The following is a 108,991-nucleotide window of genomic DNA, read 5'->3' on the forward strand; positions in this document are numbered from 1 at the left end:
TTTCTGAAGCCAAGTACCCCCTTTGTCTGACTACAATAATTTTCTCAGAATACTATAGTGTTAACACACATTTTAAATGATCTCATGATATAAAAATAAATGGAAAGAAACAGTATTTATTACCCCCTGAATAGATTTATTCCTATAGTTTTTATCATTTCTGGCCCAAGACTGACTCTTGTATTTTCAGTTCATGTTCTAATCCAGATAATTTCCAACATCATTATTATGATAATCATTTTTGACTGAAGATAAACATTATAAAACTCCATATTTTTATTGCTTTCTTTTGTTAAATGTCCACTTTTTCCTACGTACCCCCCAGTAGTGCCATCTCGTACCCCCTTTTGAGAACGACTGCATTCCATGAAAGTCAATTATTTTCTAATTTACCTTCTAGAAAAACTGATAGTAGACTAAATACAGTGATAAACTAAAAGTAAAACTAATTATATACCTTTATGTAGAACAATAATAGAAACAAATGTCCATGGGTCCCCAATTGTCTGAAGGAAGTGGAAAACTAAGAGGAGGAAGGTAGGAACTCTCAAACACAAAGATGTAGAAAAGATGTCAGAAAATTGTACAAAAATATGTACCATTTTTACAAATAAATAAAACATAACTTCAGTAATGATTCTGTAAGTTCTGGAATACAATTTGACCCACTTTTTCATCTGATAGGTAAGTAGTGGTAAACAGGATTTAGTGATCCTTGTATCTTGTCAGTGATCATCAATGATCCCTGTGTAATCACTGGGTGTTCGTGGATCAGGTAGTAGGCTGATTATGTTTTTGCCATTAATAACATCTACAGTAGCATCTCCAGGAACAAGGTTAAATGATTTTACTTTGGTAATTTTGGAGGTTCCAATGTGATAGGAATTGAAAACAGGAGGGAAAAAATTAAAATATGACAAAAAACAAAAAAAAGTTTACCAATAATCCTATTGCCCACAGGAAGGCAGTATTACCTTTAAAGTTCCTTAGTGATGATAAATTCGGTATGAAAGCAATTAGGGCATTGTTTTTCAACCTTTGTGGGATTGCCTGGAGTTTAAATGGGGTCCCCTGAAATTTCAAAAAAAATGGATAATAAAAAAATTATTAATTATTGTTCTTTTTCAAATCAAAAAATCTTGATCAACTGTATTCTATACGATCATTTTGCCAAATATAAATCTACTTCAAATAAAATGCAGTCAACAAAAAATGTGAGCTGGCACAACTTGTCCTTAATTCTGGTGACAAGTTGTGTCACTGTTATACTTTATTTGTAAAACAGTGTAACAGACGTGCTCCGAAACTTTAATTCTAAACTTTGTATGTTAAAGGTAGATGGCAAAAGCAGGAGGAGAAAACGAGACATCTTAATGCACTGCAGTGTGAATGCGTCTGGTTTAAAAAATATTTATTTATTTATTTATTTATTTATTTATTTATTTATTTATTTATTTATTTATTTATTTATTTATTTATTTATTTATGTTACAAAGGATGGTGAGAGATAAAATCCAGAAGGTGGCAGTGGTGAAACAATAGGGTGCAAGCTACCATTAAATACTCAGAGAAGAAGAAGAAGCAAATTAGCATCTACTAGCTCCGCCCCCTCGTGTTTCATCGGCTCTTCTCGTCTACGTGCTTCGTGTCCGTGTCTGTTCTGTGGCTTCATGAGCGAAAACAAAGCGGACCTTAAACTGTGTCCACTTTATTTTGTGTGTCCTGTATTTAAGGACTGTTTTTACTCGTCAAATGTTCCTGTAAAAAATCCTCGGAAAAGTCTGTGAGGAACAAGCCAAGGTGAGTGCCGTTATTTTACACTGAATTTGTCCCATTTAACAGCATTAGCATGAGTGGATGTGGAGTGAAAGACAAAGCCGTGAGGAATGTCTGTCTGTGGGGCAAACTTTGGGTGTGGATGGAACTAAAACAAGTCGACACAGACACGTCGGTAGATCTACTCTCAGGCATCATAAAGTGTTACTTTTCTAGAAAAGGTTGTGTAGAATTTAAACTTTGCTTAGTTTTGCCAGGAACAGGAAAGTTTTCAGAAAGTAGGGCAAAAGTAGCTGCATTTTGCTACCAAAGAGGGCAGTATGTGGACAGTTAGCACTAACAGCCATACTACAGTAAAACTTTTTTATCATGCTTTAAACTATTTATATAACTCATTAATGACATTATTACTAATGTTTCTGACACTAAGACATAAACACCAAGAGGTTTTGTACATTTTTCTACTGAATAACTTTCATTTCTTATTTTTTAGGTGCTACTTTAGAATATTTTGGGGTCAACTTCCTGCGTAATAGCAATGGTATCAGTTAAATTCTTGACTACTTTTTTTTTTATTTTTTTTAAACAAATTATGCTCTTATGAATTAAAGTAATTTTGTTTCTGTCACAGCTTAAATGAACACTATTTGATTATGAATGTAGATGGTATAATCAAGGCCTTTTGTGATCAAAAATCAGTATTTGGTGTTTTTTGTGTGGTACTGGAATTAGTGTTGACCGTTCCTGTCTATTCATACGGAACACCCCTCATCGGCCAGTTTAGGTCACCACGTGACTCAAAGTTCCGTGAGTTTTATTTTAGCTCGTATTTATTTTTTATCTACCCCACTAACCCTTTTATGTTAGCCCTAACCCTAAACCAGGAAATACCCTAAAATGTTTTTTATGTATATGTATTTTTTTTTTTATCACACAGGCACATTACGATAATGTAGAAAAGATCCGTAAAATGTACGTTTCCGTATCAACAGTCCCGGGCCAATTTTATGGTCTTTTGGTCACACAGGAAGTTGCACCCATAATCAGGAAGTGGAGGCATTTGGAATTGGCTGGATGTCACTTATCTGACCCAGAGACGCTGATCGCTCTAAAAAGATATTTTGCTGGTGCTGTGCTGAAGAGAAAATATTTAGATAATAATAATAATTAAGAAAAATTATGAAAATCTCAATGAAATTTGATTGAAGTCATTTTTTTTCCTTTTTTGTAGTTACCACCCTGTGAAAATGGAAGAGCACAGCTGTTTCAAAATGTACATTTCTGTGCTTATTTCCTAAAACTTTGCAGAGGATTTAGGAAAATGAATCTGAAATGGTTCCTCAGATGTATCAGTGCCTCTTTGTGATATCATTGTTCAGCTCTAGTGTATTGTTTATTATAGAGACAAAAACAATGACATATCAATGAGTCTCTGTTAGACTCATTGCAAAGGACACTACTCATCCACATAACTGTCACGTTCTATGCTTCATACCACAGCTACCATAGTTTTTGTGTTTTCTATTAGATTTATGTCAGAAATTGAACACTAAATAAATAATTACGTGGGAACTGTTGGTGTGCACAAATGAAAATAAACCTGTGCGACTGACCCTTGACCTTTTAGCTAAACTCCAGTTTGTTTCAACTTATAAACTGTGGTTGAGGTCACAGACCTTAAAGCTTACCTATAGGCTGGCACGCATTACAGTGGTTAACCAGAATCAGCAGCCTCTTTGAGCCTTGCCCACAGCTGGGATCCAAACCTACAAGTGCAGTCTTGCCTTCTTTACTTCCTGTAAAGAATGAGAGCCTAATGGGAGACTTTTTTACTCGCCACATGAGCTGGTTTACAGACATTTCATTTAGATATTGTACAAATTTCTGTCCTTGTAGGTTGGGGAACAGTTTTTGTAACAGGTGTAAATTGTTGTATGGTACGGTAATCACTGGCTATAAATGGCATACACCGAAATCTTTGTAATGACAAAGCAACCGCAGCATTAAACAAAGCTTTGATCTTCTACAGCAATGCCCCCCAAACTTCATAATTTTGTGTACAGTGTGAGTACCATTTTGTATTCATGTGTTGTTGATATGTGACGGGATGTTCCTGTGCCCATGCACCAGAAACTGGATTTATTTGATTAATTCGTGTAGTTCTGATGTTTACACCATTTTAGTTGTTGGACTTACCTTTTCTCATGTGTCTACACACAGATATGTCTCAATATAATCAATAGTATGGAAAAAAAAATTGCTGCGTGCATGTGCTTTGTTCAGGGTTGGGGTCAATTATAATTTTGTAACTGATAATTAATTACAATTATGGCATAGTTTTAATTGTAATTGTTATTTAAAAGATATGTTGCTGCCTTAATTTAATTGTAATTTAGTTCAGATATAAAAAAAAAATGGATTGTAACGCAAAACTGGGGAACTATGTTACAGTTCTACGCATATGCATTAACTATTATTAAAATATGTTTTATATGAAGCTTTTCCACATTTTTCCATTTAAAAAAAAAAAAGAAAAAAAGAAAGAAATCTAGGGCTATACTGAGACCAAAAAGGCTCAGATGTCCACACCAAAAATATTAAAACCTATATTTTCATTGATTAGGAAGAATAACAAGGTATCCAATTCATAGGAAAGAAATTAGATGATAGGAATTTGTTTTTAGTGTATTTTACAGCTGATTTAGCATTCGTTATCATAAGAGATGCTAACAGAAATGTATTTATTATTATTTCAGGCTCAGTAAATGTGATTAATTGTAATTTAACTTTAGTCATTGAAAAAAATGCAATCGTAATTGAATTGTAATTGATAATGTAATTCTAATTGACCCCAACCCTAGCTCAGTTTAATACTTGCTTGCTGGAAAATTATTATTATTTTTTTTTTTAAATCATCTTAGAAATTATTTAATGAATTTTTATCCGTATTACTGATGGTGCTCCTCAGCTATAGATGTTAAGCTATTAGACAGTGTGCCAGGTAATTGTTAACATGTGGGCAGGTGTGTTGGGACTAGCAGACAGGAACGCAGTGCATCACTGAGTCACTTCCCTTCGTTACGTTGTTGTGCTGTTTAAGTAAGCAGTGTTTGGCCTGGAGCCAGGTGTATCCAGGGAAGGGTCACTCAGCATTACTCACCCCTAGACTTTACGTATATGAGTCACTTGGATGAGTGTGAATGTGTAGTTAATATATAATAAATAATGTTGAGAATGATTCAATAACTGCACAAGAATTAGTTTTAGCCATGAACGAAAGGATACAGGCAACGCATTACCAGTCTTTTAAAGAATAAAACAACACAATTTAATAGCTATAGATGTAAACATTTACAATTTGTAATTCCACTTATAAGTTAATGTATTCTTGTTTTGGCATTTTACTTTTTTGTAGGCATGTCCCGATACAACTTTTTCATTTCCAATAGGATACAGATATTGCAGTCTTGAGTATTGGCCGATACCGATATTCATTCGATATGATTTCAGCACAAATCATACATACGTTTATTACTTATTTTGTAGTGTGGAATGTTAGAAAAGGGTTGATCAAGTAATGTTACTCAAACAGAGAACAATAGTCAGCAACAGTAGGAATGAGAAAAACTGACTCATTTATTATTAACCAATTGGTTACATACATTTTAACCTTCAACACAATATCTACAGTATTCTACAATTGAATAAATATAATGTAATATGTATCGGAGATTTTAGATGCACTCCGATAAAATTCGATATTCCTTTTCTGGCTGATATCGGACTGATAGCAATATCTGATTGGGACACCCCTATTTTTCTGTTACCATTCATTGCAACACGTTGGATGTAGGGATGCACCGAAATGGAAATTCTTGGCCAGAAACCAAAAATGAAGAAGCCAAGGCCAAAATCCTAAATTATTTAGCTGATCATTGGTAGTATTGTATTTACGGCTCTGAATGTGTACTAAAGCTACATTCGATTGCACTCGTAACCCAGATAAATCCAACTGAACGAATCGAAAAAGTGCAATAAAATGGCCCTTGAGCTTGGGAGTTTTATTTTAAAAGGTTAAGTATTGAGACAAACAAATGCATTAAACCTCCTCACTAATTTAGTTTTGCACTTGCTTAAATGACACTTTGCTGACACACTAAAAGAAGGTTGAATATGAGTCATCTCTAAGTTCAAATTAGGGGGGAAATCTCCCCATACTGGAGTCCTGTTTCCATGACACAGTATGGAGTTTGTTAGTCTGGAATGCATTATCTCATCTCTCTGAGGAGGGCCAGGGCTGGTGGTCTTTAACATCCAGTCCTGCATTTAGATTTACCAATTTGATGTTTTTCACAATTATTTAAATTTCCTGGTTCATAAACATTGTAAAGATGTTTTACAAAGACCACCCTCTTGTTCTCACTGCCTGATAGCCTTTTGATTGCTGTTGATTCAGAAATCTTGGTTGTTGATGATGAAACTAGCTGCACACACAAGCTAGCTGAAAGGATTACACATGTGGTAAAACCAAAAATCCAGATATTACAAATTTTGGTAGTAAATGTATCATCAATAAAGATATAAATCCTAACTGAATTTATTTAGCTTCATATGTTGTGTTTGCTGTTAAATGTAGTTAAAATAGTTTTTGCCAAACAACCTACTGTGTCTAGGGGCACAAGATTTTCCATGATCACGGAAGTCCACTTCCAGTAATAAAAAGCATTATTATTATTTTTTAAATCATTATTATATTTAAACAAAATTAAGCATACGTTATAATATGACAGGGAATATACCTTCACATGCATGTTTTGGGATAAATCATAATATCACACATTTACACTAAGCTTTTCACTGTAAACAAGTGGACAAAGGGACTCAAATGTAAATTTTCACTGTAAATATGACTCAATTTGAGGAAGTTTAAAAGACAGTAATGACATCTGATTAGAGAAGGCCGATTGAAACGGAAACAAAACAGAAATGGGCAAACTGACGCAAAAATGGGTAAACTCTGAAACAGAATTTGGGAAATTTGACACCCAAAAATGTGGGCCTTTAATTATCCTACATATATTGAGTTGGTTCAGCTCAGTCAATTGATTTATTGTCATATGTGAAGACTAACACAGGATTTGGGCTTTGGACTGAGACTGGCATAATGGGAAACTTGAGGTCTAGAAACGGCTAAAGGAGAAAACATTTTGAGAGACTAATGACACACCACACTTGCCCAATTTGTAATGAGCTCCTTGTCCTTAAAATCCAACCACATTTTTATAATGATTTACATTTGTATTCTCTTCTCTTCAGCACCTCACCTTTGTTTGTCCAAAGCGATAAGCAGTAATATTTAGGGAGGGTGTTACGAAGTTATACTGAGATGATCTGAGTATGATTGATCTGAGCGTGACCTTTGACTTTCAGTTGCAGTTGTTAGCCTGCTGACTGACTGACTGACCGGGTGGCAAACATTGCTGGGGTTGTTGGGGGTGACTTACAGATGACCCACCCCTCAAGCAGGAACAATGCTGGCTTGTGCTGAGCGTTACTTGTTTTCACTTTGGAAGATCTTGAGATTTTATATTTAACTTTTTTCTCTTTTTTAAATAAAAAAGTGAAAATCAAGTTAAATGTGGAGCTGCCTACACAAAACATTCAGAGTATTCTCTCAGCTTAGGACATGACATGTTTTTAACCCCCCTGACCCCTGAAATGCTGGAATTTTTTCTGCATTCTTTGTTGGTTTCGAAATGAAGCCAATCTTTCTACTAATTTCTGTGGTTAAGTGACTGAAAATGTGTATTAAAAGGTGTCCTTGACCTTTTCGTCAAGAAGATAGTTGTAGTCTCTGATTCTAATCTATTCAGACCGTACATTGTTCAGACTCTGACTTGTCTGATGGGTCAACAGTAGGAGCCTTAAAGGATCCAGTTTCAGTTTCTGAAGTCTTCTCAACAGCTGTCGAGAAATGTTTGGTCTGGCTTTTAAAAGAGCGAGACGGATCATGAGTTATGGTATTGGCTTTATTTCTCTCCCTCTTCTCACCGTTGAATTGTGGGTATAAATCCAAAAATATCAACAGAGATTTGCTCTAACAGCCAGAACATAATATCTAGTTTTTACCTTTTCAAAGTAATGTTTTCACCGTATCCCAAATACAATAATCACCTAAAGTTCTTATGATTAACATTAACTTTTAAACTCCAGTTTTTTGATTAGTTGTAAATAAAGGATAAGTGTTGTATCCTCTGCAGCTAAACAGTGTTAGATGCTCTTATTCTGAAATAGCAGGGTTCGTCCCGCTTTCATTTTTAGATGATGAATTGCAGTGATGATTTGTCTGCCTCGTATCTTCTTCAGCCTGACTGTAATAAGCCATAATTATTAATAATAATAATAATAATGGCTTTGATTTATATTGCACTTTTTTCGAGGGGACTCAAAGCGCTTACAGAAACCATTATTCATTCAGACAGTTTACTCTTTCTACTCTAAATATTAGGCTCTAAGAAAGGCTGCTGCAGTGCTGTTTATAATGCTTTCACTGTGGCTTTCAAAGGAAGTCACTGTTGGCTACCAGGTGTTGTTGTTTGGCCCTGTGTGAAGCAGGAAATGAAAATCTATATATGCCTCGATATTTTTTGGTGAACCAATGTTGGGATTTAACTTTTAGAAGTGTATCAGCCCAGATTAGATGCCATTCACTGGCTAAATGTCATTATTTTTAAAGTGTGTGTGTGTTTTTTTATTTTATTGGGGTGGTAGAGTCGCCCAGCTTGCACTTTTTTATGAAGTGTAAGTGCAACTTCTGTGAAATGTGCATGTGAAACATTAGCCGTCATTCATCTGAGCATATAGGAGGATGTCATCGCATGGTTAGACATCAGACATGGGCATTTTTGTATTTTTGTTGTCCTTTGGTCTGCTTTTCTATTATATTGTGTAGTTTTGTTGTGTGTATTTTTGGAGGCAAAGCCTCAGCGTTGTAAACAAAGCTTATCTTGATGATGGTTGGGTTGGAGCTTAAAACATGTCGAAAGTAACCACAGTTTGTGCTTGTTTGGTATTGAATGGAACCACACTGACTGCTGGTCATGATGTTTGCTTGATGATTTGTTCAGTCTTCCTCAAACATTGTATATTTTCTTTTCTTTGATATACTTCCTCTGTTTGAGGGGCTTGTTGTTTTGTTTCCAGGCAAGTAAAAAACCCTAATTTTCCATCTTGAACAACCTAATTACAGTTTGCTTTTTCTGTCAGGAATACAGTGCATATGATAGCCATAACAGCTATATGCACTAAAATGTTTAAAATCTCCACTTACATTACGCATAACTGTTTTTTGATCGTTTTTTAGTTAACACTACTGCATGTTTGTTAGTTTTTAACTTGTAAAATGTACTACACTGTGGTTTGGTCAGGTGTGTGGTGTGTGTGGTCATTCAGTGGAGGAAGTGTGCCAGTTAGGTTTGAAGGGCAGAGATACCAAATATGGAAACAGCTTAGTTATGTAGCCATTACCTTTAGTTTTCTACCATAGTATGAAGTCGTTCTATTCTTGTTTTGTAGACTGTTCAAATAATTGTTTGTTTCTTGCTGTTGTTGAGGCTTTTTACAGCTACTCATTCTGATTTGGCAATGTGTACTTCCATTGTTTCAAACATTGCACAATGTTGGTCATTTCACAGTGGCTGCTGCTCACCTGTAAAATTCATTACAAGACAGCTGTTATACTTTAGACACAAATATCCAAAGTACACATGCATACGCTGTGTGAAGAGCTGCTTCTAGAGAGCATGTGTTTTGGATATAATGCAGAACCAACAGCTGGTGTTTCCTGAGTGTGGGTCAGTCCTTCAACAATAAAATGCCCCAGGTAGCAGCCCCAGGAATGAGGCTGGACATTATTTCCAGTGTTTAATTATTGTCTTTATTGTGGACAAGACAAACTTTTTTGTAAAAGTGTTGCTTGTAAACACAGGAGGTGTGCACACATTGCTATTGATCCAACAACTTACCGTATATAAAGTTAACATGCAGACTTTGTTACTCACCATCAAAATACCTGGAATTATTGCTAATTTAAACCATGCAGTTAAACCAAATTACTTTTCTGCACGTTTTAATGCAGCTCATGTAAAGGCTGAAGTATGTGCAAAACATGTTTTTGGTCTTTTATAATGGGAAGATAAATTGATTGAGATTGTAATGTTTTTGTGTTTTTTTCTTACAGATGGCTCTGCGGTTACTATCAATAGCTTTTTTAGTGGTCATCCTTGGTGGCAGCCGGGCACAACAAGGTAAGGAAAAAAAGAGCTAAAAGCCAACGTCATAAATCTAATAAATCTTCATATGGGTGCCTGTTTTTTTTTCTCAATAAGGAGTTTTGCTAGAATTAGAATATAAATCTGTATTTTTTTTTCGCTCTTTCTGATTCTGTTAGATTTCTGATTTACAGCATATATAATATCAAATAAAAATATTTGCAAACATCAACTGCTGTTATTGTTGAATAATATCTAAATTTGGAAGTATGGTGCGAACATAGGTTTTTAAAGCTTCATATTTTGTGTTGTATAATTTTCTTAGTTCATAGAAATCCCTTTTGTGATGAATAAAAAACTCAATTTTTTTTTGTATCTGCTCTGTTTTGTTTTATGCTGTAAAATAGGGCCCATGTTGTTGTATTTATATGGATATACTGTAAAGTTACATATCAACATCACGTGTTTGGTATTAGGCATTACAACCACATCAGTGTCTTGTTTCCAATAGAAATAAAGCAACTCAGCTTTAAAGAGCACATGACACCAAACTTCATGTTGATGTTGATGCACCAAACTGTGGATCAAACAAAACAAACCCAGGATAAATACTTCCATGATGTGCACAGAAAAAAGATAATTTCTATTAGGGATTTTTCTGACTGATACTGCGATTGCGATTCGATTTACGATTTTTAAAAATTGTTTATACATTTTAATGCAAATGCGTTTTATCTTTTCATAATTCCGTTTTTTTTAGAAATATTCATCATTTTTTTCAGAAAAGTTGTTTTTAACTCATGTGAGGAAACAAAATAAATGCTAATGAATAAATAAAAACCATAATTGAACAAAAACGTATGTTAAAAATAAAGTAAGATACAATTAAAAGGTAGATATAAGTTGTACTGACATGGATTGGGAACAGCATTAATGTCACCCAATTCCACCTCAGGGATCAATGGTTTATTGAATCTGAACAGGTTTATTGATTAGGTTTTGATCATCTTAATTTAAATTGACCTAATTTAAATGATTCTAATGACATCATTCCAGACCATAGTGATTAAACAAAAGCAAATGGACAATGTATCAGAAGTTATCATTAACCTACTATGTTTCAAACTCTACAATCCTGGCATTGATGGTCTCGTCCACAACAACAGAACAACTTTATCCACAGATAATTAATCGTTCAGCCTTAGTTTATATATAAAAAGAGCAAAAACCCTGTGATGTCCCAAAAAACTATCAGGGAGGTGACATATTCTGGGTTTGGCTTTAAGGCTCTGCATATTTAAAAAAGAAAAAATCACTTTCATAGTTTATGTGGTATTACAGTGTCGGAATGGCATTTTATTAGTTGGTTGATAAGCGACTTGAGGCTTTTTGTTGGTGAAGTCATGACTTGGTGAGCGGCCTGCAGCTTTTCTCAGCATGATGCAGTGTTCTGAAGAAATAGGAGGGTCTGTTGTGCAGCCAAAAGCTGTTTTGCGTTAGTGAACTAATGGAAAATCTCTGCTGTCTCTTTCAGAGGGGAGTATATGCATCAAGGCCAACGCTCAGTCATGTGGTGAATGCATCCAAGTCTCCGAGGCGTGTGGATGGTGCACGGACGAAGTGAGTTATTTAAGTAACATATAATGTCTTGGTCTTTCTTGGAGAGATTCATCATTTTGTTCATGATGTCATGGAGAAATCTTGTCAAAAATAATTTTTTGCTTGAATTAAAGTTCTTTTTGGATAATAGCTTTAATTTCTTTAGTAAATCTTGTGGTTTTTATTTTACTTTAAAGGAGGAAATCTAAGAGTTTGAAAGATTCAAGAGTCTTTGACCAAAGACCAAAGTAACTCAGCAGCTGCACCTTCATTTGTAAACATCAGTGCACATAATTTTGGTCTTTTCTTGAAACTCAGGCTTGATAAAAACCATTTAATTACACACTTTCTGTAGCCACTAAAACTCTTCACTGTGGGGAGGTAAAGCAGTACTGAGCATAAAAGAAGACCTCAGTGTGACAAGAAAAGCGACAACAATCATAAGGTTGAAACTTTGACACATCAACAACATTCTACATGGCAGGTTAGAGAAATCCATTACCTTTTATTTATTTTGTAAAATAACCATACAGGTTCCACAATTGGTACTACTGTGTGGCAGAACACCTACGGAGAAATCTTTTTTACATTCTATACTCCACCTGTGGCTCTAATGTGTATAAGCTGACACTGATTCTGTTAAATCAAGTGTTTAAAGTGGTGATGCTTGATTTGCTGTGAGCATGTGTTTACTTCAGAGCTGAACACATGATTAGACAGAGCTGCTGCATTCCTGTTCAATCTTGTCTGAGAGCACTCACTGATATCCACTACTGATCTGAGGAATTCATGACACATCTGCTTTTTTTTTCATGCAGTCATGGTTACAATATAATACTGCACATCTGACCTGTTGGAGCACATTTATGTGGAACGATGCATCAAATAAATGTCTTAAGTAATTTTAAACTGAAATGTATAATTACTGTCTTATTTCGCTGCATGAACCAAATCCTAAATCTGCTGGAGACAAAAAAAAATGTACCTGGAAAATCAATATTGTAAGCCTAATGGAACTATAAATCGAGGATCATTTGCTTGAGAAAAGATGTAAAAGGTTGTAGTTTGCGCGAGAAAGTTTGTTTGTCGTTTATTGACATTTTCTGAAAAGTTTCACGCATTGCATTGCGGGATGTGGAGTCTAGGAGACGATAGCATAGAAGGGTTTTTACTTTTTTTGATGTCATGGGAAATACCGGGGTCAAACTAGAACAATCACTGTGAGCAAATTGTTATTGTTATTGTTTTTTACTAATGATGAGACCAACACTATGGATTTATTTGCTAAAAAGTCGCCAGTAGCTTTAAACTTTCTAAAAGGGTGTATTTGTCTGAATTCTTCTTTAAATTTTCAAGTTAAAACATGTGTTCTTCTTTTTATTGGTCTCAGATGAATGAGTTCAGGTAAAAACATCTACTGCATAAAAGGAGAATACCGTTGATGTTGATACTTTTTATTACCGCAGCAGCACAACAAGGAAACGAAGAGAAATGGAAACACAAATATATAATAAACATTATACAAGTTGAGGACAAACTCAAAACACACACATACTCCTAGGTCTTCAGGACCCTGGGACTGAGACCATCTGGGTTCCTACACATTTGTTTGATGTAGCTGCTCCAGCTGTGGTTTAACCTGGCCTGAGGACAAAGAGAGGCTGGGGGGATGATGACTGAAGAGGAAGGGAAGGGGCTTATTGGAGAAGTTGTGAAGTTCAGGGGGATCACTGTGGCAGACAGAGAAGACCAAGGAAGGTGAAGGTAGAGAGGATGAGAGTCTGTGGACTTGAAGCTGTCCTGCAGTGCCTCCTCATCCTCCTGTGTCCACCTCCTCCAAGTCATTGAGGAGGTCACATGGCTTTGGAAGAATTAGCTCAGAATTATTTGTGCATGACGAGTCCCATGAGATTCTTTGCATCCAATCTATATTCCCATCTGTCTCCCAGTCTGTTTCTGTTTTTCACAGGCTGCTGTGTCTCACTATGTTCTACAAAGCAGACAGATCACAGGTGTTTGAAACATGAAAGGGTTTCAGCAGCATGTAATGTCAGAGATCTCTCCAGTTGTTTATAAACTCTTTCCACCACAGAGGTGGGTTTTTTGGCCTGTACTATGAAGCTGGATTTCCTCTTAGTGCGCTAACTTCTGGGATTTATTCTGTATGTACCGGTGAACTTCTTATAGGGTAAATCACCATGGTAACTGAAGCTTAACGGCTAATTTAGTCAGGAGTAGGTTTTTAGAGTTTAGTATTTCTTCATTTTTTTCAAGAATAATTGTCTGTTTCTCCATGGTGCGTAATGTAGACTGCTCTGCACGGTTTTTCCATGTTTGCGATTGGTCAGACGCTGCACACAATGCGCCATTTATGTGAATGCGCATGCAGCCAGGTTGGAAATACTTGGCTTAAGTGTTGATTATGTGTTGATACATGTTGATAAACTCTTAGTCCTTTGTAGTATAGCTGCTCTGTGACTGCAAATGTTTGACAAAGTGAAGCCCTCTAACGGAGAGATATCCAGAATATATTTATCCCGCTTCATAGTACAGGCCCCTTGTGTTGAAATCAAAGAGGGTTTTAGGATTTGTCTGTCAAACTGTGAGCTTTTGTAGGATTATAACTTGAGTTTGGTCAACTTCATTTGTTCCTGTAAGCGCTGTATGCCAGTCCTAGGAATAGATCATAATCTTTTTACGCCCTTTAATTATGTCTGTTTGGATCTAAAATGTATTTGGTATTATGTGTTGTTAATAATAAGGTAAACAATGGTCACAATCCTGGCTCCTTACTGTCATTTGTAGAACTTTCTTACTGTGGGCGAGTCCAAATCAGCTCGATGTGATGATCTGGAGTCCTTGAAGAAAAGAAGCTGTGATCCGACCAAAGTTGAGAACCCGCGCGGACTCATCCAAATCAACAAAAACAAGCCCGTCACTATTCGCAAAAAGGATGTGCCAGAGAAACTGGACCCTGAGCAGATCACACAGATACAGCCTCAGAAACTCACGCTGACGCTCAGATCAGGTAAGAGGCCAAATCCTCAGAGAAAATAAGAGAGACAAGAAAAGACACAACACTTAAGCACAATGTTTTCATCCATTTTCCTTTTTTTTTCTATTATTATTTTACATCTTTATCTGAAGTGTTATCATTTGTTTCTTGTTTTCTTCTAATGCTCATTCGTCTTTGTCTTATTTTTCTTGTCAATCTACTTTGTCTTCTGTGTTTCTTTATTTTTTTATTCTTTGTCTTCTTATTTGTCCCCTTTGCATTCTTTTTATTTGTCTTCCCTACTTCCCGATACATCTGTATATTGGCTTTCTTGATGTTTATTTTCTTCTCTCCGTGGTTCTAATGAATGTGCATTTCTAAATGATGTGGATCCCATTATGACACGTTATGGTATAATTAAACAAGTCAACACTAAAGTAACGGATCCATGTTTCTTTGTGGTTTTTTAGGCGAGCCTCAGACTTTTGATTTGAAATTCAAGCGTGCTGAGGACTACCCCATCGACCTGTACTACCTTATGGACCTCTCCTTCTCCATGAAAGATGATTTGGAAAATGTAAAGAACCTTGGGACCGACCTCATGAGAGAAATGCAGGTCATAACTTCAGATTTCAGGATAGGTGAGTGAAAACACTTTCATTCTTGTGACTTTTAATAGAGTTATTAAAGACCTGAAAAATTACAGGTCCTTTTAGACATTTCAAACTAATTTTAATTCAGAGGCCAAATATGGACAAGTTTGATCTCAAGTGGGCTGCAGATTTTAGGTGGGAAAACAAGTAATTTAAATGTTATAGTGCGCTTTTTTTTTCTCTTCATGTATAAATGATATATTAAATATGTATGGCACAGATGTTTTTGGAAATAATAGTTCTTTCAATAATATGCTTGATGTAAATGACTGCCATCTTGTGATTTAAGCATGTGTAATATTTAATTTTATTGAATTTGTTGATTTGGAGGGGCTGAGATTTCTACAACTGAATTACTTAGTCATTTGCACAATGATTCATGTTTTCTGTCTTTTATTTCCTTCTGCGGGCTGAGATGGATGCTCTGAAGCAGTGCTTCTCGATTTTTTTTTTGATTCAAGTACCCCTTTTTCTTTCTTTTGAATGCATGTACCCCCTTTGTCCTACAACAATTTGCTCAGAATTCTGCGAGAAAAAAACTATAGAGCATTTGATGGAATGAATGAGTGATAACACACATTTTAAAGAATCCCATTTTGTAAATAAGTGAATAAAATTTTATTTATTTCTACAGTTTTTATAATCTACGGTCATCTCCCGCCTGGTGTTGGACCAAGCCTGACCCTTGTATTTTCAATTCATGTTCTAATCAAGGTCATTTCTATGATTATTATAATTATCGTTTTTAACAAACAAAAAAACATAATAGAACCCCATATCTTTAATGCTTTCATTTGTTCATTTTCCACTCTGTCTCAAGTACCCCCTGTAGTGCCATGGCGTACCCCTAGGGGTACACATACCCCCATTTGAGAAACACTGCTCTAAAGGGCCCCAGGCCTTAAGTTGGACACATGTGCTTTGCAGTTACTAAGATGATTTATTTCCCTCCCCAATTTAAGGTTTCGGTTCTTTTGTTGAGAAGACAGTAATGCCTTACATTAGCACCACACCAGCCAGGCTCATTAATCCCTGCACTGGGAACCAAAACTGTACCAGTCCGTTCAGTTATAAGAATGTCCTGAAGCTGACGAACAAGGGAGATGAATTCAATCGACTGGTCAGTCGGCAGCAGATCTCAGGAAACCTGGATTCTCCAGAGGGCGGCTTTGATGCCATCATGCAGGTTGCAGTCTGTGAGGTCAGAAGAAAGTTCCTTTGTTTTTGTGTTTGTTTTGCTAGAATAATCTTACTTATACCGAATCTCTTTGTCTTCACCCTAGGAGCAAATAGGCTGGAGGAATGTCACTCGTCTGCTGGTGTTTTCCACCGATGCTGGTTTCCATTTTGCTGGAGACGGCAAACTGGGCGGCATCGTTTTGCCCAATGATGGGAAATGCCATCTGGAGAACAACATGTACACCATGAGCCACTACTATGTAAGTTCATGATAATTTATTAATCGTGAGTAATGCATCCAATTCAACTGGACTGAATGAAATATGTAATTAGCTGCACTCTCACACTAATGTGTTTGTTTGATAGGACTACCCCTCCATTGCTCACCTGGTCCAGAAACTGAGTGACCACAACATTCAAACCATCTTTGCTGTAACGGAAGAATTCCAGCCTGTTTATAAGGTAAGACGTGAACCTTGTTCACAGAAATGTTGTTTTTTTTATCATATTTGCGTTTTTAAATGTCTCTGTCTGTTGTCACTTATTTTTTACAGGAATTGAAAAATCTAATTCCTAAATCTGCTGTTGGAACACTATCCTCCAATTCCAGTAATGTGATCAAACTCATTATCGATGCTTACAATGTAGGTCTAACTGCAACTTTAATTGTAGTGTATATTTGCTAATGAGTAATTGGTTGTTTGAACTCGTACGTTTTCGGTGCAGTCGTTGTCATCTGAGGTGATTTTGGAAAACGGGCGGCTGCCAGAGGGCGTGTCCATCACTTACAAGTCCATCTGTAAAAACGGTGTTGTCGGAACTGGAGAGAATGGCAGGAAGTGCTCCAACATCTCCATCGGAGACGAGGTAATTACGAGCCATCCATCATCCATCCAACTTCTGTGGCTGCTTTGCTTTTCCTGCTCTACTTATCTCGGCACACTAATGCACTAATGTTTGTTCACATGAGAAGGAAACATTTGGAGCCAAGATTGGATTTAAACCCTTTTTATTTCTATGGGAACAAAGTAAAGTACAGCATAGTGGACAGATGTTTGTGAAGCTTCATGAAGAAAAGAAAGTTACTTTTTTCTTAATGGCATCCTTTTTAGGGGGGAAAAAATCACTTCTGTTTAACGACAACAAGTATGTACTTCTTAGGCTAGTAAACCTTGACTAGAATTGTACAAAATTAGAGGTGATAATCATGTGGACTCTTTGTTTTTCAGGTGTCTTTTCAAATTTCCATCGAATCCAAAGAGTGTCCATCGCATGGCAAGCCTGAAGTCATCACAATAAAACCCTTGGGCTTCAACGAGGAGGTGGAGGTGGTTCTAAACTTCATCTGCGACTGTCAGTGCGCTTCAGATGGAGAACCCAACAGCGAGAAGTGCCACGAGGGGAATGGAACTTTTGAGTGTGGAGCCTGCAAGTAAGATCAATTTCAGAGATGTGAGCTTGTAATTCTGAACACCTCTTTATAAAAGTCAACTCAATCTGTCTTTTGTTTTTCCAGGTGTAACGATGGACGTATTGGGCGCCTCTGTGAGTGCAGTAAAGACGAAGTGCGGACAGAGGACTTGGATGCAAACTGCAGGAAAGATAACGGTACAGATATCTGCAGTAATAATGGAGACTGCGTGTGCGGCACATGCGAATGCAAGAAACGAGAGAATCCTGCAGAGATCTACAGCGGCAAGTACTGTGAGTGCGACAACTTTAACTGTGACCGCTCCAACAACAAGCTGTGTGGAGGTGAGCCATGACAGCACAATATAGAAGCCTGCCACTGATTGGTTGGGGCTTCATTATTAAGGGTTTTTGGTCTTCCAGGACATGGGCGATGTGAATGCAGAAAGTGCATCTGCGATGCCAACTACACAGGCAGTGCGTGCGATTGTTCCTTGGAGACCTCCACCTGCCTCGCAAAGAATGGCCAAATCTGCAATGGCCGTGGAACCTGTGAATGTGGAGTTTGCAAATGCACGAATCCCAAATTCCAGGGTCCAACATGTGAGATCTGCCCCACCTGCCCCGGTGTCTGCGCTGAGCACAAGTGAGCTTTTACTTGATTAAATCATTAAAAACCTCAGTAATTGCACAACCCAAGCATGCCAAGAATCTGTTTTTAAACTGGTGTCAAATCTGTTGATGCTTTTTTTTTTTTTTTTTTAAAGTAAATACTTCTGGGTTCCCCTCAGGTTTAAATGTTCATAATTAAGTTTTACATGGTTGAGCTACACATCTAGCCATTTTTTAAAACTGCCTCTGTAGGGGCTCTGCATTTCCATTTCAAAATTTACCCATTTCTGTTTCAGGATTTACCCATTTCTGGGCCACTACCTCTTTAAAATTTACCATTTTGTTTCCGTTTCATCGTCTTTCCCTGTTTAGCTGACTTTACTGGCTTTAAAATTCCCAACATCATAGCAAACATGCTGAAGAGGGTTAATAGAATACAGTATTTAGATGACTTAAGAAAACAGGAAGTTTACGCTGAAATTTCACAAGATTACTTTGAGAGTTTAACGTGTCACGTTAGCAACAGTGCTACACTCTCAACCTCCCGTTTTATGGGGAAAATATCATTGAAGTGCCTGATATGGTCCCAAACCTTTGTTCGTGAAACAAATTACTGCCAACCGCTAAAACACCCTCACGGTTAGCATAAAATCCCACTTTGGAGGTGTAATGCAAGCTGTGACGTGTCACCAGGTGATATGATCACCAGTTAAACTAAAAAACCAACACCTAGACCTGTTTTGTACCAGAGCCTTTTTAGATTCAAAAGCAGTCATAATATTCTAAAACCACTTGTTCATCACAGCACATTAAAAACACACTTAAGATGAAGACTGCATTCATTTTCAGTCACAGGGTAACATGATCGCCGGTTGAACCGTAACAAGTTTTTGGCGGAATTGGATACATATTTTTCCATTTGTCACATTTTCTAGACATTCAATCACCCATTTTCCAGTGAGAAATTGCATAAATGTGTGATATTGTCCCAAAATGTGCATTTCCGTGTCATGTTAAGGCCCGATTTTAAATGAAAATTAAAAAAAAGAAACAGGTCTAATGTTATTTTTTCATTTAAGAACATAAATTCCGTTTTTTTCTGTCCGTTTTTTGCTTCCATGGAAAAATCGGAGTGCTTACCTGTATCGGACGAAATTAAAAAGATATGTAACCCAACACTGAATCCTCATCTTCTGTTTCCAGAGATTGTGTGCAGTGTCGAGCTTTCCAGGCTGGTGAGAAGAAGGACACGTGTCAGCAGGACTGCAGCTACTTCCAGCTGATCAAAGTGGCTAAACTTCCTCAGCCCACAGACCAGAGCTTCCCCCTGACACACTGCAAGGAGAGAGACGCCAACGACTGCTGGTTCTACTACACCTACGCCATCAGGAACGACAATAAGGAGGTCTATGTGGTGGAGACACTAGGTAGAACCTCACTCACTTTGTTCTCTCTGTTAATATCGAGTAGCTCATCGGGATTTTAGTTCCGATAACTCACAAATTATGACGTTAATGTTCTTCTGATTCACTTTCTCTTCTTTCAGAGTGCCCACCAGGACCTGACATCATCCCCATTGTGGCGGGTGTGGTCGCTGGCATTGTGCTAATTGGCCTCGCTCTCCTTCTGATCTGGAAGCTCCTGATGATCATCCACGATCGGCGAGAATTTGCCAAATTTGAGAAAGAAAAGATGAACGCCAAATGGGACACGGTGAGTTTCTCAAACCCTTGGCAGCATGGCCATGGCCAGCTTTAACTTAGTTTAACAGTTATTCTTAGTTTATTCTCTGCCACCAAGTAAAAAAAATAATATTTTAGGAATCCCATGGAGTTATTGTGCCTAAATCTCTTGAGTACAAACAGACAAAACAATTGTCACTGTCTCACTCTGTGTATGGTGTCAACATTTCATGTTTACTGATTAGTTCCCTGGTTAAGTTAAAACTTTTTTTTGTCAATATTTTTTAGCCTAAAAGTAATCACAAATAGGATTGAATCACCATTTGTAAAACAAAGGAAATCTAGGGGTCTGATTGGACCCTCCGTTTATGGCTTTGGGGTCTGGGCCATATGTTTAGGAAAACATCTGAAAATCATAGAAATTGGTTGACATGAATTAAACTGATCTTTGGCTTTACTGCAGTATCGTTCCATTTAGTTATTTGCTTATAAATAAATCTATTTTGTGAATAATTTGGCCTTTTTTGCTGCAAAAAAATGTACAAAAAAGTCTATACACTATCAATTTAAAACCTCTACTATACTCAAAAACGTTATACACATGTTTGCCTTTTCAATTTCCAAGTAACTAAATATGTTTCTAAATCAGTGGTTTAGAACCTTTTTTTAGGTCATGATCCCATTTTGATGTCACAAATTTCTGGCAACCCCAGAGACATTTTTTTTATTTTTTGGAATTAGTTTTAGATCATATTTGTGTTAGTGTTACAAGTAGAACTATAGTGACAAGATGTGCCTGCACAGATATCTTTATACTTTTTTTTTTTTTATATATATATATACTGTATATATATATATATTTGAGGAAGTATAGAATACAGTTGTTTGAGATTGTGTGTGATGATTTTATTTTAAAAAAAATACTGTACTATTATTTAATAATCTTTATACTGTATTTTTTTCATTAGATTAATATTTGAGGAAGTGCAAATATAGAATACAGTTGTTTGAGATTGTGTGTGGTGGTTCAATTTGAGAAAGAATAATGATTTTAAAAATTACAAAAATATTTTAATCATTTTTTTTCAAATACTACATATTTCAAGCGAGCCCACATGGGGTCGCGACCCCAAGGTTGAAAAACTCTGTTCTAAATCTAAACCTTAGTTATTAATAGTTGTTTCATTTTAGGCAGTCTGTGCTGGTTTTGAAGGCTAAAGTAGTTAAATACTGTTATTACAAAGATGTGTTTCAGCAGGAAAACCACCCACTGATAATGAGCTCATTCAAGGGAGTGGCTTTTACAGAAGTCAGTGCTGCCTCCTACAGGCCACGCACACATACTGCATGCCCATATATGGCAATGAAGCAGAGGAAAGTCAAGTGCAGGATATGACCACTGTTGGAAACTTTTGCCCTAATTTCTGACAGTGTGACGGGTGTTTAGTGAGTTATCTTCTTTTATCCACTTATAACACAGCGTCACACAGCGTATTTACTCAGTTACTCACAGTTCACCACACGTTTAACAATGCTGTGTGACGTTAATGAATTTTATATTTAAAATACGACTGCAGTCATTCTAAATTCACTTTACATTTGGTTCTCTTTAGGTAAAGCACAGTTATATTAGATTTGTATATATATTAGTGGTTATTTTTTAAGTCCTGTGATGACCTTTTTGCTCTTTGTCTTATTACTTATCTTTCCTTTCTTCTTCCTCTTCCTGTTACATGTTTCTGTTCTCCCTGATGGTAGCAAGGCAATTCTATATACAAGAGTCCCATTAACCGCTTCCACAATCCCAGCTATGGGAGTAAAGCCACTGCCTTATAAGTCAAAGTTTGTATTGCCTATGGAGCTTTGTGTGCTCGCATGTGTTTACTCATCTGACGTGTGCACCACGATGGCTGCTGGTATAAGGTGACCAGATTTTCATTTCCAAAAAAATTGGACACATGTGCCATCGACATATTCAAACTATTAGAAGTTTTTCTTGAATCTATTTTGCATCGGCAAAATACTATATAGTAGATAAATAGTTGTTATTGTCCATAAGGTTTAAAAACGTATTTTTCTCTTTGGAACCGAGACTTAAAAAATCTGAAATCAGTGATTACTCAAGTCAATCACCTTGACCACGTATGGTCACCCTATGCTGCTATGATAAACCTTAAAGTAACTGCATATTTGGAAAGTGAGTACCCACAGGGAGTGGTAGTGCTGGGCGATATGGACCGAAACTCATTATCTCCATATTTTTTTTCTAAATGGCGATATATACGATATAAATCTCTATAATTTTGCTTCAAATTAAGAAAGAAAGACAATTTGGGGTTAAATTTGCTGCTGCAAAATGTCGCACAGACACAAATCGTGCCACTTTTAGCGTTTTTTAATGCTGTTCTGAGATGTAGTGAAAGCACCGACTCCTAAAAGTGTTTTAAAACAAAATAAGCTATAGAAAAAATAAATATATATCAATATAGGCGATATTATAATTATCTATATTGCCAAAAAAGAAAACTTGATATATCTTGAGTCTCGAAATATCGCCCAGCTCTAGGGAGTGTATTAATGTCATTCTTTATAATATTAATTGTGAGATCTGTTGAACCTTGAATTTGGCTTAAATGTGAACCCGACTCCTAATAATTGTGCTGTATTGATCAGATTAGCCCAGAGTGACGTTTGTGTGTCAAAGTTTGCTGACAGAGAATCAGAGTGAAGCCCTCAGTCTTGTTCTTTATGAGTTCTGATAAATCCCAGTATATTCTTTAACCCATTCATTGTTTTTTTTGTTTTTTTTAACCCTCAGGGTGAAAATCCGATCTACAAAAGCGCCGTAACAACTGTGGTCAATCCAAAATACGAGGGCAAATGATGAGGCTTTGGCTTTCCTGTGACAACACTGTATGGGAAGGAGAATGGGCTGGGATGGACGAATGGCGGAAGGGGCGGGTTTTTTAAAAGCTTCACTGTTTTGGTTTTTGTTCTTAAAGTCACCAAATGATGGCAGTGTTTTTTGCTACTCTGTCTGTTTTATTAACATTTTAGTTTTTTTCTGTGCATCATCAACATATTTGTACAAATACAAATGTGTGCGATCTATTGCTGCGTTTGATAAGATCTTTTAAACTTGAGCAGGTTCTGTAGTTTCTCAGCCACAGATTTGACTGTAAAAGCCAAACTGGGCTTTTTGTAACAGAAGCCATCAGTGTTTTGAGAGCAGTGTGTAAGTTGATGCGCAACAAAAGGAAGATTTCTTTCCAAATGAGCGTTTGAGTCGCTAATACAGGTGATCACAGTCGAGAAACTTTGAATGTTTGTTTGGATGGAACTTTCCATTTGTAGCAGCGTCAGCTAGTGATATACTGACAGTTTATTTTAATGTTATTTGTAAAGCCATAAATGTATTTACAGCACTGCCTTGGAGCTGATGATGTTTTCTATAAGTTGAAATCTTAAACAATCATTTGTATGTATCTTTTTAAAAAACATAGGATTATCTTACCTGCTCAAGAAAAGATGTTCTTTTAATTCTATGTCTTACTTGCTTAATTTGAAGCCACCTCAGGTTTTTTATTCCTCACAACAATGCCAAAAACACCATTAATCTGCCTTGTTAACTGTGTTTGGTTGTAATGAAAAGCTTTGTTTAACTTGTTGGATATGAATTATAGTAAGGTCAGGTTTTTTTTATTTTTTATTTTTTTTATTTGACCCAACAATCTGTGGTGCCACAATCAATCCCTTGTAGTGACAATGATAAGAATGATTTATTTTGTTGGGTTAATGCAAAAAAAAACGACAACAAAAGGCCAAAATTTGAGACCATTCAAGTGCCTTTTTATTTTTTGCTCCACTTCGACTTTTAAAATTCAGTTTTTTTTTTTTTTATATTTATTAAATAAATTTCCAAAACGATTTTCTCTCCCATTGTCCGAGTGTCTTTTTGTTTTTGTCTTCTGTCTAGTGTTTATGACAAACTTTTGTTTCGTAGAAATCAAGTGTAAAATATTATTATTTCTGTTGATTTCTGTGTTTGAAAAATGCAAGATTACATGATAAATCTGGCAGGATTTCACTTTAAAACTATAAAATTAACCAACTTGTTTTAATAACTGCCTCACTAAAAGAAGGCCCCAGCTGCTGAATTCAATACATGTCTGTGTGACGTTAGCTTGTTTTCTACAGGTATTGGTTTTCTTCCACAATACAGAAACAGATGTTGGGTTAAATGGCGTCCATTATTTGCCAAGGAGTTTTTTTTTTTTTTTTTTGGCTCAGTCTGCAACAGATTGCAATCCTGTTCATGTTTTACACTACCTTGCATCTGAGCTGATTGATCCTGTACAGAAAACGGGTTAAAAACTTAGCAAGAATAGTGTTAAATCGTACAAGAGCAACACAGTGTCTCCACTCTCAGAATGGTGCTACAGGAGTGTAAAACGAAGCACTTCACATCTTACCACAAGCAATCAAACTCCCTTTTTTTTCTTCTTTTTTTTAACTATATGTGCAATAAAGTTATTTTTCATTATTCCAGTGAATCTAAGGTTGTTTCTCCCTATTGCTTCACTATTTCTCATAATACATTATTAATACCTTGACTTTTTAGTGTACTGTAAGTGCTTATTCTCTTAAATTTGCAATATTTTCATGCTTTTTACTCAATCTTCACTTTTTCCACACTCAGGTTTAATCCGTTTTTTAATACATGATGACAATTATCTTGAATATTTTAGTATTTACAAATAAAGCCATTGTATTTTATTTTTGGTCATTTCTATACTTTTAAAGTCATCTTTGACCAAAATAAGACCCTTTAGTGCAGCGGTGCCAAACACGTGTTTGCTCAGGGGCAAAATACAGAGCAGTTTGATCTGAAGTGGGCCACAGATTTTAGGTAGGAATAAAAGCAACACTAAGACCCTACAGTATTTAGGCAATATGACATCAGTGCTGGGACTGCTCTTTAAATTTATTTTTTTTAAAAAAAAATCCATTTTTGAGCAATTCTGAGGGATTGTTTGTAAGAAATTGCATGATTTTAAAAGATGGGAGCATTCTTTCGACATTTGCTATTAGATTGCGACTTGTTTAATAAAAGCAAAGGAAAATAGTGAGTCTCTGCATATACTGTAGAGTTTCATTAAATTTGTGAGTTTTAAGGAATTGAAATGTTTGAATTTGTTGGTAATTTACATACTGATGAATGTTTTGTCTGTCATTTTTACTTTCTCCTGAGGGCCAATATGTTTGCCCTAAAACAGCGATTCTCAACAAAAATAAATACTTAATGTCTCATGTATGTTAGACGTGTATTTTTTATTTTGAAAGAAACGTTTCTTTTGACAGGCATGCTGTGCATGTTGCACAGGAAAATATATAGATTTATGTTTTTAAAAAGATATGTGTTTTCAACAGTTATTTTTGAGAAACTAAATTTGGTTGTTTGAATTATAAAAGAAAAGAAGAAAAAAATGGGTCACGATTTAAGGACTGGCAAAATGTGGGTCCCAGGTTGAGACCAGTTGAGAACCCCTGCTCTAACGTAGCGGTTCCCAACCTTTTTTGGATCGTGGCCCATTTTGATATCAATTTCTGGTGAGCCCAAATACATTTTTTTCTTCTTCTTAGTTATTGATCATGTTTGTTATACTGTATTACAAACACAGAGTAGCCAGGGTTAGTGACAAGTTGTGCCAGCTCAGATTATTATTATTATTATTATTATTATTATTATTATTATTATTTTTAACTGCATTTTATTTTAACTAGATTTATTTTCGGTCAAAGTATAAAATATAGTTGTTTAAGATTGTGTTTGAATTTAAAAAAAAATTAAAAAATAAATAAAATTAATCATATATATATATATATTATTATTATTATTTTTTTTAATCAACTACTAAACTTTCAGGCGACCCCATTTAAGCTCCAGGCCACCCAACATGAGGTACCGACCCAAAGACTGAAAAACGCTTTTCTTAATGGGGTCGATCTTGATACCCCTTCTCTATCGAGGCATTTTTGGCCCGCGGTTTTCATGTTTCATATTCCTGCTTCGACTAAAAATTAACGTTGAAGAATTTCCGCCAATCAAGTTTGGACCCGCCCCATGTGAAGAGTCACGCCACAGGTGATTGGCTTCTGCGGCCGTCTGTCACAGCAAAGTTGTTAACCCAACAGTAGCACTTTGCTTCCACCTCGTACTTTCAGCTGCTCAACGCAAAAAAATACCGAGTTTTCATCGCAGGATTTTGTTCGCCGTGGTCAGCTTTGACTGAACACCGACTCGTCGCTTTGGTTTTAATTTAAGACCGAATGGAGGAGCGAGCTGAGGCTTACATTTATCTTAGTTCTCTCTGTGTGTGTGGTGATCTGCGTCGTGCTGCCTGCCTTTCGTTTTTTTGTTTTGTTTTTTTAAAACTTCTGACTTGCTGAAATGTCTCTCCTTCGTCCTCCAATCCGCGACGTTCACCGACTAATCGACCGGGTGAGTATTTGCACCCTGTGGTGTTTATAAGTGGACTGGACGGTCGCCCTTAAAGGCCCGCTGTGCTTAGTGTTTTCTTGGCATCAGATGATTTCATACACGCAATCAAATTCCTGGCTGGTCAGCTGGCTGCAATTCAGCATTAAACGCCACTGGTTCCTGATCCCTGTGCGAGGACTGTCAGGACACACACACTCCCAGCTCCATCGATGGAGGCGGATTGGGAATGTTTGAGTTTATATTCAGTGGAAGATTAAAAGAAAACCGTACATTTTTAGTTAGTTGCATTTCTGTGGAAATGAATCGTGAGTGAAAGTAGACGGAGATAAACACGATTAAAGGGTGGAGAGGTTAAGACAAGGAAAAGGGAACAAAAACAGATCTGCTAATGGGAATCCGCTACATTATTTCTGCTATTGTAACATTTTAGAAATAAAAGGCTTAGGTTGAGTTGAGTGAAGCTAAACAGTGCCATGCAGCCTGTGTGGTCTGTCTGGGAACTGCTCGGCCATGTTCTGCTCAATCTAACATGTTGGCTTTTTAATGCTACAGTGCCAGTGCCCATCCCCTCCTTCCTCTTTCTGTACAGAAAAAAAAGCATTTTTAGTATGCTGTATTTAGGAGTATAGCATCTCGATTTAAGCACAAGATTCACTATTAACATGTATGGGTTATTATTTTTTTAAGTAATCTTAAACAAAAGGTGGGATTTATGATATTTTATAGTGGATACAATAGCTGCATTTCTTTTATTATTTTATTTTTTGTCTTTTTACACCCACCCAAATCAAATCCCATGTTTTGTTAGCTTGCCTAAAATGAGTAATGCATATATTTTAGGCCGTGGCTATGGATACGTTAAACGTATCCATAGACTTTCACGCTATGCATACGCAGCGCCCCTCATTGGACATGGTTTAGGTCACGTGATAGGTGCATTACGTGACTTAAAGTTCCGCCAGTTGCATTTTTAGCTCATATTTATTTTTGACCACCCCGCTAACCTTTTTATTTTAGAAAGTGTCTATTTATACGGTTAACGTACGGACAACCCTTGGTGCTATTGGTACGGTTCCCGAAGTACGCCTACGTGGCGTGTTAGGGTTAGGTTATAACCCAATATCGCGTCAATTTTTCGAGTTAGGGTTACGTTTTAGGGTAAGGTTAAACGTAACATAAACTACCCAATGGCTGACCTATCACGTGACCTAATCTGGTGCTACAGCAACCGTACGGATGCCTTTATTTTAGCCCTATCCCTAATCCTAACCCAGGAAATGCCCTCAAATGTTTATTTTTTGTCAGATATGTATTGTTAAAGGTGTAATTTGCTGTGTTAAATATGTTAAAATGAAAAAATGTATATGTCAAAAGTGGGATTCAAACCCAAGTTAGCGGAAGGAAGAAACCTTGTGTGTGGCGCCTAGACCATTCGACCAATGTATCTCTAGACACTTTCTATATTTTATTAGCGAACATGTAAGGGCTGGGTGACAAGATTCAAGATATATCAAGTTTTCTATTTTGGCGATATAGAAAATTACAATATCACCTATATTAATATTTTTTTAGTTTATTTTGTATCTAAATAATTGTTTTAGGAGTTGCTGCTTTCTCTACTTAATAGAACAACATGGAAAGCACAGTTAGATCGATTGCTGAGTGCGTCCTAACCCTAAACAAGCCACACTACAGAACTCACTCACACGTACTGTCTCTTATAGGAGAACATGCTAAAAATGTCACATATTGTGCAATTGTTTGTTAATAAATGTGCCTGTGTGGCATTTTGCATTAGCAAATTTAAACCTGAATTGTCTTTCTGTAAGACTTTATTGAGTTAAAAATATTGAGATCTATATTGTATATCGCCATTTTGAAAAAGAGTATATCACTGCCCCAGTCCTAATTTTATTGCAAAATTGTGACCATCACTAGCCCTTCCTAAGGAAGGGTAAGAAAAGCTTAATTTAAGGGACAATATAAAAAGAGAGGGCACCTTGGTGAGGGGAAAAGAAACAGGGGAGAGGGAGTCGGGGTAGCAGATATCCCATAGTGTAAAAATCTGAAAAAGTGTCCTAATTACTAGATTGTGCTGAATAAAACATTCAACACCACAATCACAGAAATGTCCCTGATTCTTAGTTTCAGCTACAACAGCCAGATTGGACATCAAGATTTATTAGTTCCATCATTCCCCAATAGGCTCATAATTCTAACTTTATGATTCTCTCAGGAAATGACCACAAGATGTCTTTGCTCACCAGGCTTTTAAACTGAAGCTGCAAGACCACAGATTTAGGGTTATAAATAGAGATGGGTGATATTTTCACCCCACTGTTATTTTCTATTAAATTTAATATCGGTGTTCATCTATATCAGTTTTCCATCAGATATTAAAAAGACGATATCTGCTGTTTGAGACAGAATAATAAAAACGAATATTGCACTTTTTTATTCAGATATATGTAGAAAGTTTGTATTTGCACGTTTGCCGTACAGACAACCCCTCTTGCTATTGGTACTTTTACCCAAGTACACATACATAGCGTCTTAGGGTTAGGTTATAACTGTATATCGCAGCAATTTTTAGGGTTAGGGGTAGGTTTACGGTTAAGTTTAGTCTTAGTCACGTGACCTAATCTGGCCAATGAGAGGCACTGCGTACGGATAGAATGTCGGTATATTGATGCCGCAACCGTACGGATAGCCACAGCCTTATATTTATTATATGACCGAAACTTAGATGTGGGTGGAGGGAGGGTCTATGTATATATCGGTATTGGAAATTTAGTGTTGGACAATATCGACTATTCAACATCCCTAGTTACAACTAAGAAGCAGTTATCTAATGTTTGTCTAAAATGTCTTAAATAGCATGATTAGCCATTTCCAAACATTTCTGTGGATATAAATAAATTTTTCATTCCGACTCTAATAATTTGTGTTGTCCATTGGTCTGTTTGTGGTTTTGATTTAATGTGTTTATTTTTTCCGCCCTTTTCTGTTTTTCTGGCAGCTTCTAATGACGAATATAAAGGATTTAATTATGGAAAAACCACCCATGTCGTGGATGGAGCCTGGCTAAATCCCCTGCCATCAGCATTAACAGGTAAGCTTTGAATTACTACAAATAAACTCCCTGCTGTCTTTTAAGTTTCTATTTTTGGGAGTTTGGTTTTCACAAGTCATGCTGGAGATGTGCTCTGTCTATCCAGAAGGTGGCAGTATTGTTTGGCAGCATGAGGTGTGTTACCTGGATAAGAGGTGGTTGTGAGAGCTTGTTATTGTGATTGCTGAAGTTCAGCAAATGGTTTTTTTTTTTTTACAAATGGTTTGTATGGAAGACCTTTTCTCTGCTGTTTTGGGTTTGGCTTTGTATTCTCAGGTGGGATGAATACTGCTGCTTGGTTGTAATATTATTTATTTATTTATTTTTTTCGAATTGAGAGATTACACTTCAGATGGCAAGAAAGTATGTTTACCTCATTTGAACTATGTGCTTTGCTTGCGCTCAAACTTTTTTTTTTTTTTTTAATAAAATGCACATCAGCATTATTTGCTATTTTTTTCTTTCAGATTTCTAATATAAAAATTAAAAAAAATCCTTTTTAGACCCAGTAGTATGTTTTATTGCACTGTTTAAAATTCTTAATGATAACTTTATAGGTGGTCAGCAGGCCAAATCGAGCTATACTAAGGTTTGTGTTTGACCCCAGGTGACTTTAAATATTGTGAATGCCACAGTTTTTCCATAACAGATTACTCTGTTGGGGGTTTTGGCTGCTGGAACCTTTCTGAATTAATTAATATGGTGATTTATTGAAAAGAAAAACTAAGAATCACATCCATGATCTTTTTGGTGAGAGAAAGTGTTGTTTTTGTTGAAATTCACTAAATAAGTAATGTTTTCTGACTTCAATTAGTGCTTTTGTATGAAGGTTGTCTATATACAGTCACTACAGTACCCACATGGCATAATGAGAATAACTTTTGGTATAAAGTATCACTGAAAGTAAAGTGTGTATTTTCAGGATCTAATTTAAAATCAATGATTTGTTTGTAAATTTTTGTAAAATAATTATATCTTAAAGCTGATATTCAAACACTAAATAGAATCTCCTGTTTTACTACTCCCCATCTATGGAAAATGTGTGAATGGCCCCCCTAAATATATACCAGTTAGATTATAAATGTAAAAGTAATGTAATGACAATTGGATCAATTCAGGAACACAGATCGCTTTGAATTATATTTCGATTGTGTTTTGTTAGCCGCTTGTACAGTCAAGAAGAAAGAAAGAAAAAAAACATTTGCACTGTAGACATACATGAAATAAAATGGGAAACAGTAGTGAAGTAAAGATATATGTGGCAAAACAAAACACAAATAAAAAAAAAATAATTTTCTAATCAAAGATATCTAATATTTTTGCAGTGAAAGTTTGAAATATTTAATTTATTTCTGTATTTCCATATTTATTTATTTATTTTTTTCTTAGTTGAGTTTGAGCTCGCTTAATGAAAAATAAGGCAAAATCACTTTTTTAAAGATTCTTCATTTGTGTATGAATTTGTTTAAAACTTAATAATTGGCCCTAATTTGCAGGTGTTTTTTTTCTTTGTTGTAATTGCCTTTAAGTTCATTTATCAAAAGTGATTTATTTTTATTTTCTTTCTCGGTGTTTATTTTAAATATTTATGAGCGTTTGTGAGAAGTGCCCCCTTCCCCCCAACCCCGCAACGCGCAAGCGCCCGGGCCCGTGTGGGAATGGTCGCTCTGTTAACTGTGGGTTGGACCGCAGCGAGCCAAACACAGCAAAAGAGTTTTAAATGTCCGCCATGTTGTCCATGGCGCACTGAGCCAACGGTAGGGAGCGGAGCGTCAGAAAAAACAGTCCGAGAGAGAGCGACCAAGATCCGGGCCTTCACCCCGGCTCCGCTGGCGACGCCCTAAATCCACGCTACCGCCACTCGAACGTTAGAACAGAGACTAAGCGCACAGCAACATCAATGAAAGCTCTACTCGGACCCGTTGTGAATATTAGGAGACCGGATAGATTTATATCGCATCTCGAGTTGTGAAAAATGAGTAAATTGTCGTTTCGGGCGCGGGCGCTGGACGCTTCCAAGCCACTACCCGTCTTCCGTTGTGAGGATTTACCAGATCTACACGAATATGCATCCATTAACCGGGCTGTGCCGCAGATGCCAACGGGGATGGAGAAAGAAGAGGAATCGGTATGTTTTAATCATATGAAATGGTGAAAATGTGTGTTTTGTTTCAGGTGCGCCCCTCTTTTTTTCTGCGCAAGCTTTCACAAAATGGCCGCCCGTTTTCACCGGAGAAACACGACGGATTCTGGTTGCAAACGGCTTTAGGCTGGACTCTGGCCACTGTTTGGGATAATATGGGATTTTTTCGATCGCCTTTGAATAATATTTTGTGGTTTGACTGGCGCTGTGGTACGTGAGGGGATTTTCTGAGTACAAAGGAGTCATGTGACCTGAGCTATGCCGACATTTTGTCTCGTCTGTCAGGGACGAGGCCTTGTGTTGGCGTAATACCAGAGCACCGAGGAGAGGGGGAGCTCGTGGTTACTGTGGCAGCACGGACAGGCATGTCAACACTGGCTGCCATGCTTTTTTTTTTACGCTTCTATGCTCATAAAGCGCCCCAGATAGTCAGCTTGAACTGTCCTACCGATTAATATTGGCATTAGTTGAACTGTCAACATAAAATGTGTTTGTGTGTGTAAGTTTTAGCTCTTATTCAAATCTGACAGCATCACTCCATGTATTTTCATTACTGGAGCTGCATGTGTATGCATGTGAAATACTCATCAACTTTTTTCTTTTTTAACCAGCTACTGCTGTTTTTACTAACTGTTTTCTGTCAGCTACAATATAATCTGTCTGAGAACATTCCTTAAAACAAATGCAGCAGGGTTATAATTACTCATCTTTGGCAGTGACATAGCATTGTTATTAAATATTCAATAGCTGTCAGTGCTTTTTTTTTCATTTTACTATTTAGGATGACTTTCTGTTACCAGGGTTGCTGGAGGTAAACTGAGTGAGTCTTAATAGGGAAGCTGTTGTGTTGTAATGGCCTTTTGTTTTGGATTTCCCCTCAGTTGTGACAGTTTTAAAAGTTGAGGTGTCATAGTTTTCATTTAAATATCATGTAATCACTGTTTTAAACATCCTGTAGCATATAGACAGTTCACTTGATTGGAGAATAGATTTTTAGGATTAGCATTAGACCTGGGCAATATATTGACATTCAAGATATATCAAGTTTACTATTTTGACTATATAGCTATAATGTTGATTTATAATGTAAACTACACTTATTTATTTTTTTAACAATACAATTCACCACAGTATGGAATTAAGTACAACATGGGTTACAGAGTAACAACTATTATGGTAGTCATGCAACAGGTATATTGCATCAGCGAAGACATATACAGCACATATAAGATTACCTTATTGTCAAGGTAATATTAAGTAAGAAAGAAAGGGAAAGAAATCAATATATTTATATCTTATTTTTTATTAAACTACTTGTTTTAGGAGTCGTTGCTTTCACTACTTTTCTAGAACATCATGAAAAGCGCAGTTAAATGGTTTTGAGTGCATCCTTACCCAGACCTTCCCCTAAACAAGCCACACTACAGAACTCACCCACACGTGCTGTCCTTTACAGGCGAAAAAGCCAAAACTGTCATATGTTGTGCAGCTGTTTGTTTGTAAATGTGCCTTTGTAGCATTTTACATCAGCTCATTCAACCCAAAATTGTCTTTCTGGTAAGATTTTGAGTTGAAAATATCAAGATTAATATAGTAAATCGCCATTTATAGAAAAAATATTGATATAAATTTTGGTCCATATCACCCAGCCCTAGATAGCGTGCACTTGATTTTAAAGTCATCTTAATTTTTATTAAATTTAAATAGCTGCTCTAAGGATTTTCCCCAGCATGTTGTGCTTGTGCAGCAGACTCAAAGACTCTTCAGTGTTGTTTATCCCTGAGTGAGCAGACACTGCTGTAAGGTTCACTGTGTCAGATGGAACAGCATGCTGGCAGACTTGCAGCACGTGGCGCTCTGGAGATCAGGGCAGAGTGAAGAAAGGGAGGGGGGGGGGGGGGGGCAGACGTTTGGCCATCTGCTCAGCTGGACCCACTCTATTATGTAACAGGAGGAGGAAAAGAGTCTGCTCTGTGCTGATGAGTTTCTGTGTCAAACACTCTTTGAACTGATTCAGAATTACTCTTAAATTTGTTCAACCTTAAATTGCGCTATAAATAGGTGCATGACAGTTTTAGCTGTAAGATCAATGATGACCTGCAATCAGTTGCGATAACTTCCAAAACCACAACCACATCAAAAACCTACTTAGTGTTGAGTGGTTTGTGGTGTATATGTGAGTTTTCCAGGCACTTCCTTCCGTTGATGCTAAAAGAAAGCTTTGAGCACCAGTGTTATTTTAGTGCGTTGAGTGTTATCGTTGAAATCATTTTGCAGAGCAAGGGTTGTAACTTTGCGTGTGCTTCCCTTGGGGTTTAATTAAGCAACATCATATTAAAATGTCCCTGCAGTTTTGTAATGCACAGGTAGTGTGGCTCGACATGAGAATTCCCTGAGCACGTGCACATTATTTGTTTTGGCCAGACACTTTGTCTTGTGTTTACGCTGGAATGAGAGTGAGGTCAATGTCTGCGGCCCTGGTGGGAACCCACAGGCATCTGTTGTATTTGCCCTTTTGCCAGACCTTACACTCACACTCACGCACAGACGCGCACACACAGAGCAGAGGAATGTAGAGTGTGTCACCTGTCCCAAGTTTTTATAGTTCGAATGGGAAAGTGAAAGTAGCCTGTGAATCATGAATTCATTATTTTTAGTGTTGTGTTAACAACAGTCCAACTTTATTGGAAGTTTGCCAGCAAAGGAAGCCTCAGGTGGAAATGGGTTGTTTAAGGGAGTGTACCATTACTGCATGTGGAAATTGCGGAAAACCTAAATTACTATAACAGCATTTTGTGCTTTTTAATGAAATTGAAGGAAATATTCAGGCTCAGTCCATTTAACGTTTTATTGCTAAATCCTATTCTGCATTTTGTTCTATTTTGCAATGTTAATACGTAACCAACTTTGCTTTAGCACTGGGCAATATATTGGGATTCAAGATATATAGTTTTCTATTTATAGAAAATTGCAGTATCTCTCTCTCTCTATCTATATCTATATATATATATATATATATATATATATATATATATATATATATAGTAGCTTATTTTGTGTCAAAACATTTGTTTTAGGAGTTGCTGCTTTTGCTATTTTTCAGAAAAGAATGAAAAGCACACTTTGATGGAATGCTGAGCGTCATAACACAGACCTTCCCCCAAGCATGCCACACTACGGAACTCACTCCCCAATACTGTCCCTTATAGGAGAAAAAGGCAAAACTGGCACATATTGTGTAGCTGTTGTACATTTGAAAGATACATATAAATTGTACTGTGAGGAAACAAAATAAATACTAATATTAATTAAATTTAAATTAACCTAATTTAATGATCCTGATGACATAATTCCATACCAAAATTATAAAATACAAACTAACTAAATTAACACAAAGATGCATCAGTTATTTCACAACTAGCAGCCAGAATATTTTACAGTATCGGAAGTTATCAATAACCTACGATGTTTCAGAACAGCTGAACAACTTTTCCCACAGATTTTCTGTAGCTTTGATTAGATGTTGTTTAAATGCTGTGAGCAAGTAAAATTGATTATAGCTGCTCATGTTTTATCAGAGCGATGCATCGCTGCATGAGAAACGGGACGAAGCTCCACAGTAACTTCAAAGTTAGCGGGCACTGGTGGCTCTGTATTTTTTAGTCGGGGATGACTAGATGCTGTTTAGTGCGTGTTAGGCTGTGTTTTAAGCAGCCAGGACGCGAGCGGGGTGGGCAGTGCACCTAATAAGCGGCCCCCCAAAAATTTCCCCCTAAAAAACGTCCTTTTCCTCACGGTGACTGCGTTTCAACCCGATTCTGTCCATTTCCGCATTCAGTGGTAGAAGCCGTTTTCATTGGTTGATTCTGTGATCCTGGTAACGTGGATTTATAGAACCCTAGTGTATTTATAGAACCCTAGTGTATTTATCACACTCAACTGCGGGGTATCTGAGACTCACTTTAGCGCATACAAGCTCGTGTCCTGTAACCATCTCTGATTGGCCAGCAGCCCAGGAAGGCGGTTCTTGGCGATTCTGATTGGTGAATATATATATCACTCAAATGATGGAGACGGAAGAAAAAACCTCACCACCCGAGGTTAGGTTATCGCCGTAGTGAAAACCTCAATATCAATGCTATTAAAGTTAATAGTTCAGCATGATTGTGAATACATGAAAAATTGTGTGGGTGTTTTTGTGAAATGCAAGCTATCCTCCCTAATGCAATGACTAACAGAGTTGGCAGTCCATTACTACAAGTTTAACAGTCCATACTTTCACATCTCAGCAGTTTGACCCTGGGTTCAAAATCCTGTTAAACTCCACATGCCAGGGAACTGCTGTCTGCTAGCTTTGTTTTGCTGAGGATCCCAGTGGCCCCCTGTGACTCTCTGTCATGTTACGTAGCATTCAGAGTGTCTGGGGCTGTGTCGGAGACCAGACTGTTGGAAGGTGGAGGCTGCACACATTTGACAGTGATCGATGTGGTCATTTTAGAGGGCTATTTCTGGACTTTGTGCGTGTGACTGTGTAGTATTGTGTGCAGGGGGTGTGTCAGAGATGAAGGATCTGTATTCTGACTTTCTACCTCCATCTGAGTTGATTTATTGCCAGGCAAATGGCGGCTGCTATAAAGTAAACAAATACATTGGCTGATTAGATTTGCCAGGTTCTGTGGATTATGGTTTGTAGGTTCATGCACTGGCCAGAGAAATGATTCAGCTCTAGTTGGACAGGAAGACAAAGTTTATGCTTGTACACAGCAACAGCGGTCAAAGGAAAAGAAAAGGCATGGTTAAATGTAGGGATGGGTACCGAAACCTGGGATCAAAACGGCTCCAGTGCCACGTCCAGTAGACCGACAAGCTACATTATCATCAGTCCCGTTAATGGTTTTTTAAGGTTGCGTTAATCCTCCAGCCTCGCTTCATGAGTAGGCAAAAAAGTTTTTACACTGTATTTTTTGTTTTATTTTTTACATTTAGTGTTTTATTATTTATTTAGTATTTTTAATTTATTTTGTGTGCCATATTGTTAAAAATGTTCAAAAATAAACAGAATGATGTTTATTGTTTTTTTGTTTTGTGCTTTTCTATCACTTTTTTTTCAAAAGTAAGGTATCGATAAGAGTAGTAGTATCGATAAATCCTTAAAGATACCCATCCCTAGTTAAATGTGTTTTGTGTGCAGGCCTCTTAAGGAGTAAAACCAAACTTATTGTCCGTAAAAAGCCCCTCTGGCAAACATAGTTGATACAGAAACACTGCACAGAGAATGAAAACTACCACTGTCTTTAGTGCCTAGGTTCCCAAAGTGGGTTACGGGTACCCCCAGAGTTTCGCAAATACAGTATTGGAAACTAGAATATGAATGAGCAGCAGTCTGTATTAGGGTAGGGCATCGTTTGGATTTTAACGATTCTGATTCCGATTCTCAATTTTAATTTTTGTTCTAAACTATTCTCGTTTCCGATTCTTTGAGTTGTGCAGGTAAACAAGTTACAGATTTCACAGGATGATTTTTTTATTTGAAAAAGCCTTTACAAAGGCCATTTTTTATTAATTCACTTAGTTGATACAGTTTAATGTGGTTGCTGTACTGTAACAAGGGTATTCAATTACAATAGTCCCCAACTGCAACTGTAAAAGTGAAACTTGCTGAAATAACACTAGAGCTGCAGCCCAGTTAGATGTGAAAAAAAAATAAAAACCAACTCAAACAAACCCTGGAGCAGTCATGTGACAAATCAATCAACAGTTCTTGTTGAGAAAGATTATTATTATTCTGGATACAGTGGAAACTATAAAATAGTTATATTGTGAACCTGTTTATATTGTAGGGAAGATGATATATATACATAAATGTAATTGGAGTCTAAAGCCCTAAAAACAGCACGTTAAAAATAAAATAGACTAAGACCTTTTTACAGTTATTTGAGTCATTTTGCGCTTGCGTGATTTGTGGCGATGACACGCTGGTGACGACATAATCCAATATGGCAGAGGCCCAGACGACAGCCGACACTATTTAGCGAGAGCCTTAAAAGACATGATATAATGAAAAGAGTGGATGACAGAGGCATAAACATGCAGACTGACACGGACTTACTAAACACACGCGGACCTCGGTAAACGGAACAGGCTTTACCGGACGCTGGCACTAGGACCCGGAGGCGGAGTAAATGCGTCCCCGTACTACATTTGCAGGCTGTAATATCACCAAGTTTATAATTTTACCAGTTGTTAGAGCTACTATCTTTACCAGGGAGCAAATATTTATTTCTGGTGATTATTTTCTAGAATTTTACTGGGCTTTTTACCGGTGATTAGTTCCTATCTCCCTTCTGCTCCGCGGTCCAAACTGAAACCGTAGCCAGACACACACACTCTCTCACACACACACACAGTGAGCAATCGCTACAGTCGCGTTCTGAACGCATCTTATACAAAGCCCGCGTAAACAAACAGCAAGCCGCGGACACAAACTAGTGCAGGCATTTAGGAATCGAAAAAAATTATCGAAATGCAAACATCTTCGTAACGGTTCTGGAACTGGACGCTAGGAACCGGTTCTTGGTGCCCATCCCTAATCTGTATGCATTGCCACAAACTATACATTGACCTTAAACACTGCCCATGGAGACACAATTGCATCAAAAAAGCGCAAATTTGACGACGGCTACATTTCTTTGCGCTAGCCAAACGTGCCATCAATACCTTGATGCTCTTTGCTACTTGTAAAAGTGGATTTTCAGTATTGGTGTAACGATTCATTCATTAGATTGATGAATCGATTTATATGCTCAAATTACATCGATCTGTGCTCGGCAAGTTGGCCTTCCAGTTGACATTAATTGATCTAAAATCGTTTTAAAAAGTAATCAATCGGTTTTATCAATAGAAGGAAATAACAATTTGATTTATGCACGGCAGACTTTATATGGTTGTCTTTTAAAACTGCTTTTGATATTTGTTGAAAAAAACAAGTAAACCTGATATGTGTTTTTATTTAAACTGTTTTGAGTATTGCAAATGAGAGCAGAAAAGTCTTGTTAATCTAAGCTGAAGTGTTAGTTGGACTTTATTCAAATAAAATAAATAAAGTAATTTTATTTGAACTGGACGGTTCCTTCCTGGTTTTCAGTGCCCAACCCTAAAATAGATGACATTTAGAGCTGCAACAAACAATTGTTTTTGTAGTCGACTAATCACGATTATTTTTCTGTTTTGAAACACATTTTCTTACTGCTTTTTTAGCGCACCTGCTTAAATAGGCCCCTATAAAACGTGTTATATTTTTTCCAAATTCCATTTTATTTTCCCAAATTCAGTTTCATTTTCCCAAATTCCATTTTTTATCAATCAATTTTTTCAGAAATATTAGTTTTCAACTCCTGTGAGGAAGCAAAATACTAATAAATGAAAAATCCACAATTAAAAATTGTGTCAAAAATAAAGTAAGATACAATTAAAAGGTACAAGTTGTACTGACATGGATTATTCTGACTGCTCCTTTTTAATTTACAGTATGTCTTATAAAGATGTACGGGAGCAGCATTTATGTCACCCAATTTCCCGTCAGGGATCAATAGTTTACTGAATCTTAGCAGTCATTTGTATGAAGAAAACTGTTTTAATTGACGGTTTCAGGTCATGCACGGATATAGATCTCCTTAAATTGCAGAATGTTTGAAAAAGTAGACAATGTTGTGCATTTCAAACGTGTGTTAATATCAAACAAATTAGCTTGAGAGAGGAGTTCTATGGTGAGCACTAGAGTTTAAAGAAGCTTTCTCACCCATTAAAAAAATACTATCCTGGGGAATAATCAATAGTTTTACAGATCAACATTCTGATGTGATCGACTATAAACAATGGACAAATCTACAATAATTGTTTATTCAAATAATAAAATGCATACAATTGATGGAATTATGCCAACAGGAGCACATAACGCAGCATGGTTACACAGGAGTCTTAATGAGCTACATTTGGATTTTAAGGATCACGGATGGAACATTCTTTGGTTTCTATAATGTTGACAGTGAAAGTGAACTGGAATAGCCATGCTGCGTGTGTGCTCTGTATTCATCGGTGTATGTTATAGCAAAAATCTCAAAACAATGTTCATGGGGCACAGAGAAAATGGACTTTACACCGGATCAAAAAAATATCAATGTCCAAGCAATCTTTGTTTTCTTTGGTTTATTTCTTTTACAAATTGCCGATTACTTGGTGTTTCATCATTGATATTTGAGTTTCCAGGTATAAAAACATAAAAATAAAATATTAAATAATTTAAACCTAGGAAATAGCTCCAACATTCCGGTCCCTAATTGTGAAAGTTTAAAACACACAATTACTAAATAAAGAATAAGGAGCTATGCTATTTTAACTCTATGTTTCCCGATCTGATATCGCAATCGAATTTCCGTTTTTTTTTTTTTTTTCTTTTTAAAATTTAAACCATAGATACAGTATATTAAGAGATGAACACGGCGCTGATAGTATTTGATACTTTTGCAGGTGAGTATCGTATCCGATACTCACTTTTTGGTATTAATACTTTGTGCGGTATCAAGTTTTGACAACACTACTTCCTTCTCACAGTGACGCATTTCATGCCGATTCAGTCCATTTGATTTTGTTTGTAATTCCATTAACATCAATTTCATAGTGCCCTATACTTAATTTGTGTAATAGGAATAATAAAACATATATATAACAATAAATAAATAGTAATGTTTGGCGCCAGTGAATCGATAATGTATTGCTAGACGAAACATCACGATATATCATCTTATCGAGATATTGTCTCACACCTATGGCTGAGTGCATCCACTCTTTCCCAAGGTTGTTTTTGAATGTTAGGTTCACAGAAGTCAAGAGGCTGTATGAGTTCCATCATCCTGCCAGGGACGAAATTCGGTACACAGTTCAGACGATCCCAAATATACAATCTTATTTTGTAATGAAAAAGTTTGACTGTAAACAATTACTTGTCATTGTTTTTGGCAAGGTGAGCAGTTGTTTTTCAAAATTGTCCAATAGTCCTGAAGGTGTAACATCAATACTTAACCACACAGGTTTCATTTATGATATTTGAGCCTTGTATGAACATACTGTGGGAGCTATACATGAGGCTAGCAAACCGCTCTATACCTATGCTGAAAAAAAAAAAATCCATAGTGAAGCCAGGATGGAGCAAGGATGTGGCTCATTATCATGCTGAAGCTAAGAATGCCTTTAGGGCCTGGGTCCATGCAGGAAGGCCCAGAGAGGGGCCTGCCCTTGATCTGAAAAGGTTCACAAATTCTAACTATAAATATGCAGTTTGTTATGTTGATAAACATCCACAACAAATCAGAGTGGATTCTATGGCAGAGAATGATGTTACTGGTTTCTGGAAGGAGGTGAGAGCTTTGAACACAAACACCACATAATTGCTAGCACCTTAGAGGGGGTCTCTGGTTGTGATAACATAGCTGAACTATGGAGGAAATATTACTCTGCTCTATTTAATTGTGTTAAGAGTGACCTCTACAAAGTAGGTGAGATTGTCAATTCGGACACTATGCAAATCACAGATAAAGAAGTTTTTCAAGTCATCTCGGAGTTAGCTGAAAATAAGGCATGTGGTCCAGATGAAATGTCTGCAGAGCACTTTAAATTAGCAAGCCTGAAGGTAGCGGTTCTCCTTGCTATTTGTTTTAGAGATTTTATGTGTCATGGTGTATTATGAGATTCCATGTTGTCCGTCACTTCAGTGCCTATCAAGGACAAAGTGGGCAAGGTGGGTAGTATGGATAATTGTCAGCCAATTGCTCTAGCCAGTGTGCTGTCGAAGGTCTTAGAGAGAATATTACTTGACTGGTTTTCATAGGTGCATAGATATACAGATAATCTATTTGGGTTTAAGGCTAAACATAGTACAGACTTATGTATTTATGTGCTGAAGGAGATGGTGGAAAACTATAGAAGACACAACGCTGATGCATCAATGAAACCAATAAATACAGTAAAGGCATTCGACCGTATAAATCACTTTTTTATTCTTTTACCTGTCAGGACAAGTGTTTCCTGCTTGCTCTATAACAAATATCTGGGACACATCACTGATTATATGATGGATGATGAAGATATTAATAGACAGCGTCGTATTTTATATATCCAGGCAAATTTGTTGACCAGAAGATTTTCCTGGTGTTCTGAGAGGGTGAAAGTGGGTCTCTTCAGGACTTACTGTATCCCTTTTCATACTGCACCCTCATGGTTAAAATTTAAGAAGGGCAGCGTCTGCAAACCTCAGGTTGTGTATGATTGTCTGCGTATCTTGCATGGTAAACCAAGATGGAATAGTGCAAGTGAACTCTTTTGTAAAGTACAAGTCATCACTTTTCATGCTCTTTTGAGACGATTGATTTTCAAGTTTATATGTTGAGTTGTTGACTTAACAGTTCTTGTAATGCCATTATAATAATGTTGATTAACCAGTCTGCTATGTGGAAACACTGGTATGACTGTCTTTTTTAAAATATCGTTGTATGTTCGTTATTTAATGGACCTGAGTCTAAATAAAAAGATTGATTGAATTCAGTCTTTTGTTCATTGATTCTAGTGTTTGTGCTTATTTTCTTTTTGCCCTTTGTGTAATTCCGATAGCCGCAGGGAAAACGATTCACACAGTTTCCCGAGAGAGAGAGAGAGAGCTGTTTTACGAGGCTGGCACTGGCAGCATGCTGCCTTGTTGACAAGACCGCTTGTCGATGGCTTTGTGCCTAGCTCTGGACCAAAGGCTTCACTTACTGTCATTGACTGGGACTGTTCACTGAGAACAGTCTGCCAGCAAACCAGTTAAATACTCTTTCTGCAGGCACATTCTTGCCCTAAACTATTGGCTGTGGCAGGCTTTAAATTCATGGGACATGTGTGGATTTCATGGGTTTATTTAAATAAAAACACTTTCAAGAAATATTTGGAAGTGAACACTTTCTGCCTGCCAGGTGGAGTTACGTCAGGGTTGGCTTTGATACTTGGGCCACCTGAGAGCTTTTTCTAAAAAGGAAGACATACTCTAGAATTCTATTCTAAAAGGAACTCGTCCAAATGGCATTTCCCTTCATCACTGTACTGCCATCAAACGACAGCAATTTACCCTGTAGTTTAAAATGGCATTCCTTTTTCTGAATTCAAACCAGAAAAAGTTGGTGGCTCTGTTATCTTTTTAACACCTACTTATAGAGGGAGGCAATATTCAAATAAAATACAATTTCATATCACAATATTTGTATTTGTACATTTTTTGCTAGATCAGGATCAAGAAAGATTTTATCACAATTTTTTCATTTAGATTTGTAATTCCATGCTTTCATAGTGTCATCTGAAGCATATAAATGAATAAAAATAATAGTAGTTGATTGAAATGACCCTGTTTAGCATGATTTCAGTGTTTAGTTTTCAGTGAAGTTATAAAAGTAAGGAAACACCAAGAAAAACAAAATTTGGGTAAACTGACAGAAATAAGTATACAATGGAGTGGAGAAAATTTTGAAACAGAATCTGAGGCCCTTTTAACGGTTATTGATTGGTTATTTATCGGCCATAAACATTTTTTTTTAAAATGTGCATCTCCAGTTTTGACCAATCTACACGTTAAAGTAAAACACATGGCTAGTTAAAGCTGCAATACGTAATTTTTTGGGGTTTTTATTTAGTCAAAAATATATATTATACTGTATTGCATATTGTAATTCAAAGTGTTCTGAGTGGACATTGAATCTTTTCTCCTTCTCTTGGTCCTGTAAATGAGCTTTAGAAATAATAATGTTTTACCTGTTATAATGTTAAAAAAAAAAAAAAAAACTTGGACATTTTGTTTAACAAAACGGGGCACGTATAATAAGATTTGGTCTTCAACATGCTCCTATTCTGACAAGTAAAATGGACTGACGTCAATTATAATGCTGATATTGTGACCAGGATTACATGGAAGAATACATTTGATTTGAAATACAGGAGCGTGACGCTAGACTTCAGGCAATCACAGATCTTTTTATCAAAAGGGCAAGCCCATGAGCTGTTTTAAGCATTACTATTGGCTGCTCAAGCTGCTTGTCAAAAGTCATTGCCTGCTACGGATCTGAGAGTAGGGACAGTCCCTTGGCATTATATTCAAGTTGAAGTCTCTAACGTGGCTTTTGACACAGCGGTTACACTGCAAATCAAGAGGAAAAAGGAAGACCAATGTGTAGAAGCAACAAAAAGCATCTATTCTGATTGAGACTGAAGAACGCTGCTTCAGGAGTTTATTGCAGTAGCAGAGTAAATTGTAAACAGCCATTTAAAACACTCGTTCGTTGCAGATACTTATCGCTTCCATCTCCTCGCTTCTTTGACAAGAGAAATAATGCATTTAAGATGGTATTTCATTGTTGTTGTTTTTTATGGCTGCATTGCACCAAACACGTGGAGAACACGTCCGCTCATCGGATGAAGGCAATACAAGAAATGCATGAAAATGTTTCTGACAGCTTGCTATGTGCTTCAATTCACCTATATGCTGAATAGGGGTGGAAACCTCTGGGTACCTCATGATACAATACGCGATACAACGCTCACAGTAACTATTATCTCACGATATGACGATACTGCGATTATCGATATATTGGTCAGAAATTAATGTACGATAATCTATGACATACAAGAAAAAAAAGATTGAGTGAAAAAATACAATTTTTTGTTTTATATCTCTGAAAGACAAAGTGTTCGATGATCAGTGACACTATTTTAGTGCAACGTTTCTGTAAATAAGTGTCAACATACCAATGTAAATGAATAAGTATTTCCAATAGTGCTTTCTGTAAACCAAAAATAGGGTCTTTTTTACCAGTGACACCATTATAGTGGAATTTTCCAGTAAACAGTATATTGGTTCCTTCAACAATGACAAAATTTCTGTGAAGACATGCTTGCACATTTTAGTGAAAAAGCAGAAAAGGTTAAAAAAAAAAAAACAATCGATACTTAGCGGGAGCAAATCAATAATCAGTCGTGTGGAAATATATCGTGATATATCGCCGTATCGAGATATTGTCACACTCCTAATGCTGAATGGAAAGAAAACTGGTGTTTTAACTGTTTAATGCGTTTTATCCACAAATCACCATTGCTGGGGGGTTGTGTTAATGCAAAGTAATAAACAGGCACAGCTTTTGTCTTGTTTCTTTACAGGAGTTAAAAACTAATATTTTCTCAGTGATGGTGGTTTTCAATGTAGGGAGTCCCCGGGACCCACAGGTGGTGATTTGAGTGGGTTCTGGGAAATTCAATGGGTCCCCAATAAAAAAAAATTCTTTCTTTCTATTTCTTATATTCTTCAATTTCTTAAATTGTAGTGTTAAACTCTCTTAATGGTGGTATAATATGGCTATAATAATATGGCAGATATATTCATGTATGTTCAAAATGTATCTGAAATTAAACAAATACAATTCAAATGAGAACAAATTAGTGTCTGTTGTACAAAAATACATTATCAATAAAAGGGCTGATCACAAACAAAACATTCTCATCACCATGAAGTCAAAAAATAAATTGTCACCAAAATCATCTTGTCTGAAGATCAACTAAATCAAATGAGTCAATCACTTTGAAACTTATAGCACAAAAATTTAATTTAACTAACACAGTGCAAAGTCTGTTGGGAAAAATAAAATGATGCAGATATGTTTGTGGTGTATTGTAAGCAGCTAGTTAAATGGCTGATTGATGTTGTAGCGGCTAAACTAGCATGTACTCAATGGGATCATGTCTGCGCTGAGTTAATGCGTAAAGGGGTCCGCTGACGGCTAGGTTTCTTTTGCTAGTTACTGTGGTTTTAAACATAATTTGTTGTTCACAATGTGTCGTTTTTCATGGGAAAAATTAGGTGCGTCCCTGGGACGCATGGATAGTGGATTTACTGCGTCATTTAAGATTTTTATGCTTCAGGGACGCAGGATGCGTACCTAGCAACATCACTGTTTTCTGAAAAAATTGTAAAAAATTAATGCGGAAAACACTGAATTTAAAAAAAATAAAACTGAACTTTATTTATTTATTTTATTTTTTCAGTTTATTTCCGACATGGTTGCATTCACAGAAGTTTTGTTATTCTTTTTTTTTTTTTTTTTTTTTTTTTTTTTTGTACATGCCGAAAAAGAGAGAAGCAGTTTGCTTATCCAAGTCCCGTCCCCTGTTTTGTACACAGAAAATTTACATCAAAGCTTGTCTCTCTGGTCAAACACAATTGTACACAATTTCATTTTTTTTTTTTTGTCCTTTTTTATGTAGGATTTATTCTCATCTGTAGTCAGTGTTGTCTTTTTTCATTCCTCCTCTCCATCGTTGTTCGTGCTGTCCTTGTTCCCTGCAGATTTCATTCCCTGACTTTGGTTACGTTCCTCCAGTTCAAAAGAAAACTTCATCGTCTTTCGAAGTTCCTTGTTTTGTCTCTGCATCAAGGTTATTCTAGCTGTTAATAGCTATTGACAGTGCTGTGTTTTCCAATGTTAGATTTAACCCTTTCTCATATAAACACATTACTATGTCTTAGTTTATAAGCAGTAATTTAAATGTGACCCATTTAGGAAAGAATAGATTATCTTCAGTGTTTTGGTATGTAGTATTTGTTGTAATTTCCATAGGATGTAGTTCTGTTTTCAATGTTTTGTCTTTAAGATGTTTTTTATATAATGTATTTTTTTTTTTTTTTGCATGTGTTTGCATATGTTTCTGGGTGGATGTTGTCGTTAGTCTTAAATATTGTAAGTATTGGTAAATGGTCGGAGATGTCATTTATTATTATTCCATCTATCATTTTGGTTAGGTTCTCATTAAATGTCTATTTTGCAATCAGGATACAAACAGATTAATATGTTCTCTACCTTTGGTCTCGTTATTTTTACTGTTACACATTCTCCATTTCATTGTTATCTTTTATGTATAATGCCTTTTATCGTAAAGTTCATACCTTTTTGTTCATTTAGCCAAGTTTCTGACAGTGCCACATAGAATTCAGTCTCCGAAAAGTAAGCACAGTCTGAGTCTTGTTTCCAGTGTTTATATTAGTGATCTAACGATTCACTCAACTTCCGATACGATTCGAATCACGATACTGGGTTCACGATACGATTCTCTCACGATTTATTTTACAAAATGGGACTGTAGACAAAAAAAAATTTCCGGAAAAATACGGTACTATTTTCCTTTTATTTTTCATTGTCAAAAGAATTCCTTGATAAACAATTCAGAACAATGCAATTTAACTAAAAATAAATCTTGAATGAAATAAAGGAATTATAGAAATGAAAATGAAGCCTATTAACTTAAATTCTGGTTCTATAATAAACAATGCAAAACTGCATAATAGTTCTTTTTTTTTTTTTTTAAAGTGCAACTGAAAATGTATTTTGTGCCTTAACAATTGGACTTTAAAAAAAAACCGTGATTACACTTATTTACGCCATATTTGTTTGGACCAGAGAGGGCGCTGGTAACACAGTGGTCGGTTGGCATGCAGATATCTTGCAGTGAAGAAGAGAAGCTATGCTAGCAGACAGAGTCTTTTCCAACGACTTTATCTCGGCTGTGACCCGTGCAGATAGATCGTCTTTGGTAGACGATAGATCGTCTTTGAGGTTTCGTATCATCTCCTTGACCTCTTCCAAACCCCGATCAGGTTCTGCATGGCCTGCAGGCGGTTTTTTAACCATTTTTGGGCCCAAGTTTTATTTTTCAGGCTGTCCAGCTGCAGCTGTAAGCTGTTAATCTCCTAAGGTTGTGTTATCGGAGCGAGTGAACACACGTCCTTTCTCTCCGAAGACCAGAGATGACTTTGGGGCCCATTGAAAAGCCTAGAATCCACACTTTCAGAATCTGTATATAACTCAAAATTCCCCCTGGCTGACTTGTTCCCGTTTTCTCATCACGTGTCACATTGTGCATGTTAGATTCCACACATTGTGAGATAATGATTATTTCATCAGTCAGTGCTGGTTAGCTTGCGTCATTTGGTGTGATGCAAGTTGTTGCATTCTATTGTGGAATTCTTGCTACAAATGCTGAATGATTTGGCTGTTAAACTTCTGAAGGACACATTTCAGGATTATGCACTTTCATTAGTTAGCTTTTGTTGTGTGTGTTTGGTGTTATCTGAATAAATTAGGAATAGAAACCTGCCTTATAGACCAAAATAGTTGTGTTAAATGTAAGGATGTAACGATTCACGATACTGGGTTCACGATACGATTTTCTCACGATTTATTTTACAAAATGGGAATGTTGACAAATGACTGAAAAATATTCCTTTATTTTTTGGGGGAAAATACTATACTATTTTCCTTTTATTTTTCTTTGTCAAAAGAATCTCTTGATAAACTATTCAAAATGATGTAATTTGACTAAAAGTAAATCTTGAATGAAATAAATAAAGGAATAATACAAATGAAGAAGAAACCTATTAATTTAAATTCTGGTTCTATAGTAAACAATTCAAAACTGCATAATAGTTCTTTTTCTTTTTAAAAGTGCAACTGAAAATGTATTTTGTGCCTAAACAATTGGACTTTTAAAAAAAAAAAAAAAAAAAAAAAAGTCATTTTACGTCAGATATTTGTTTAGACCAGCAGACGGCGCTGGTAACCCAGTGGTCGGTTAGCATGCAGTTATTCCACCAGTGAAGAAGAGAAGCTATGCTAGCAGACAGCGCTAATAGAAAAACGTGACTTTTACAGATATTCACGTAATATTACAGATATTCTTTCGGTGCTAAAGGAGTAAAGAATCATTTATGAGCATGTTTACCAGTAAATGGCGGTCAGAGATTCCGCCCGCTTCTGGAAGGATTAATATATAGCGCCCTCTGCTGTTTAAAAAAAGTACTGCGATTCAATTTTCAGAGCATCGATGTGAACCGTGGTACCTATGAATCGATTTTTAACTGCCTTACGATTAATCGTTACATCCCTAGTTAAATGTCTTAAGTCCCATGTCCATATGAGGCTTCTTTTCACCTATACTTTCATGACTGAAACATTACATCAACATTTTGCTCGTGTTTTTTTAAATTGAAATTTAGTTAATCTTTTTGCAATGGAATGACATAGTTGCCACAGTTTCCCCTGGGTTTGCAGCCTTGAACTGCCATAGTTTTTTTGTTGACAGAAAGGTCCCCAGTGAATTACATATAATATCTAGGGATGTCCTGATACAACTTTTTAATTTCCGATATGATACCGATATTGATCCGATATCGGCATGAATTCAGAAAAAAGAAGAAATCGGAAAATCTGGAAATTTGTATCCGATATTCCTTTTCACGCTAATATCGGATTGGGACACCCCTAATAATATCAAAGAATAGAATTATCTATTTGCGACTTGTCACTATTGTTATTTTACTTCTGTAGTTTGATGTATGTGAATAAGGTTATATAAATTCCAATATTTTTTGCCTGTGTGAATTTATGGGGGGAAAAAATTTTTTTTTAAAACAAAGTTTGGTTTTCTTTTGTGATTCATAACTGGAAGACTTGAGAACATGTCACTTTGCCCAATGAAATTTTTAACTTAAGCACGTCTTCAATAAGTGGGTAATCAAGAATTACGATTTTCTAATGCGGTTTGTTTTCTTACAGACTTGGTCTGTGAAATTTACCAAAAGTGGAATGTTTTCTGTACAGCTAAAAAAGGAATTTTTTAAATACTACATTGGATCACCTTTTCAGGGCTTGACATTAATGCTTGCCATTTGCAAGTAAAAACTGTGTTCGGGCAAGTTGTCATTACACCGTATATACCTGACATGGTAAGTGAAGCGAGCAGCGCTCGAGAGTTCCTTTGTTCATACGGAGTAACTGTTTGAACTGCTTTTGATTTTTAACTCCAGGTTTTTATTGCTCATTATTGTCAGTTCTGACGTCCTATACACCAAGCTGTTTTTTACAAACAGAAGTGAAATGTTTAGATGGACGACACATTCATTACAGATTTACTGCTAAACCTACTTCTAGTTAAACTGAATACAAGTAGAGCTGCAACTAATGATTATTTTTGTAGTCGACTAATCTATCAATTATTTTTTTCGATTAGTCAACTAATCACGATTATTTTTTAGTTTTGAAGCACATATTTTTGAAACGCTATTTTAACCCACCTGCATAAAACCTCACACTTGTGAAAGTGACCCTGTTCTACTCTGACGGCAAGTTTTACACAGAGGAAATAAAATGACAACAGGACAAATTAATGCATTTATAATAGTTGTATTTTTAACATGAAAAATTGTGATCACAAGCCATAAAAAATAAAAACATTAAATATTACAAACTGCGTGTGGTCTTGAATAACTACTATAATGGAAACTCTTTGTAACAAGATGTTACTAACCTGCCTTACAGGTTCTGTTCAATGTTCATGGTAAGAACTTTAAACCAACTAAAGAGTAGCTTTCACTTAAAGCATTAAAAACAACCATCTTATTCAAAGGTTGGTATTATTTAAGTGCAAACAGTAAAACTAAGATTAACACACCAACTTGGCTAAAGGAAACATTAAAAAGAAAATTAAAGTGCAGAAACGTAAGCATGTCAACATGCTTGGTGGTGAGGCTGGCTCTGTTCTTTGAAGTGATGTTTCCAGCAGCAGAGAAAAGATGCTCAGATGGTGTTGGGGTAGCTGGAATGCATAGGTATGACTTGGCCAATGATGCAAAGGGTTGGATATTTAGCCTCACCGAGCAAGGGAACTCTCAGCCTTTGAAAGACATCAGGACCTGCCACATGAAACAGATAAGAATAAGAAGTCTGTAATGTTACCATAATTATGTGTTAAATAACAAGAAATATTAATATATATATTACTTCTCTGGAGTCAAAAATTTCAGTTTCCTGAAGCGAGGGTCTAATGCAGTGCTGGTTTGTTTGCATGGGCTATCACAAGTGACTGTGACATTGTCAGACCAGCGTGTATTGATCTCTTTCAAAGTAACTTCCTGAAAAGTTTGCACAGGAGCTGCGTCACATGTTGTCTGAGTGCATTTCAAAAGCCCTCTGACCAGAGGAGGCAGAGCAGACACTGTCACATAGCTTTCACTGTCACATAGCTTTTACCACTCAAGTTGACTTTAGCTAGTTCCTCTAGCAGGGCCCACTGATCTGCTTTCAGGTTAAGGTAACGTTTCCCACTCTGTGTTATTGTTGGGTCTGACAGTGTTGCAGTCAGTGGCCATCGTCGTTCGAGCAGACGAGTCACCATATAAAAGGTGCTGTTCCACCTCGTTGAGACATCCTGGATTAGTTTATGTTCTGGGGTTCCCTGTTTCTGTTTGACCTTAAGTTTACTTAAAGCCAGTTCATTTTTTTAAAGTGCTCTACAAGACATCTTTCTGCACCCAGTGTTTTGGTGATCAGGGGGTGTTTTAGAGCCCGATTGATAACCAATTGCAAAATGTGGCCTGCACAGCGAATTGACATCCACCCATGCTTTTCTTGTAAAATGTTTGCAGCCAAGACAATAATAGTGCCATTATGATGTACAACTGCCACAATTTTGTTTGTACTGATCTCAAACCTTCCCAAGGCTTCTTCAATTCATCCAGCAATGTTAGATCCAGTGTCTCGTTCTTCAAGTGGCAGAAGCTAGTGAGCTCCCAGTCATCACTTATAAAGTGACAAGTGATGCCAAGATATGCTTCTGTGACTGTTTGTCTATGCATCAGGTGTCAGGGCGATTTTATTGCTATTTAATTTGAGAGCATCTTTTTACATTGTGTGGTTTCATACTTTTCTTCCATTAGTTTTGTGAAATGAGTTCTGCATGATCTCACATTTCCGCTGGACATGAAGTAGAACAACGTGAAACACCAGCTGTGGGGTGCTTGCACTTAAGGTGCTCATGCATCACTGTAGTGCTCCCATGAAAAGCCAGTTGTACCTCACATAGTTTACATCTCACTTGTTTCGCTGCTATATCTTTGGAAACTTTAGGTCGAAGCTTTCTGGCTTCTTCCACAGTTTGGTCCACCATTCTTGCTCTTGTACTTCTTCTTCTTGAGGGTTTATAGCAGTTGGCATTCTTCCTCGCTTGTATTTTCTCACTTCCAGCATTTAAAAGTTCAGATGGGAGTGGTACTGCCTCCCGCAGTTCATGTAAGGACCTGCACCATTAAGTGGCGGTTTTGATTCTTTATTGTTTACAAGATTGTACGACGCGTTGACGCTACAAAAATCTGCGTCAACAAATTTTTGTAGTCCACGTTATCAATTATGTCGGATAATCGTTGCAGCCTTAAATACAAGAAAAACAAAAAACAAGGGAAGAGTCAAATAAGAACCATGAAGCAAAGAGAGCAACTTTAACAATGAATGGATGACAATGAAGATGAACTATTCAAATATTTACTCAGTGTAACACAAAAACAAAGTTATTACCATGTAAATCCATCTTCACATTTGTAAATACTTGCCTTTATCATTTTAAACATGATTGTTGTTGCATTATCTGGTTATTGTTTTTGCGTTATTTCAAGAGATTTGTGATTGTTGCAGTACTTGTTGAGAACTGACCTTGGTGTTCTGATTGACTCAGACCTGACATTCAGTAGTCAGGTCAAAATCTATCACAAAAACCACCTCCTACCACCTAAAGAACATCTCCAGAGTGAAAGGTTTAATGACTCAGAAAGATGAAGAGAAACTGGTTCATGCGTTTATCTCCAGCATACTGGACTATTGTAGGGCCCTATAAAATCTGTTTTGTTTTTTTCCACACAAATGTTTTTAAATTCATTTTTTTTCAGAAATATTTGTTTTCAACTTCTGTGAGGAAACAAAATAAATACTAATAAAAACTAAATAATTAAATAAAAATAAAGAGTAAGATGTAATTAAAAGTAGGAGTGCACCGATTGCCGATCACCGAATTTTTGTAAAAGCCTAACCTGCCAATTCCGATTTTGACCAGTCCGGTTTTTTTTTGTTTTTTTTTTAAAAGAATAGACACTTGAATATTCAAATCTTATTTTATTGTAAAACATTGAACAATATCCACGAAACAATACAAACTTGTTGTTTTAATTTTCTCAAATATAAATTAAAAGATTAGAATATTGCTGTCCAAAATACTAAATTATATCACTTCCTTTAGTCTTTTATTTTTCACAATTTTAAAACAAATTAAACGTGTCCAACAGGTTACACTGCAGACCTGTTTTCAGCTCTTTGCCAAAAATAAAGTGCACAGCAGTATTTTGGTTTAACAAATAAAGAAAATCACAGGGTTTGGGGTAGGTGATAAAATAATAATCTGCAGGACAAACTAAAAAAAACATCTTAAACTACCAATAAAGTGTCCGGAGTTTTAGGTTTCCCTGTTGTGCAAAAATTAAAAGAAATGGCCAAATGCAGCAGCTTTGTGGATATTTAAATGTCAAAATATCAATCTAAAAATAATCTGCAACAGTTTACAAGATAAAAGCTCCTAAAAGTAAAATGTTCTACAGAAATGATAAAGTGTAACATTTTCTAAAGTTAACAGATAATGATGGAATGAACATGGCACAGGTTAGTTGTTCTCACACTTCACAAATCAATTCAACTTTATTGATATAGCACAAATTACAACAAAGTCATCTCAATGTGCTTAACAAAATATAAAGTTTATAGTAAGAAAGAACCAATTACAGTCACTTGTTCATTTGTGCAAGCTTTTTATTCATTTTCAAAGCCATGAACTCCATTGTTTGTTTTTTACAGCACCCCACTGGCTCTTTGCTTCTCTAGCTTTAGCATTAGCTTGATTTCGAGCTTCAAGTGCTGCATACTTGGTGGTGTGGTGGTGTTTTATAGTGAATGAGGTAGCATTTTGTTTACAGCTCCACCAGGACATATTTCCGCATTACAGTAATTATAAATTGCGATCCATTGCTCTTTTTTTTGCGTACTACTGCGGTCATGCTAAATTACCCTTGACTGGTGGGCGGGCCTGTCAGTCATCTCACAGCAGAAGGAGGCAGTGGCTGACTTTATGACCGACTGTTCGACGATTGCGGTGGTAGAAAAGATCGGTTTCATATTCAAGGATCGGCCAATCGCTGATCCCCCAAAATAGGGGAAATTGGCACCAATCGATCGGTGCATCCTTAATTTAAAGGCAGATATAAGGTGTACTGACATGGATTATTTTGAGTGATCCTTTTTGATTATTTGTGTCCTATAAAGATGTACGAGTGCAACATTAATGTCACCCATTTTCCCCTCAGGGATCAATGGTTTCCTGAATCTGAGCAGGTTTATTGATTAAGTTTTGATCAACTTAATTTAAATTTTCTGATGACACCATTCCAGACCGTAATGATTAAACAAAAACAAATGGATGCAAGGATGCATCAGTTATTTCACCACAAGGGGCCAGTATCAGAAGCAATTAATAGCCGACTATGTTTAAGACCCTACACACCCTGGCATCTCTGGTCTCGTCCACAACACAGATCTTCTGTAGTACTGATTAAGATGTGTTTTTCAAACACTTTGAGCAGGTGAAGCTAATCATGTTTTCACGGAGCGCCGCTCAGTGCTTCACGAGAAATGGATGAAGTTAAACAGACACATTAAAGTTAAGCGGCACTCCGTATTTTAGAGCGAGGGGTGATTTGCATAGGTTTTTGGCAGTTTAAACAGTGTTTAGTGCGGTTAAGACGATGCTTGAAGCAGCCAGGACGGGTGGGCGGTGCACCTAATCAGTAGTCCCCGGAATTATTTCCCCTTAAAAAAAGTTCCTTATTTATATTTACAGCTAAGACAATATTTATCGACAGTTATCAAAATTAGAACTGGGTTCTAATGAATTAAGTAAACTGATGTTACAAACATATACTAAGGGAAGCACATCTATTATTTCCAAACTTTACCAAAGCCTCACAATAAGTAGGGGAAATTCAACAAATTATATAAGAAAAAGATGGGAGAAAGAAATCTCAAGTGAGCAGTAGTTTGATGGTTGTATGGCTTATGTTTACGCTGATATTTTTGATCCCAGCTCTTTTTACATCTATATGTAAAAATATCTTCATAATGTACATTGAAACTTCATGCTGACTGTTTTGGATGGTTGTATGTTTATAAATCTTAAATCTAATAATTTAAGTCAATTCCCTCCACAATTCCGTTAACATGGATTTTATAAGGCCCTACATGTTGACCAGCTCACTTGAGAGTTTAAAATTCTAAGCATGATGGCAGCAGTTGTGATGAGTAGCTGCACGTTTGCCTCTACACTTAGAGTCCCTGGCATGATTTAATAATTCATTGTGTTCTTTTATCGATCCACCTTTTTTTTTTTTTTTAAAAAAAAAAAAAACCCAAATTCCACAAGTGTTATGAGAGCTGATGTTTTGTTTTTAAAGCAACTTTGATTGTGGGTAGCAAAATGTTTGTTTACTTGTGGGATTCATGCTGCTCATTTAGGATTTTGTTTGAAAGTCTTTATTTCTACTGAATAAGCTACCTTTTGTGTTGGATCAGATTGAATTAGCTGAATAAGCTAGTATTTTAGTTGTTCTCATACTGCTATATTTATTTCTTTTGTAATATGTGATTACTGTTGGATTTGGTGATTTGACATAAACACAATGGTGACACATCTGTTTGGTTACTTCAGTTGATAAATACCGACACATAAACCTTGTTTAAAAGTATGAAATATACACAAAGTGAGGAAAAAAGAAACCCTGAATGGGAACAACTGAGCTAGCGTTTGCTATGCAAACTTCTTCCATGATTTTCTGATAAACATACACCAACATAATAATTTGATTAAAAATAACAAGAATCGGGAGATATCAACGGTACAGTGATCTCACATCTGTGTTACGTGAAGAAACGGCGGCTCTGCTGGGTTTCGGATTTTCTTCTCCGTAGTGCTTCCATGGACCTATATCCGATATCAATATTGGATCGGGACTAGTTTCGCTGGTTTGTATCAGTGAAATGTTCCCAAACTTTGGAGGCTATAGATCGGAGTAGAGCTGCGTCTTCTGTTTGTTGCGCCATTCTTCTTCATGTAAATGGTGGGAGTTCATGTAATGTACGGTAGCAACAATAAAACAGGTAGTAGTAGGTTTTTATCATTAATTTACAACATTGAACGACTTGTCAATGCTTTAAATCTGCATCCAAGAATTTTTATATATAGATTTATAGATTATGTCGATTAATCATTGCAGCCTTAGATTTTTTGTTAGCATTCAGCTCAGCTGTCAAAAATTTGGGGGTGATCTTTGTGAATTTGTCCGTGAAATTTCAAATGAGTGTCAACATGAAGATTTGTTACTGCTTTTACCAACTGCGTTTGTTGGCCAAAGCAAAAACATTTCCTGTCGTCATCGTGATGTTAAGATAGTCATTCATGCTGTGATCACTTCAAGACTTGATTACTGTAATACACTATATGTTCCTCTCTGTCATCTTCGACTTGTGCAAAATGCAGCAGTCCATCTTTTAACTAACAGCCAGACCAGAGCACATTTTGCTGAACTGTTCCTCTCTCAATTAGCTTCCACTTTCTTTTGGGATTCATTTTAAACTTTTTTTTTAAAGCCCCCAATGCTCTTGTCTCATCATATTTAGCTGATATTTTAACTTTTAGTGATCATAGCAGGGCTTCTGCTGGATGTGCCCAGGTAAAGATTTAAACAGTAGGGTGACTGAGTGTTTGCAGCTGCTACCCCTCAGCTTTGGAACGAGCTCCCCTCTGATTTGCATATTTTCTGACCTTTGACTTTTTATATCCAACACATTTATTTATGATAGCTTTTAATACCCTGTAGTGTCAACATTTTCTGATTTTCAGCAAAAAACAAATTAATTGATATTTTGTAAAGCACTTTAGTCACTATAAAAATTAAATGACATTTAGCATCACTGAGGTAATTTACATCTGCAGTCCTTTGTCATGTCATTCTTAACCTAACGTATTGTGGTAAATGAAAACATCTAATCCTGCAGTTATTGAAGGCTTTTCATAGCACATTTTTATAAATTACATTGTAGTTTTTAGTTGGTATTTTGGTTAATGTATTCATTACTGTGTTCATTTCTCATAGGAACACCATCTCCAGCGGGCAATCTCGGCACAGCAGGTCTATGGCGAGAAGCGGGACAACATGGTCATCCCAGTCCCTGAGGCAGAGAGCAACATCACCTACTACGAGTCTCTCTACCCCGGGGACTACAAGATGCCAAAGCAGCTAAATCACATACAGCGTGAGTAGGCTTCACACTGCTGACATGTGTGGCGAGGCACACTTGAGTGTCCTACGGTGTTGAAGGTGTAGCTTTTTCGTTTCACTTCATTTCAGTGTCTGGAAACCCCTGGAGTTTGGCACTTTCACACTAAAAGCACATCAAAGTATTTTAGTATTTTTTTCTCTCCACCAGATGTGAAATAGTTAACTTTCCTAACTTTACAGCTTTAGAAGTGAAAAATGGTTTCTCTCAGACTTTGCCTTAAATCTGAATACATTAATAGTCTTTCTGCAAACAAGCAGCGAAGGAGCTATAAAACAATTCTGCTCAATGACTCACTAGCCCACAGGTGGTGGAAGTCTGATGTCATTAATCCAACTGAGTCTAAAACAGACTATTAGTTCTTTCTTTTTTATTGTTTTATTTCATATGTTTTTAATAGCAACAAACATTTTGTCATCACTGCCTGGTATGATAGGAGTTATTAAAGATTATTTGTTTTGGCAACAACCTGATCTCAGTGTTCACCTACTCCCCTGGTTTTAGTGGGCAGCTTTTTCTGCTTTTGGTTCCTTGTAGTACCAGATAATTTGTATACTATTATTCCCAGAAAGCTGCTGCGGTTATGACTAAACCAAGTGCTAACATCCTTGTTTTCTGCTGCTTGTAAATAACCACAGATGGTGGTGACCCTTTAGAATGAGTTGGAGTTGGTGCAAATTTCTCTCCTTCCTGGATCTAAACTACACCACAAAGATTACCTCATTTTGTTACAAGTGGTCTATGGCATATGTTTTGGATCTGGTCTCTGTATTTTTTTTTTTCTACCCCCTTTTTGAGGAGTGTAGAGAAATCCTTTTCTCTCAAGCTGTAACATTAGATACTCTCCTCTTAAACTCAAGGCCCTCAGGAGAAAGTAAAAAAAAAACATGAATCAATGTGTAAATTACCAACTAGTTTGATTGTAGTTATTGCAGTCCCTCAAAATACAAAATTCGATGAAACTTGATTGATTCCTCGAGTTTTGCTAGCGCTCAGTTTTCCGATGTTTATATCATATGATGGCAATCATTTTTAAACACTAAATTGCTCAAATAATTCTAAATTTTTCCAAAATCCTTAAATTTTGCTCATTATTCCGCAATTCCCCAAATTAATCACAAAATCAAGTAAATTTAGGTGCAAAGTAGGGCATATTATTGATGAAATTGCTTGTTTTCCTGACTAAAATTTGTTGGCCACTTGAGATCAAACTTGTCCGTATTTGGTCCAGGAACTAAAATGAGTTTGACACTCCTGCTCTAAGATGTCTTAGAAGAGACTTGAGTTATATAAAAATGTTTAAGGTTGTTTGGGGGATTTTTGTTCCTGGTAAATATGAAAATGCTTTGTTCTTAGTCATTTTCCTTTGGTCCATTCCAGACTAAATGTTAGGCCTCAAAGGTCAGACCGGAGAGTTATCATGTTACTGTTAAATGAAGTTGAATGGAAATTAAGAGTTGTTGAATTATGTGCTTTGCATTAAGAACAATAAATCTGAATTAGGTAATTTGGCCCTCAGCTTTCAGCTTGGACACAGAGCAGCCGGACTATGACCTCGACACGGACGATGAGGCCTTTGTGAACAAGCTGAAAAAAAGGTTGGAAATCAGCTTCCTGCAGTTTGAGGAGATGATTGACCGGCTAGAGAAAGGCAGCGGACAGCAGGTCAGGCACCTGATGTGCTCGCAGTCAACAAGTCAAAACATGAAGTTACATTTCTTTAAGTTTAACTCTTGTTTGTACATCCTAGCTTGTGAGTCTTCCTGAGGCAAAGCTACTCCTGAAGGAGGATGACGATCTAATAAAGGAAGTCTTTGACTACTGGAGCCGCAAGAGAAAAAACAGCATAGCCAACTGTTTGATCCCCATCGTCAAGCAGGAGAGGCGAGATGGCTCCAGCACCAGTGACCCGTACGTGGCTTTCAGAAGGCGAACAGAGAAGATGCAAACGAGAAAGGTTGGTAAACATTTCTTATTTTGTGTGGTGTATAGTGGTAGTCTGACATTTAACACATTGGTGAACAAAATCTCAGTCATTTAATCAATTCAACAAAAACCAAAGTGAAATAAGGGATACAATAAAGATGTACACATTCTTGCAACATTTCATTAAAGATATTCATTCTATTACTTTAAATGCATATTGTTGGGTTCACAGTTAGTTTAAAGTAACACACGTGATGTACAGATCGAAGGATGGCAGCACGCTCACAATCTTTCAACCATATGTTAGAATTCATTGGCCCAATCGTGTACTGCTTATACTGGAGATGGTGTCAGAGCTTAGTAAGCCCAGCCAGTCTAAATGAGAAGATATTTTATTCAGAAGTTCTTTAAAACCCTCCAAAACACTTTTTCTAAATTGCATTTCAACAATGACATTCTGTTTTTATCTTCCTCACCTAGAATCGCAAGAATGACGAGGCATCCTATGAAAAGATGCTGAAGCTTCGCAGGGATCTCAGTCGAGCCGTCACCATCCTGGAAATGGTCAAGAGGCGAGAAAAAAGCAAAAGAGAGCTGCTACACCTCACACTGGAGATTTTTGAGAAGAGGTAGGTCTTTCTGCACGTTAGTCAAAAGCTAATTAACAAAAAAAGCTGGCTCTGTGAGATTTTTAGAACATTATGACCAACTTTTTTTTCATTAAAATGTCACAGATGGAAACATTTGTTGTGGTAATTTGCTCATACTGATCCTTCTTTATAGAAATGTAATGTCGGACTATAGTGGTGAGGTTATAGCTGAAGTTTTGGCTGAACGGGCGCTGGTGAGGTCACAGATCATTCCTTTGGTCCCGCTCACAAATCAGTACCGGCACCAGGACCACATGGACCTCAAAGACTACAAGTCCAAGGTATGTTACCCAAACCCCACTCTTATGTGTGCGACTGATTACACATTTCCCTTTCTTTCTTTTTGTTTTTTAAAGGATTGTATAACACTAGAAATTACCATACAGTTTTCAGATTATCAATCATTCAGGCTTCTTTAACCTCACCCCAGTTTGTTACACTTAACTGGCTTCTCCTTTTACCACATTAGTGCTAGACAAATTCCTTGTATCGTGAAAACTCTACTTTGTAATGAAACTTATTCTGACTCGAGTTTCAAAGGTTAGCATTTTTACAAGTTAGTCATGAACTACAAAAAGACCCCCTAAAAATGGTCATAATTAAAACATTATTATATTCTTATAAGTACTGTATAGGTTTGTACATTCATGCACATTTAATATTGAGTATCTGCCCTTTTTTATCTCAAATTTTATGTAGTTTTAGATATCTTTTTTTTTTTCTTTACATCTTTGCCAAGTGGTTGAGCATTGTAGAAATGTAAATGCAGAAAAGAGAGATGTCCCTGACAAATATTTTTACATAAATATTTATAGCACCAGAAATCTCACTCAACAGAGAGGATGGTGATGTAGTAAAAAGGCCGTTGCAGAGTTGTGAATGTGCCATTTGTCCCCCTAGCCGGATAAGGCAGATGTTCCCAGGCAAAAGAGGAAATATGAGAAAAAACCGAAAGCGCTGCCTCTGTCATCGGGATCCTCCCACCATCCTGGTCCTGTCTTTAATGCTAAGGACCTCAATCAGTATGACTTCCCCAGCTCAGATGATGAGCCTTATTCTCAGGTATGAGCTTTCCTTCATACAACAAACACACTTTGTTCCAACTAAATAAAAAGCACAATCTGATTTTAACAATAACCCATCATTATTCTTTGTACAGCTGCACTCAGGCTCTTCAGAAGCAGAGGAGGAGAACGACCCAGACGGTGCCTACGCCTTTCGCAGGATGGCAGGCTGCCAATACTATGCTGTAAGGAGGAATACCTCAATCAGAGTTCACATCAATGGATAAAAGATTTGTTTAAACAATGGGGGTAATGACAATTGTAAAGGATGATCAATCTTTTATCTCCAGCTTACCAAGCAGATCTATAGTCGGACACTTGATAACTGCTGAAATATCATGGTATTCTGCAGTTTTTAGTACAATGAGCATCTTACCCATTTGTAGGCTCGTCAGGATCGCGTGGGCAGCTGGCCGTGGTGCGCTCCATCAGAGGGTGGGCTTGCCGAAGCTTGCTTCAGATACAGCCTCACCACACTAACTGTGCCACGGCGATGCCTAGGCATGGCTCGACGACGGGTTGGCCGAGGGGGCAGGTATGAAAATTCATTTTTATTTTCTTCCTTCCTATGTAAACACTGGTCTAAACACCACTACAGTTCCTGGGCATGTAAAGTATCCCTTTACATGTTGCTCTTTATTTCTAAGGCCTTAATTATTTTTTTCCGTTCCTAAATGCTCGCACTAGATTGTTTCCACAGTTTGTATTACTCCGCCCGGCTTGCTCCGTTTGTTTACGCAGGGTTTGTAGAAAGGTGCGTTCACACCTAACGCTTCAATCACCCATGATGAGTTGCTTGAACATAGTGGTGCTTTTTGGTCACTTCATCGCTCCAGAGGGCTGCGTGTGCACGCGACGGGGGGAGAGAGGCTTGATCACTTCTTCTCCGGCCGTATCATAGATGGCTCTGCTTCTTACGGAGTTACTAAAGGATGAGTTCACCCAGGTTGGAAGGCTTATTCAAGAATTTAACCGCTTTATTTTTGACCTGGTAAATTCAAGAGGTCCTGGCTGCAGACCTCTGCTGCAGCTGTCTCACTGTAGCGGGAGGGAGGGGCTGCTGCCTTGGCTCTACAGACGGTGACTACCGGGGGAGTTGTCGCTTGAAGTCGCTTAAAAATCAAATTTTTCAACTTTGAGCAACTAGGTTGCGCAGGACTTAGTTGCCAGAATAATAATAAGCTTCCTCAACAAAAACTGTTGATTGATTTTGTCACATGACTGCTCCAGGTTTTGAGTTTGTTTTATTTTGTTTCATATACATCTACCTGGGCTGCAGCCCTTTATTTTTTAGACTGCTGCCAACTTGTAGTGTTACTTTTGCAAGTTTCAGTTTTACAGTTACAGTTGTAAACCTTTGTAATTGAATACCATAGTTACAGTACAGCAACCAAATTAAACTGTATGAACTAAGTGAATTAAAAAAGGGCCTGTGTAAAGGCTTTTTCAAATGAAAAAATTCTCCTGTGAAATCTGTGACCTGTTTACATGCACAAATAATTTTGAACAGGAATCGAAATTTAGAATCGGAATCGTTAAAATCCAAACGAGTCGTGGTGCGGGCGCTGGTTTCTCTTCTGTGTGGTCGCTCCCTGTTGCGGCAGGGTGGGCCGCTCGGGGCCGGCATGCGGCAGGGGCCGCCCCCTGGACCGCTGGGGGTTTGTGGCTGGTACCCCGCGGTGCCTGGGGAGTGGGGGGTGCCATCGTGCTCCGTGGGGCCGGTGTGGTTCGGGGGTGCTACAGGGTGGGTATCCAGCCGTGCTTCTCGACGCAGATATTTATATATTTTTTTTAAACGTATTTTTTTTTTTTAAATAGAGGGGAGTGGATATAGTTTATAAAAATACCCAGCTACATGTGGACAAGTCCTAAGAATTGGCTAAAGGTTGTCTGTCTTTCTCACTCTAGTTTTTGGCTTCATTTGACAGACAACATTTTGTTAGAAAAGCCAAGACATTTACCTTCAAACGGAAATAATCTTTTTTTTTTATTATTATTATTCAATGCTTGAATTGAGTTTCCCCTGCCTAAAGTAGAAATCAACGCTTCCTTTTTTCACAGAGTGCTGCTGGATAGGGCGTGCACGGACTATGACAACGTTTTTCATGAACTGGATTCAGAAATGGTCGACGTGCCCCTGAACGCCACAGCTCTCTCTCCTCCTGCTGCTGCTTCTTCAACTACTTTACGATCACAGACCACCGATAAGTTTGCCAGTACCTCAGACACAAATACCTCGGACAGGAGTTCCTTATCCTTCCTCTCCTCACTTCCCCCTTCTTCTTCGCCCCCTTCCACGGACCTCAGTCAAATACTATTGAACATAAAGTCGTGCCGATGGAGGCACTTCAGACCGCGGACACTACCACTAAACGAGCTAGACAACGCTCATCCTTTGTTCAGGAGGCTGAGCCGAAGTCTCAAGCGTCCAGCCTTCATCTCCACGGCAAGAAGTCGGCTCTTTGGCTCTCAGCGACAGGCCAGAGTTGGCCCCACAGCCCCTCCCCCTCCCAGTAAGTGACTGAGCTATCTCCAGACATACCATTTACCTACATTTAAAACACACACGTCCATACACTGTATGTTTGATTGCTGTTGGTCTGGGATTTGGCCCTCCCACTTATTCTATCACAGTCCTCATGATATTTTCTAACTGGAAATAGTACAAAACATTAACAGAATATTAGGATTCTTAGACTGACACACCTGATGGCGCTGCTGATCCCTCTCCTTCCTCCTTGCTTTTCTTCTGAGACTCTTTCATGCAGGATGGATATCACACCTGACCCGAACATGTTGCATTTGTCGACACGCCCCATGAGTTGATTATCATAAGTACCATATATTAAAAAAAGTAATCATTGGTATTAATCAGTTAAGTTTTTTTTCAATTAAAGTTCACATCATGATCACAACACCTTCTTTCCCTGTTTAGATAACTGCACTGCTATGTGAAACCATACCAAACATGTATATAAGGTTAATTGTGTTAAGTACTTTTCTAAATTTACCATTTGATATACTTGAATGTTTTTCGCTGAAATCACACGATTACGTCCCTAAAGCAACTTTAGCCACAGGGCATGTGTGACATAGTCCTAAAACATTATTTGTGAAATGTTAAATTCCTGCCAACTAGTAAATCACTCTCCCGCTTTGCACAAAATCCCACGCCGCTGTGATTTAATGCTTCTGCCGTGACATGTCACCATGTAAAATGAACACCAGTTTTACCTTATACACCAATCAGCTAAACTTGTCTTTGTACAAGTGCTTTTTCAGATTATGAACGCAGTCATAGTAATTGCTTGTTCATCACAACACATTCAAAACATACTTCAGTTCAAGCTCTGCATTCATTTTTAATCACAGGATAACATGATCACTAGACAAACCATAACATGTAACACCAGATTGTGAACAAGATTATTAGTGGAATTAGACATATTTGTCCAAGACAAACTTTGCTTTAGCTAACACATAAAAACGTAAACCTGTATGTCGAGCTCATACATGCAGATGGAACATGATTTAGTGTGATTAATGAGAAGATGGTGCATCAGCACGTTGGAAAATATTAAGTTTGCATTTGCTCTTAATTGCCATTTTAATGGACTGTTTTAGTCTTGTGTCGTAACAAAGCTGCTGTCCCTCTCTTAGCTTTCACGGCCGAGCAGTACCAGCAGCATCAAGAACAGCTGGCCCTGATGCAGAAACACCAGCTGGAGCAAATCCGGCTGCAACAGCAAGCCAACAGCAGCACCACTGCCAACAGCACAAAGGTCAGAACACACACACCAGTCACAGATGTTGCCTGCTTCATTTTTCTGCTCTTTATTAAACGTAATCTTCTTGTCTTTTAAAAAAAACAGAGCCCGACCAATACGTTGGACCAGGCCAGCGCCCAGCTTGCCGCCTCAGCCCTTTTCACTACAGACCAACTGCTGGCTCTGAAATCCAAGGATGACCTAGCCCTGGGAGGAGGAGTCAACGGTGTCCTCTCCCCCTCAGGTATCCTGGCCTCACACCTGCTACTGTAATATTTGATTAGCAGTTGGTTTTAACACACCACATTGTCATTGCCAAAACTATTTATGGCTCTGAACTTCTACCTGTTGGTGTCACCAAATTAAAACAAAATTGACACTTTGAGATTATTTGGCTTTTGAATGAAATCATTTTATATAAGTGTAAAGGGAAGCAGTTCCAGCCGCAGAAAGCAGCACAGTTAGCAGAATCTATAACAACCAATAGCAAGCTTCAAGAATTACATGATTTATTTATATCCCGCTTCCCAATGCGACGACAAAAGAATATTAATATAATTGTACTGCGCTGTTGTAAAAAAAAAAAAAAGTTAACCTTGGACATGTAAAAAAAATACACATACCACCTTGTTTAGATCCGGGGTTTTTCAATTTTTTGGCTCGCAACCCCCAAAATAAAGGTTTAAGAGACTCGGGACCCCCATTGTACCTGAAGGTGATAAACAGACATGAACATTGAAGAACAGTCATGTGGAGACAGGGCCATCAATAAAGGGGATAACTTTTTGGGGCTCATTCATAAAGTCAGCAAAATGATGGTTCATTGTTCTATGAATCTGTGATAACCATGTTTATGAAATGGCATTTTAAAAACAACAGAAATTGCTCAAGTGGCAAATAAGTGGCCAAAAACTGACGGAAAAGTGAATTGGTTCCATTCATGGTTTAACCACATTTAACCATGAATGTGGTTAAATTAGCAAGAAATGAGCATGAAATCTGGTTAAAAGAGACAATAATTGGTCAATATATGTGACATTAGGTGGGAAAAGTGGTGGAAAGGGTTAATAAGTGGAAAAATATGCAGAAAATTAATTGAAATTTGATGAAGTGGCAGAAATGTAATGCCTTAAAAATGCATTAAAAGGTCCAAAAATATGACAAGAACAAGTGATGAAAATGTGTTAAAATATGGCAAGTTTGTTGTAGTTGCAGAAAAAGGGTCAAAATAAGCACAGATTGGCTCAAAATGTTCAAAAAATAGTATGTTTCTTGAAGGCATCTGGCGACCCTCTGCCAGTGTCTTGTGACCCAAAATGGGATTCTGACCCCAAGGTTGAGAAAGCCTAATTTAGATAATGAAATGATCACACATGAAGCTAAGAGCTTTTGGTTTCTATTTGTTTTCCCTCCAGGTGTGTATAAGGGCTTGCACCTGTCGAGCACAGCGTCTCCATCCCCTGCCGCCCCAGCCCCTCCCTCTGCTACCCCAACGCCTGCCTTGCTCCACCCCTGCACCACCAGCTCCACCACCAGTAAAAACAACAACGGCACCGCCCACCCCGCCAGCAACACCACCACCATGAACAGCGCCGCCACTCAGGTCCTGCTGGGGAACAACAGCAGCAGCCTCCGTCTGGGGGTCCCCACCAGTAAGAAAGTCCACGCCCCTCGGACGCTGAGCGCCACCATGTCCACGTCCGCCTTAAAGCTCGCCCACACCGCCACCGCCAACTGTCAGAAACCCAAGGTGACGCCGGCCTCGGCCTCTCCGCTGGACATCGTGCCCAGGTGACCACAGAGCAGCAGACGGACACACAGAGGTCCACTAGTGCTGTGCTTTGCTCTTTAAGCCACTTATTCCAGATTTACTCTGCAGGAGGTACCAACGGATCATTTCTCCATCTTTGTATCACTGAACGTCACATCAAGGTGTAGCTGCTGCTGCTGCAGGCTTTGAATGTGTGAGAAAGGCTTCCATTAAACTGCCACTCACTGTGATTTGTACTGTTTACTTTGTTTCAGGGAGAATCACGAACAGGACAAGCCAGCACTGAACAGTCTGTCAGAGAACACAGTGGCCATGGAGGTTACGTAGCCACACACTCACGCACACACACACAGCGGCCATAGAGGCGTGGATCTGTGCTTCTGTTTAAAGGTGCTATGCATCATGGCAGAACGAGCAAGGCAACACCTGGTTTCCATGGCAAAATGTTTTGGGACTTAATTGCAATGCTGGTCTCATACAGTGCCCCCCACCCCCACCCCACCCTATTTGTTATTGTTAATAAGAGATCATCTGTAAATTCTTAATATGGCAATTATATGTACAGTACTGCATATTTGTAATATTCCCCATCCCTGCCCCCTCCCTGTTCTTGTATATAACATTACTTGAATACAGAATTTGTTCATTTGTGATGTTTTGCACTCAAAGATAATGAAAAAAATTAAAAGAGAAAATGACAAAATGACAAAACTGCAGCTGGTGCAAGTGTGAGCTTTGGAAACGTGTGATCACGTGCATAGTGAGGATGTTGGATCTATTTATTGTGCCGTGTTTACAGAGAGCCCCCATGTCATGGTTTTTATTTCCCCCGTGTGTGTGTGTGTGTTCCCCCCCATCGGTTCCCTGTGCCGTGCTCCGTGTTTAGCTAGATCTGTTTGTTTGGATGTGGTGAACATCAGCAGGATGTTCTTCTAGAATGTTCCCGTATGTGAATCCGCTCACTGAGACACTCTCAGGTTAGTAGAAGGCAGGTGTGCAGTAGTGTGTGGTGGGCATCAGTCTGTCAGTCTCCACTCAGATCTTCCATACGTACATATTTTTGAGACAAGTAACACAACAATGAAGGTGAAGACCTCAGAAGACTTTGGTGCTTCTGGTTCATCTTGGCACTATCGTTTTTTTTTTTTATTTGACGCTGCTTTTTGTATGACTATTAGTCACTGGTTTGCACCAGACTAACTTCAATGATAATCCCAAATCTCCACTTTAGATATTTTTATACCTCCCTTTATTACTTTATTACATATCTTTACTAAAGACTTCATTTGTTGGTTACTTGTTGCTCAAAATAATAGACCGTACGGGAGAACAAAAAAATTTGTATCATTTGACATTTGTCGTCATTCCAGCTTCTACAGAAGAAAGAAAACATGTATGAATTGAACAAATATGATCGCTTTGTCTACTTTGAACAATTTCTCCAAAAGGCTCAAAGGCCGTGAACCACAAGTTATCTGGTGCCTTTTTTTTGGAGAGAAAAAAACTGAATAAAAAACACCATTCTCTTCTGTGAAGAGTCAGGTACTGAACAAGGCTACTTGTTGTTTTTTGTCTGTGACACAATCCTATCACAATCATTAGTATTGTTTTTTTTTTTTTTTTGTTTCTGTTTCGTTCAATCTGTTTAGTATTTAATATCACTTTTCTTTTCCTTATTTTTCTTTCCTAATGTGTGTTCAGACTTTTCAGTTTGAATGTAGCACAGCTGAGAAACAACATCCCCAAAATATGTTGCAAAATATTTCTTCAAAATAACACTTGCGTCATGTATCATGAGAATGATCAGCTGTTTTTGATTTTGCTCCTCTTGCACACACTTTACGACAATATGTCTTCATTGTAAACTCAAACGTAGAGTTGTCTGTTTTCTACATATGAAAAAAAATATTGTTGGACGATTAACCATTTAGGAACCAAACTGCACCAAAGAATCGTGGATTGAATATTTTACATTAATTATACAAACCAATTTTAACCACAGTTATATAAAGAGAAATGTGCTATCTACTTTACCATAAATTAATCTAAGGAGCGTCATGGAGTAGATCTGATTATAAGATGGTTATTGTTTTTTGAAATGATTTGAAATCAGGTGTGTTAGAGCAGTTTGACATCTAAAACATGCAGAACAGGAGCTCTCCAGGACCAGTCTGCACTGTCTGATAGGAACCATCCTTCAGGGAAACGCCATCGGAACAGGTATGGATGGATTGAAGCAATACAGAGATAATGTGACTTTAAACACAATCTTTTTCTGTTTAAACATGTTTGTTGCTGAATTTGATTCACAAGTCATTCAAGTGATCACCTTTTATATAAGCAGTAAACTGTATAAAAGATACTTTTTTTTTTTTTTTTTCCCCATGAAAAAAATAAATTCAGTTTAAGCATTGACGCCCTCACTGGGCCATCTCAGTGCCACCCATAGGGAGAGGTTCAGTCCTTTATGGGGCAGATGGTACAGCATCTCACCTTCTCCCACCTACAGCTTTTTAGATTCAAGTTCACGGCTGTAAGAATGTGATTCAGTAGAAGTCACTGATGTATCAGGAGTAGGTATTTAACAGACTGGAGTACAGGAATGTTTATTGTCTTGATTTGTAATAGAACCTGCTGCAAAAATCAGATCCAATACAATCAGCTGTGGAAAGCTGCTAGTGCAGGATGATGGGAAATCATCATTAAAACAGCACGTTACACAAAAGTAGTAGTGAAGACATCCATGTCAACTTATTCTTGACTGTGGTTCAAGTAATATCGCCATCCAACCATTAAGTGTTTCTATGTTCTGCTGATAATAAAAACTAAAGTCAGCCAGAATGTCTAGAAGCCCTGAGCTAAGGATCAATAATATATTTTTTAAACCTAATGATGGAATTGAACTTAGCCCAGATGTTTTGTATGTCTATCTAACAATGATTTCAATAATTTAATTTCAAACCTATTTTGAACCCTCGACTGCAGGACTATGGAACTGTGGCACCGCCTAGCGGCCAAATCAAGTAGTTGCACATTTGAGTCTATACGAGTCAGACTCGACACTTAATATTTTGTGACCAAAACTTTATTTTTCATGTGAGGCCTTTTCACTGTGAGGTCAGTTCTGCAGTTAATGTGCTGAAATGTTTGTCGTATATTTTAACATTTTGTCTTTTGAACAGGCTGAATTTCTTAATTCATTAGCATTGTTGATATCCTGTAATCTTGAGCATATGTGTTAATTTTGACAGCAAATTTTTAGTTAGTCATAGTACTTTGATTAAAATACAGCTGATTTTTAGTCAAAATGTAGTCGTCAGGACTATTTTATAGTATAGTTTTAGTCAGATAAATGGCGAAGATTTTAGTCAGATTTTGTAGACTAAATTATAAAACATAAAGAGTTTATGCATTCAGTAACAATTTATCAACCTGACATGTGATGGTATTCATGTTTGTAACCACACAAACGTTTTATGTGATTATTGTGTGAAACCACGAGCTGTCTTACATTTTATTGGATAACTTACTGGCATGTCCCGCCTTCCACACAACAAAAGTAGCTTTAATTGGGTACGTTCGAAAAAATAAAATTACTTCTGATTGGGTTTCATCCCATTATTGTTTTGTTTTTATTAGTTAACAAAATATCAATATATTCTTGATATAGTTTTTGTTCACATGTATTTTTTTTTTATATTATTATTCATAGTCTCATTGGCAATAAAAAAAAAAAATGCAGACAAAAACTGAGTCCAGCAAGTGTGTAGGCATCTACTGTTTGCTTTAATGTTGTACCAGTATCCCTACGAGCTCTTTCATAAGGAAAGCATCAAAGCATCTACTGATTGCTTTGATACACCGGTATCCCTACTAGCTCTTTCATATGGAAAGCGTCAAAGCATCTGCTGTTTGCTTTGATGTACCGGTATCCCTACGAGCTCTTTCATATGGAAAGCATCAAAGCATCTGCTGTTTGCTTTGTTGTACCGATATCCCTACAAGCTCTTTCATGTGGAAAGCATCTACTAATTGCTTTGATATACTGGTATCCCTACGAGCTCTTTCATATGGAAAGCATCAAAGCATCTACTGATTGCTTTGATGTGTCCATATGATGATACATTTTAATCAACAAAACTAACTGATACCTATACCTGCCTGTCCTGTAAGTACATTTAATATTTAAATATTTATGAAATATTATAAGTACTAAAGGTGCTGGTTGTATATTAGGCTAAAAACGACACAGAAAAACACAACAAAGCTGTGTGTAACTGTGGTGATCCCACACTTTTAATTTGAAAAAGTCACAATGATGTAAACATTCTTTAACACCTGTGCGAGTCGCTTCATTCTGAAGTTTTTTGGCTCTGGTCGACACATTGAGGGACTTTTTCAAGATTGGAGCAAAAACAAAAAAAAATTCTGATTAACAGTTGCAGTCCTCGTATCAGAAACTGTCATTGGTCAGTGTACGGGAAGTGGAATGTACTGTATCTGTGAGAGTGGAAAATGATTCATAATAGCTCTACATTCTATTTGATGTAGTTTGTAATAAAGTTCAGGTGCGAGGCTGAATGTTTTATAGTCTTTCACAGCTGGAAGTTCCACCCAGGCATTATTTCCCATGTCTCAAATCCGATTGGACATCATCCCAGTGTTCAGTCTCTGGAAAAATGACTGCAGCTTGGACAGTCGACACTTTGTCTTCTTCCTTTTCTTTTTGCTTTCTCTGACTTTCTTGTAAACTCCTCGGTATTTGTCCTCGTCTTCCTCCTCTTCCTCGGCCCAGGGCACCCACGCTCCTTCGTGCTGACTGGGGTTTGCTCGCGGGTCGTCCGGTGGGAAGTAAACCGGCACAGCCGTTTGGTTGTAGTGGGCCAGGCGTTCCAGAAGCTGTTGCACCACATCTGGTTCCTGCTCAGCCAGGTCGTGTCGCTCGTACGGGTCGCCTGTGATGTTGAAGAGCCAGATGTTTTTGTGGGGGTGAGACATGCGGAGCACCGAGGGAGAGCGCTCCAGGTTCCACCAGAAGCCGGGCAGCGTGGGGAGTATCTGCAGATCAAATATGAACAAAAGGTTTCATTTTGAAGAGAAGCAAAGCAAGTTGGCGGCAGGGTATGGGTCAATGACATTTTTTCAATTACAATTACATCTTCAATTATCCATGTTCAATTACAACTAAATTATGATTATATTAATTATATTTCCACTAAAATTCTATTACAATTATGTTCTCAATTGCTAAAGTTCAATTACAATTAATCGCAATTATTAAGCCTTTAATAAATAATCCCATTAAACTTAACCTTCCTCTTGTGTTAGCTTTCTGTTAGCATCTCTTATGCTAACAAGTCAGTTTAACCCATGTCTTAAATCAGCTGTAAAATACATTAAAAAATATTATCTATTATCTAATTTGTTTTTCATCTCATGGTTTCCTTGTTAGACTACCTTATCCATAAAAATATTGATATTAATGTCTTTGCTGTGGGTGTCTGAGCCTTTTTTCTGTCAGTATACTCCTCAATTTAAGCGTATTTTTTTAATTTATTTTCATTTTTTTTTTTTTCATCCTCAAGAGAACTGACAGGTAGTGGGAAAATTTGGAATGAAACATATTTGTATATAAGCCATAGAACTCTTAACATGATTCCCCAGTTTTGCATTCAATTGAATTGTATTTTTTATATCATTTCCATGACAATTACAACTACAAAGCTGATTATTTGAACTCAATTATGATTACAACAGCAACATGTTTTCCATTACACTTACAACTGGAATATTTACATTTCCTGAAGAAAATGCAAGTGAGGATGCAGGTGTTGGCCCGCGTAGCACTGCAATAGCCTAAAGTTAGCATTAGCCTTGAGTTAGCAATAGCATTAGCACTAACCTAGCTTAATGTTAGCATTAGCCTAGTGTTGACATTAACCTAACGTTAGCATTAATCTAACATTAGCACTAACCTAGCATTAGCTGAACATTAGCAATAAGGATGAAAAAGGTTTAATTAGGTTGAAAACGTTGAATGTGTTGAAGGTGTTAGCTGAAAGTGAACAAACAGCTAAACATGTTAAAGGTTAAAATTAGCTGAAGTTTTAGGTTGGGGGTTTAAAACGTTGAAAATGGAAAGTTAAATAGTTTAAAAAGTTAGAAAAAGCTAATACATAGCAGAACGGCCAGAAAATATCTGATTACAACTATAATGGACCCCAGTGCTTTGTGTCACCTGTGGAGGAACCCAGTCCCCATGGCCTGGATCTCCTGTCAGCAGCTTCCAGTCTCCAACCCTGATGGCTGCCTGGACTGAAGCGTCCCACACTGGGTAGAGTTTAAGTGGGGGTGCCTTCATGTTTGCATGCCTGGGTTGGGATTTAGTGCGTCGTTTCAGGAACTTAGTGGATGTGGACTGAGACAAGTTTTGATTCTGTGATAAATGTCTTCTGGACTTTGTCTTCATTCGTGATTGGGGATGTGGCGTAATCAATAGTGTTGGGGCGTCACTGGAGTGGCTCTTTGACAGGAGGCGGAGCTTGGCTTTGGGTGCTGATTTAGGGAGGAGCTTCTGCTTTGGTGTGGGAACAGGTTTGGATTTGGTCTGAGCAACTGGAAAGGAAAAGCTCTGATGTTTCTTAGTGTTCTTTAACTTGAACGCAGACTTTTGTTTTGGTTTGAGTTTCAGGACCTTCTTCTTTTTCTTCTTCTTTGGCTTCTTTAAAGCAGAGTTTTTGGAGGCGTTCACTGCCAGTACAAGGAAAATAAAAATATTGTCAAATTTAAAAAAAAATCAGATCTTGTCGGCATTAGCTTAAACATTTCAATTTCTTTTTCATTTTGTGTATTTTTCGCCATCAATTTTGTGTTTTTTTGGAGCAATTAAGTTTTAATTTTGTGACATTTTTTATTTTTATTTTGTGTATTTTCCCTGTCATTTTTCTTTTAATTTTTTGTGTTTATAGAGTAATTTTGTACGCTTTTGGAGTAATTTCGTTTTAATTTTGTGTATTTTTTTTTTTTTCATTTTGTGTGTTTTCCTCGTCATTTTTGTTTTCATTTTGTGTTTATAGATTTATGTGTGTGTTTTTGGAGTAATTTATTTTTAATGTTGTATATTTTGTGGTGCCAGAGTAATGTGAACTCTGAACTGGAATAATGAAGTGTCTACAAAGGCTCTTCCAGCCGAAACATCTCCATAAGTTTGAACTAGTGATTTTCCACTGAAAGGCGCAATGTTTTTGCCAAATCTGATCCAAAATTAAATTATTTGATTCTCTTTTACATTTTTGTATTATATAATCAGTATTTACCATTTTAGTCTCTTGAAAGTCCTTATATAATCTAGAAATCAACTTAAGACCTGAATTGTTTTCATTTTGTGTGTTTTTAGTGTAATTCTGTTGTCGTTTTGTGTAATTACTATTTATATCATTTTGTGTATTCAGTTTTGTTTTTGTGGTTTTTTTTCATTATTTTGTCCATTTTCTGCCATTTTTGTGTATTTTTTTCTTGTTTTGGTGTGTTTTCAGTCATATTTTTTTTCATTTTGTGTATTTCCTGTCAGGTTTGAAGATTTTTTTGGTTTTTGGACTCTCATTGTTTTAGTTTTTTGTATTCACTGTGGTTCTGTGAATGGCTTAAGGTGATGTTCAATCCCAGTGAATATGGATGGAGGGTCAAACCTGGCTATTAAAAACAATGCAGCAGAATCCTTGTCCCTTTCCTGATTCTCTTTGCTCACGTTTCTTGGTCTTCTTTAAGTTCTGCCAGCCTCCAGACGATCCCTCTGCTCTCACGCCCTGGCTTGGTTTCACTCTGGTTTGGTGAAGTGGGTCGATGTTGTGCAAAATCTCCTTTCGGGGCGACTCCCTCCCCTCACTGAGGGCGGGCCAGACGTCATAACCGTCCAGTCCCTGGCTCTGAGAGGGAGGCAAACACAAAACGTCTTGTTAAAGACGACAGCACACCTTCATTAAACAGAACAGCGAGGAGGGAGGTGCTACATCACGACTGAAGGGGCTGCAAACTTTAACGAGGTTTTAAACAAATATCCACTGCCTGTTTTACCTTCCCCCTGTGATTTGATCGTGGATAATTTGAACAGTAAACTTCAGTGTCTAGATTCTGTGGCCCCACTTGTGACAAAAACAAAAAAACCGTAAAGCACCATGGAGAAATGAGGAACTGAACAGGCTAGAACAAAGATGTAGGGTGGCTGAAAGAAGGTGGAGAAATAACAAAACAATAATTAACCAACAAATTATCCGTAAACAGTTAAAATCGTACAACAAAGCCGTTAGAAATACAATAAATTCATACTTTACAAACATAATAACCAAGCACAACAATAACCCAAAAGTTTTATTTTCTACCATTGATAATTTATGTAAACCTGATTTTAACAGTTCACAGAGACCCTATGTGAGCATTTTGTAGTCCACTTCAGAGATAAGAACGACACTATTTGATGTAATATTTTATTGTAACATGGTTTTTAACAGTCCTGAGTGTCTATCTTTACCTGAGGAAACAACAGTTTTGTCCTGGTTGATGTTGAGATGCTTGATAAAGTTTTCTCCACAGTCAAACCCACCATGTCTTTAAGATCCAATCCCGACTTCATTTTTAAAAATATTTTAGGGATCTTTCAGGGATGAACCTGCTGGGATCTTTTACAATGGCTGGAAAAACAGGGTTATTTTAAATGCTACAGCTGTGTTTTTTACTATCAAAAGTACCTCCCTTCATATTTCTTAAATAATGCTGACATATGTCAGCTGTTTAAAACAATAGCCCAGCATATATCTAGCAATATTAAGATGAAAAAAACCTACATTTTGCCACAAGGATGACGTTTCTTCGTCAAACAGAACCGAAGTTATGTTCAGATTGAAATTCGCAATACGAGTGGCGGCCATCTTGGATCTTGCTCTGAGCACAATTTACAGTATGTAAAGATATATTGTTGAATTCCTTGACCCTGAAAACCTGAAATTTGCCACTGGGATCATGTGCTTCTATGTCAAATAGAACCAAAGTTATGACAAAATATCCAAATTGGCAGTATGGATGGTGGCCATCTTAGATTTCTTGATTTTGATTGGGAAGCGTTGGTTTGCCAGCGTGGATTCCATTAATGATAGATTCATCATACTCCATAACCCCCATGTACAAATTTCCATGCTTTCTTCCAGAAGTAAAAATATTTTGGACAATTCTGCCAGGCTACAACAGAAGCTTTTAAATGAAGCCACTTTTTAAAGTGTTTTGGCCACGTTTAGCATCGTCTTTAATCTGGTTGGGAAACCTTTACGTACGGAGAATATGGAAATAAAAAAGGCATATCTCTCAGGTTAAATAAAACATTTGGCCAGACTTTGTGTTTATTGGAGCCGAAAGAGTCAAGAAATGTTAAATGACCATAAAAGATAAGCACATGCACTCATTCTAAGTATCAGATTAGTTTCTATTGATCTACTGTACCTACTGAGGTGGACCTGAATCAGATTAGTTTATGTACGCTTATGTACAATTCTGCAAAGTTCCTCATTGGCCACTTTGTAGATTCAATGCACTTAAAATGTATCAAGATGTAATTCATGCACATGTAAGTAAGAGCTGATTGTTTTTGTTACATTCAAGTCCAGAATTAACACTTTGTTTTCCCAAGAAACACAAAAACAAATTTAACTCAAATGAAAGTGTAAGATGAGAATAAAGAATGATTATCTCAATGCTGGATGAGTGCTGACACTTCACGCTGACATCAGTCTTTCCTCCAGCTCTATGAGGAGAGTAGTGAGGATGATGATGGTGAACTAATCCGCACTGACCTGGCTGATATTCCCTCCTGCCAGTCCGACCAACGTGGGAAACCAGTCTGTGATGTGAAAGAGATCCTTGGAAACTCGTCTCCTGCGTTTTAACAGAGGACTGTGTACGAAGGCCACTCCACGGACGCCACCTTCCCAGTAAGTGCCCTAAACACAGGAAGTGGGTTTAAAAACTAGAATTCACAAGGAAGTGGTGAGTAGATCTGATCTTTTCTACCTTGCGGCCTCGTAGGGGCCAGTTGCTCCCTCCTGTGAAGGGCTGGGCTCCGTTGTCAGTGGAGTAGATGATGATGCTGTTGCGGTAGTATCCCAACTTTCTGAGGTCGTAAGTGACGTTACGGACGGCCTCGTCCACAGTGGAAACCATGGCAGCAAACTTTCTTCTGGCCACGTTGGCCATGTCTCGGTAGGGGTAGATGTAGGACTTAGGAGGCTGGAGCGGCGTGTGGACGGCCTGCGGCAACATTTATTACCACATTAATAGTCTGAGATGGGCAAGTTCTATCACAGCAGGGACACAAAGATGTGATTGTCTGATCATCAACAGCCAAGTCAGCATTAAGACCAGTCTGACCATTAACACAGGAAATAACAAAGAAGGGGTTGTGTGGGTTTTTTTTTTTTCATTTTGTGTGGTTTCCTGTCATTTTTCATTGTTTTTTGGAGTCATTGTGCTGTAATCTTGTATATTTATGTATCATTTTGTGTATTTTCAGTCATTTAATGTATTTTTGTTCTAAATGTGTATTTTTTTCTTGTTTTGTGTTTTAAGAGTCACATTTTGTGTAATTGTGTTGTAATTTTGTGTATTTTGTGTTTTCAGAGTAACGTTTTTCTCATTTTGTGTATCTTGTTATTTTGTGAAATTGTGCTTTCATTTTGTGTATTTTCTCTCATTTTTACTGTATTTTGGTTCTCGTTTTGTGTGTTTTCAGAGTAATATTTTTCTCGTTTTGTGTATTTTGTTTATTTTCTCTCATTTTGTGTAATTGTACTGTCATTTTGTGTATTTTGGTTCTCCTTTTGTGTGTTTTCAGAGTAATATTTTTCAGGTTTTAAGACTTTTCTTCACATTTTGTGCATTTTTGAACTCACTTTGTTTTAGTTTTTGTGTTCTATGTTTGTTTAGGGGCTGCTATTTTCGTAAATGATAAAACTATGTGTTGTTGTTTCCATTTGCAGCTCTCTGAATAATTTCACATTTGTGTGTGTGTGTGTGTGTGTGTGTGTGCGTGCGTCGTATGAGCTCAGGCACCTGCAGAGACAGCAGCAGAAAAAGGGGCCTCTCGTTGGGGTCGTGACTCTCCAGGATCTTTCGTGCTCTCTGTGTGAACAGTGTGGTGGAGTATTTCCCTTCCTGACCCCACGCCACACCTTCACCTTCATGCAGGTCGTAGCCACACAACCCTGGGCCGTCACACGATCCGTAGCTAAACACAGGCGGAGAATTGTGTGATAGTGAAGTGATGAGCAGAGCAGACGCTGGTCACTCACCTGTAGTAATCCACGCTGCCGGTTAAAGATCCAAAGAAGGAGTCGAACCCTTTTCTGGTGGGAAGACACGACTTCCTAAAGACGAGAAATGATTTTATGGGTGGAGGCCAGAGATAGCTGTAGCTATAGTTTTTATGGCAGAAGAAGAATGTGTTTTTCTTCAAAGACCAGCAGAACCCCCTAAACCCGTCGGCCCAAATCCAGCCCTTCAAAGCATCCAATTCGGCCCATAGGAGAAAGTAAAAATGATAATAATAATAATAATAAAAGAAAACACATCTGAATCAGTTGTTGACATATACAAATTAAATCAATCTCAACAATATTTGCAGAGCTCACAGTTTTCCCATGCTTACATCACATGATGGCAGTCATTTTTGTTATTATTATTATTATTATTTTTTTTTTATGTTATTGTTGAAAGATCTTTCAATTTTTTCAAAGTCCTTCAATTTTCCTGAATTTTTTCCACAAAATTATTAAGAAGAATTGGTCACAAAATCAAGGAAATGTTGAAGTAAAGATCCTGCAGGGACTGATATCTGTCACGTATTGATTAGATATTGTCGTGCTTTAAATACTTTATGTATCATTTATAGCTGGAACTGCAAACGAGGGCACATTTATGTTAAAATTGCTTGTTTTCCCGTCTTAAATCTCACTTGAGATCAGACTGGTCCATATTTTGCCCCTGGGTGAAAATGAGTTTGACGGCCTTGCCCGAAACCAAATAAATGAATGCATATTTCTACATCCTTTTAATATGTTTTGTCGTGTGTCTTCTTTCGGATGAATGACATTGATACAAATGACACATCAAGTAAAATCCAATCAAAGTAGATGTGTCGCATCTAAAAATAAAATCCATGTCAGACAAATCCAAGCAATTCCCACAGAATGTTGAACATTATGCACACACACATTAAACACTGTTTGAGGTGTCCGAACACACAAAGCTTGGTTTGAACATTAGGAGAAGCCATAACAGAGAGTCAGTGAGCTCAATACTCAGTTACTGATACTTTTGGCCAGGTGTGTGGAGACGGAAAAGAAGGAGAAAAAAAAACTGTTGGAGGTAAAAATAAATAAATTTAAAAAAAAAAAAAATCATGTCCTTCAAGAAAAAAGTTGAAAATTGATGTCAACTTTTTTTTTTTTCATTATGCTGACTATTAGTACAAAATGCCTGTTCCTGGAAAGGTAATCCAAACAAATGACATGTTCTATAAATAAAGGAAAACAGCATAGGATGAATAATGATGTAATTTAACCCTGGGCTCCCACGTGACAGGCGGGGATACTGACCATCATACTAACGTCTGTCATCTGTAATTATTCTAAAGTATAAACCGCCTGACACAAACAGTTGACATCAATTTCTGACTTATTTCTTGAAGTGCATGAATTTTTTTTTTTTTACCTCAGATATTTTTTTCTTCAGTGGCCCTAAAAAATATTGACATTGATTTTCACCTTTTTTTTTTACCCCCAAAAAAAACTCTCGACTTTGATTTTTGACTTTTTTTGTGAAGTGCAATAGCGCTTTTGTTTTTTTGAGCCTCCAAATATTTTTTTTTTTCTTCTGTGGCCCTAATAATCTAACGTGTAAGCCACACACACACACACACACATAAACTGCTACGTGCACAGGCCCCGTCTCACCTGTAGAAGCCCAGATGCCACTTCCCCACCATGTGTGTGGAGTACCCAGCCTCCTGCAGCCTCTCTGGTAGAGTGTCCATGTGTGAGGGCAAACAGCTGGGCTGTCTGGGTCTGATAATGGAGTGCTGCAGTCCTGTATGGATCTGATACCTCAGAGAGAACGAAAACCACATGTGATGTAATCACCATCAGTCAGGCTATAATACGGAACTGATGTTTTGGTTTTTTTCATGTTTTTTTTTAATTTTTGCAGCATGGAGATTCTGTCTCTCCGTGCTTTCTGCATTATAAGTTGCCTCGTTTGAATTTGCAGTAATGATTAGAAAATGACAACACTGGGAGAAGTCACTAGATCATTGTTTCCAGTTACATTTGGATTTTTTTTATTTATGTATCCTTGTTTACTGTTTAGGATTGAACTTTAACATTGAATATTTGTTTTACATTGAATCATGGAAATTCAGTTTTCACAAGTTTGCCTTTTCTTTTTTTTTTATCAGTGGCTTCACAGTCCTTATGTTAGTGGTTCCCAACATTTTTCTTGTCGTTACCCCCATTTTTATACAGTAATTTCCCTCTGAAATTAGTTTTTAGGTCATGTTTGTTATAGCGCAGATATTTTTATACTGCATTTTATTTAAACTAGATTCATATTGGAGAAAGTACAGAATACAATCCTTTGAGATTGTGTGTGTTTTCTGCCTCTTCCTGCACTGTATATTTCTGTGATATTTCGTATTTTTATTTATTTATTTACATTTATTTAAAAAATTTATACAAAAAAAAAAAAAAAAATATATATATATATATATATATATATATATATATAATTTTAATCAGTTTTTATTCAATTTTATTCTTCCTAGACATTTCAGGCGACCCACATGGGGTCACGACCCCAAGGTTGAAAAACCCTGTCTTATGTTGATGGCAGTGTTACTAACTTAGTAATTAGTTCCTTATTTTAAATTCATAGAGTTTTGCTTGTTTGTCTTGAATGATTTAAGAATTTATGTTCATGTACAGTATATGTCCTGTTTATATCAATGTTCTTATAACATATATGGGATATCGACAAATACATCAGATATCGGCTTTTTAAAACCCTGATATTGGTACTATCGGCCCTAAAGCCCCTGTGTCGCCCCAGGCTGTATCACACACATGTTCATCCTCAAACTGAAGGCAGGACTCCAAGCTTTAAACTAGTTCCAGTGCTGACAACCCAATCTAAACCAGACTGTGTGTGTTTTCCCAGTTCATCACATCTTCATCCGCTAAATGAAGGTGTTTTCAATTTGATTTGTTGGACTTATTGTTTGCATGTTTGCAGCTTTCACTGTCTCAACTCGTTCGTGGTGATCAGTTTTAAAAGTGAAAGTGAAGTGTGTGTGTGTGTGCTAATAATGTGGCTCAGGTGTGTGTGATCTCTACCTGCCGGTGAGCAGCTGACTGCGTGAGGGCGTGCAGATGGGCTGAACGTAGTAGTTCTCCAACCTCACGCCCTCTGCTGCCAGTTTGTCCAGTGTGGGAGTCTTGATGGTGGGGTTGTGGTAGCCGATGTCGTTGAAGCCCTGTTGGACGATCACACAAGGCTTCAGAGAAGAAAAAGTGCAGCAACGTTTGGCAGCGTGACCGCGAGAATTACACAATCCCCATTCCTTTGGTGTGTGTATGAGCGAGGTTTGGGTTTATGGTTACATGGGCGACCACCAGGAGGAGTAACCCTACAGTAAACTAACAAACCTTTGGGAGGTCAAGGTAATCAGGTGCAGATGTGAGCTGCTGCTGCAGATGGATTTTATCGTTTGATTTATTGATCTTTTTTTAATCTTAAACATACAACTAAGTTTAAAGTAGACAAGAAAAACAAGACTGAATAATTGCAAACACATTTTAAATGCTGAAATCATTCAACAAGGAATAAATTTATCAATTCATGAGAAGAAAATGATCAGGCAGTTTGAGGGCAAAAATACTTTACGCAATACATAAGAAAAATACATTTACACAACAAATATTTTGGATTTTTTTTTTAATCTTTAATCTCTTACGTTTTTTCAAGAACTTTCTTATCATCCAGTTTATATAATCCTTGTGTTTTTAAGACAAACCATTGAGATATTTAGTGTTCGTTTAGTGTTGATATTTAAAGACAAAAACTTTTGTTAATACTTTACTTGACGTTTTATACATAAGGCTGCCATTAGCATGAATAAGGTGTCATGAAGGCTGTCATTATGTGTTGTTCATTCCCCTAACCGTACCTAACCACACTAGATCCCTCTACATAACACAAAAAAATGCCAACATAGCTCTAAAGGTGTCATAATTTAGCAAATGACAGCCTTCATGACACCTTATTCAAGCTAATAAAGTGTAGCCTTACACGATGTACAGTATTTATCTGATCAAAATCTAAGTTAAATGGAGATCATTTGCTCAAAAATAAAGATGTAAAAGGCTGAAATTGCGCCACTGTAAACACTCATACTGATAATGTTGGAAAAGTTTCCCGCATTGCATTGTGGGATGTGGACTCCTGTGGATGGATGCATGGAAGTGATATAACTTCATTCTTATTGTGATTTCTTGTGTTTCTTCACCAGACGAGGAGGAAGTCATTCTCTTAAGGCATTTTTCTTCCGAAAAGTATTCCCTGCGACATCAGAATGAAGTAAAAACACTTATATGCACCCGTCTCCCCAACATCCCACAATGCAATGTGCAAAAATCAAATCAGATTTTTTATAAAACTCAGTTTTTCATCATTTTTTCCTTTCCTACCTTGTGCATTTCCTCGTCTAACTTGTCTAATGCTGATAGTTTGATGGTGATAGAAAACTAATAAAAAATCTGAAACAAGACTGTATCAATTTTGCTGTCATGCATATTCAAATAATGTATTTTTTTACGAGTGGAGGAATATTTAGCATTTTATGCAGAAAACAATGCCGTTCTATAATAGAGAACATTAATTACATACGAGATGTAATAACCAGGGCTCCTTCTCCCAGATTACATTTTAAATCCAGTTTTCCATTTTCCAATAAATGTATGTTTACGACTTCAAAAAGCTTTCTTCCACTTTCGCACATTCCCATACTTTCTGTAGCCTTTACAGTTCCTCTTCTTTAAAAAACTTTAAAAATGCTTCTTTTTTCAACACAAAGTTAAAAACTTCCCATAACAACAACAGCTTCAGTCCAAACAGGAAACAATCTTTGGATATTCATTCATTCTATCATTTTTTTAAATCTTGATTTCTGTGATTTCTTGCACTTCTATTGATGAGTAGGGTCATTTAAGTTTAATTTCAAAAGGTTGTATTGATGTGTATAATAAATTAAAATGCTCTAAAATGGTCAAGAGAAATAAAGTAGAGGATGTTTCTGGTGAACTAAGTTAATGGTTCTCAACCTTTTCAGCCCGCGACCCCACAAAAATAAGCTTCCAGAGCCCGGGGACCCCCACTGTAGCTGAAGGTGGTTGAACACAGACATGAACATTGAAGAACAGTCATTTGGAGACAGGGTCATCTATAAGGGGGAATAAAAGGGGAGAGATTTTCGGGGTCCATCCATAAAGTCAGTAAAATGATGGTCCATCGTTCAATGAATCTGTGATAACCACATGTATTTATTTATCTGATTAATATCCACTGTTATCCAGGAAGTTTGTTATTATTTGCACACTAGTATATAGTCATGGAAAAGTTGGTGAAATGGGATTTCAAAAACCACAGAAATTGGTTAAAAGTTGCAAATTACACTTTCTAAGTGTCATAATTGGAACAATTAGTTTACACTGGCAAAAAATGGGCATGATATATTGTAAATGAGGATAAATTGTCAAAAATAAACATTTAATATGGTGAAAAGAGGTTAAAAGTGACAATAACGGTAGGTGGAAAGGGTTTATAAGTGCTGAAAATGTCTTGAAAGTGGAAAAAAATGTGCAGAAAAGGCATTGGAATTTGATGGAGAAGTGGCAGAAATGGGAGTAATATAGCAAATGTGTATTAAAAGGAACAGAAATATGGCAAGAAAAAGTGATGAAAATAGGTTCAAATATGACAAGTTTGGTGTTGTTAGAGAAAAAAGGGAAATAGGTTCAAATTGTTCAAAAAGAATTCTTATTCTTGACTCAGACCTGATCGTCGATGAGGATGAATACGATGTGCGGTTGGTTGTTGTTCTTCTGCGTGGCCCCGTCCCTCTCAGGCTGTAGTTTGGCTCTGTGCGCTGGCAGACAGTGAAGGCTGAGCAGGACGCTCAGCACGGCCAGAGTCTGCATGTTTGCAGCTGCAGTCCTGCAGGAAGCAACATCAATGAACACTGAACTCCCCAAAGAGGTTGAATTTCACACAAACGTGCCAACTGGGCCGTGTGTGTCATCCAAACGTGTCCAATGAGTGGACGAGCTCCAACTCTGAGGAGGGCTTGACTTTTATTCCCTCAACCAATTACAATCCTTCTCTCTGAATCTCACCAAAGAAAAGGAATGAAATGATTATTAGGTGTGATGTCACGAGACACACAGGAATCTGAATGTGCAACTTTTGCAATTCTGGAGTGTACAGCTGTGACGGAAATATGAGACAGATGTTGAGAAGTAATCGAGAAAAGCAGCAATTTTACCGTAATACACGTGTCAAACTCATGGCCCAGGGGCCAAAACCGGCCCTTTGGAGCATCCACTTTGGCCCGCAGAAGAATGTAAAAATGACAGAGAAACTCAACAATATTTGCAGGTGTTAGGGCTGTGCAATTAATCGAAATTTGATTACCATTTTGATTATTACCCCCAACGATTACAAAAACAACATAATGGACAAAAAAAAAAAAAAAAAAAAATTTATTTTACCTGTTGTATTTGCTAAATAACATAAAAACGTATGTAAACGCTTGGTAAACCAGTCAAACTCTCTTGTACGGGAACGTCACGTGCAAGAACTGATTTGTTTTGCGCAAAAGTGAACATTATTCATTTTAGGGTTTGAAGGATTTAATTCATGTTTAAAGTATATATTTGACATTGTTTTGCACAACAACAACAACAACAACAAAAACTTTTTGGTTGACAAATAATTGTTTGAATAATCGTGATTTCAATTATGGCTAAAATAATTGTGATTATTATTTTTTCTATAATTAAGCAGCCCTAACTCAGAGTTTTCCCAGTGCTTATATCACACTATTGCAGTTATTATAACAGTTGGAAAAAACACAAAATTCTTACAAAATCCTTCAATTTTGTTCAAATGATGACATCATATTTTTATTAAATAACTAAAAAATTGTCACAAAAACTAGGACATTCCAAGTGAAGACCCTGTTGGGACTCATATGTGTCACTTATTGATGCATATGGTCACTTTCTTACATATTTTGTATTTTATGTGTACGTAGAAGTGCAAACTAGGGCACAATAATGTTGAAATTTCACATTTTCCTGCATAAAATCTGTGACACGCTTGAGATCTGAACTAAAATGAGATGGACACCCCGTCCCCTGCCGTAATGGATAAAGTTTGTCCAAATATATCCTGAAATATTATCTCACCTGAGGACAATAAATCAAGGCTTGTGAATTCAGAGCTAGTGCAGGATACAGAGTGTGTGCAATAATAATAATAATAATTTGATGTATTGGGACATTACGCTTAAATAAGTCCTCCTGCAGCACCTGAACTTCTTCCAGCCAAGCAAAGAGAGTGAAAATGAACGACTAGCACTGGTAAAAGACGTTCTTTCTGCAATACTTTCAGGACTAAGTTTGTTTGGGCCACGAGTTCTTGTTTGCACTCCCTTTTTTCCACCACAGTTCCCACGCAGCAGAAATACTTTCAGATTAGTTTGAGGAACAAAGCAACTAGTTTAAGATGTTGACTTGGCCTGTAAAATGTTTCCCAAATGTGGAACAAATCAATTATTATTAAAATGTTCAGGACAATTAAATCCCATCCACTGATGCTCCAATATATTGCACTGGAGGTCCCTGTGCTGTGCGCTGTCGATGTGGCTACTTCCTGTTTAAAGGTGCAACTTCCTGTGTAATAAACAAGTAAAAAGGAAACAAACAAAAAACCATAATGTTTTTATATATTTGTTTTTTGTTTTTTTAATGATGAGCGTTGATTGACACAGAACACCAACATCTGCTTTCAGCCTTTCACAATAAGAGCCTTAGACATCGTACACAATTGTAATTATTTGATACCTACAATCTGTTTACAGTTATCTGACATTATATAAATATCCATCCATCCAGTTTCTGACCCGCTTGCTACTTTTTTCAGCGTCGCAGAGATTACAAAAACATATAAAATATGATTTTTTTATTAAAAAAAAATAAAAAGTAAAAAAAAAAAAATTACATTATTACCATTTGTTTGTTAGAAAGAACTAGCATTACTATCCACGCGTCATCTGTTACAGGAAGTTGCAATACAATGATCGTTCCAACAGCAGCACACAGAAAGTATTATGCTCAATAGAAACAATTCGTAATTTACCTAAAAAGGGAAAAAAAAATCTACCATTTTCAAATTATTAAAACATTTTAAGGACAAATTGCACTCTGCATATTTTAGTGAATTCTGATATAATTATTGATTAAAGCTCAAAAATCTGAAATATTAAACTCTTTCCTTATCTATCAACCTATAGGAATCTGTCTGTCTGTCAGTGGCTCAATTATATCAGTGGTTCAGGGACAGACAGAGCTGAGACTTTCAACATGGCTGCTGCGACGTCGGATTTGTTTGGACTGCAATGATACCGTTAATACATTTTTTCATAAATGTTTTACAAATTCCGTGTGCATCTAAACTGACTGTTGTGGATTAATGACACTAAACGAGTCCGGACCGAGACTGTTCCTGTCAGAGGAGATCCGGATCCGCGAGGACAACAAACTAGAATTGGATCATATGGGGTTCAACTCCCTACAGTGTCCTTGCTAAAAGCCAAAATATATGAAAACACAATAGTTATCACTCAACACATTTCACAACAAACCTAAATGTCCCTGATGTACCACCTTCAAACAACCTCATTTGGCCATCCATGAAAAAGCTACTTAACCTCCCACTTTCCTATAGCATCACATACTTCCTACGGGAACTGCACTAGTATATTCTAACGGGAATTCACTTTAAATGTGTATTATTACACTTTATGTTCATGTTTGAAGCTGAACATTTAAAATCTCTCCATTATCACAACTTTTTTATTTTTTTTTATTTTATTTTTTTCCCCAACTTTTTATTAAAAGGAATTTCACATTTTTTTTTAATATACATCCAAGTAATTTAAGCTGACACTGTAATAAAACATTAATTATTCAGACTTTTTTTTTTTTGGTAATAATTTTAGCCAGTGTTCTAATTTTAGAACAATTGAAATTTTATTTAAGATTTCAATTATCGCCTTTTTTTTTAAAAAAAGAACAAAGAAATGATGATGATGACGTCTGACTCGTTTACCTTTTAGGTGTGAAGCAATCGCTCCGCCAGTTTAACTTCCAGCTTTACTTTGAGGAGATTCCAGGGAAAGAAGGAGACTGTCTAGTGTCAGTCGTATTATAGAAATTATGTCTTAGTAAATACGAGTGTAAATATCATAAAGAAAATACTTTTTTCCCCCTTTTTCATTGTGTAGTTGGCAGAATCAATACCTCGATACGGGATCAATGGAGGTGAACGGCTCCGTCCACCGTCTTTCTCTCCGCTCTGTTCAGTTCATTCTTCCCGCCTTGGCTCCTTCTTCATTCGGACAAACAGTGTTTGTGCTGCAGCTCTGGCACTAAACCCTCCACTTTTCATGAGAGCTTCCTTTCTTCAGCCTGGACGTCTTCACACAGGCGGTGTCAGGCTGCCGTTAGTGGCACGGATCACACTTCCGCCCTGACCCGCCAAAATAAAGCGTGAAACGACAACGTCAAAGACGTGGATATTAGTTGTAGCACATGTTGAGATTTATTTATTTATTAATTTAGCAATGTTTGGTTTGAATTTAGGATTTTGTCCACTTGCAGTTAACACAGTATATGATTACAAATAGATACTAGGGATGGGATGTTACACTGAGTTCACCTTTTTTTTAATTGTGACCCCATTTTTATATCCCAAAATTTCTGGCGACCCCAAATAATTTTTTCGAGGAGTTTATGTTTTGATCATGTTTATTATACTGTGTATGTTTTTTTTTTTTTTTTTTTTTTCTTTCTTCTTCTCTTTATACTGCATTTTATTTGAACTTGATTCATATTTGAGAAAGTGAAGGTTTAGCACACAGTTGTTTAAGATTGTGTCTTGTGTTTTAACTTGAAAATCAATAATAGTTAAAATATATTTATATATATTTTTCAATCAATAATTATGTTAACAAATTCCAGGTGGCCCCGTTTAAATTTCAGGCAACCCCACATGGGGTCACGAGCCCAAGTTTGAAAAATTCTGTGATACGGTATTGTTATAGTGAGCCCATCCTATTGTTGATATGAAAGAAAAAATAATAAAAGTGGATTTTTATTTTCCATCTATTTCCATCCCTACTAAGCCTTATGCAATAATAATAATGATATATAGATTTTTATTTCAAATTACTATAATAGTGTGAAATATAAATGTAGGGTTTTTTGTTTGTTTGTTTGCAAATTAAAAGAAAGTTAAAAAGGTTAATTTTATATAATTATTTTGTTTTCGGTGCTTGTGCCGTTTTGTTGTCTACAGCTCTAACACACATTCACGGCCATTATGTAGTTACTGCTTAAAACCTGAATGATTCTTCATTTAATATTCCAGCTCAATAACTATTGATAGGAAACCTGTTATCATTGGGGTATTTTCTCTCTGTTTTTACACTATTTCTCATTTATATTAAAATTAAGAAACTCCTTTTTAGGTTAAGCATTATTAAAACAAATATTGTGAAAAATCATTGTATGCTTTTATTTAAATTTTTTGGAGTTTGATCAGTCACGCAAACTAAATACAGACGTATTTGATCTATTATTTTGAAGGTGAATCACAACATCCGGTGATTTTGAGTAAATCTGTGCAACTTAGTGCAAAGAAATCTGATACATATTTAATTACAACAGTCGGACTGGTGTTAAATGGATTTAAAGTATTTAGTGTGAAATCTGATGATTACAGTGTTTTACAGTTTGTGTGAGATCAGAGTCAGAGAAAAACCATCTGCCACTCCCCAAAACTATATATAGTAGGCCTTCAGATATACTATCAATTATTTGTTAAACCTTTTCAGACTAAGGACCATTTAACTAATAAAAGAAAAATCCCGGATACCACCTAACTTAACAAATATCCTGAAACAACAGATCTGTTTACTACTCCAAATACTATATTACAAATTAATGTAACCTCTTATCATGACTTTCAGGTCAGAAGGTTTCAGTCCAAAATAATCTGAATTTGATCCATACCCAGATAGCATACGGATGTGGGCCACATCTTGCAATGATCTGGCACTTTTAGTATTCTTCTGGCCCGTACAGAATAGATGTGAGCCAAGAGTGGCCCACATACTGTATGATGCTGCAAATGGGGGCTAGTTATGTATCTTGAAACCTATTTGGGCCAGTTTTGGCTGAATTATGGCAAGTTAGTGTTGACAAATCTGGATGTGAGCCAAAAGTGGCCCATATATAAGGTGCCATATCTATTTGTCCTTGGCTGACATCTGGCAATGTGACCTCTTGGTTGTGGCCAGGTTTTGGGAAGAAAGTGTCTGGTTGGCGTACGGACAACCCCTGGTGCTATTGGTACGGTTTCCGAAGTTAGGGATAGGTTATAACCCAATATCCCAACAATTCTTTGGGTTAGGTTTCGGGTAAGGGTTAGGTTTAGGTTTAGGCTTAGGGATAGGTTATGACCCAATATCCCAACAATTCTTAGGGTTAGGTTTAGGGTAAGGGTTAGGTTTAGGTTTAGGCTTAGTGATAGGTTATAACCCAATATCCCAACAATTCTTAGGGTTAGGTTTAGGCTTAGGGATGGGTTATAACCCAATATCCCAACAATTCTTAGGGTTAGGTTTAGGGTAAGGGTTAGGTTTAGGTTTAGGCTTAGGGATAGGTTATAACCCAATATCCCAACAATTCTTAGGGTTAGGTTTAGGGTAAGGGTTAGGTTTAGGTTTAGGCTTAGTGATAGGTTATAACCCAATATCCCAACAATTATTAGGGTTAGGTTTAGGCTTAGGGATGGGTTATAACCCAATATCCCAACAATTCTTAGGGTTAGGTTTAGGGTAATGGTTAGGTTTAGTCTTAGGGATAGGTTATAACCCAATATCCCAACAATTCTTAGGGTTAGGTTTAGGGTAAGGGTTAGGTTTAGGCTTAGGGATGGGTTATAACCCAATATCCCAACAATTCTTAGGGTTAGGTTTAGGGTAAGGGTTAGGTTTAGGCTTAGTAATGGGTTATAACCCAATATCCCAACAATTCTTAGGGTTAGGTTTAGGGTAAGGTTTAGGTTTAGTCTTAGGGATAGGTTATAACCCAATATCCCAACAATTCTTAGGGTTAGGTTTAGGGTAAGGGTTAGGTTTAGGTTTAGGCTTAGGGATAGGTTATAACCCAATATCCCAACAATTCTTAGGGTTAGGTTTAGGCTTAGGGATGGGTTATAACCCAATATCCCAACAATTCTTAGGGTTAGGTTTAGGGTAATGGTTAGGTTTAGTCTTAGGGATGGGTTATCACCCAATATCCCAACAATTCTTAGGGTTAGGTTTAGGGTAAGGTTTAGGTTTTGGGTAAGGGGTGGGTTTAGGGATAGGGATAGGTTATAACCCAATATCACAACCATTTTTAGGGTTAGGTTAGGGTTATTAAAAGGGTTAGGTTTAGGTTTACGGTAAGGTTTAGTCTTAGTCATGCGACCTAAACTGACCAATGACTGACCTATCATGTGACCTAAACTGGCCAAATAGGGGCGCTGCGTACGGATAGTATGTCGGTATAGTGATACATCAACCGTACGGATAGCCACTGCCTTTTGGAAAACACAAGCAGAGCTCCCAAGTGCCATCATTCCATGTGGGCCGTATGAACATGCCAGGTGTGGGCCCACTGGGCCAGATATGTTAGTTTTAAAAATGTATTTACCCAATTAACTAATGGACCATTTTGGGTCACTCAAGGACTCCTAGTGGTCTGTAGACCACTGTTTGAGAAAGTCTGCCATAAATCCTATAAAGTGAAAAACATCCCACAGGATGAAAAAGACACAATTGGATTCATGAACAGATTAATAAGATATTTCCTATAGGAAAAGGTTTTACGTGGTCCAGCTATATGAAACAGAAAGAACACGCATATCAAAGATTTGTTTACAAAAAAAAAATCTTTTGCCAGTTACTTAAGTTTTTTTTATCTAGGTTTGTTTTTCTTTAAAGCTTACAAAGCTTTAAAGAAAAACAAACCTAGATAAAAGTCTGAAATCTATACTAGTTTAACACTTACATCTGCGTCTGATAATTAAGATTACTTTGATGGTGAAACAACAGCAACTCATGCTACGGATGATGAGCTTTTATTTTGAAATATGTAAAGAAATGTCCGGAATAGTGTGAGTCAGTGTTCTTACTGTTAATAAAGCATGTATGGATGGGTCAATGATTGACTGTAGTGTATTAAAATACTTTGTATAAGTTGTGAAGAAAAAAAAAAACTAGTTTGTCTGAAATCTTCTAATGCTTTTTTTTTAATTCTTTTAAATAAAACTAATTCCTTCTTACTTGAATCACCAAATTACAAAAACACTTTATCTCTGTCTTAACTGTGTGGATTAAGGCAAAAATCTTTTGTCCCTGTGGGAAAGAATCTACAGCTGATGTCAAAACGTCCTGTGCCAAGTTTCCGACTATAACAAAGCAGCAGAGGTTTAATTCACTGGTGGAATCCTGACAGACATTGTTGTTGCTCCCTCGATTGTGAAGACGGCGTCTGATCTAAAGAACAACAAATGTTTCATTTCAGTTACAATTCAGTAGGAATTTAATGACATTGCATATTTGATTTGCTTAAAGGACATTTACAGAAACATATGGACAGAAGTATTGGCACCCCTGGAATTTGTTGCAGAAAACACACAATTTCTCTCAGAAATGGTCACAATTACAAATGGTTTTGGTATACATGCATTTATGTCCTTTATGTGCATTGAATAAACACAAAAAAAGCAGAAGAAAAAGCCAAACTTTTACGTAATTTTGCATAAAATTGAAAAAATGGACCAGACAAAATTGTTGGCATCCTTTTAAAACTGGGTGCAAATGTTTTTTATTTCAAGCATGTGCTGCTGGCTATATAGAAATCACACCTGAAGCCTTTAATTTTGTATGAAATTATGTAAAGTTTGGATTTTTTCACCTGCTTTTATTGTGTTTTTTCAATGCACATAAAGGAAATAAAGATGTTAATACCAAAACATTTGTACCTCCAGCTATTTCTGGGAGAAATGGTTTATTTTCTTGAAAAAATCTAGGGGTGCCAATACTTTCATCCATGACTGTAAATTACTTATTTTATTTTGGCAGAAAGACATGCAATGGATGAGGAAACAAGGGTACAGATCTGTGACTTCATGCATTACACTTAAGTAAATGTATATACACTACCGGTCAAAAGTTTTACAACGCTCTAATTTTTCCCAGTTATTTGTTGCAATTCAAGTCGTGCAAGTCCAATGAATAGCTTGAAATAGAACAAAGGTGAGTACTGAACAGCCAGAGGTAAAAAAAAAAAAAAGGTTTTGTTTCCCAAAAGTGAAAAATAATATACATTTCAGATTTATACAAATAGGCTTTTTTTCAGGGAACATGAAGTGGGTTAACAATTTAAAGCTGTTCTGCAGCAATGAAGGTTGAATCAGCCTTAAAAGCTGGTGCTACTAATTTTTACAGGTGTTCCAACTTTTCTTGGTTTCTTCCAACCCCGTCTGTCTGCATAAAAGCAGTGTTGGAACACACCATCATGAGCATCAGGTGAACAGTATTATATTTGTTCTATGCTTTAATTTCAGAGTGCAATGACACAATAAACTGAATAATTCTCAGTAAAAAAACTGGAAAAAGTGTGGTGTTCTAAAACTTTTGACCATTAGTGTATATTTACACTTATTTATGTGTGGTAGTGTTAAAAATATTGGGCAAAATTTGACTTTGAAAATTACAGTATTTTTCTGGTTCGGCCCACTGGGTCTAAACTGAGTTTTATACCCATGCATTAAATGGTTCACGGATTAATACAATCTATTACACTTCACCACTTAAACAGGCTACAGTAACAACATCTCTATATACTGAAACATTTTAAGTTAAACTACTCAAGCAAGTTAAGCAATGATAAATGAGATTAAAGAAGAAAAACAGCAATCCCCTATATACGTGGTTAATAAATAAAGTGTTTGAAACTGTTTATGTCAAACTTTGAGAGCAAGAACACAACGTAAAAACACTAGCCACTGCTTATGATTTGTATTCTTATCTTGTACATTTACTTTCTACCACATAAAGGATAGAAACAGTTACACGTTCTCCTCAGATGATGCCAAGAGCTCAGTTTCAGGGCAACATCTAGCGGCTTATGAGACCCTATGCCGACGCATAGTCTGCATATAGCCAGAAACGTAGAACAATACTACTAATAATACTGTAATATCAAATGTAGACCTGATGTGGAAACTCATTTTGTTGTATGTGCCACATTAGGCTTGATGCATTCTCAGGTGGGTTGGATTACTAAAATTATATTGATTTACTTAGCAACCTATAATTATGGAAGCCTGTTTCCGCCACAAAAACAAAAAAAATTATGATCCCCTTAGATCTCGGAAGCTAAGCAGGTCTGGGCCTGGTTAGTAGTTGGATGGGAGACCACTGAGAATTCCAGGTGCCACAGTGGGGGACGGTCACTCCAGTGGTATCTGTCATTGTGTCCTTGGGCAAGGCACTTCACCCACATTGCTCAGTATGAATGTAGTATGTGAGTGAGTGTTGGTGGTGGTCGGAGGGACCGATGGCGCACTGTGGCTGCCTCGCTTCCGTTAGTCTGCCCCAGGGCAGCTGTGGCTACAATAGTAGCTTACCACCACTAAGTGTGGAGTGAAAAATGAATCCCTTAATTCTGTAAAAGCGACTTTGAGTGTTCATAAAAGCCCTATATAAAAGTGATGTATTATTATTATTACGAGACATAGTATAGTATATCATAATCATGAGATATATTGTTAGAATTTTGAGTTAGTAAAGTCATAATTATGAGATACATACTCATAAATGAGATAGAATCTCATAATTATGAGATACGAACTGAGCATTTGCAGCAGTCAACTGAAACTGACTGTTACCATTCTATTACACTTTGAATAACAATTCATTCAAAACACATGTTTTGGCTTTTTATTTTTATACATGGTACATAGTGTAGAAAATAGTACATAAATAAGTATTTATTGCAAAATAATTACATCAAAATTTTTGTATGTTTCTTTGCAAATTTACATTGAAAATATTTTTTTCATAATTATGACTTTCTTTCTCATGATCATGAGTTTACTAACTGATAATTATGACTTGCCATTATATATATATATATATATATATATATATGTATATATATATATATATATATATATATATATATATATATATATAATGGGCTTCCATTAAGAATATTATTTAAAAACACACAACAACAACAAGGAGCAAAGCACCCAGAACAAAAATAGTTATTAAATAACATATTATCAATATATAACATTTACTTTACTTCTAATGTTTACCTTGAACATCATTTAGTGGAATATCTTTGTTTGTTTAATTTTATTTATTTAATTTGCAGACTAAAAGCCGTAGTTTTTCAAACTATCGTTTAAATTACTCTTTATAACACATTATACACTTTAATATATATTAGAATTACCCCAAAGAACAAGTTGTACAGTTACTGGCGACTCATTCCAAGAAAACTTCACCTCCCATGATGCATTTCGAAGGGGGCGTCGTCAGCGCACATGGCTGAAGGCTGAAGGCTAGTGTGCATACAGTGAGCTGAGAGTAACTCTGCAACAACATTTGTCTTGTTCTGCTGTGGTTTAGCGGAACAACATGGCCTCCGAGGAGGACGACGCTCTGCTGCTTTTAATTTACCAGCATTTAAAGATAAACGGGTTCCACAAAGCTGCCAAAGGACTGGAGAAACACGTCACTCAGGTGAGAGGTTTGATCAATTGAAGTCCTTTACTACACACTCAGTCTGTGATGGTAAACTATGGAGCTGCTGCACTGTGTGCTACAGTAATTGAACCAATTGTACCATCACTGGGGATTTATGAGAAGATATGAGTGAATTTCTTGTTATATAATGCATTAATGAAATATATATGACCTCTTTCCCCCTCCCCTCCCTAACCCCACCCCCTTCTGGCCTCCTGGAGGAAAAGAACATAATGTTTCAGAAGCCATGCTGTAAACTCACTGCTGATATTCTACATCTTTTTACACTTTTTGTAATTTTCTCAAGTTTTAAAATTTAGTGTTATCGGCAAAAGGCAGCTATTAAATAATTAATCACATCTTTAATTATTTAGATAAATAAATCAAATAAAAATGTATACATATTGATCAAATTAGATCTGGGCGATGTATCGAGATTCAAGCTGTATCGAATTTTCTAATTTGGCGATATAGAAAATGACAATATTGCCTTTATCGATGTTTTTTTAATGGTGTATTTTGCTTTAAAACATTTGTTTTAGGAGTCTGGGCTTTCACTACTTCTCAGAACAGCATTTAAAAGCACAGTTTCACTCACACATGCTGTCATTTATAGGAGAAAAAGCCAAAAGTGACACATGTTGTGCAACTGTTTGTTAATTAATGTGCCAGTGTGGCATTGTGCATCAGCAAATTTAACCCAGAATTGTCTTTCTGGTCAGACTTCATTTGAATTAAAATTATCGAGATTTATATCGTTTATCCACATTTTGAGAAAAAATACTGAGGTATGAGTTTTGGTCCGTATCACCCACATCCATAGAAAAAGTGACCTTTATGTACTGGTAATAATTGGGAAAATAAATAGATAAATGTATGTTTTGCATCAGTCCTTAAAGCTCATGTTGTATTTTAGTAATAGAATGTTTAGTTACAGTTTTCCGGACTATAAGTTGCACTGTTGTATAGGTCACTTTCCAAGAAACGTACAGTATTTTCCTGGAAAATCCACAGTTAAATGGCAGGCCACAATGCTAGATGCTGATTGGTCCCTTTTTTAGCCAATAAAGTGACACCTTTATTATGAGAAATGCTATTGACTGAAGACGTTGCCAGTCATCAGGAGACTTGGCCAATCAGAATCTGTTTTTGTGAAGAGTCTCACTGCATTCCTGTTCCTTTAAATACCTGCACCTCATTATTGCTCAATGTCTGTATTTTAGTGTATTTAAAGCTTTTTCTTTTTTTGGTTGTTTCTTTTCCCCAATCTGACTGTATGCTGCTAGCATGCTATGCTAACTGTAACAGACTGAAAAAAATTCACAGATAAGTCGCTCCGCTATATAAGTCACATCCTCACTTTTAGTGACTTATACCCCAAATAGTATGGTAAATAAATGAACTTTTACTCATATCATATAAAAGGTATTGACGTCTCATGTTCCCACATGTTTACTTCTGATTGGCTAATTTTATGCCATGTCCCGCCTCCTCCCACAAATTTTTAATCGAGTTAAAAACATTCACAACAGTCACAGTTGTATTTATCTATGATCGACCTTTGTTTGCATTTAGACTTAGTCTAGTTTTATTCAGATGCAAAACTATTTGGGACTAATATTAATGAACATGGATGCCAAGCATCAGAATAAATAACTATAATACGATGCAAGAATAAACTCTGAACATTGAACAATTACAGTGCAGGGTTCTCACCAGGAATATTTCACATTGTAGGGGAATCTTGTGGCGCGCGAGCGAGTGCGGCCGCTACAGGTGTTGTTGGGGGGTCCAAAACAAGTAAAGCTAAAGTTTTTTGTTTTTTTTGTTTAAAGAAATCTTTGTTTCTGCCTAACTTTAAAGCCAAAACGTAGTTGTTGAATTGGTGAAGATTCATGATGAATGTAGTTCTACAGTTACTCATGCTTGGTATTGGTTCTCCACTAATAAATACTCACACACACTGTATAGACAAGATATAACATTTCATTCAAAAGGCTTGATTCAGAGACGCGCTTTTGAAATCTAAATGAGGTATTATGTGGGACCTGCAGTAAAACAATAATATTACATGTAAAAGGAAACAATTTACACTAGTTTTTTTAAAAGGTAAAATGTCATATAGAAATGTTATGTGAAAGATTTTCAAAAGGGGGTTTAATTGTGCAATTGAAAATATATTTGTAAAATAACATGATGGCTTAATTAATAATTAATTTGAGACATTTTGTCATAATAAATGAGTTGGTTGCTGTATTTTGGTATTTCTATATCATTTTGAGAATATACCAATTAGCTTTAAAGCGGAGCTGTGTGGATTGGAGGATTGTAAAGTTTATGCTCTTTGCCTCTTTTTTTGTTGTTTTTTTTAAAAAAAATATTTTATCTTGTTTACTCATGTGCTCAGATGTTTCATCGCCACAGGCTTCATGGGCTCCTATTACACAGGAAATGAGATTTTTTTTTTTTTTTTTGCCTTTCATCAGAACTTTAGGATTCCTGAGGAATGGTGTGAGAGGTGTAGTGTTCAGGTTTTTTTGTTTTTTTTTTGGAAAGATGATTAAAATGTTAAGAGGACAAACATGAAGAGGTTTGTCTTCCACTAACATGTCTAATGGTTTTCTTACGTGTCTTTATTTCCATGTTAGGTGGAGACTCCAGAAGAGAGCCCCAACTTACATGATATCTATTCAAGCTGGATAAAGTGAGTTCTTCCACTGGAGATTGTGATTAAATGTTGATGTAGTTTTCCTTTACATTCGATTTTGCTATAATTGATCATTTTTTAGCGTTAATATCTACTCAAATGAAGTGTGGAACACAGAATGCAAAGTCGTTATAACCTTCAGCGAAGGAGTCGCTCATTCCTCTGTCAGAGGAGTTTATTTCCAGTCGGTTGCAGCTGAAAACGTTGCGTCGTTGTGCTTCCACTCACTGCTGGGATGATAACTTGTGCCTGAGGAAGTTGTGCAGAACAAAATGACACTCTGGATGAGCACAGCATGCAATTAAAGGATTTCATGCTTTTAACGTTTGGCTGCACCTAAAAAAAACATTACATAATCACCACAAAAAAGAAAAAAACTTGCCGGAAGAGACGTTTAAAATGTATAGCATGTAATAGGATAATAAATGTGTTTTTAACTTTTGACTTAATTCAGCAGGTTTTTAGCCTCGTTGCATGTTTTCCTTAGTAATGTAACTAATGTGTAATACACACAGTGAATGCCATTATTCTACTTTGCTTTGATATTGTTCATAGTTTTGTTTTGTTTGTTGAGAAAAACTTAATTCTTTGTCTTTTGATAATATGTGAAAGACATAAAAGAACATTTAAAACTATGAAAACAGCACAAGTCGGAAAATATTTTGGAGCCAAAGCATTAACAGCAATGAGGCTCTGTCATTTAACTATTTCAAACTTTAACCCAGGTTTAAGCAAAAACAGTAACAGTAACTTCACAGTAGCTTAAATTTTCTGATTAAGAAATCAGATAACTACACATTTTATAACATATAACATTATGATTAAAAAAAAAAAAAAAAAACTCTTCCCTTAGTATCTCAGCATAGTGCGAATAATAAATTAAACATGCGTGTGACACACATATAGCCTACTCAAAGGGTAAACAAAGAGGGGCCTGACTCACATCGCTCTACGGTAACCCACAGGGACGGAACTCGAAAAAGTCCGCTCAAATTTGCAAAAATAAAAATAGTTTTTATCTACAAATTCGAGAAATTGATTAAATACATTTTTTGCCCAGCCCTAATTGCACCGTGATGTTTATCTTTTATAAATACTGTATTTTTGGTGTTTTATCATCTGTTTACTTCACTTTGTCATTTAATCTCATAACAATCTGTCATGGACATTAAAATACAATAAATGTTTTTCTATTTTCTTAAATTATGTAGAAGTTTAGGCACAACATAAAAAGGTGTGTGTGCGTGCGTGCCTGTGTGTGTTATAGACTGTGTTCTCTAGCCAAGAACGCTAAGCAGGAGACAGACGACTCTGATTTAAATGGAAACGTCAAATCCGAACCTGCCAACAAAGAAGGAGAGACAACAAAGACTGAGTCGTCTAGTTTCAACCAGCACGATGATGCAGAAGCCAGGTCCCCTGCTGGTAAACTTTAATGTGCATTTAAAAGCTACAATTTCCTACCAATTGCATCTTACTTAAAACTTCATGAGCTAAGAATGCTTTATTTTTCAAGCCTATTTGGTCTCTTTTTTTATGTTTTTTTGGGGGGGGATGGCGCACAAGATACGAATGTGTATTTTCTCTTGTGTTTGAGCCCGATATGCAACAACGATCCGAATTGTTATAAAAAGAAATGTATTAAAACCCAAAATGTAATAACTGGTCAAGTAATGTAACAGAAGTGCTGAGCCTGAAATGTAATTTAAAAAAAAATGTAATGAAGTCCAAAATGTTACAACTGGTCAATTATGAAACTGGATGCTGAACTCAAAATGTAAAAACTTTTTGCCCAAAGTCAAACAACAATTATGTTGACGAAACATTTTTTTTGTTACATTTTATTACATTATAGAGAGAATCTGTGGTTTATGGATTAAATTGTATGTATCACACAAATGCATATGCAAAAATGTGTGTGTGTGTGTGTGTGTGTGTATATATATATGGTATATGTATATATATATTTATTATTATCGATATTGATAAAGACTTTTGGAGAACCTTGACATATCGGTAACTTTTGTTTTCTTACCTTCATTTATATATATTCATTTATATAAAAAAGGCAAAAAGTTGTTACGTTTTGGGCTCAGCATCTTGTTGTTACTTTATTGACAGGTTGTAACATCTTGGGTTTTGTATATATATATATATATATTATTATTATTATTATTATTTTTTTTTGTATTACATTTTCAGCTCTGCACTTATGTTACATTATTGACCAGTTATTACATTTCAGGTTTTACTACATTTTTTAACAACAATTCGGGTCTTGGTACATTTTGGGTCGTTGTTACATATCATGCTTTAAAATCCTGGTTTATCAGTAATCTATACTTCTATCTCTATTTACCTGTGTATTATTGATTAATGTAAAGGCAAGTTGACATTTGACTCAATAAGGAATCATTTTATTTGTTTATCATTTCAGATTGTAAAGAAGGTGTGATGGATTCTGCTCAGACGGACACTGAGGTCGTCTGTGAGCAGCTGCAGGAAGCTGAGAATAAAAAGTCAAACAACGAGAACGGCATCACTTCTGACGGATCGGAAGGAGAACAACCGAAGGTGGAAACAGAGCAAGAGGTGCGCAGCTGGATATTATGATGCACTCACACATTTTGTGCAGACCAAAACAACGCTAATACTAAAGACAATATACTGTATGTGACTCATCAAATAAACCTTTGATTTAGAGCACAGGAACTAGTTTATATAACATTGTAGGACTAATCCTGCACAAACCAATTGTACAATCAATAGTTAAACGATATATACATAACGCTAGATATTTGGATCACACCAACACATTGATTCTTAGGTCAAAGTTACTTAAATTGGCTGATTTTGTCATTTTTCAAACAAATCAAGTTGTATTTATTACCGGAAAACATTCAAAAGCTCTTTATTTAGAGGGAAGGGCTGACAAACTGAGAAGTTTATAATATGTTTTTGTGTGTGTATTGTAATCAAAATCATATAAAGATGAGACAAAATGAATTAATAGCAGCAATGGTAGAAATAGAAAACAGGATGCTGAAAGTGTGGTTATTTGTTACTGTATAGTAGGAAAAGGGGTGGGACTAATACGTTTATACATCCACCCACTACACAAAGTATGTGTATGTAGTAATATATGTAATTATTGGTTGTTTTATGCATCAAATCTTTTGTTTATTGTAATAATATTGCATTTGCAATTTTTTCAAATAAAACTGTAATCATAACAAATCACTACGATCAGAACAGTACAAAACTATTATTAAAATTAAATCCCTTTCAAAGTGCCCTTTCAAAATAAAAGTGTGGAATAATTGTACTAACTTTCTTTGCCATATTTGCCCCCTGAATAGCCCTGCTTCAAACAAATGCTTACTTCATTGTAACTCTGCAAGTACATGTAAATCAATGAGTGCCACTGCTGTCGGTATTAGCCAAGCAGGGTTTGCATGTTATCCCTGAGGATGCATTGATTTCTTATAGGTACTCCACTTTCCTTCTGTAATCCTAAACAAGAAGGAAAACATACCATGCACACTACGAGACAATGAATGCAGAAAAGGACAATGATGTAAGTGGAAGTATTCTGGCTATTTGAGCTTTAAATAGCTAAATTAGATGCTTGTTTTTACTGGAGATTGCAGTTTACTTAAAGATGTGTACCGGTAGCTGTTTTCTCTGCGCTAAAAATCATCAATAAACCAGTGACAGTAGGATCAATCTCCATCTGCATCGTCCATGCAAAGAGATGAAATGATCAACGAGGAACGTGTGTGATACAGAAAGAGTCGAGTGGCCTTGGATGTTGTGACTGCAAAAGGAAACAATTAAAAAAAAAAAATACACTGATGCATAACTGAAGTCCAGTCACTGTGATGATGTGCTGACAGTGAAGCTGCTGTGTTTTTATATGCCTGTGAAGTACACACAGACTCACACTGTGTCTACTGTCTGTCTGTGGGTGCAATTCCTCTCTTGTTGTTTTAAAGTTTGCCCAGTGCCCAGTCATGCAGGGCAGGAAGCTGTTTGCATAGAGGCTCTGTGACAGAATCATAATATCGTGTCTATCAACTATAGGGTTGGGGTCAGTTATGATTGTAATTGCGTAATTTATAATTAATAACAATTATGGCACAATTATAATTGTAATGGTAATTTAATAAAAATCTGTTGCTGTAATAATTGTAATTAAATTGTGATTGAGTTTAGATAACTTTGTAATTGCCATGAAAATTTTATAAAAATTATTAACTATTATTTAACGCAAAACCAGGGATCCATGTTACAGTTCTGTGTACAGTTCTACACATATGTAGTTAACAATTATTAGAATGTTTCATATCAAGCTTTCCCACACGTAAAAGGCTCAGACGTCCACACCAAAAATATTAAAACCTATATTGTCATTGATTAGGAAGCCTAACAAGGAAACCAATTGATGGGAAAGAAATTAGACGGTCGATATTTGTTTTTAGTGTATTTTACAGCTGATTTAGAAGCAGTTATCTTAAGAAATGCTAACACAAGAGGAAGGTTAACTTTTATTAGGTTATTCATTTCAGACTCAGTAACTGTGATTAATTGTAATTGAACTTTCGTAATTGAGAATGAAATTGTAAATGACTTTCTGAGAATAAAAAAATATTGTAATTTAATTTTCATTTGAAAAAATGGTCGACATTGTAATTGAGCATGGGTAATTGAAAACGTAATTGTAACTCAAATGTTATTGACCCCAACCCTGCTTTCAACCAAACTGAGTGGGACTTCCTGGTTGTTTTTCTGCCTTCTCTTGGTTACATCACCTCTACTTGTTTTGCACATATGCTGAACATATTCCCTCGAACATCTGCAGGAAAACTTTTCATTCTGTGTTGCATTCTTCCTAAATCTGCTGCTGAGCTTTACAATTCTGTAAACACTGCTTCATAAAGCTGCAGGTCATCATAAATCTGATCACAATCACACAGAATAGTGGCACAGTTATATTAAACTGCATTATTGTGCATATTCAGGTTCTACCTGAAGCATCTGCAGAGATGATCAACCAGGCAGAAAACCCCATTGTCATTTCTACAGAAGAAGAAGAAGAAGAAGAAGAAGAAGAAGAGGAAAAGGAAAAGGCTGAATCCACTCAGGGAGACTCCATTGATCACAGTCTGGAGCAAACACAGGCCTGTGAACCAGCTGTAGAGGAGCCTCAACAGGTTTGGAAACCAACTTCTCCCTCCTGTACTGTAAAGACTCATTATGTTTCAGAATCATCAGCCTGAAAAAATGTTCATTTTTTTTATAAAAAAAAAAAACACAAACATGCATCTCTTTTCTCACCTTTTTTATTTTATTTTAAATTGTCGTTAAAGATCCGATGTCAATCGACCCGAAACTGATATTCCTGCATGATCCTTAAAGGGTTCCTCCACTGTTGTTACAAATATGGCCTAAAACCTTTGAAATGTACTTTTTAGAAGATATATGCCCAACAAAACATTGTTAGGCATTATTTTGCACCATATTCGTTTTTATTAACTTTTAAAAATGGGAAATTAGGTTAGGAGAGCTCTTCTTCTTTGCTTCAACAGCTATGTTTCCATCACCCTTGCAAATGCGCAAAATCTAAATAGTGCAATAAAAACAGGTAATGGAAATGCCTGAATTTTAAAAAAAACACTCAAATATTGAAGATTGAAGAAGTTTTTACACTTTCATGAGGAGGTTTTTCACATTCAAAGCGCAATTATACTTTGTTGACAGTTAGAAATATTGCAGAGTTGGAACTGTCTCCCCCTGCGGTCATAGATTATTTTTTGGGTCACAACTGTTTTTATCCTCTTTTGGGAAACAAAAGAGGATAACCATCTTTAACTTTTCCTGATTATTTAGAGCAACCAAAAGCAGCACAAGTTTGCATTTTGACCGACGAAGCTGCTAAACGATCTAAAAATCAGGCCAAATGCTTCACTCCAGTAGAAAAAATTGGGATGTTTTACAGGCAAATGGGGCCGCGTAACGCCATCAATCATGTGATTTCAAGATGGCGAACACAAGTTTTTAAAGTTAATATGGTGCAAAATAATGTATTTTGTTAGGCATAGATTTTCTAATAAGTACATTTCAAAGGTTTTAGGTCATAGTTGTAAAAACAGTGGAGAATCCCTTTAAGAAGGGTTTTGCATTTCTCTGTTTACTCCATGTTACTCTGCCTGCAGTTTTTCCTCTGACTGACCATTTTTCTGTCTTCAGGAATCTGAAGAAGCTGAGCTCACAGCAGAGGTTTCTAATGAAGCTTCTGCTTCAGAGCAGAATGATGTAGATCAAGGCATTTCCTCTGTAGAGTCCGGTGAAGAACCTGCTGCAGAGGTGCTGTACAAAGTCCTGCTTTAACCAACAATGAAAACTCTGAGTGAGAGTATCTCAAATCTGTCAAATAGCCATGATGATGTTCGAGATCATACGTGTGCTGCTCCTGACTCACCTTATTAAGTAAACGTGTATGAATTAGTGACGTGTTGATGTTTGAATCCAGGCCGAGTCCAGCAACCGAACCAAGGAGACCATTGACCAAGACTGTGATGGTGAAGCCCCGCTTCCTGCAGGTATAAATGCCCCGGGACTTCTGTACCGGTTTTGTGTTCAGATCTCCGTCTCACTGAGTTGACAAGAGTTGCACGTTGATGTGAAGATATTTCACAGAGGCCCTTCAGAGTCCTCCTTCAATTTGCATAGACCTTATCATTCAAGATCACATTGTTTTCACACTGACTTTTAGCTGCATTTATAATGATATTGCTTTGCTTTTAGTCTATAGTGATTATAAGGTGGGAGTAAAGCACTTTTTTTATTGCCATTTTAACCCAAAATGGGTCAATACACAACTCACTTTGGCTAAGGACACATGGTCCACATTAAAGTCCTGCTTTTTGTTTTTGTGGAGTTTGAATTTTCTCCTTATGTTTGCACGTGTTTTCACTGCATACTGTGGTTCTCTGTAGACATGCACACCGAGGACCTAAATCGAGAAAAAGGGAGTGTCTGTCTCTGTCAGGGTCAAAAGTTACAATTTCTGTAACAATAGAAGCAACTTAACATTTACATTTCTCAATAACACAAACTAAAGCACGCACAGTCTCATGGAACCCACATTTGTCCTTTGCCAGGTCAGTGATTTTCAATTAGAGCCTCCACCATTCCTTTATAACCAGTCACAACATTAAACAAGGAAACTTTTTATACTCGAACATTATTCAATTGAAAACAAAGACTTGAGATTTTTAGCCTCCTGAATAAAAGTGCAGCTTATTAGTAAGTAACTAATGTTTTATTTATATACTGTAGCACCTTTCACAGACAGAGGTCACAAAGTGCTTTACATACAGTATCAGCTCATTCACACTCACATTCACATACCAATGGGACAGAGCTAGTCAACCACTGGGAGCAACTTGGGGTTCAGTGTCTTGCCCAAGGACACTTCAACACATAGACCGGTCCTCGATCAGAGGACGACCCCTCTGCCACCTGAGCCACGGTCGCCATAAACACATAATATGCAGCTGTTTTAGCCACATATGTAAAATTATTTAAAGAAAATATTTATTTAAAATTATATTACTTAAATTGAGTTATTTTGTTAAAGCGCACTGAGGAGACTTTGTTTTAATTTGCGCTATATAAATAAAGTTGAGTTGAGTTAATAATTCTTAAAATGGATCCAAAAACCAACTGTCATTAAAGTAGTTTTTTTTCTCCAACTTAAACCTGGAATTTAAATAGGGTCCTTTAAAATGTTTAGTAATTGATAAAGAAAAAAAAATAATTTTACTGATGAAAAATATATTGTTTGAATTTTTTTCATGTATTCTTTTCTTAAAAAAAACGCAACACACATTCTTTAAACAACCATATTCTATTCTCTCACTTTCTCAAATATAAATCTAGTTTGAACAAAATGCAGTATGAAATATATAAGATGGCACAATTGATCAGTATTTGTAACACAGTATAACAAAAATGATCAAAAAGTAATTCTAGAAGAAAAAAATGTCTTTGGGGTTGCCAGAAATTTGTGATATCGAAGTTGTGTCACAACGCAAAAAAGGTTGGGAACCACTGCTTTAAGGTGTAAACCATGTTTTCACTTCCATTTAACTTCATTTATATAGTGCTAATTACAACAAGAAGTCATCTCATAACACTCGTCGCACAAAATATACAATTATTAAGAAACGACCCATTAATTCCACATGGTTTTCAGGCTGGTTCTCTATGTGCTGCTGCACCTACTTACAAACTAAAGTCTTAACAAGGGAATCATATTCAGCTGAGTGCAGTGTGAGTGCAGGTCAAAGACAGAGCACAGCATTCTGGCTTTGGCCCAGCATGACATAGATTACCAGTGTATGTCTGTTAGGTTTTAAAAGCTGCTGGTTTGGGAACTTTACTGACTTGAAGTGCAAAAACAAAGGGAATCAAAAGTGAAGCTGGACAGAACTGGTATTTAGAGTTTCTACCTCCAGCCGCTTTGATTCAGAGCCAAAACTTGTAAATGCTTTGAGTGATGGTTGCCATAGTGCAGAGAAACGGCTCTGTTGGTTTGATTCAGTGTTTCCTGTAAGATCTCAGCTGGCTTTGTGAACACTGGTAAAGGAGCCTGAAAATCATTCTGTTGCCTCTAGTCTGTGTTGATTAAAGATGTTTGGAGTCTTAAAGATGGTTTATAATGTAATAATTAATGATTAGAGTAGCTGTTTTAGGATTATTATTGAAGTCAGAGCTCCACTGCCGAGTACAATATGGAAACAGTGTGTGACGCCTTCTAAACATGAGATGCTTCTAAAAGTATAATGTCTGCTCGAGTTGATGTCATAAGAAGTGGGAGAAATGTATAAAAGGGATGGATGACAAATGTTTCCTCACAAGATGATGATCAATGTCTTGGATGAAAATATGTCAGAGGTGTGTTTAGTGTTCCTCTAACGCCATCAGGAGCTTATGTCGTTTTATTCATAGTGGTTTTTGCTTTTTTTTTTTTTTCCAATGTCATTTAATTTGATTTCATATATATATATATATATATATATATATATATATATTATTATTATTTTTTTTTACCAAAATGTATACTTTATTGTTTCTTATGCTTACTTTCATGGAGAGTCTGACAGAAAATATTTCCCCTTGCATCTGTTTTTTTATTATTTGTGGTTGGAAAAGTGTTTTTGATGCGTCTTTCCTGGGAGTCAGGCTTCTTCTTTTGTCATTTATTTGCAGAAAAAAGTGTGTTTATATACATCGTTGTTATTGCCTTCCACTCTAAAGTCTACCTAGAGCACGGCGTAGAAATTTAATGGACATTTTATTATACTTTTATTTATATTTCAGACACTGAGTGTAACTCTGAAACCCCCAAAGCTGAGGAATCGACTTCTGAGGTACTTTGTCCTTCTGTTACAAACTCCAATAATGAAATACTAGTGTTGGTTCTTTGTAACCAGCAAGAAGGGAAGTGTTTTGGGACATGATGGTGTTTGTGTTCTATTCTCTTCAGGAGACCACAGCTGGAGGCCTGATCCCTGAGCTCAATCCTGAGGTGGAGACAAAGCAGAGTGATGCTGTGGAGCCTTCCATTACTTCCACTGGTAAACCATTTAAAAAAGAGTGTGAGAGGGGTGCAGTGTGCGCGTATGAAAGCTACTTTGTGTTTGTGTACACATTAAATAAGTCAACTCACCATATTTATGTTAAGAAATAAAAAAAAGAAATGAACAAAATAAATTATTCTGTATTCATTATTATTCAATTCTTTTAAAAAATTCTGTCCTTGACAATCAAACGTATTTCATTGATTGCAATACAATTAATTCATAAAGCACTTTTCCTTCAAAAATAATCAGCTCAACGTGTTTTACATGAAACAGAATTATATATTTACATCTGTGACACACAGATTTATGTAAAGCACTCTGTGTTTAATTTGTTTGGTTAAAAACTCTCAACTAATATTTTATTAGGATGAAATCTTCTGTGCATATCTTAGAAAATAAATGAATGATGTGTTTGTACACATTAGCAAAACAGTTTGTATGTTTGTGTCATGATCTGGGGTGTAAAGCGTGCTAGACTTTATTTTTCATGGTTATGTTTTGTTGGTCTTAGTTTCACTAGTTTAATGATACGTTGTCAGTGGGTAAGTGCTCTCTCTTGTCTGTATAGACTGAGTGACTGATGAAGCTTCTGCTCGTTGCACTCAGGTGTTCTATTTAAAGAGTTGCTAAACCCCAAACCTTTTTTTTCTGTTGAATCCAAATGTATTTGGGTATGGAGTAATTATTAAGTAATGTTAATTGATTCTTGTCCAACTCATGACATTTTAAGTATTTAAATTTGGCGTATTTTGTTGTAAATATGTAAGAGTGACTGCCCCCTATGGGTTGAAACCCAGCTGTTACAATTGGACTTTGCTATTGGCTGAGAATGGAGGTTTGTGACGTTTTTGCGGCTTCTTACATCACATGACTCAAACCAAGACTAATTAAATGTAATAATGGAAAATTAGTCAGAACACCCCATATGGCCCAGATTGTGACACTTCCCCATCTTTATGTTTTTTAGATGACTGAAGTTTCCTTTGATAGCTAAAGATAATCATTGTGTGTATCATATTTTTTTTTATTTTCTTGTAGAAGCAGAAGACTACTCTATTCTCATCAACGTCCAGCTAAACATAGATGACACAGCAGAGCAAGAATCCAGCCAGCTGCTCCCTGAAGAGGCTGCCGATTCCTCCGAAAGCTCCAAAACTCCCAAGAAGAAGAAGAAAAAGAAGAGCAAGAAGGAAGTTGAGCCATCTGCAGAGGATGTGATTATTTTAGACACATCTGGCAACGACACATCGTCCGCAGAGACGGTCCCTAAGACTCCAGAAAGCAGTGAGTCTGCTAAAAAGAAAGGTGAGAAAAGCTTGGTTGAGGAAGAGGTGTCATCGGAAGCGGTGTCTACAAAAAAGAAGAAAAAGGCAAAGAAGAAGAATATGGAGCAGGATGTAGAGGAGAAGGAAGAGGAAACACCAGTCACTACCCCAGAAAACAAAATGAAGAAGAAAAAAAGGAAAATTAAAGACGTGGAAGAGGAGGAGGAAACGGTAGCAGCGGTAGAAGAGACGATGGTGGAGAATTCTGAGACTCCAGAAGAAATGACGGCAGAGAAGAAGAAGAAGAAAAAGAGGAAAAAGCGAGGTGGTGTTAAAATGGAGGAGCTGCAGTCCCCAAAGCAAGCAGCAGGGGGCGACGAAGCATTAGAGGAAAACGTGGATGACAAAGGTAGAAACCAGAAAAATTCTATCAGTCATTTCTGGGCATTTTATTAAACACAAAAACATAAACTAGACATTAGTAACACTTATCAGACCCACAATACACACACACACACACGCACTCACTGTTTAAACACGTTTTCTCTGCCCTTGTCACAAAATAGATTAAAACTTTATTAGAAAAATTAAGCAGAAATGAAAACGTCCTTAACCAAGCTGAGGTTAAAAAAATTAATTAAAAGTTGTGTGATTAAAATAGCAGTAAGTCACTAAAACATGTAGGAA

At 36.8% G+C, this 108,991-nt stretch overlaps 4 protein-coding genes across 10 annotated transcripts; 3 read left to right on the forward strand and 1 right to left on the reverse strand.

Annotated features, from left to right (window-relative positions):
* The first annotated feature begins 1,610 nt into the window (after positions 1-1,610).
* On the forward strand, positions 1,611-24,118 carry LOC114479089 (integrin beta-1-like). Of its 3 annotated transcripts, none has more exons than XM_028472546.1 (16): positions 1,611-1,800; positions 10,016-10,082; positions 11,581-11,666; positions 14,451-14,673; positions 15,111-15,281; positions 16,256-16,494; positions 16,577-16,732; positions 16,839-16,934; positions 17,027-17,116; positions 17,199-17,339; positions 17,702-17,904; positions 17,989-18,227; positions 18,306-18,528; positions 19,698-19,921; positions 20,041-20,207; positions 22,995-24,118. In XM_028472546.1, the coding sequence occupies exons 2-16, from the start codon at positions 10,016-10,018 to the stop codon at positions 23,058-23,060; spliced, it is 2,391 nt and encodes a 796-aa protein (XP_028328347.1). In that variant the 5' UTR covers positions 1,611-1,800; the 3' UTR covers positions 23,061-24,118. The 3 variants fall into 3 exon arrangements, with proteins under 3 accessions (XP_028328347.1, XP_028328349.1, XP_028328348.1); XM_028472548.1 differs by lacking the exons at positions 1,611-1,800; positions 10,016-10,082 and adding exons at positions 11,843-11,893; positions 12,001-12,129 and having other exon boundaries at positions 11,593-11,666; XM_028472547.1 differs by lacking the exons at positions 1,611-1,800; positions 10,016-10,082 and adding an exon at positions 11,843-12,129 and having other exon boundaries at positions 11,595-11,666.
* Positions 24,119-26,354: 2,236 nt separating this feature from the next.
* LOC114479244 (enhancer of polycomb homolog 1-like) lies at positions 26,355-67,987 on the forward strand. Of its 4 annotated transcripts, XM_028472816.1 has the most exons (15): positions 26,355-26,678; positions 29,698-29,790; positions 57,072-57,231; positions 58,775-58,920; positions 59,006-59,212; positions 59,662-59,810; positions 59,965-60,112; positions 60,732-60,893; positions 60,991-61,080; positions 61,282-61,430; positions 62,957-63,408; positions 64,556-64,677; positions 64,768-64,906; positions 66,078-66,453; positions 66,688-67,987. In XM_028472816.1, the coding sequence occupies exons 3-15, from the start codon at positions 57,132-57,134 to the stop codon at positions 66,758-66,760; spliced, it is 2,313 nt and encodes a 770-aa protein (XP_028328617.1). In that variant the 5' UTR covers positions 26,355-26,678; positions 29,698-29,790; positions 57,072-57,131; the 3' UTR covers positions 66,761-67,987. The 4 variants fall into 4 exon arrangements, 2 of the variants coding, with proteins under 2 accessions (XP_028328617.1, XP_028328616.1); XM_028472815.1 differs by lacking the exons at positions 26,355-26,678; positions 29,698-29,790 and adding an exon at positions 31,418-31,918; XR_003675968.1 differs by lacking the exons at positions 26,355-26,678; positions 29,698-29,790 and adding an exon at positions 31,419-31,918 and having other exon boundaries at positions 66,078-66,594.
* A 2,718-nt stretch (positions 67,988-70,705) lies between these two features.
* LOC114479732 (arylsulfatase I-like) lies at positions 70,706-87,309 on the reverse strand. Of its 2 annotated transcripts, XM_028473567.1 has the most exons (12): positions 87,109-87,309; positions 86,918-86,964; positions 83,581-83,740; positions 80,863-81,002; positions 79,429-79,578; positions 77,767-77,841; positions 77,528-77,702; positions 76,490-76,726; positions 76,273-76,419; positions 74,181-74,358; positions 72,672-73,183; positions 70,706-71,491 (listed from the first exon to the last, which is right to left on the reverse strand). In XM_028473567.1, the coding sequence occupies exons 3-12, from the start codon at positions 83,722-83,724 to the stop codon at positions 71,069-71,071; spliced, it is 2,181 nt and encodes a 726-aa protein (XP_028329368.1). In that variant the 5' UTR covers positions 83,725-83,740; positions 86,918-86,964; positions 87,109-87,309; the 3' UTR covers positions 70,706-71,068. The 2 variants fall into 2 exon arrangements, with proteins under 2 accessions (XP_028329368.1, XP_028329367.1); XM_028473566.1 differs by lacking the exon at positions 86,918-86,964.
* A 7,166-nt stretch (positions 87,310-94,475) lies between these two features.
* On the forward strand, positions 94,476-108,809 carry LOC114479510 (ABC transporter F family member 4-like). Its single transcript, XM_028473220.1, has 10 exons — positions 94,476-94,679; positions 97,331-97,386; positions 98,657-98,814; positions 99,827-99,981; positions 102,411-102,602; positions 103,639-103,755; positions 103,922-103,991; positions 106,777-106,826; positions 106,943-107,033; positions 108,078-108,809. Exons 1-10 carry the CDS (start codon positions 94,575-94,577, stop codon positions 108,758-108,760), a joined length of 1,677 nt encoding a protein of 558 aa, XP_028329021.1. The 5' UTR covers positions 94,476-94,574; the 3' UTR covers positions 108,761-108,809.
* Positions 108,810-108,991: the final 182 nt, after the last annotated feature.

Source organism: Gouania willdenowi, chromosome 17 (assembly GCF_900634775.1).
Source record: "Gouania willdenowi chromosome 17, fGouWil2.1, whole genome shotgun sequence".
In the NCBI taxonomy this organism is placed as follows: Eukaryota; Metazoa; Chordata; class Actinopteri; order Blenniiformes; family Gobiesocidae; genus Gouania; species Gouania willdenowi.

Bases quoted from the DNA above. Each gene is read 5' to 3' on its own strand.
- LOC114479089 (XM_028472546.1), top strand. From the start codon at position 10,016: ATGGCTCTGCGGTTACTATCAATAGCTTTTTTAGTGGTCATCCTTGGT. The intron at 17,340-17,701 runs GTAATTACGAGC...TTTGTTTTTCAG, and splicing joins ACATCTCCATCGGAGACGAG to GTGTCTTTTCAAATTTCCAT. The intron at 19,922-20,040 runs GTAGAACCTCAC...CTCTTCTTTCAG, and splicing joins CTATGTGGTGGAGACACTAG to AGTGCCCACCAGGACCTGAC.
- LOC114479244 (XM_028472815.1), top strand. From the start codon at position 31,766: ATGAGTAAATTGTCGTTTCGGGCGCGGGCGCTGGACGCTTCCAAGCCA. The intron at 60,113-60,731 runs GTATGTTACCCA...TTGTCCCCCTAG, and splicing joins TCAAAGACTACAAGTCCAAG to CCGGATAAGGCAGATGTTCC. The intron at 61,081-61,281 runs GTAAGGAGGAAT...ACCCATTTGTAG, and splicing joins CAGGCTGCCAATACTATGCT to GCTCGTCAGGATCGCGTGGG.
- LOC114479732 (XM_028473566.1), bottom strand. From the start codon at position 83,724: ATGCAGACTCTGGCCGTGCTGAGCGTCCTGCTCAGCCTTCACTGTCTG. The intron at 77,703-77,766 runs GTGAGTGACCAG...GCCTGTGTTTAG, and splicing joins GGCAGCGTGGATTACTACAG to CTACGGATCGTGTGACGGCC. The intron at 73,184-74,180 runs GTGAGCAAAGAG...TTGTACTGGCAG, and splicing joins CTTAAAGAAGACCAAGAAAC to TGAACGCCTCCAAAAACTCT.
- LOC114479510 (XM_028473220.1), top strand. From the start codon at position 94,575: ATGGCCTCCGAGGAGGACGACGCTCTGCTGCTTTTAATTTACCAGCAT. The intron at 98,815-99,826 runs GTAAACTTTAAT...TTATCATTTCAG, and splicing joins AGAAGCCAGGTCCCCTGCTG to ATTGTAAAGAAGGTGTGATG. The intron at 99,982-102,410 runs GTGCGCAGCTGG...GTGCATATTCAG, and splicing joins AGGTGGAAACAGAGCAAGAG to GTTCTACCTGAAGCATCTGC.